The sequence below is a fragment of the Sphaerodactylus townsendi genome, linkage group LG08 (genome assembly GCF_021028975.2).
Source record: "Sphaerodactylus townsendi isolate TG3544 linkage group LG08, MPM_Stown_v2.3, whole genome shotgun sequence".
NCBI classification, from domain to species: Eukaryota; Metazoa; Chordata; class Lepidosauria; order Squamata; family Sphaerodactylidae; genus Sphaerodactylus; species Sphaerodactylus townsendi.
The window spans coordinates 49,138,655-49,282,833 of record NC_059432.1 but is presented as its reverse complement, the minus strand read 5'-3'; the positions used below and the strand labels follow the sequence as shown (position 1 = coordinate 49,282,833).

General features: G+C 42.0%; 1 protein-coding gene across 1 annotated transcript; it reads left to right on the top strand.

The window, feature by feature from the left end:
• The first annotated feature begins 53,264 nt into the window (after window positions 1-53,264).
• On the top strand, window positions 53,265-122,007 carry WDR11 (WD repeat domain 11). The gene is made up of 29 exons (XM_048506557.1): window positions 53,265-53,610; window positions 56,036-56,147; window positions 58,138-58,291; window positions 67,064-67,237; window positions 68,247-68,433; window positions 71,233-71,398; window positions 74,201-74,315; window positions 75,778-75,973; window positions 77,524-77,627; window positions 79,374-79,550; window positions 82,805-82,889; window positions 91,067-91,173; window positions 95,722-95,797; window positions 96,373-96,481; window positions 98,018-98,142; window positions 99,617-99,764; window positions 102,546-102,652; window positions 104,358-104,472; window positions 105,795-105,966; window positions 108,531-108,639; window positions 110,054-110,116; window positions 110,661-110,726; window positions 111,334-111,508; window positions 112,532-112,627; window positions 112,886-113,051; window positions 114,376-114,473; window positions 115,873-116,018; window positions 116,493-116,572; window positions 117,455-122,007. Exons 1-29 carry the CDS (start codon window positions 53,525-53,527, stop codon window positions 117,610-117,612), a joined length of 3,672 nt encoding a protein of 1,223 aa, XP_048362514.1. The 5' UTR covers window positions 53,265-53,524; the 3' UTR covers window positions 117,613-122,007.
• Window positions 122,008-144,179: the final 22,172 nt, after the last annotated feature.

Genomic DNA, 144,179 nt, shown 5'->3' with positions numbered 1-144,179 from the left:
AAAAAAAGTTCATATACCTGTCAAGATTACATGGCTAGAACAATTTCCCCTGACATGTAATTGTCAATATACATATCATTATTTATGGACCAGTGGAAGTAAACTTCATTTACTGCCAGAACTAGGAGTGACTCAGAAGAAATCCACCTAGCAGAAGCCAGTGAAGAAAAAAGGGGACTTAGCCTACCAGCACTGAGTTACTGGAATTGTAGAGTCATATAATCATAGAACAGGCATACAGGTCAAACCCCTGCTCAATGCAAAATCTGCCTAAAGCATCCCTGTCACGTGATCTTTCAGCCACTGTTTGAAGAGTGCCTGTGAGGAGAAGCTTACCATCTCCTTAAGCAGCAAATTCCACTGCTGAACTACTGTAAAAAAACAGCAACAAAAAGCGGCCCTGAATCAATGGGGCCCAGTATTGCTGCCCGGGATGGACACTGCAAAAAGGCCCCGTGATACCTCCCCTTAGAAGGGCAGAAGGCAGGCAGTGGCCATGCCCACTCTGGATGTCAGAGTCATGACGACAGCCTATATGAGGCTTCGACCTGATTCTTGGCCCCTTCCTGGAGCAGAGTGGCACTGAGTTTCTCACCCACCTCTTCCTTTTGGATAATGTTACTGCATGTGTGTGCTGTCATAGCCAAGCCGGCGGTTGTGCATGAGAACTGATCTGATGGTGATGGGAGCTGCGGAGCTAACCCTTTTTGGCAGAACCTTCTTAAGAGGTTTGGGGTGGAACAAACTGTGGGTCAGGACGCCCAACCGGGGGCTACTGAGGCTTGCACCCCTTAGCAGTAATTGGATCTTCAGACAGGGGCATGGCGCCCACCTAATCCCCGGAAAGTGGCCTCCACCCAGCTGGGTTCCACGGTTGCTGTGCAAGGTTAGCGGTTTCCTCCAACAGGCGGGTTGGAGGAAGTTCTCACTGGGGGACAGCACTCGGGCTGCCCAGTGTTCAGATCAGATCCCATGCTGCTCCTCACGCTTCTTTTCATCCTTTGTCAATAAAACGGTTTGGCTACGGCCAAAATTTAACCCACAAACAAGAGTGTTGTGTCAATATCTTGGTTGGGAACTGTGCGCAGTGCCAGTCCTGCCCTCGGGTGGCAATCCTATTTTTACTGTAAAATACTTTTTCTGGACAAAGATGAGCTACCAGCCAACCAAGCCTCAGGGATCCTTCCCCCTTCCCCCTATGCATACACTTATCTCATCCATATGGCGTGTTTTGCGATGTCTATTTTACCATGTGCCTTCTTCACCTGCTGGAACATAAAGGGGTTGGCTGAGCAGCCTTATATTGCCTTCCATCTATCTTCACACATAAGGCACACAGCATTGCATCTGGCTCTCCTTTCCCACCAGTCATGATCAAACTATACTCCTCCCCTCTACTTTGTTCAAATGGAAGTGTTGGAGCAACATTATTTTGTGTGGAACAGCATTCAATCATGTGAAATTCTGCAATCAAAAGCTTGTGCCTGGACATTTCCAATTATCACTTCCTGATGTTTGGGAGAACTTAGTTCTCCCTGCCTCTACATGGAATAAGGGAGGTATGGACCATAGAACATCATTGTTAAATAACTCAGACAAAGGGAAAATGCTACCTCTGTATGATATTTTGGAGCTAATGAGGCAACTGTCTTCCCCTTGCCTTTGCTCCTGTTCCTACATGTGTACCTGATTCCAAAAGTCAAAGCTGATGAACACATGGAAGAATGGGAGCAGAAATCTCTACCCTTTGTGATTTTTCATATGACAGATATGATTATATTAATTGAAATTCTGTTTATTATTTATGCATACATTTTATTTGTTTACTTCACATGACTTTCTGTGGGACAATCAATTCAAGATAGAGGTAGCTTCCTAACCCTTGGGCCAGCCAGGCAGCATTTTGTGCAACCTTGCTCTGAGAGGGAAAGGAAGTTGTTTTATGATTGGGACAAGTTTAACCAGTGAGCAAGACGTGAGTTCAGCACCCCTTTAAGTAACTATGACCTCTCAAATGTATGAAGACAAATGTATACTTGCAGAAAAATCAATTAAGCAAAGATTACTGATGTTTTGTGAATACAGTACAATAATATTTCACTATAACAACAAATAAACTTTCTGTAAATTACAGACAAAACAGGAGTGTGTTGTTAATTATGCTTCATTTGTATACATTTGCACATGATGTGCAATTTGACCTCTGCTTATGTGACCAAGAGTCTGTCACTTGTTCAGTGTGGGCTCCATTTTCACATTATGACCACCATATATTTTGAAATTTATGGGGGAATTCTACAGTTTGTTCTAGCTGGAAACCCTGTTGTGAAAACTGAAGGGCAGCATTTAACATTATCAAGAAAAAAATTAAATGAGATAACATGGTTTAAATTATACTATGCTTAAATTATTGTATTACCATAAAAACATTAGTCTTACACAGGCCATTATTTTATCATTAGCTTAATGTTATCGGTTAATGAAGATTTTCAAAAAACTTTTATATAGCTATAGGGTATGAAAAACTGATGTGATTAAAATAATACAAAAGTTGCCTTTCTTCAAACTAAGGCTCATCAATATGAATCAATGACACCAGCATTTTGTGATGATGCAAAACAGCTAAAATTTTATGTTTTGCATGATAATCATGTACTTGTGCAGAGAAAGTAATTTTATCTAATGTCCAAAAGGAATTAATTGCTTAATTGTTCCCTGATTTTTAAAATGTCTGAAATATTCAAGATTCGGATGTCTATCGTTTTGACAAGATGAAAAAAGCACGTTATGTCCCATAACCCTACACTAAATGGTTTCTCTGATCTGCATATTCTCTTATTAATGTATATTAATTAAATGTCAGTTGGTTCACAATTCTGTGCATAATGGGAAACAAGTGTTCTTCTTGAGAACTTAACCCAAGTTTACCAACATTCCACTGGGCAAGTTTCTAATACCCAATCACCATCTCCCTGCTAACTTTGTAAAAGTATAGTGCTACAATTGTTGTCTTGAGTGCTTATATTTCCAACCAGTTGTATGGCATGCTTTAGAAACAGACAGAAGTATTCTAAGTGGGGCTTCCAGGAATTTGAGAACAAAGGTTTATGTTTCTGACTCCACTTATGTTCTTCTTGCACACAGTTCTGCTCTTCAAGATTCAATTTCCTGTTAAAATAGAAATTCCATGAAGAAACTGGCAATCGAGATACATTAGGTGTTGGTGTGGGGGAAGTAGCTTGGAAAATCATGAAAGCTGAGGAAGTACGCTTTTGTCACTGCCAGGACTTCTAACATTAATATATTTACATAGGGCCGTTTCCGCACGGGCAATTAATGGTGGCCTGGAGACGGCAAAAACACCGTCTCCAGGCCGCCATTCGCACAGGGGGCGCAGCTCCATTGCAGCTGCGCCGCCCTCGCGCCGCCCGGCCGGCCCGAAGCCGGCGTTTCCCCAGAGCGCTTGGAAGTGCTCTTGTTGGGGAAACGCCGCCGTGAAGCCGCTGCCGAGAGAACGGCAGCGGCTTCACAACGCCTCCCCCACCCGGCACTTACCTTGTCCCCGGGCCTCCGGCGCGTTGCCGAGGCCTGGGGACACGCCCCCCTGCCCTGCGCCACTGGAGCAGGTGCGCAGGGCCAGGGAGGAGTGTCCCCAGGCCTCGGCAACGCGCCGGAGGCCCGGGGACATGCTGGGTTGGCCGGGGACATGCTGGGTTGGAAACTTTTCATGACACATTTGTCCTGTTGTCCATGTGCAGATTCTTAGTGTATGATTTAGTGTACGATTTATGCAAATCTCATCACTTCAAAAGCTCATGTCTATTATAGTCTGTATACTGCAAGTTTATGTCCTTGCATCAACTGTGGGAGGTGGTGTTAATCTGAGAATTAAGTCTTAATGGCTTCTTATTAAACTGCATTTTAAGAAGACTGCATCTGGGAAATCAATAAGATGTTTAAGCTTGGCCCAGGTATTTATCCCTGAAGGCCATTTAAGTGGGTATTACAGTTCCTGTTTGAAAAGGAGAGAAACTAATACCATTGAACCACTTAACACATAGGCAAAATATTAAGACTTGTATGTGTGCAGAGTATTTAAAGGGGGGGGGCTTTGAAAGGAAAAATATTGCACAGGGCAGCAGTTACAAAGTGTTAGAGTCACTGTTTTTTTAAAAAAAATCCCATAAAACTGTTAGCTGTAGCAAAAGCTCCCTGCAGTTTCTCCTAGTCCTAATGAATAAAGATGTAGTAGATATGCAAAAAGAATGTGAATGACAAAAAAAGCCTTTGTATGAAAATAAATTTTGTTTGTATAAGCCTTTTTGGAAAACTTCATGCTGAGAAATATTAGAATAGTCAAGAATTAGATATCTTCTGTACCAAAAAATAAAGGGGTATATGTGCAAGGCTTCAAACATGCATGTCCTAACCCTGACAGTCTAGGTATACTCTGACATATTGTGGAAAGAAAGTAGAGTTACCAACTTCCAGGTTCCATCTGGAGATTTCCAGGCAACAGAGATCAGTCTACCTGGATAAAATGACTGCTTTGGAAGGTGGACTCTATGGCATAATAATACCCCACAGATGTCCCTTCTCTTCCCTTCCCAAACCCTGCCCTCCTCAGGCTCTACCCATCCAACATCACCAAGTATTTTCTAACCCAGACCTGGCAACAATAAAAGAAAATAAATAGTGGTTCAATGGTATGACAACAAAGAAATAGTTAAAAGAGAGAAAGGAGGCAATGTAAAATGCAACACCAGCATTAACATCGTTCACTGTTATATAAGCATTCAAGATACCAAAACAGAGCCAGCTGTAAAGATATCCTTGTTGTGAGAAGGAGTTTGCTTATGTCCTCCTAGTACACAGCAGTGTGTATGGAGTCCACAAGTAAAGAAAAGTGATGGCCTTAAAGGAAAGGGAAAACACTGCTGACATAGACAACAGAAAGACAGTGAGAGCAACATTGCTGAAAGGGGAAGACTTGGGGACAAAATGGAGGCGCATGCAAAGAGCAGTTGGAAAGAGACTTCCACAGCCAGCAAAATAAACTACCACAGTAAGAAAAAGAAAAGTTAGGGTAAGGAGAGGAAGAGAAGGAAAACATTGGATGGAAAGGTATACAGGGAAGGGCAGATGTCTTTAGAAGACGGGACTGAGTGGGAGAGAAAAGAAGTTCACAATGCTCTGGAAATGCAACCAGAAAGGGAAGAAAGGGAGCAGAGATTGGGTATATTGTCGAAGGCCTTCACGGCCAGAATCACTGGGGTGCTGTGTGGTTTCCGGGCTGTATGGCTGTGTTCTAGCAGCATTCTCTCCTGACGTTTCGCCTGCATCTGCAGCTGGCATCAGATCCAGGAGAGAATGCTGCTAGAACACAGTCATACAAGTAGTCGACCCACGTGGTCAGCGCAAGAACGAGACGAGACGCGGAGATAACATCTGGTGGAGATCGCCAGCAGCGGGAGCGCGGAGGTCCGTGTTCCTAGCGAATCTCCCGCGTGCTGGTTCCTGGCACCTTTTATTATGATTCTAATGGGGGCGTGTAGAGGGGCGGGACGGGAGAGTCCGGGAGAGCGGGAGAGCGGGAGATCATCATGTGATGCATGATCTCACCTGGCTGCTACGTGCAGAGAAGAGCATAAGCGTCTGGGCCTAATCCTCACCTGGGGGCAGATCATTGTCCCTTTGTCTGGGACGCCCGGTGACTGAGCCAGATAGTTCATGACCCGTGACTCATACGGGGTTGAGGAGTGGGGGTGCGGTGCGACCAGAAGGGCCGAGGGTCCGCTGGGTGTGCCAACGTTCTACCACGGTGCTGCTGGGTCAGCAGTGCATTACTACATCTCCTCCTTTTTACATTTTAGAAGGGGACCCGAAATGCTAGAGGTGATTTAAAGGGACACTTGTCTCCTCCTACCGCCTGGTCAAGCTGACCGAGCTGCTTGTGTAACATTAGAACTTGGTTGCGGGGTAAGGGAAATTCAGGGCTTCTACACGCAAGCAGGCAATATTAGGACACACACTGAACGTAAAACAAGATCCGATAACGCAGGCATACAATGAAACCAATGCAGAGCTGCACAATAGCACTCAACCATCCTCCCGGCAGCCAGCTCCAGAGGGCTGACCACCAATGGGGCAAAACATCATATTTCAGATTAGATACAACTTCTTGCAGCTCACGTACTTTCATATGAATCAATTGGGAATTGTCAGAGAGGTTAAAGCAACACATATTATGTACATTTTCACAACCTTGGTGATGCAACAACAGCAAGTATTCAATAGCGGCACGCGATTATCTAAGGTGCAGCAGCCGGTTCCTGCTGCTTTCGGAGGCCAGGGCATCCCAGAGCCCCGGTGGAGGTAGAGTTGATAGACTTCCATGCAAGGGCGCAGGCCAGCCTCGGCTGATAGTCTTAAGCGTTGTAGGAGCGCAGTCGGGGACTCCCACCAAGGAAGTCGCAAGGGAGACAAACTCCGCTTTGAGAGTATGCGACCGCTGTCATCTCGACAGGAGGATCGAAGGAGCAGAGCGGATGGCGGGCGTGGCGGCGTCCGGGGCCCTGGGGTGGAGCCTGGGGTAGGGACGATGGTGAGGCGACTGAGGCAAAACAAAGAGTCCCGCAGAGAGCCGGGCTGAAATGTAATTAAGCGTTCTCTCCCCGTGAGGTCCAGAACCAGCCCTGGGGAGCAGGATGTTTCCGAACACGGGGAAATGTCCTCCATGTGTGTGCAGTTCCAATTGGTCGAGCCGATGAATGGGCCCGGAATTTGAAGTTCCCATTTGGCTACCGGTGATGCGGGCGCAGGTGTTGGATTCGGTGGTTAGCGCTACAGTCTTGGTGACAAGGAGAAGCGCCAGCCGGAGGGTTTAGGCGGCACGGTCCCCAGTCGGCCTAATCTATAGAGTATTTGATGGATGAGGCATTCATGAAGGGCTTAACCCAGACTCCGCTAGGAAGTCTCCGGGCGCTTTGCAGACGGGAGCAGGCAGGAGCTTAGCAAGCTCCCAATTCTAGGTACCGGCCCAGGCAAAAGGATCTAGACGCTGGCAGCGGCGCTTGCAGTGCTCCCCAGATGTTGGTCTGGTGCGCCCGCCAGGGTGGCCGATTGCCGCTGGCAGGAGGCAGCAGAGCAGGAGCAAAGGATGGTGGCCGCTGAGTTGGCAGTGATGATTGCAAAGAGAGCGCACAGAGGTTCTCGGTGTCTCAGGGTGGCCTTTATTACAGCAGCTCTTGAGCTTGGCTGGACGCCTTGACGCCTCCCCCAGGTCATTCGGGGTCTTTGGCGCATGCACGGCTGTTCCTGTTGAGTAACATCTGGGCTAAGGGGATCCTTTAGAGAGATGTGTTCCATCTCCGGGATGGGGTTAGTTTTCCTCCTGGCGCCATTCCATGCGGCATATTGGCCTGTCATGGCGAGTCGGAGTCCACAGGGACCTGTAGGAAGAAGGATTCCAGGCCCACACCTCCTTCCCCAGGTTATGGGAGGGCCGGGTCCCCGCCAGGCTCGGTTCTCCCAGAGCGGATGGCGGATCAAGATCGCAGTTTTGTTTGAGTTGGGGTTTAGAGCTTAATATAAGAAGGCTTTGTTTTGCAGCCTGCGTGAAGGTTGCTTTCTGCAATGTCCCTACTGGGGCCGCCCTACTCCTCTTTCTTTAATTGTTTGACAGGGAGGGCAGGAGTGCAGGCACCCTGGTGGGAAATTGGCTTCCATACGCCATCAGGCGGCTGCTACAGGGTCCAGCCTCGGTAGGGGAGGGGACAGGCGGTCCTGGGGATTGTGGGTATGCATGCTTAATCAGCAACACAAAAAGGGCTTTTAAGCCTTTGGGGGGATGGGTGCATCGGGGATGAAGCAATCAGGCGATTAGAGGCAGATTCCTCGCACACAAAAAAAGGGGAAGGGGGGGGTTTCGGTAAGGGAGTTGCACCTACATCGTGACCTTGGTGGCTAATGCAGGAAGGCTGGAGTGGCCAAATTTGTGATCGAATTATCTTTGGGAGATAGCCATCACTCTAAAACCACCTTAAAGGGCGGTTTCGCCGTTGCCTTAGAAGTGATGATGTGGTGCTATGATACCATCACCACCATTGGGGGCCAAAATGTGGGTGAATTTAGTGCGGCAGCCTCCTTTTTTAAACTGGGGCCTGTCCTGGCAGTGCTATGCGGTATCAGGACGGGCCCAGATTTTAATCCAGGAGGGCCAGTCAGCCAATTGGCCCTCCGCGCCTTTAATTGGTCGGTAAAACAGAAGGAGAAGAGAGGGGAGAGGGAAACAGTTTCCTACGGAAATTAGAAAGTGAATTTCGAAGGCACAATTGGGATCAATGATCTGTGATGGCCTTACCCATCCCAGACCAAAGTCGCTTTGACCTGACTCATGAGGTTCCCTTTCCCCAGAGATTGACATGGATGTCTAAACGATGAAGGGACTGTGAGCTGCCGCTCGAAGTCCCAATGTTGACGTGGGATAGCGGATGTCTTCGTCTCGGTTTGTCTCCCCACCCCAGATGGCGGACAAGCCCCTGGTCGGTTTACCCTGGTCGGGCCAATGGCTGCTCTGATGACGGTAACATCAGCACCCGGTGTCCACCAGGCCCTTGAACATACACATCCTTCTATGAAGCGTAGCTCCAGGTATGGGCGGAGCTCCCGATAGGCAGCTTCCACCGCTGCGATGGTGGTGCGGGCTGCGCCATGTTGGCTGCTGGGGCTTGTAGCCTTTATTGGGTCGGCAGCGGCAACGATGGGGCAAGAGAATCAACTGGATGAAGCTGGCTCCGCAGGCAATTCCTGTGGGATGTTGTCCAGACCTGGAGATGGATGGGTCCTGGTGCTGGAGTCGATCACTCCGGGACGCATGAACAGTCCCCTGTTCAGCTGCAGAGGCTTTTGGCAGCACACTAGCCAATAGTCCGTTGTGGGATGGGCTCGTCATACTGGGTTGGAGCGACAAGAACCTCGTGGGGGGGGGGGGGCTTAAAGGAGATAGGCTGGGTGCGGCCCGAGATGGGAGATGCCACGAGAGGTGGTTTTGGCAGGGGAGCCTTGAGTGTTTGCGTCTGCTCTAATACTCTCCTCCTTGGTCCTGGCTGGGGAGATGCCCGGCGGAGTTTCCCGGACGGCAGTCGCTTCCAGTGGAAGCTCCTTCTGGCATCGTGGGCACCGGGTTTTGGGCTGCTTCTCCTCCTGGGGAGGACCCTCCTCCATCAAGCTGTAGGCCCCCCCCACTGGCTGCCTACACTCCCTTCGAAGTGTCGGGTCTGCCGCGGTTAAAGCAAAGCAGTCATCCTGAGGCTGCCTCCCGCGGAGAGTGCTGCGGCGAGGAGGCTAGCTTGCGGGCGGAAGATCCGATGTCCTGGCAAGCCTTAAGCATGTCGGCCAGTTCAGGATCTTTGCCCAGGCCCGTGATTGCTCTGGGCACTCCGTGGAGGGCGCTTCTCCTTAGCTGGCAGCTTTACGAGGAGCTTCGCTTTGGAGCCTTCGCTATCTACCTGCCTCTTGAGCTTCCTGCTGGAGCCTGTCTGCCAAACTTCGGCATAGGACTCTTTTGGGGCTTTTGGCCGGATGGTGGAGAAACTGCCATTGGCTGGCGGCATTGGGGACTTTGATAAATGCCTTATAGGCGACTCCAGAGGCGACCGTAAGGGTGTATTCTGGTAGGCAGGACAATCTGATCGTTAGGGTTGGCAGCATCGAAACCGTAAAGCTGAGCTGCTGGCTACCGAGGCGGCTCCTGTTGATGCATTGCTAGGCGGAACTTCGCTTTCCCAGATCACAAATTGTGCAGGCTCAGGAGCATGCGAAAGGTGGTTTTCCAGTCGTCCGGAACCATTAGGTGATTCCCCGCGATTGCCTCCAGCGTGCCTCTACGGCTAGTGATTCCTCACGTCCCGCATGGCTTTGGCGGAGCTCGGTGAGGATATTATAGCTCAAGGGCGGTGAATTCGACAACTACCGAACAATGCCACCCTCCCTCGGTATCTGTGAAATGGACCGGGGCACAATGCGAGAATATCGGCATAGATCTTCCGCCAGGGTTTCTTTGCAGATCGTATACACGCCTGGCGAGAGTTTGAAACCAGCGCCATTACGTATACTGACGGAGGTGCAGTGGCTTCGAAATGAAGGCGGAGCAGTATAGGCGGCTGAGCCGCTGGAGAATTTGAAATGGGCGGGGAGCAAGGGGGCAGAAGGGGAGGACAGGCGTCAAATTAAGCGGATAGAGAAAATTCCGGGTTGGAAATTGAAGGTGAAAGATCGAAGGAGGGCGGCCTACGGTAAGGGGAGCCATAGGTCTGCAGGCTGATGATGACATAACATTGTCTCCACGCCAGTAGCAGTGACATCGGGCGCCATGAGGTTTCCAGCGAAGAGTGCGTACGATGTTTTCCCAGTCCTTAAGATTCAATGTCCCCCCCTCTGGGTACCATGGGACATTGAGCTTCAATCTCCTCAACCAATTTGGCGCAGCTCCCTTCTCTTCCGGGACCCTGGCCGCATTTCGCTAACGCTTTCAGTTCGCCAACGTGTTTGTCATAAGCCCTGCTTTTGCAAGCTCCCATACTCACCGGTGTTCCGCCGGACGAGAGGTCCTAGGGCGCAGCGATGTCTCTGGATGCGCCGATCCAGAGGACAGGCTACATCAAACGGTGGTCCCTGGATGCCATCCAGCCGGACTTCGGTATCAGCCCTTTCCCAGGCGACGGTGAGCAGGGTGGAGGTTCGAGGATCTGTTTCGCACCAGCTTGTAGTCGACTCCACGTACGGGCGCAAGAACGGTGGTTCTAGACGGAGATAACATCTGGTGGAGATCGCCAGCAGCGGGAGCGCGGAGGTCCGTGTTCCTAGCGAATCTCCCGCGTGCTGGTTCCTGGCACCTTTTATTATGATTCTAATGGGCGTAGAGGGGCGGGATCGGAGAGTCCGAGAGCGGGAGATCACTGCGATGCATGATCTCACCTGGCACGCTACGCCTCGATGGAGAAGAGCCGTAAGCCGCCTGGGCCTAATCCTCACCTGGGGGCAGATCATTGTCCCTTTGTCTGGGACGCCCGGTGACTGAGCCAGATAGTTCATGACCCGTGACTCATACGGGGTTGAGGAGTGGGGGTGCGGTGCGACCAGAAGGCCGTAGGTCCGTTGGTGTGCCAACGTTCTACCACGGTGCTGCTGGGTCAGCAGTGCATTACTACATCACAGCCCGGAAACCACACAGCACCCCAGAGATTGGGTAGCAGGAAAGAACATGGAGGACAAAGAAATGGGCTCAGGGGGCATGCTTGGGCAAAATCTTTGGAGTAGAATTGCCCTCTAGGCTGGGGAATCTAACTAGGTGATTCTTGTGTTCATCAGATACAATAATTACTGCAATTTGTTTTGAAATTTCAAATACCTTACATGACAACCTCTAATTTAGCATGGAGATCATATGTATTGTCTTTACTGGCTAAATTGGAGGAGTTTAGATTATGTAGCTGCTAGGCATTTAGTTAAACAAAGATTATTTGACATAAATTCACAAGTAGATTATGGGATACTTAGTACCATGAGTTCAGCTGCTTTATATAAACATCATCTATCTTCTCTATAGCTCACTCATCTTATCTTAATGAGCTTATGATCATAGAATATAGAAAGGCATTTATGAGGGCTCAGATGCATAATTTACAATTGATACTAGTGAAGGGCTTCTGCAAGAAGATCCCAACTGATGATCAAGTATGCTCTTGTGATCACAAATCTATTGAAGATTTGGTTCATCTTATGTTTTGATGTCCAAGATTCGTAACTTTTCAGGAGTTCCTTAGAAATACTTGACAACATTTGAAAGGGACATCACAGCAAAATAAACTAGCTTTATTCTGGACAGATAAAGATGAATTACAATGCAACTGACAAAGTTTGCAGCAGTAAATTAATTTAATAAAATTGTTTAGATAAGATTAATTATATCTTATTTGATTCTATGGATTTTATGGACTTAAATTTACTGTCAGGATTATAGTAATCTGTATTACTATTTATTGATCAAATTATGTCATAGTTGAGTTGATACTGGTATTGTAACTGGTATTAGTATTATTGTATTTTTTTCTTTTTTTAATTGACTTGTTTACTATGGCTGTGCTAAAGCAATAACATGGAATTAACTTAACAATGGTGTCTAGTAATTAGTAGACTCACCAAAAAGGCCCACTAGTTCTAGTAGATTCACTAGTTACATTTTACATTTTTAAAATTAAAATTAGTAAGTGGGGTCTTGGAAAAGCCCTACTCTAAGTTGCATGCTTTTAAGAATGTATAGACACCAGTGTCTCCCCAAATCCTCCACGTGGCACATGCCATGCACCTGGATTTTGATCATAGCTTTTCTCTCCCTCTTGCAATTCAACTCTGCTGGCAAATTTAACAATCTTAGGGCAGATTAGATTCATCTGCAAAATGTTGCTAATCTCTCATAAAATAAACATCATGTTCTTCAGGACACAGTAGCAACTATGGTCTTTTGAACTGCAACTGAGCTAATCGATATCTAAGCAACCATACTCAGATTTTCTATCAGGAACAGTAGACTTTCTGCTAAAATGCAGATCTGGGGCTGAAACAATTACTGAGATAGGTCTTCAGGTAAGACTGAAAACCCAGAAACTCATGGTTGGTACAACTGATCCCTTGTCAAAGCTGGCACCTCAAAATCTCTATGCTCGAGCTCCCAAGTTTGGTCTATCCTGTTTTCATTAAATATGGTTCCTGAATATTTTAAAACCTCAAAAACTTCTCTTTGAGCTCTTATTGTCACAAAAGATGATCAGTACTTTCACACATGGAAGTAGGAATGTTCCACAGTTGAACTCTTTCTAGTACCAAATCCTGTTGCAAGGCTCTTGGAATTTATAGAATTGTAGAATCATAGAGCTGGAAAGGGTCCATGCAGGCCATCTAGTTCACCCCCATGCTCAATGCAGGATCAACCTAGAGCATCCTTGATAAGTGTTCGTCCAGCTGCTGCATGAAGACTACCAGATAGAAGGAATTCATTATCTCCTAGGCAGCCAATTCCCCTGCTAAACTACACTTACTGGGAAAAAATCTTACTGATGTCCAGGCAGTACCTTGCTTCTCACAATTTACATCTGTCCTAGTCTGGATGGGCCAGGCTGGCCTGATCTCATTAGATCTGAGAAGCTAAGTAGGGTCAGTCCTAGTTTGCAGTTAGATGGAAGACCACCAAGGAATATCAGAATCACTATGGAGAGGAAGGCAGTCTCTTATATCAAAAACCCCACTAGGTTTCCATAAGTCAGCTATGATTTGATGATACTTTACAGATGGTACTTTACAGTGCACAGCCTATATGCTGGATTAAAGGTCATATATTGGAGGCAAATTGCTGGTGTCATCCTACTGAAAAGTGTACCATTTAAAAGCCCCAGGGATGGAGATTGTCAGGGCTCATTAAACAGCCCACTAGCCACTAGTGTGCTGGAGCAGGGAGCTCCTAAAGGGCAGGGAACCTTCTGAGATGGATAAAAGGAAGGTGGGGTGGGGGGGATGCCATGGTGGTTGATATGTAGACAGGAAAAGGATGAGTGGGATGTGATGTGTGGAGCCTGGGCTGAATATAACAGTTGACTGCATGACCTGAAGTAAGGAGCATGTAAGTCAAAACCAGAGTTGTGTCTTCATTGAGCCTGAAGGTAGACTAGTTCCTAAGCAGCCAAGGTGGCTTGCCCTCCAGGGATAGCAGGCAACAGGAGCATTCACATAAGGTTAGTCATCAGCCTTGGTGTTGGGAAGAATGGAAACCTTCAAATAATTGTTGTGGTTAACACTGTTGGCCTACCTATAAGATCAGGGTATCATTTTAGTTTGTGCATTTTTGCTGTTTCTGGTTGCCTTTAAGTGATTGGAGAAGAAAAGTTGGAGCAGAAAAATAGATGCAATCTATTTGTTTTTATAGATGATGGCACATTGTTTCTGCTTCAAATTACATCTATATTTTAAGCCATGCCTTCTGTCATCTGACTAATTAGTTCTGATGTGTAACCATGCCAATCATAGCTACTGCAGTCTATATTAAATGGAAATAGTCCTTTCCAGATGGAATGAAAATTTTTCAAGTCTGTTAACATTCATAATGGTAAAATAAAAAAGTTTTGCTGAGGTCAGAATGTGGATGTTGTAGAACTAAGCAATCAGTAGCTTTGAGGCAGAAAAATACTATAAAACTTACTGTATATAAAACTGGAATTTTCATTTAAACTTTCATAACTAAAAGATCTCTCAAAGGACTCATTAGGCAATCATTTTCAAATGGTAATTCAAGCACAAGTGGAATATCCCCAGTGTTATCAACTACTGTTAGGTGTTATCAACTATGGCCGTTTCCCCACTTTTAAAATGACGTCCATTTCGTCTGGTCCAGGACCTTTTTAGTGCGAGGGTCCTGTTCCCTGGGCCTCCCCACTGCCCCGCGCCCTGCGCGGGGTCATCAAAAGGCGCCGTTTTGAGCAGTGCCAGAATGACCCACGCTGAGGGGGCACAAGAGCAGCAGAGTCGGGGCAGCTGCGTTGTAGCCGCCCCTGTAGTGGGGAGTGCAGTTGGACCCCGTGCTACTTGGCGAGAGTAGCGCGCAGCAAACAGTGAGTGGGGAAAGGGCCTATATTACTGATGAGCACAGTATTTGTCAGTACTGATGGTAACAGCCATGTTGTATAGGAGAACTTTTTTAATAACTAAAGGTGCTCACATAATTACAGTGTTAGAGACATAGGACAGATGGCAAGCAATTAATCATTCAAACGTACTTTATAACTTCCTGTGAAAATAATGTGCATAATTCCAGAACTGTTGATACCATCCGTGTTAGATGAAGTACAGAATAGTATTCCAATGTTCTTTTCTACACATTTATTCATAACTAATGTTGAGTTTCTCAGATTTTACTTTCTGCCCTTATCTAATTCTAATTTAATGCAAAACAGGACAGAATTTCCATATGTGGTGCAGAAGAAAGAATTCAAACATATTCAACTTGCATACAAAGTTATGAATGGCTGCATTTATAGAAATACAACTGTTCTGCACACTTATTAAAGACACTGGAGTCCTAACATACTTTGACTCTAATTGTATTTCATCCCATTTCATTTTTTATTCAGCAGCTTGATTTTAAGTTAGTTAGTAAAGGTTCCATAGCATTGACATATTTGTGGAAGATTACCATCCATTTTGTTTTCAAGAAAAAAAAAGGAATGAGCATTAAGAAAATGACAACAACCAGGTCATCACAAACTTGGATACATGACAAACTGTCCTGGTCTCCACATGTATCTAGCTAATAAATTATTATTAGACTTTGAGCTGGGACAATCTATTGGTCTAAAGTATAGCTTTCCCATATAGGAAAGGTGCACTATGTACACACCTAAGAACTGTTGATTGTAGTGAAATGTGCCATTTATTTATAATATTTATAGACCTATCTCAGGGGCTCTGACAGGATGATTAGAATTTATTGATAAAACTGTGTTCAAACTAACTGTGGAAAAGGGGACATTGACTGTTAGTTGGTTAGAACAGTGAAATTATGATATTTATTGATCTCTATAAAAACATAAGAATGTGATTAACTAAAATAATAATTAATAAAATAAGCCTGTATCTGTAGTTTTCATAGTTCCAGTTGTAGCCTCTGCCTAATTTTTAATCACAAATAATTATTAAGAAGGACAAGGCCCATGATAATAAAGAGTATGTTATAGATTACAGCTTTTATGACAGCATAAACTTGTGCATTTCTAATGTATTCAATATGTTCATCTTTGGAAACAAGCTTTCCAACAAATAAGCCAATAAATAAAAGAAAAAAAACCTAATTGTATAGAAGGAAATAGGTCTGTGCTTTTGTTTGCACTTGTGGATGCTTCTGTACTTTAACTAAGGACTTAAACAAAAGATTTGTGAATAGAAATCCTTCATACAGCAGTTGTGGGACTCTTAGTCTGTGGGGTTCCAACAACTACAGGGGGAGTAAGGCTTTTATCTCCTCATGGCATTTTCCTGAATCTGCTGGAGCTGCTCTTGTTTTTGATATAGGAAATCAACCATATGTTCATGTTTCCCCAACAGGAATTCCAGGGAACATGAGACTGGGAAAATAGCACAGAGGACAGACTAAAATGCACCCACATCCTATGTTGCAATTCCAATCAGAATCTGCCCCCCCCCCAAAAAAAAACCTGCTATTAACTAAGAACAGCTGGATTCATAGATCTGGATCTGGCAACTATACTTTCTATCCCATGCCTGCAGCAAGAGGTGACCTGGCAACCCTACACAAATCACTAGTCTTGACTATTGTTATCACATATAATAATTCACATGACAGAAATATTACTGGAATTGATATATGTGTTGACACATATAATAATATGTAAGTTTTTGTACTGGTCTTTTTGACGTTTTGGACCTTCACAACTTTTATGTGAATTTTAGACTTTTTTTTAAAAAAAGGAATTTGCCACCTCGACAGGACACTTATTAGTATTTCAGTGAAGTCTTGGACTGTTTAAGAAACAGAGGCCCCTTCCGCACACGCAAAATAATGCGTTTTCAAACCACTTTCACAACTGTTTGCAAGTGGATTTTGCCATTCCGCACAGCTTCAAAGAGCACTGAAAGCAGTTTGAAAGTGCATTATTCTGCATGTGCGGAACGAGCCAGAATCATTTAATGCAGTTTCTTGCTTTCACAAAGATTGGTTCAGACATTATGTCCACAATAGAAACATTTAAGTTGAGAAAGAACTAATCTATTGCTTGAAATTCAGCAAGCTGTGAACTTTAGAAACTTAGATTACAAATTGACGTGCTGGGAATGAAGTAATGAAGATCCTCCTAGCACTCAAGTTCAAGAAGCAAGAACCACATTCCATCTAATCAACAGGATGAAATGGTGGGAATAAAACCTGTGAAGTGGGAGCTGGACTTTGTTGCAGATAAGTTTAGTCAAACCATCACACTTCTGACCTTGGTTACACAGCTAGTGACAATATTACCTGATCAATTGACATTACTAACTACACATCTAATTTTTCAAGTAACATCAGGTCAATTCAGATTTCTGAGAATGTACATCAGAATTTTCATTCTATTTCTGTGCCTTGGTTCCTAATAATGGACCTGTACCTTGATTTCTTGTCTTGGGTGAGTCTTTCTGATTGAAAATCTATTTGCTCCTGGAGCAGAGTGAACCCTGAATGCTGAACGACCTCAGCTTAACATCTGGTATTTTGAACCAATGCTATTACTGTGGAATTAGTGCTTTTGATTTAGTTTGGTTATTTTAAACTTTACCGTTTACTGTTTCTTTTATTTATATTACTGCACAATTTTAATAAATCACTAAAATTATAATTTTGTAGAGTTTTGTCTTCAATAGACTTTCATCTAAATTTCAATAACATTTTGTGGAATTTTTGTCTTCAGGAGTCTTCAGTTTAATTTCAATATCTTGGCCTGGCTACTAAGTTAACTATTTTCTTGTGAAACTCACTTTGCAAGTGGTCTAGCTTGCAGGGGTGACTTTCTTTACTTTAATCCCAGGAAGGCTAGAAACTTGGCTTCTAGCTGTTTGGCTAAAAAAAGGGACTGATGGCAGCTGCCCAGACTGAGAAGGGGGGATTCACACCTCAGATTTTTTCATGTGCATATTAATTGATCTTGTACTAGGAGTTCTCGACATGGATCATATTTCATCTAGATGATCCAGTCTCACTGCAGAAAGTTGAATAACATCATTTAAATTGTTTGATAGACTTATATTTGTGTTGCTGATCAAATAGACACTGCTATAAGAAGGCTACTTTTTATGCATTATGCTTAATGTTAGAGCCCATTGTTTTGGTGTGATATGCTTCATGTTACAGCCTATTGTTTCAATATGGAAGCAATTCTAGAAATTCCAGGGCAAAAAGTCTCTGCAAAAAAGTGCAAGCAATTCAATGGGCAGCCCAATCCAAATAGAGGGTGGGGGTGGAAATGTTGGTGCAGTGTCAGGTTGCACCAGTGCATTTATCCCCTCCACTAGCACAAGGGGCATCCCCACTGGCAGAGAGGACAAATGTGTTGGTGGCTGGGCACTGGCGTAATGCCCATTGGGCAAGGTGGGCAGCTGCCTAGGGCATCACCTTGTGGGGGGCATCAAAATGCTGGGTTAGTTTTTGGGTATTTTAGTGGTTTTCCATTTTTGGCCTGCAGGGGGCGCAGTTTTTAGACTAGCGGCACCAATATTTCAGCGTATCATCAGGAGACTGTCCTTATGCTACCCCCCAAGTTTGGTGAGGTTTGGTTCAGGGAGTTCAAAGTTATGGACTCCCAAAGGGGGTGCCCCTATCCCCCATTGTTTCCAATGGGAGCTAATAGGAGATGGGGGCTACAGTTTTGAGGGTCCATAACTTTGCCCCCCCTGAACCAAACTGCACCAAACTTGGTGGGTATCATTAGGGCAGTCTCCTGATGAGACCATGAAAGTTTTGAGACTGTGCCTTCAGAAATGTGCCCCCCACAGCCTGCAACCCCCATTGACAGCAATGCAGAAAACTCAATGCAGAACAAAGATTCTTGGGCAAATTTCTGGGATGTTCCTGCAGGGGGTGCATTTTTGGATGTATTGGCACCAAAATTTCAGGGTATCATCTGGAGATGATGGCACCCCCAAGTTTGGTGCAGTTGGTTCAGGGGGTCCAAAGTTATGGACCCTCAAAGGGTAGCCCCCATCTCCTTAGCAAAGAATGGGGGATGGGGCACCCCCTTTGAGGATCCATAACTTTGGACCCCCTAAACCAAACTGCACCAAACTTTGGGGGTACCATAAGGACAGTTTCCAGATGATACCCTGAAATTATGGTGTCGATACATCCTAAAATGCGCCCCCTGCAGGAACATCCTAGAAATTTGCCCAAGAATCTTTGTTCTGCATTGAGTTTTCTGTATTGCTGTCCATGGGGGTTGCAGGATGGGGGGGGGGCACATTTCTGAAGGAACAGTCTCAAAACTTTCAGGGTCTCATCAGGAGATTGTCCTGATTGTCCCCACAGGTTTGGTGCAGTTTGGTTCAGGGGGGCCAAAGTTATGGACCCTCAAAACTGTAGCCCCCATCTCCTATTAGCTCCCATTGGAAACAATGGGGGATGCGGCACCCCCTTTGGGAGTCCATAACCTTGGACTCCTTGAACCAAACCTCACCAAACTTGGGGAGTAGCATAAGGACAGTCTCCTGATGATACGCTGAAATATTGGTGCTGATATGTCTAAAAATGCACCCCCTGCAGGCACCAATGTCCTGGTGCAAAAAAATTGGTCGTGGTGGAGTGGCCGCCCATGGTGGGGGGCATCCAACTCAGGTTTTGCCCAGGGCTACAGTTTGCCCAGGGCTGCCTCGTTATGCCCCTGTGGCTGGGTACCCCTCAGCTCTGCGTCAGTGAAACCTGGAAGTGGGCACTGTCACAGAGGAATTCCAGCATCCAATTGAATGCTGGAGTAGGGGGTGGACTGGGGCATTCCCAATTTCCACCCAGTTTTTAGGGCCAGGGACACCGCTGCCAGGGCTTCAGAGTTAAATTACCATTTTGGGTGGCATGACTCTGTTAAACCCTATAGAGGGTTTCCAGGCAACGGGGTCCACCCCCAACCCCTTTAGTTGCCTCCCAGTCACCACAGGATCTGGATTGGGCAGCTAGGACTCAAATGGTTCTAAAAACTAAATGGTTCATAAATCCACTAACTAAAAGAAGAACACAGCAATTTTTGGGTCATAATGTAAAATAGACCAATAAATGACTTTAATAAATTATCCAAACAAGGTGGAATTGTGGGATCTCAGCTCAGTTTTCAGTTGACAGACCTTTATTAATATTCAATCAAGGAGAAAAACTTGCTCCATTTCATGCAAATAGGACTGACTTCAAGAAAAAATGATAGAATCATAAAATATTAATTACAAATCAACCTTTGAAGTGTCATAACAAGCAAACAGAGAATAAAAAAACTCATATCTTTTCTGTGGTACAGTATCTTGACAAAATGAAGGTGAAATATCATGAATAATTAAGCCTAACTAGCCATTTTAAATAAATAAGTTCAGATCTCATCTGAATCATTTAGAGGCAAGGGGGTTATTATTTACTATTCCTAATTTATGCTTCAGAAATAAGTTCAGAAAAATGTCTTAAAGGTTTAAAACACTGAGAGTTGACAGACTTTGTGAAAGTAAGGGATGCTGATATCAGTTTGACATTCTGCATTATCTGAATTTAGGATAGGCAGGTTGGAGGCTAATTGCACATTTTGCACAAGTACATAAATGTTACAGGCTACAGTGTTTTTCCCCCCTCCTCCCCCCAAAAAGAAGAATCTCTGAGGGGATAACTGAAAGTGGGCAACAGAGTGAAGGGGTTATCTTCATTCTCTTTTTAAATAATATTTTTAAAGTTTTTTTTAAAAAAGCTACATACTATAACTGAAACAATATACTATATGTCTCTATAGCAAACCAGTCACTCTAACAAAAAAGCAAAAAGAATCAAACCAAAAGAATAACATAAACCTCCCACCCAAAACCCATTGCTGAATTTATCTTTAATATTATACTATTACTATTAATATCTAGATCAGCATTTTTTTTAAAAAAAACTATTTAAATTCTATTTCATTTCATATATAGAACATACAATATCATCTTAACTTATTTCTTGGATTTAAAAGCAAATTACATACAAATTCTTCCATCCTTCCTTGTCATTCTGACTTACTTGTTAAAAACTTAAGACTGTTACCTGACAATTTCCTTTTTGATAATACCTAACATTCTACTCTGTTCTAGTTATTTTTGTGCACATTTTGACTGTTCCACCAGATGTTTTTAAATAAATAAAAATTTTCTAATAGAATTCTTTGGTGCTTGCTGTACAGGTGATTTTCTGTGGCTGTCTCTTGTATGTAAAAAGAACCCCTTCCCATTTTAACCTGGTGAATCTTGAATGTGGATTTCTGGTGAGCTTCCATGATTTCATCTGCAGTATCTGTTTCACAAAAGAAGACAACACTGTCTCTTCACAATCCCTGAGATAGATTTTTGGAGTTCACTTTGTATGCTTTTTCAATCTTTGCAGCCATCTCTTCATCTTGTATCATCATAGATTTGGCCAAAGTGGAGGAAAGTTTCTTTGTTATGTTTTCTTTTCTTGGGTCTGGTTCCCCTTTTTGCTAGTTTGATATTCAAATATAATCAAATTATAGCTTGTTCATGTGCTTTAAATTCTGTTTGAACAGAGTTAACTCCTATTTTCAATTTTCAATTTCTTGCTTTACCATCTTTACATCCTCTTCCAATTGCCCAATTCTCTTAAAATCATTTTCATTTCTTCAATGTCCTTCTGGGAGTTTTAGTAGACCACAAACTGAACATGAGTCAGCAGTGTGATGTGGTGGTCATGAAAGCCAATGTGATTCTGGGCTGTATAATAGAAGTATGGTAGACCTAGGGATGTAATTGTACCTTTCTATTCTGCATTGGTTAGACCTCACCTGGAATATTGTGTACAGTTGTGGGCACTGTAATTCAAGAACAATATTGACAAGCTGGAATGGGTCCAGAGAAGGACAACCAAAATGGTAAAAGGTCTGGAATCCATGCCCTACGAGGAGAGACTTAGGGAGCTGGTGATGTTTAGTTTGGTGAAGAGAAGGTTAAGACGTGACATGATAGCTGCAACGGGGTCGCTTCTATTCAAGGCGAGGGAGAGATATTATCCCACCTCTAGCCACCAATTGTAATGGGACATGTGTGGCCTACAATCAAGGTTCCCACTAAACTGACTAGTGGGGTTTCCTTGGCCACTCCAAATATCCCAAGCTAGTGTTCAGGGATCTTTTTTTTACTCTGCTGCCACCATTAAAGAGAAGGAACTAGGAATCCCAAAACTGCTGCTGGCTGCCAAATATAATAAAGGATCCCACCTCACATTCGCTCTTGGTCTGAGGGGAATGTCCTTCAGAGTCCCATATACAAAAATGGAGGAAACTCAAAAATTGGCTGGGATTCTAGTCTCTCAGACCGACACTCTTCAACCTCTCACACACAAATGCAGGCTGGCACAAGGGTAACTTGAACACAATGAATGAAATTTATTTTAAAAACAAAAGAAAGGCTTCTTAAACTGGCTCAGAGAGGTACTAACACTTGATGGTTTCGGAGAGGTTCTTTTCACTTAAAAGTTACAGAGCTTCAGATATTACTTAGGTTTCACACACACACAGACACATGCAGGTATCTCTTCAGGAACTATTTTGCTTTAGATCTACTAAATTTCTTCACAGACAGACACTAGTCTTTTCTGATCCACAGCACACTGAATACACACACACAGAGTCTATGCCCTGTGAGATTCTGGCATACAAAGCCTCCCTCTCTCACACTAATCCCAAACTGGCCTCACTGCCTCTGGATCGGGTTTTCCCCAGACTGGTGTTACACAGGGGTAGGGCAGACTCTAGGTCTGGACAGTGTTTACTGTCAAGCCACTGACTAGCGCGTCACTTTGCACCAAACTCAGGGCCTCCTTTCTCTGACAAGCATCCACAGCTTGTGGAGTGACTGGACTTCTGTCAGCTAACACTGCTGAGACAGAATCCTTCAGTTCAGATCTGACAGACCACTCTCTGTCAAACTCTGGCTCTTCCTGAATCTTTCTCCCAATCTTGACTCTCAATCTTGACTCCTTCTAATTTCTGTATCAGAATCTCTTCAGAAAGTGTGTATCTACTGACAGGCTCTGCTCTGTCTATTTATACTGCAAGCACTCTGGCTCCCCCTATCCCTAGCCATAGGTAACTGTGCCTTTGCTCGACCAATCAAATGGGGTCAGTATAGTGCAGGGGTAGGGAACCTGCAGCTCTCCAGATGTTCAGGAACTACAATTCCCATCAGCCTCTGTCAGCAGCCTCTGTTAAGATTATTTTACTTCCAGGCAAGCAGCAGCAGGGAAGAAACTGGGGCCCGTGTTTCCTGTGCTGCCACCAAAGAGCAGCAGTGGCGGCAGCAGCAAAACAGTGGCCAGTGTGCCCTAGGAACCAGTGCCCCTCCATGCTTGATGAAGAGGTTGGGCTACCAGAGCCAAGCAAGGCAGACATCACCCCACCAACACGGGCTGACCCACCTCTGACAGCGAGGGCAGCCTTCTGAGTGGAAGGCTGAGGCTGGCGGGGGTGGGGGGGAGTAGTGCAGGAGGAGGAGTCAAGAGGGAGCCTGATGCTTCAGCTCTTCACTCCTGGGGTGGGGAGGGAGGATGGCTGGTGGCCAAATGTGCCCCCTATGTGATGCACATAAGTTGCACCCAGGGCTTGAGTCCCCTCGAGTCCCTCCTCATGACACCTATGAATACTGCACAGCATAATAAAAGGCATTAATGAAAATTAAACATTGGTGACCTTTTAAAATTCATAACTGATAAATGGAACAAGTCATCATTACACTGTGGTCACAAAATGTAGTTTAATGCCTTCCTTATTTTGGACCGGTGACAAGAATTTACAGTTTGCCAAACTGAAAGATGTAACCTTGTTCAAGGTTCATTTTACTATTATTAATGTTGCATTTATGCAATATTTTAAATGCAGAACTTTTAGAAAAGTCTTATTCATCACGCCAACGACAAATTCAGTCTTGTTCCCCTTATGGAGGAGGAGGAGGTCTATACTGAGATACAATGACTTGCTGCTTATTAACACTCGTGGCAGAGATGGAATTAAGTCTCACTGCACAGATCTAATATGTTAATGCTAATAAATTTAAATGGCAGCCTGAAAGCATCTTGTGAATTTAATGTTTGAGTCTTGGTTATTACTCTTTTAGGATTCCTCTAAATTTTTAATTTAAAAAAATGGCTCATTTTTGGCTCAGATGCATGCAAGGCTGTGATTACTCTCAAATGATTCATTCTGTGATCAGGTAGAATGGATATTTTATATAATGTGTTTCAAAGAAAGTGAATCAGAATGCTCCTGTCAGGTGAAATTATACATGTTATAAAGAAAGGGATTTGACTTATTTCTTGTACAGGATACAGATGAAGGCATGGAAGAAAGGATTTGAGTGACTGTAGAATATTGGAGCCCCATAAATTACTTTGAAGGACAATAATAAATGTTTATCCTTCTTTAGTTATTGCATGAAAAATACACTTGCACACTGGAGCTTGTTATACTCATGAACCCAAGTTTCCCTTAGAGATTTGTGCTGCAAAATTAGCCTCACAGAAACTGCTCATGTTTCTATGATCAGGTTCTGTAGATTTTCACATGTTGTGAGCCTTTCATTATCCCCATTGCTAGTGTTCTTGATTAATGTGTTTCCTTTATGCCATTTTTACACATTTCCTTTATGCCATTTTTACACATTTTGACACAAAAATAATGTTAAAAATGAGTTCATTTTAACAAGAAAATTGTGGTTACATGAAACAAAAAATGGTGCAAAAATTACCAAATCATGCAATCACTTCACAAAAGAAGGAAGCAAAATTGAAACAGGGGTTTTTCATCTCAAACCAGCAGGGATGATAAATTGCATATCTATATATCTAAATCCAAAGTGTGGCTCCCAAATCTGCATAATGGGGCTACACTTACCCAAAACAGATATTTCATTTGGAGTACTCTCTAAGGCCCTTTCTGCACGGGCCTCTATGCGCCCTCACACCGGCAAGAATTCTGCCGGCGTGGGGGTGGAGGCCGTTCGCACGCAAGCGTGCAAGCGGCCCCAGCAGAGGCCGGTGCAGGAGAGGCGGCTCCGCATGGAGCCGCCTCTTCTCCATCCCTCTCCCACTTACCTCGTCTCTGTCGTCGCCCTGCTGGCCTCCTAAGCCCCGCCCACGCTGCCCTCCGACCTCCAGGGGTCGAAGGACAGCGAGGGAGGGTCTTAGGAGGACAGCAGGGCGACGACGGCGACGAGGTAAGTGGGAGAGGGACGGAGAAACAGCGTGTTCCCGGCGGTGCTGTTCGCACTGTGCCGCCGGGAACATGCTGTTTACTCAAAAACTACCCTTTAAATGGGTGTTTTTGAGGGCGGCTTGACTCCAGCCTGAGGGAGGGGAAGGGGAGCCAGGTCGGCGCTGCTGCGTTTCAGCAGTGCCACCTGTGCGAACGGCGGCCTGGGGACGGCGTTTTTGCCGTCCCCAGGCCGCCGTTTTTGGCCCATGCGGAAAGGGCCTAAGTCTGCAGAAAAATATGACATTTAAAAAAAAACCCATTGACAGTTGAATCTCCCTGCCACACAAACACACACACAATAAGAAAGCACAAGCAAGGGATGCACTTACCTTTTAAAATGGCAGTGGCTGATACTGCATGGATTCACTCCAGGCCTGATCACCTCAATAGCAGATGTCTAGAACAGCTCTAGGCCTGGCTGCTGTCATAGCAGGCATAAGGTAGGTAGTGGGAGCCCAGAGCTGCAATGAGGGGGAAATGGGATCCCCTGCAAATCTTGCAAGCCTCTTACTTGCTGTCCCAATCCCTTACCCATCATTTTGCAATTGCCTTTCCCTCCCCTCACCAAAGCAGTTTTGTATTCATTTGCTTGAATGACTACACGGTTCTAACACCTAAAAGCGTACCCCATAGTATTATTACAGTCGAAAAGAGCCAGGTATTTAGGCCCACTTCTATGAAAGATGTGCAAGACAGTACAGAAACCTCAGTGCAACTTTACTGCTGCACTCTTTCCTCTTGGGCATAAGTTTTCTGATCTTTCTGTTTACTTTTTTAAAAAACTGAAATGATCAGAATTTCTAAACATTGTATGTTGTGATTGTGACAGACTCCTATTGGGTGATTTTTTTAAAGGACAAGCTTAGAGATAGAAGCGGCTGCTTTTCTCTGTAAAATCAGATTAACATATTCACATGGGAGTGATCAACAAAGATCAGAAAATGATATACAATATGTGGATTCGTAGAACTAGCTGTTTTATTACAGGAAATAAAATATGAATGAATGTTGACTTACTGGGCTTTGGGTATTGTTCAGCTCCTAAACAGTTCTGATAATACTTTAAGAGGGAAAACAAATTTATATGGCTTAATAATCCCATTTCCTTCTGGAAGTATCAAAAACCTTAATAGGTATATCCTGAATAATGTTCCATTCCGTAGTCCTCCCACCAGATTTTTGCCAAAGAGAGCTGTTTCTTCTCACTTGGCTGCTGCAACTAGGATTTAAGCAGATAGCAGGTATCAAATTTCCTAGCGATTAATCATCTCAGGGTAGGGAGAAACTATAAAACTAAATACAAAGCATCAGAGAGCAGAATGGTTTGGGCTGGAGAAAAGTCTGACAGCTTACCAAAAAGTCATGGCAGTGATGTTGGGGTCATTGCATAGCAGCAACCAGTGTTGGTACAGAACAAATACACAACTTGTAGCTGCATTCAAAACTTCATTTTAGGACAAGAAAAAGAATACTTTTGAAAGAAAAGTTGAAATTATTTTTGCAGAGAATGTTTCAGCTAAAGTTTAAGGGTTTTTTTTTAAAAAAGTATTGTCTTATATTGTCAGAGACACTCTCCCACTCCACACACACACACACATGCACACACACACCATAAATAAGGGAGAAAAGATTTACTGAGAATGGGACTGATTTCTAAATTAGGTGATTTTGCGGAACAGGATTTTATTCTCCATTTGTGCCTGCACTCCCGTAGTTTTAGAAATGTGAAGTCTGCTTTGTCTTCCATTGCCACTGGGGGTGGGGGTGGGGAGAAAGAGAGCAATTGTAAACAAGCATTGTAAATAAAGCCAAGCATATGAAGGCTGCCAGTTTGTCCAGGGTTTGGCCAGGTGATCTCTTCCGATGCCAAAATAGGTTGTTAATACTACATACATAGACAAGACAGGACACTTCAGTAGCTGCTAATACCAAAGGGACCATCTGTTGTATCTCTGGAAAATGCCTGTCCTTTCTGAGAAATTCCTTGAATTAGGTTATTTTTTTTAAAAAAAAAACTGTACTGTCAGAGCAGCTATCTCATTGACCAGAAAAACCATATCTTAGGGTATTTTCATATGTGCTTTGAAATTGCTTATTACCTTGGATAAGAGGTGTCAGTTTATATTGAGAGAGTTATATTATACCTTGAAAATTCTCAATGAAGTAAGAGACTCATCATTGCATGCAACTTTTCTGCTGCAGCCATCTCCCACCTCATGGGCATTGTTTCATACTGGGGAAAAAGGTCACAGATGGCATGACTAAGATTTTTAAATCTTTTAAACCCGAGAACCATACCTAGGATTGAAGTCATCCCCGCAGGGTCGTCGCTAAGGAATAGGCGAGACGCGGAGGAGGTTTCATCTGGTGGAGAGCGTCAGCAACAGGAAGCGCGGGATTTCGTGATCCTGACAACTCTGCCCTGTGCTGGTCTCTGGCACCTTTTATTAGGGTTTCATTGTGGGCGTGTAAAGGAGGTGGGTAGGGAGATGAGCGGGAGACCGGGAGACCTGGAGATCATCATGTGATGCATGATCTCACCTGGCTACGTGCGGAGAGGAGCGTAAGCGTCTGAGCCTAATCCTCACCTGGGGGCAAGACCATTGTCCCTGCGCCCGGTGACTGAGCCAGACAGTTCATGACCCATTGACTCATAGGGGATGAGGAGTGGGGAGTCTGGTCACGACCAGCAAGGCATGGAGGTCCGTTAGGCGTCCCAACGTTCTACCACGGTGCTGTTGGGTCAGCAGTGCATTACTACATCTCCTCCTTTTACATTTTAGAAAAGGGGACCAAATGCTAAGGGGTGATTTAAAGGGACGCTTTGTCTCCTCATGCTCCGTCTGGTCAAGCTGACCAAGCTGCTTGTGTAACATTAGAACTTGGCTGCGGGTAAGGGAAATTGAGGGGCTTCTTACACACGCGTTACAGGCAATATTAGACACGATTGAACTTAAAACAAGATCCGATAACGAGGCACACAATTAAACCAATGCAGAGCTGTACAATAGCACTCAACCATCCTCCGGCAGCCAGCTCCAGAGGGCTGACCACCAATGGGGCAAACATCATACTTCAGATTAGATACAACTTCTTGCAGCTCACGTGCATTTCCGCTATAAGGAATCAATTGGGAATTATCAGAAAGATTAAAACAACACATATTATGTACATTCTCACAACCTTGGTGATGTAATAACAATAGGTAATCAATAGCTGCACGCATTGTCTAGGGTCGCTTAACGAAGTTCCTGCTGCTTTCGGAGGCCAGAGCTGGCCCAGAGCAATGGAGGTAGAATTGATGGGCTTCAAGAAGGGCACAGGCCAGCCGGCCAATAGTCTTGGTGTTACAGGAAACAAGCCGGGGGGCTCCCACAAAGGGAAGTTGGCGAGGGAGACAGGCTCCGCCTTGGAAGAGGGCGACCGCTGCGTTCGACAGGAGGGATCGAAAGGCAGAGCGGAGCGGCGGCAAGCCGGGCGTCCGGAGCTCCTGGGGTGGAGCCTGGGGTAGCAGAGAGTCGCGGCAGACAGACAGGCGGAGATGCAGCAATAACAAATAACATAACTTCAAAAAATTAGGGCATGCAATAAAATTCAAACAATAAAACATGGCTAAACGATACATAGGCTGGATGATGTAATGGAAGGAAGGCAACCCGTGGTTGCATAATTGTCCAATGCATGGCTCTTGCTGTTTGACTACCAAAGCTACAGAGCCGCATGGCGCTAGAGTCCATGGATTTCTCAAGAGCGAGGGAGAGCTACACTGACAGTCTTTAGCATTGCAGGTTCAGTGATTCTCGAGAGCAAGGTTGTGAGAGAAGGCTGGTTCCAACAATATTCAAGCGGCTGAGAACAGCCGGAGAGTTCCAAGGGTTAATCTATCAGGAATGTCCCTGGCTGCAACTCCAAGCTTCAGCCAGGGGCGCAGAGAGGAGAGAGAATAGCGATTGTAGATGAGGAGCAGCAACACGCGGCATCAGCCTCTGAGCCACAGCTGGCCCAGGCTGCCGTTCCCCAGGGGTGGCCCCAGCGGGGGCTGTGATCCTTGTGGAAGAATGGGTGTGCTGGCTCCAGAGAGATCCCTCCCATCTCGGCCCCAGGCTGGGGGCAATCAGACCCTCCTCGACAGGGGCTGGCGGGGTCCCGGATCCTCCAGGGAGGGCCCCGCTCCATCTCCGGGATGGGGCTGGTCTGGCATGGCGAGCTGGACTCCTGTATGGAAGAGAAAAGACAAGCAACGCTTTTCCCCTAGGGGTTTTGCGTGCTGGCTGAGTTAGTCCTTATAGGATGACAGTGGAAGGCTCGAGCCACTGAGTGGGGGGGGCGGGCAATTTGATAGAGAATAGAGAAGAGTACTTTGGATATGGTCTGCTGGATGAGACCTTGATTGGGTCCAATAGGGGAACTACTCCCCTTTCTTTCGTTTGTTTTGGCCAAGCTTTCGTTAGGCGCAGTTGGCCCATTCCGACAACGATCACTTGCAACGTTCAAGGCGTTAGAGATACAAGGCAGGGAATTGCCGAAGGCTTAGAGGAGAAGGGAGAGGTCATATCCAGGTCGGATGTTTGTTTGTAAAACAATCCCAATCACCGTCTAAGGTGTGGGTTTTTTGCAAAGCAACAGAACAATTCACAATTATAGTCATATAAGTAATATGGCGTCTATAGGAAAGAATATAGAGAAGATGCAAAGAAAACACTACCTGGGCTTGCGGCTCGATCACAGGAGCAAATTGAGAGGGGTTTGCAAAAACCTTTATCAGATCCTAGATCTAGAGGTGGGGTGCGTCAGCCCATTAGAAAGAGGGAGGTGTGCAGAAAGGGAAGGCAGGGGAAGGGTTTGGAAGTCAGCTCTACCTTCCCCTCCTGTAAGGGGACTTTGGCCGGTTTGAGCTCGCTTCCTACCTTCACAGCGGAGGCTGTGTAAGATAGGTGTGGCTGAGAGACCCCCCCTTGGCACTGTGGATTAGCCAGGGAGCCTCAGCAGAGAATGTGGGAGCATGAAAATGATTTTGGCTTCATATGTAAACTTTGCATGCATCAATGTGGCAGTGTAGGCTCAGATGGGCCGAAGGAAAAGGTTCTCAAGGAGAGGTTTGAAAGAAAAGTTTGAAGAAGGTTTAAACTAAGATGGAAGCTGACTTTGAAGCAGGTCCCATCGGTATCCTGGGGAGCACGCGACGAAGCTGTGTCCACGCTTTAAAGCCCGGATGCTGTAATGGGCGTGAAGCCTTTCAAGGCATTGGCACACATAATCAGAAGGAGAAAACTTTAATTGAAGCACAAGAGCATAGCTTAGAAGCAATGGAAAAATCCCCCCTATGAGGGGAAAACTTTAGGGGTCTCTTGAAAGGGGGCAAGACATACAGAACATACATAGGCATACAGAGCACATAGAAAGTACTTGAGGAGGGATTGCAACTCTGATTTGAGATTTTGCTCTCTCTGAGGTGCTGGACGATTTTGCTGCCACTGGGAGCTTTGAGCTTAGGGCTTTGCACAGGCTCAGAGGCTATGAGATCTGGTTTGAACCTTACAGCTGGAGAGGGCCAAGGGGCTTCTTCTTCCACCCGAAGGACTTTTGGCTTAAGGCCATTGTCTTGGCGCATCTTCCCCTTTCCATGCCTCATTGTCCTGTAGATTGGCTATGGGGCATTCTGAGGAGGGCTCAAAGCGGCAGTCCCTCTTCCGTCAGCATTCCTTTCTGCTGCAATTCAGTGACTGTGGACTCTGCAGAGATTTTGAAATGCGTGCCATTCTGGGGCACTGGGCTGGGAGGCATGGTGACTTTGGAAGTAGAAGGGGTTATCAGAGCAGGAAGTATGGAAGCTATAGGCGGGGGAGCAAGCTGGCAAGACCAGCCCAATGGTCTCCGTGGGGATGGGATCACTATACTGAGCTGGGGCAGCAAAGATCTCATGCCTGGGGAGCCCGGGGAAGGGTTTGAGGTGCGGATCTTGGTTCCGGCTGGGGAGATGCCCGGGCGCTGGCCTCCCCAGCCGGCAGGCATTGGGAGCCGGGTCTTAGACTTTCCTGGGGGGTCTTCGCCCTCTGAGGAGAGACCCTCTCCTCCGTCAGGAGTTGTAGGCCCCCCCGCCGGGCAGCCTAAGCAATTCCTCCTGAAATGTCCTGGCTTTGCCGCGAATTGAGAGACACTTTCGTCCTCGGGCTGTCTCATGGCAGCGGAGAGGGCGGCGGCTAGAAGGCTGGCTTGATGGGCTTAAAGACCCGATATCCTGGCAAGCTTTTGAGCATGTCGGCCAGCTCGGGTTCCTTCCTAGGCCTGTGATGCAGCGTTGCGGCACTCAGCGGAGGCGCTTCTCCTTGGCAAGGCGCTTAAGGAGTTAGCCCTGGGCCTCCCTCGCTTGTCAACCTGCCTCTTGAGGGCCTCCTGGAGCCTGTTCACAAACTCAGCATAGGCTCTTTGAGGCTTCTGCCGGTGCTAGAAAAACTTTGGGTTGGCTGTCCGCATTGGGGACTTTCAAAAACGCCTTTGTAGGCATTCAGAGGCGACCCGTAAGTGGGTATTACACCGCAGGACGATCTGATTGTTGGGGTTACTGAAGGCATCAAAGCCGTAAAGCTGAGCTGTTGTGTAGGCGCCGAGGTGGCTGCCTACTAAAGCATTGCTGGCGGAACTCGCTCTCCCAGATCACAAATTGTGCAGGGCTCAGGAGCATGCGGAAGGTGGTCTTCCAGTCGTCCGGAACCATTAAGTGATTCCTCGCGACCGCCTCTAGCATGCCTCTCACATAGGGGCTGGTGACTCCCTCGTCCCCGCGACCGCTTTCACGGAGCTCAGTGAGGATGTTGTAGCTTAAGGGCGATGCTGACAACCCATGAATGACGCCACCCTCCCTCGGTATCTGTGAAATGGACGGGGCACAATGCAAGAATGTCGGCATCGTCTTCCGTCAGGGTTTTCTTTCTTCTGCAGATCGCGGGCTAATGCGTTGGCGAGAGTTTTGAGCCAGCGCCATTCACGATGGCTGACGGAGGTGCAGTGGCTTCGGAAAATGAAAGAGGCGAACAGGAGAAGCGGCTGAGCCGAAGAAGAGTTTGAAATGGGCTAAAGGAGCAAGGGGGGCAGAAGGAGGACAGGCGTCCAATTTGGCGGATAGAGAAAATTCCGGGGTTGAAATTGAAGGTGAAAGATCGAAGGAGGCAGTGCCTACAGCAAGGGAGCCATAGGTCTGCAGGCTGATGGCGACATAAAACATTGTCTCCACGCCAGTAGCAGTGACATCGGTAGCGAGGCTCTCTGTCAGCGTAAGAGTCGCCCGATGTTTTCCCAGTCCTTAAGATTCAATGTCCCCCCCCTCTGAACACCATGGACATTGAGCTTCAATCTCTCAACCAATTTAGCGCAGCTCCCTTCTCTTCTGGGGACTCCTGCCGCATTTCGCTAACGCTTTCAGTTCGTCAGCGTGCTTGTCACCAAGCCCTGCTTTTGCAAACTCCCATACTCACGGTGTTCCGTCCGGACGAGAGAGAGTGTCCTAGGACGCGTGTCTCTGGATGCCGATCCAGAGGACAGGCGATACCGAACGGTGGTCCCTGGATACTCGCGCCGATCCAGCCCGGACTTCGTTATCGCTGACCCTTCCCCAGGCGACGGTGAGCAGGGTGGAGGTTCGAGGATTCGGGTTGGCACCAGCTTGAAGTCATCCCCGCAGGGTCGTCGCTAAGGAATAGGCGAGACGCGGAGGAGGTTTCATCTGGTGGAGAGCTTCAGCAACAGGAAGTGCGGGATTTCGTGATCCTGACAACTCTGCCCTGTGCTGGTCTCTGGCACCTTTTATTAGGGTTTCATTGTGGGCGTGTAAAGGAGGTGGGTAGGGAGATGAGCGGGAGACCGGGAGACCTGGAGATCATCATGTGATGCATGATCTCACCTGGCTACGTGCGGAGAGGAGCGTAAGCGTCTGAGCCTAATCCTCACCTGGGGGCAAGACCATTGTCCCTGCGCCCGGTGACTGAGCCAGACAGTTCATGACCCGTGACTCATAGGGGGATGAGGAGTGGGGGTGCAGTGCGACCAGCAAGGCCGTAGGTCCGTTGGCGTCCCAACGTTCTACCACGGTGCTGCTGGGTCAGCAGTGCATTACTACATCGGATACCATTGCCCTCCTATGCATTTGCTTCATTCACAACAAAGTTCCTTATACCTTCTCCAGTTAAGATGGAAGAGGAAGTTTTCTTTATGGAAGACCAAGAATGCATGGCAGATGTCAGGCTCACCTGTTTGCAGAGAATACCAACACTGCAAAACCCTTAATAGAATTAGAAAAAAACCTGGACTCATGCACACTCAAAACTGCATGCAAACAGGCACACAAACAGTCTTGACAGAATTCACAGTAGTTTTTAGTGGCATATATGAACAACAGCTCCAGATTTTTGTGCACTCCAGTTAACAGACATGTAATGGGTTGCCCTGAATGAATGGGTTGGATCATGCTGTTGGATCAGTCACATGGGTCTTAGTTTGCTTTTTCTTCTTTTGGTCCAAATGGTGAGGAGGAATGGATAAGGGAACTGCCCAACTTTCCTCAGTGCTGGCAATTCAGGTCAAAATGCTTCTAAACCAATTTTCTGTAAGTTTTTCTTTACAATATCAGGATTTTTTTTACCTTTTAAAAGGATAGTAACACCACATTATTTGAAAATTTTAAACTTCTTCTGACTCCAGTGCACTATGCAAGTGATGGGTCAAAGGACAACAATCTAATCAAGATTGTCATAGCTATGCATACTTTCTTTTGTAGGGTAACACTGTTTGGCCAACAATATTTGGAGACCACAGGGAGAACCAGCAAGGCAAGCCATACTTTATTTAAAAGTATTTTTGACAATCATATTTATCATGAAGCTTAAGATATTTTCAGCTGTACTAATGGATGTAGTAATGGATTTCAGCAATGTCATTTTTCTCCCTTGCAGATATTTTGTAAGTTTAGAGCATTTTTATGTGTCAGCTGTGATGGCTGTTGTGAGGTTCTTTATTCCTGTATTAATTTTTAGCAGTGAACATAAAACTTGCTTTTTCAGCACTATTTCAAAGTCAGATCAAATCATGAGTATGCTTGAGGGAAACATTTACATAAGCCTTTAAAATCTAAAATTCAAGCAGAAAACTGGTTGCAATAGGAAAATTGCCATCTTTTGTCTCATTCATGGCATGCTTCGCTAAAACGATGAAAAATATAGAAATAACTTCCATCAATCACTGCAGTATTTCATACAAACATTTACATGGATCATAAAATTATGGAAAACTCAGTCACTGTCTATAAACTAAGCAGATTTTATTTTAAACTGAGTTGCCTCATAGTATACATTACTTAGCTGTAACTGAGGTTGAGTATATACTACTGAGAAATTATACAAGTTTAAGGTTGATGTGGAAGAAATTGAAATGGTTCAAGATTTTCTATTTTTTGTTTGAATCATCACTGCAACCAACAAATCAGAAGGAGATTAAGACTGGGAAGAGCAGCCATGCAGGAGCTAGAACTGATCCTTATGTGTAAAGATGTATTGCTGGTGAGCAAGACCACGATAACTCAAACTTACTATTCCTATATATGGGTGTGAATGTCAAATATTGATGAAAGTTGATAGGGAGAAAGTTGATTTATTTGAAATGTACTGTTGGATGAGAGTATTACAGATACTATGGACAGCTAGACAAAAACATGGATTCTAGATCAAATCGTCAGAACTCTCCCTAAAAGCTAAAATCACCAAACTGTGACTACTGTACTTTGATCACATTATGAGAAGACAAAAGTTACTGGAAAAATACTAGGAAAATGCTAGGAAAAGTTAAAGAGAGCAGGAAAAGAGGGAGATCCAACATGAGATGGATTGACTCCACAAGAGACACCACTGCCTTCCCTTTGCAAGATGAGTCCTAGGCAATTAAAAATAGGATTGTTTGGAGGTAGTTAATTCATAGGGTTTCATAAGTTGGAAGCAGCTTGATGGCACTTAATATATGCACACAGTCAAAAACTGCCTATCACATGGTAAAACAGCTCCTGGACTCCATAGACTCACATGATTCGCATGTTTAAAGAAACCCTTCCTGCACTTTGAAAATAAAATATCAGGGAGAATGTAGGGCTGCCAACTCTACTTTTGGAAATTCCTGGAGATTTGGGGTAGAGCTTGGGGATCAGATTTCGATGAGGGGAGAGACCTCAGATGATTATAATGTCATAGAGTATATCTTCAAAAACAGCCATTCACAGGAAATTATCTCTGTCATCTGGAGATCAGCTGTAATTCTGGGAGATCTCTACACCCCACCTGGAGCCTATTGTTCCTCCTGATATACTAATTAATTGTGTGTATGGATTGGGGGGAAGGATTGTTCAAAAGCATAACTCTTTGTATTTTGGTCCTTTTTACTACCGTAATTATATAGTTATATAGTTATACTACATGCTAGTATAATATGGTTAGTGAAATGCTTATCAAAACAAATACTAACCAGGGCCAACCCTTGAAACAGTGGACCAGAGCAGCTGGGCTGGGAACCTGCCACGGGTTGCTCCCCAGCCCAGCCCTGCCAGGCTGCTCCTTCTGCCCACGGAGCCCCCCCCACCCGAGCTGCTCAGTGCCTGCAGCCAGCCGCCACCCTGCCCCTTGGCCTGGCCCTGCAAGAGGAAGAGGCCAAAGATGAGGCAGCAGGGAGGCAGCTGGCCGGTGGGTCCGATGGAGGCGCCAATGGAGGTTGAGCCAGGGAGAGCATCAGCAGCTGCCGGTGGGTCCGCACCTGCAGCCAGCTACCTTACTGCCTGGCCTCTTCCTCTTGCAGGGCTGGGCCAAGGGGCACCTGGCAGGCCCATGGAAGGCTTCGGTGTGTGGGGAGTGATTTTGCACCCCCCACGTGACCAGATAAGTACGCCACTGCCATTAGGAAACAATGCATATTCAATGCTGCCATACCCATGAGTTTGCAGAGTTCTGGTCGTGTCATTGGACTTAGGTTTGACTAAGAATTCCAATGTATTTGGAATGTTCTCTTTGGAGTAATCTTCCTCTTTGGAAAGTTATACTCTTGTAAGAGTGCTGGATGCTCAGCACCCAACCACAGAGTTCAATGATCAGCACATTTGGATTCAGGAAGTAATTTCACCTCAGGCTTATGGTTCCTGGGACTTTTCAGCTGCTATCCTGATGCTTTGCTTTAGCCAACTTTTGATTATTATTTTTTGTTCTGTAGGAACCTATAAATAGTATGATGAGCCTGACTCTTTGAGTATTCTACACTGAATGATGTGGGCTAATCTATGAAGAATGTTTGTTTATATATTGTGAGGGTGCATATTAGAAATAACAAAAAAGAGACAGAAAGAGAGAGATGGAGCACCCTAATCCCCTTCCAATTCTTACAGTTTTATGATTATATAGTTGCCTGAATTCCTTTTCAGTAATACCTGAAATGATGTTTCTGCCCCCTCTACTGGTAAGTTGCTGCAAGTCTCTTCTTTGGAACATTCTCTTGGCTCAAACTACATTGGTGTTCTGTTGTGTGAACGCTTCCTCCAAATTTTGTCCATTTGGACACTTTCTCACGTGCAGAATAATACACTTTCAATCCTCTTTCACAATTGTTTACAAGTGGATTTTGCTATTTCGCACAGTAAAATCCAGCTGCAAAGTGCATTGAAAATGGATTGAAAGTTCATTATTCTTCATGTGCGAAAGAGCCCTTTGTGACCCAGCTATCTGGAATGGAAATGCATTCAAGGGGGAGTGACATGTATCTTTTCTCCTGCAAGCCAGTTAAATTCTAAGGATCCCAACTTGAAACAGAATAATAGCTATTGCCTATCCTGGCAAGGAAGACGTGGAATAAGGTGAACCAATACCACTTGTTAGGATAATCAAGAGCCATCTTTTATTATTTCCACATCTAATCAGTAGCTGCAGTGGCCATGGGCCATGGGATGCAGAAGAGTCAGTCTTCCTTTGCATATCCCTGATTTTCTCAGTAAGATGCCCCTGGCTCTGTACCTCAGGCAATCAAATTGTATACAGCTGTGGCTCCTCCTTGCTGAGCATTTGGTAATTCTTGCTGAAGTATGCCGTATCCTTTCTCCTAAACCACAAGGTCTTTGGGCCTAGCATAATGGCATCTCACATTTCCTTAAAAGAGATAACTGTGCGTTCATGAAGCTATAACTTGAAACTGAAACTGCCATTTAACTGCACTGCATTTTATTGGTAATGTCTAAGTAAAAATCTGCCTAAAAAACAAGAAATGCTTAAAACCTCTCTGTACCATCAAATCAGGGCGCTGCGGAACATAAGTGAGTTCCATAGGGCCTGTAAGACCGAGCTCTTCCGCCAGGCTTTTATATCTTGCCAGCCGGCCTGACCGGAACATCGTAACCTTCCATGGGTGTGTCTTTTAAGGGGTTTTATCACCATCTGCTTATTTACTGCTTTATTGTACGTATTAACTGGTATTGGCTGTTTGTAAATATTGTTTTAGGAGCTGTATGGCATAGTGGTTAAGTGCTTGCGCTGCCACTCACACGGTCAGGAGTTCGAGCCCCCTGTGGGTCAGATATCCTGGCAGCTGGCTCATGGTCAACTCAGCCATCCATCCATTCCTTGGTCGGTAAACGGTCGGCACATAGCTAGGGTGTAAAGAATAGCTGCAGTGATTTCCCCAGGGTCGAACACGACTGAAGGGGAAACTTTACCTTTACCTTTTATATATTGTTTTATTGTATTGTTTTTATCTGGCTATATTGATGTTCGCCGCTCTGATGGGAAGGGCGGGATATACATCTATAAATAAATAAATAAAGAAGAAACAATTCTGTAAATAAGTTCTCATTTGTTTTTTGGTTCAGAAGCCTTTCAGAGCTCCATTTTTTCCCTTAAAAAGGTGGCAGTGTACGTTTTCTGACAGGATTGTTGCCTGAAGTGTGTGCATGAGTGGGGTGTACCTGGGCTATCAGCAGCTTTCAGCTGGGCCCTCACACTCCCTTCTGAGGGGGAGTGGCATGTGTTGCAGAGTACATTCTAATCTAAAAGACTGCAGACTGGTAGACAACATTTTTACACTAATAGTGATTTCCATAATATCACCACTTGAAGCATATAGCTGCTATTTTGCCCACTATATGTCACTACTTCCACAATCACCCAGGAATTGCAAATTTTAAATGCAGGAAACCAATAGTTCTCTCTCTGTTTTCTGACACCTTAAAACATTGCTTCTTTTCCAGTCTCTGTTTTGGCAGCTCACCAGCAGAAAGAGGGATAGGATATGAAGTGTTTTTATTTTTAAAAGCACTCTAGAGTTTTTTTCCCTAGGAGTTCCTTTCAATTTAATTTAATTTTAGTTCTTTCCTAAACTCTCCATATTTTCCACATTTTTCATACCTTTTAGAAAGATCTGCTTTTTGTCAGGTTTACGGGCAGCAGGACTCAGACTTCTCTTATAATCTCTCTAAATCATCATTCCAGTCCATTTTAGTAACAGGTTCCCATGGTGCTTGGATGTATTCTCCCGTGGATGTATTCTCCCGTGGAAAGGTCAGTGGTTCAAGCTGAAAAAAATGGTGAATGCTGCTAAGCTCTGGCTGCTTGACTCTTGGGGATCACTACTGCATTTTCCATGTGATCTCACCTGGAGGAACTCACCTCTGGAACATGTGTGAAACAGAGGTGGAATGCAGCAGGTTCTCACCAGTTCCCAAGAGTGGGTTACTAATTATTTGTGTGTGCCGAGAGGGGGTTACTAATTGGGTCTGGTTTTCCGTCTCCACGCCCTCGCCTCCCCCTCTCTTCTTCTTTCTCGTAGCCCAGAGCTTGCCGGCTATTAAGAGGAGGGACCCTTTAACTACTGTTGGGTCCAGGGGACTCTTTACTTGCTTGGTAGGCTATTTATTTTGGGACTCTGTCTGTTCATTTTATGATAAATTGTGATTTACCATGATGCTTGGCCACTTAAAAGCTCTGTATTCCTGTATGTGAGAATGTTATGCTAATCTGTATCTCTAATCCTGGATTAATTAATGTGAAATATTTGCAGAATATACAGTATCGATTGCAAATTCTAGTTCACAATGGATAATGTTCTGGTTTATTTTTTACTTTAAACAGAAGAAGAAGAAGAAGAGTTTGGATTTATATCCCCCCTTTCTCTCCTGCAGGAGATTCAAAGGGGTTTACAATCTCCTTGCCCTTCCCCCCTGCACAACAAACACCCTGTAAGGTGGGTGTGGCTGAAAGTTGTGACTAGCCCAAGGTCACCAGGAATAAAAAGGGAGTGTTAATGACTGATTTTAGGTATTTTGGGGGCTAAAGGATTACAAAGCATTTTGTATAAGTGAAAGGTTAAAGGGTACTAACTACTAATGCTTACTCAATTTTTTAAAAAGTCATGATCTGTGTATCCTGGCAGTAGCCTTGATATCTAGCTCTTGAATATGCCTATGCAGTAGGAACGGTTCATCGGATCCATGTTTTAATGAATTTGTGTCTTAATCTAAAGTGCAAATTATTTTGAGTATTGAATGTATTAGCCCTTCAGAATATAGTTAACAGTGGTGATGGTAAATCTTCACTAAACTGTAGTGACCACTCATGATTTCACAGTTGGCATAAAGTCCTGTTGTTTCCTTTGTGGCTGGTTAGCAAAGGTAGAAAATGGGATAATTCTCCCTGTTGGGCTGTTTTAAAAACATGTTTTAGAAATGTGGTAAAGTTCCTTGTTTAAGGGAAGTATCCTTCTTTTGATTTCTAGAAACAAAATTAAGTATTTGAAAGTATTAAGTATTTGACAGGCAGTCAATTAGAGGAGAAGTAGTTGTTTTTGTTGGCAGTAGACGATAGGACTTGCTATAATGAGTTTAAATTATGGACAGAAAGATACCGGCTGGAAATTAGAATATTTTTTTTACAGTAAGAGTTTTTTACAGTAACAGAGAAATTATTAATGCCCCGCCCCCGGAATGCTCGGCCATGCCCCTGTCGTGCCCTGCCCAGCCCCACTGGCGCTACGCCACTGTTTGAATCCCACCACCATGGGAACCTGTTACTAAAATTTTTGGATCCCACCACTGGCTGTGACCTCTTGCTCTCTCCATCCAGAGAGGCTTGAGCAACCCACAAGGATTACACACTTGTGCTTTGTTGTCTGGAGCAATTCCAGTCAAGACCACCCACAGCCATTTTTTGTACCAGAAATCCAACAATTCTTATTCATGTGTAACACTGGGCATCATCATTTCTTCCTGCACTAAAATGAGAAAATTGAACAGAAAGCAGTAGTGAATGGCAACAGAAGAAATAAATATTGTGCAACACTGTAAAACAACTGCTTGGTAAATGCAGCTCTGAAGATAAAGGGTGTTAGACATGTGGGGAAATTGCTCCTTCTCCAATGCAAGGATAGGAATGTCTTGTGTCAATTTCTGTTGCTCCTGACTGCATCTTACAAAACATAGCAAAAATCTATGTCAATATGGGCTAGAAAGCAAATTGATGTGTGTACATTCCATAGTTTATATTGATTAACTACACTAGTTTATAGTAATTAATTACACTAATTAATGCTATTCTATGCATGTTTTCTCAAACTAAAAGGACTTAAGTCCTAAGAAATAACATCCGGGACATTTACTGCCTCAAATTCTTTTTCTCATTGATCCTTTCCCTTTCCACGCCTGTGTCTCATCCCTATACCTTCTATTTTCAATATAATGTTTATTTTCAGAATAACTTCTCTTGCTTGTCTATGTATTATGTGGACATAATTTTTCATTTATTATTGTAAGCCTGCTGGCATGGATATGTCTTCCATTGTGCAGAGCTTAGCTGCTGAAGGCACTTAATGTTAAATATTTATCATTGTTAAGAACTGCAACACTGCAAGCTGAGTAACAAATAGCAGCAAATAGCAGCAGAGCAAAGTAATGGTGAAGTGGAGAAACAGAGCCTGAAGAAAGGCATTTGGGCAAGGCTGACATTAATGTGTGAGCAGTTGGTGAAATAAAAAGTAGCATGTACATAGAAATGCCAGAACATACTTTAAGTGGCTGATCCATTCTCTCTCTCTGTGTTCATATTTGTGTGTCTGTGTACAGAGAAACAGAGGGGTGGTGGTTGTGTGTGGTATGTTTTCAGTTTTTGTGATTTTGTTTGCATGTATAGCCCATTATTTTATTTATTTTTCACTTTATTAAATTGATATCCCGCTCTCCCTGACTGAAGTCAGACTCAGGGCAGCGTACAACATTTTAAACAATTTTACTAATACACAGTATCAATTAAACAACTATAATAAACGCACAAATATAAAAGACAGAAGATGGTGAGCAAATTATACTTATTAAAACCACCTAGCTCAGCTAGAGCTGAAACCTTTATTAACTGTTCAAGCATGGGTGCAGTCAGAAGGGGCAACACTGGAAGACAATGCATTGGTTGTTGTTGTTATTGCTCTAGGGAGGCCGGCAAATGACACCAGGATGCATAAGTGGTTTCAACCAAAGAACATCTGTGTCTTATATCTCCTGCAGACCTGTTCAAGAACCCACAAGGCCCTTGTATCAGCTGACAGAGAGTTGCACCAGGCTGAAGCCAGGGCTGAAAAAGCCCTGGCTCTGGGCAAGGCCAAATGCATATCCCTGGGACCAGTTATTACTATTCTCTGAATATCAGTTTTCCAAGTTATCACTTCTATTTACCACCCTTTCCCTCTCCTCCTCCCTACCCTTGCCCCAAGGGTGGTGGGCCACAACCAGATGATGAGCCCTTTCCCCCTCTCCTCCTCTCTACTTTTCCCCCCAGGGTGGGTGGGTCATGACCAGATGACAGGTCACCCTCCTATCTCCCCCTCCTTACCCTTCCCCCCAGGATGGGTGCACCACAACCAGATGATGGGCCCCTGTCCCCTCTCCCCCCTATCCTTTCCTTAGGGTGGGTAGGCCACAACACATTATGGGCCTCCTTCCCCTCTCCCCTTCCCCTCCCTACCCTTCCCCTCAGGGTGGGTGGGCTATGACCAGATGTCTTTTCTCTTTGCCTTGCATACAGGGATGGTTTTAGTCATGGGACAATTGAAATAGTGTCCCAGACCCCACACCCTCCCTTGGGGCAAAGGCAGGGATGGAAAGAGGGTGTCCAATCACCCAGCTGCTATGACTCTGTTGCTGACATCTTCTCTGAATTCATAGTGGCGAGTTGTGGCTTTAGATCAGTGCTTACCCTTTTCCTATAAACCATGGCTATCCACCCACATATAGAATTTCTTTCCAACTCGTGCGGGTCAACACCTAGTAGTGGTGTCTGTGTGCACCAAGGTGGGGCAATGGAAGAGCAAGAGTTATAAGCTGCCTGCAGAAGTTGCACAAAGATGCAGTGCTGTGGGTAAAGGCAGCGCAGCAAGAATGGCTGAAGTGTCTCAGGGTGAGTGGTGGGGGGAATCAAGCAGACATAGCCTGCAGTGGCTGCTTGTGCCCATGCATATATCCCTTTGCTACAGTACCGGTTGTACCCACCCTGTACAGGGCTCATGAAACCCACTTCATTTATCAGTTTTAATATCTCACCCCTTCCCCTTTCGAGCTCAGGGCGGCATATAACAATATTAAATAATTAAAACAAAATCATTTAAACATTTCACTTGCTGTCACTGAGTCCTGGCCCCTGAATCTACCTTGGGGTTAAAGTGGCCCTGGCAAATGGGTGGCAGTGACTATAATCACTACCCTATAATCATCAAGACCACCTCTGCTTGCAGAAGTCATCTTAAATTACTTCAGAGACACCAAATGGAATTGTTATTAACTTTTACTACCATAGAGAGGAGACATGTTGTTAGGGCAATAACGTTAGATCTAAACCTGCTATCAGTGACTATTGCAAATTACTGTTTTTGCACTTCTGTAATGAACTCTCCACTCACTTCCCTTGAAACCTTGTAAGCTGGGGTTTCTAGGCAACACTCAATTAAAAAGCTGTAAGTTAGTTGGCGTGATCCAAGAAAGCCAGAAAGTGCAATTGAAAAAGACAATCTTTTAGATGGCTCAGACAGAAAGGACACTGTTGTCTTAATTGTGTGGGTTGAATATAAACAAGTTCGTAGATTCCAAAAACTTGAATTAACTGTGTGCTGACAGGTTGGATGCTATCCCATGGGATCATCAATTCATTCAGAAAAATGACTGAGAATATTGAAATAAGTTGTACATTATTGTTTATACACGATTCCTAATTTCACACAGTGATGCTATTAACCCAACAACATGGTTATCAAAATTTGTAATATGAAAGATTTTTATTCTATTTTTGTACTGTCCATTAAAAATAAGTTCAAATAAAGGCTTCTGAATATTCTAAAAGATCAGAACCGTCAGCAGATGCAGATGTCAGGCATTGAAGAAGAGTCTCTGATTCAATCCATCAGATGGTTTATCAGGCAGCTAGACCCATTTCACACAGTGACAAAACATAACAAAACTACAGCTATGCAGTGTGCACCATGAAAAAGTTTATTTCAGCCACATGGTATTTCTTAATTAATAAGGCAAAAATTACAAAAAGGAACAGAAAACAACCATGAATAGTATTCAGTCTTTTTTCATCAACTTCCATATTACATATTTTACATACTACACTGACTATTTGATCAAAGGATTATTTGATCAAAGGCATTTATTGACTCATGTTGAAATCTGCCTACCACAATGATTTCTATCCTACCAATCCATTCAGCAAAGTTTGAAGCCTTCCTCCAACAGCTCTTCCATTTGAGGATTCTGCACAGCACAAATATAATGACTTTAAGAGGTTATAAAAAGCGTTTTGGGGAAGAACTTCGCACAGCTCTCTTCCCAAAACGAGCTAAGTTGGTTATATTTCTCTCAACCTAGATTTTTCAAAGATTGCTTAGCTTGCAATCTTTTTTGTCTCAACCCAAGTTGAAAACTATTCACCCTGCAGGCAGGAAACACTATTTCTCCCTCCCAAACCTCTTACTTTCTTTTCTGCTGCTTGGGCCCGCCACTTTGTGTGATGCAAGAAATTCTCTGTGGAGATTCCCCTTGAAATCGGTGACACAATTAGAGAAGCTGCAGTATGTGCATATTTGTGTCAAGGCAGCTTTGCAGACATTTGTCTCAAAAAAAGAAGAAAAAAGGACATGTGCACAAGCTTGCTAGGCTAAACAAACTTTATTGATCTATTTTTTACAGTGAAATAGCAAACAATGGACGAGCTGCAGGCAGAGGAAACTTCTGTGGGGTATCTTCACAATCTCCTGCGCACACAAAATGTCAGGCACCACTGTGAAACTGACAAGAGCTCCGAGCAGCAGGCAGGAAAAAGAATCAATTTTGGCTGGCAATGCTTGTGAGCTGTGGGGACACAAAATCCCAAAAACAGCAGCTCAAGGGGATAGCTGGCGTTATTGATGTGTGGCCTTCGCCAGAAGAGAGACCTGCAGGGCAGTTTTCTTGCTTGGTCTGTGGCCATGATAGGAGTTGCGTTGGGCATCATGGCATTTCATGCAGGACCCAGGGTCTAAGGGTCTCTTGTCTGTCTGTGGGTTGGAACTTCAGATGCAAAGCTGAGGGTTGGTGTTGTGTTATTGGCTCAAGATGTGAGAAGCATTTGGTGGGAGCGGGGTGTGTCCCTGCTCTGTGGCGGTTGGTGCATGGGAACTGATCTGATGGTGAGGGGAGCTGCGGAGCTAACCCTCTTTGGCGGAACCTCCTTAAGAGGTTTGGGATGGAGCAAGCCGTGGGTCAGAACGCCCAGCCGGGGGCTCCTGAGGCTTGCTCCCCTTAGCGGTAAAATAGACCTTCAGACAGGGGCTTGGCGCCCACCTGAATTTCCACTATCGCTGCGCTGTGCAAATCGGATCTCCAGAAAGGGGCACTTCGCGCGGCTGGGTTCCACTGTTGCTGCACAAGGTTAACGGATTCCTCCAACGGGTTGGAGGAAGTTCTCACTGGGGGACAGCACTCGGGCTGCCCAGTGTTCAGATCAGATCCCATTCTGCGCCTCACGCTTCTTTTCATCCTTTGTCAATAAAACAATTTGGCTATGGCCAAAATTTTAACCCACAGACAAGAGCGTTATGTCATTAATTCTGTTTGAGGACCTGAGCAGTGCCAGTCCCGCCCTTGGATGGAGCTCTCCAATCTCAGCAAGCAATCCCTACTTCCCAATCACAAAACTGAAATGGTGGGGTAGAAAAGTTCTGGAAAGAAATTATTTTTTTTGCGGTTTAGGTTTTTAAAACCTGAAAATTTTCCATAAAAAAACAAATAAAGCTGATAGGTTGCAGCTTTATTCAGCTTTACCCAAAACTTCCAGATTAAAAAAAACCTGAACCTGAAGTTTACAAAGCACAATTGTTTGTGTTCAGCCCTAGTAGAAAGCACGTACCCATACACACACAAGATTTTTAAAATTTTAATTTAAAGCATTTTAAGCTTTCGATGAAACATAGCATCCCCAAGGCAGCAAACAATGAAAACATTTATGATTCACCCAACTCACTGAGATATGTAATAGCATGATAGTTGTTTACAGTCCTTCCAACTCACTGTAATATGGAAAATTATGAAAGAATATATTTGCATTGTGCATATAAAAATTTCAATAAAGCAGTTGGGAAAACAAACACAAGACTGAAATTCACACCTAAAACAGTTTAAAACAATTAAACCAAACACATACACATATGAGCAGTGGGGCATTGCTAGGCAAAACAGAAACATTTCCACATGAAAAAAAAGTTAATACAAAAGGCTAACATTAATGATAGAAGGGAACAGACAAATCTCCACAGGGAAAGCATTTCAGTTTCGGTGCCACTATGGAGAGGGTTCTTTCTTGTGTTTCCACCTGTCTACACTCAGATGGTGGAGGCTCCCAAAGCAGGGCCTCCAATGATGATCATAGTGGTCAGATACATTCATTTTGCTAAGGTCAGAGTAGCAGTTTCAGGACCTTTAACAGATAGAATTTCTGTTTGCAGAAGAGCTAAACAGAGGTGTGTATTATCCTCTTTTCTTTTTAATTTTTATCTTAATGATGTAGTATCAAGATTATGTAGCTCTGAATTTGTTGCACCCTTGTTGGGTGCCTGCAAAATTTCCATTTTATTGTTTGCAGATGGTATAGCTTTACCTAACATGTGTAGGTTTGAAAAAAACAACTGTGGGATGAATTGGGGAATTTTTGCAAGAAGGAGGTCTTTAATATCAACCAAGATAAAAATGAGGCATTTATATTTAGGAAAAGACCACTGGACCATACAGAAATTCTATATAGAGCAATGTAGCACCTTTGAGTACTTGGGGACAATTTCTAATGAAATTTTATATTGGAAAGCCATAAAAACTGCAGTAAGATCCTGTACTTTGAAAACAATTGGGACCATTTTGAAATTCTATTATACAAAGGTTGACTTTTTAATAGAGCCAGCACTTAAACTATATTTGAGCAAGGCTCAACTTCTTTATGGAGTTAAGTTTGGGGCTGGAATGATAATCTGATTGGAAATATGGAATCTATTCAAACATGGACTAGTAATATCTCAGTCTAAATTTTCACCTTGGTACACCTGGTAGAAAAGGTCACAAGGTGCTCTGTGCTTGACCAATACCTACATCCAATCTTAGAAAGGCCTACAAAGCCTTTCACTTTCAGAATATGCCAACCACCCATGTCTCTGGGTGCATGCCATTCCATCATGGGGTGGGAGGGCGCTGGGCACGGACTGAGTTGATCGCCATGGCTGCAGGCTGGGCAGGGATGCCGGGGAGGGCAGGAGTCAGCCTACTATGCCCACCCGAGCTGCCCTACAACAAGCCCTGCCCCTGGTCTCCCTGCAGGCTGGTTTTTGCCCTCCCCAGGCCCTGAAGATGGCAGGAGACGGCCTGCAGGGAGGCGAGGGGGTGTGTGAACTCAATGGCAGGTAGCCCAGGAGACAGCTGGCCGCTGCGGCACCCGTCCAAACCTCATTCCCCAAGCCCAGCTTTTCTATCAGCAGAGCCAGCAGTTCTTCCAAACTGTAGATCTTATGCTTCCCAGGAGAGCAATCTACTCAGACCTTCCCAGCATTTTGCCTTAATCAGTAAATGTCCACTTTTCAGTTTACTTACAAAATCCGATTTATTTACTTTATTGACTTTAGACATTGATTAAGAGCTTCTACCACCAACTTGAAAATGATGAAAAGGACAGGTATAAATGAATATCAATTTTCAAACAGTTTCATGTAGCTATTAAAAAGCATGCAATAGAAGAGGGAATTCACCCATATGTTGACAGAAAATTAATCTTCCAATAATATATTTTGAAATAGTTAATAGTATAAAAACTGCAGTAAGATCCAGAAAAATTAACAGGACACCAATCTCAAAGTAGTTTCCATCCTGAATCCTTATCAGAAATCAGACTTAAAAGGGTCCAAATCATAGGTGTCAAACTCGCGGCCCTCCAGATGTTATGGACTACAGTTCCCATCGTCCCCTGCCAACATGAGGCCACGAGTTTGAGACCTGTGGTCCAAATGATGCATCTCATCCAGTAAACTTGGAGTTGGGATACCATCAGATGGTTTTTCACTTTGCCTTTTCCCCATACAACAGATTGGAGATCAGAATGAAGTATTTTAAGTGTGTAGGATCTAATATGATTTATTAATGACCAGTGTACACATCAGGACTATAGACAAAGATCCAACACTGAGTGAGCTACTGACCCACTCATACTTTCTCTTGTCAATTTAATCAGCCAGGATGGGTAAGGACAGTAAATGGTGAGTCTTATGTATTCAAATGCTGTCCTTCTTAATTTTGTAGTGTCACTCTGTTATTAAGATATTCTCTATTATTATTTTCTTTGGGGATTGTTTTACATTTGTTTTTTGTTTTTTTGTATCCAATCTGTATTGTCCTATATTCCAATAAAGGCTTGGTTGTTGTTGTTGTATCCAAATGAGAGTCCAAAGATAGGATTAATTTTATCTGCAGACTGCTGTGCAAACACACAAAGCTGTTTTATGCCTATTCTATAAATTGGCCTGCCTAGCTCAGTTTAGTATGCTTTGATTGGCAATCGGTCTCAGCCTGGAGATGCTAGGGACTAAACCTGGGATCTCCTACATATAAGGAATATGCCATCTCACTCAGTTTCTACCAGTCAACATCTTGTGGTGTGAGATCATATCCTCTCCCATGAATAGTTCTGCATGTTTAAGACACTCCTTCCTCAGTCGTGCTTATGTGTTTGTTCAGTTTATAGTCTTAAATGTTTACAGCTTGACATGGGGGGGGGGGTGTGAATGTGCCTGTGTGACTCTCAGAAGCTTGTGTAACCATATACAAAAAACTGTTTCCTTGGAAAAAAATGCTCCTAGTTAAGAATCATGGCAAACTAGATGTATCCAGCTGGTGGTGTCTCCCATTACAGCTTGTTGTCTGGGAAACAAAATTATCCTATTATTCTCCTAAGTATTCATTATGAAAATGTGTTTATATGAGTAAGCCTTTACAACCCAGCATCAAAAGTGTATGAATCCAAATCCAATGAAATACAACCCTGAATCCTCACAAGCCTATTCAAGAGAGAGAGAAAAATAGAAAATAGCAGCCAGGCTTTGAAAACAGCTTATCTGTGCACAGCACCATTTGCTACAGCGAAAACTCCTGTATAGAAAACACAAATCAAGTAGATCCAAGAATAATAGAACAGCAGAAGGTCTCTGCTCTGCCCCTCCTGAGGTTCCTAATCTCTGACAATATTCACGCACAGATAACAAAAAACCACCCCCAACTACACAGTTCCAAGTGGAAAAGGGCTCACTCTGATCTTAAAATGGCATTCCGTATAACTGCTATGCAACTGCAGGAATGCAAGTTGGATCAAGGGAACCAAGACACAATTTGCCCCAAAATGTAACATCTGGTTTTGTCCCAAGTCTTGCTTCTTCCCAATAACTCCAAATTTGCTATATGTAAACAAGTATTGCAGGGAAAGTTTGGGTTCCTCAGATGTTTGGTGTGACTGCATCAGTGAGAAGGTAAGTAAAGACACTTTGCCATGACTACTGCTTCTACCTTGTAATGTACAGCTACAAAAAAAATGAGTGGTGCATTTTCTACCTCATATCCTGTCATCATGCAATGACAATGAAGCTCAACAGGCCTACCTTACCAGCATCCTGTGTGAAGTGAATGACAATGTACCTAGTATCCCCCAGAATTCCTTACTATGCCCAATCCAGGGCTGCCAAGGAAACTGTTCTCCCAGAATGAAAAACTTATAGTTGCTAACATAAGATACAGCCAATTGTGTGTGTGTGCCACCGAATCACAGAATAAGAGCTGCAGAACAGTCTTGAAGCTCTCTCCCTCCCTGGTTTCTGTATTTGAAAACGTTATCTTACCTTTCTTCCTAAGAGCTTAAGGTGGCTAACAAATAACAACATATAAGAACATAAGAAGAGCCCCGCTGGATCAGATTAGTGCTTCATCTCACATAGGTGCCTTCCGCACATGCAGAATAATGCATGCTCAATCCACTTTCACAATTGTTTGCAAGTGGATTTTGCTATTCCGCACAGTACAACTCAGCTGCAAAGTGGATTGAAAGTGGATTGAAAGTGCTAGTATTTTATGGGAGGAAGAAAACAATCTTGTCACCTCTGTCCATTCCATGTATAATTTTATAAACCTCGATCATGTCCCCTCTTAGTCATCTCTCTTCTAAACTAAAAAGTCCCATACTCGTCAGCCTTTCTTTATAGAGAAGGTGCTTCAACTCCCTAATTGCCCTGGTTGCCCTCTTCTGTACTTTTTCCAGTTCTGCAATGTCCTTTTTTGATATATAGTGACAAGAACTGTATACAGTATTCTAAATGAAGCCTCATCGTAGATCTACATAGAGTTACCCAAGGTGGAGACACAGTTTCTCAATATAGTGGGGAATATTAGCTTAGAGCAGACTGCTTATTAATGTTGCGAGAGGCTGGGTAAGGAATCTTTAATACCAGTGTATACGAAGATCAGCTCTTCGAAGAAAATCCACAGAGAGGAATATAATGCAAATTTGACAATCTTTATTGTAGGGATAAGGGGTTTACAATCACTTGGTTCAATGCAGCAAACATGCACATACAGAGTTCCTAAGATACAGATAGGTTGGAAAATAGATTTGGAATAGAAAGGGGTATGGGATATATGGGTAATACGACCTGATTGCGACAAGAAGATTCAGGGTTCAGAGCCAAACATCCAGAGTTTTGTTCCAGGGGGTAACAGTGACAAAGACGGAAAGGTGTCAATGGCACTGAGCAATTGGTCCTTTGGGAGGTAGAATGTAGGGAAAAGAACTACCTCTGGGGGTGTCAGGACAACCTTTGGGGGATGTCAGGACAACCTCTGGGAAGTGTCCGGATGGATTGTTTGAGGAACAATAGAGTGGTCAGAAGTTAGTTACAGAAGGGAGTCTCTTTTTTTATGATTTTTTTATTGTATAGAATATTATTATATTTGTTACATTCAATATATTTGTTCCAACTATACATTTTTCCTTTTTCACCCCCCTCCCCCTCTTTTCCATTGATTATTTCAAGCAAGCAGCAGAAGGTTCATTCTACTTTATCTCTTATTCCATAGTTCTTCGTTAAATCCGGCTTCTTCCATCCATTTTTCATACAATGTCCATAGCTTCATAATATCTTCTAGTTTTTCTTGCCATAGTGTATTTTTGCCAGTCTCTCAAAAATCTCTAACTGAATTTGTTCCCAAATGTATTCCAACCATTTTGAGACTGTCTATTTCTTGTTATCTTTCCAGCCCAACGCCAACACTGCGTGTGCTGCTCTAATCATTATTTTATACATTGGTTCCAAATTTCTGCTCACTCTTATATCATCTATTATCCCTACAGAAGGGAGTCTCTGGGGCTCATTCCACACATGCAAAATAATGCACTTTCAAACTGCTTTCAGTGCTCTTTGAAGCTGTGCGGAATAGCAAAATTCACTTGCAAACAGTTGTGAAAGTGGTTTGAAAACGCATTATTTTGCGTGTGCGGAAGGAGCCTGGGTTAAGATAATTAGGGGAGGCAATAACATCAGGAGTCTTCTTGTGACTGGAAATGGACTACTGTAACATGTTGAGGAGACATTCTTCCTTGGCTGTGGAGCTGAAAATGTGCTGATTTGGCAAACAAGCTGGGAGCATGAGAACCAGAAAACAATTCCTGGAAGTTTCTTGTAGGTAGACCTGGCTATTGCCCGATAATGGGCTCCCCATCTCTGCAATGACTTTAGGCTGGCACATGGGCAGGGGTACCTGTGAATAAGCACACACACACACACAAACACCCTGCCCCACTATGCCAGGGTGGTATGGTAACAGTAGGGGTATTATAATATTGGCTATTTTATTTTCAATCACTTTCCTAATATCCCAATACAGAGTTTTCCTTTTTCACTGCTGTGGCGCACTATGTTAACAGTTACATATGCTGTTTCCGCATGGGCAATTAATGGCGGCCTGGAGACGGCAAAAACGCCGTCTCCAGGCCGCCATTCGCACAGGGGGCGCAGCTCCATCGCAGCTGCGCCGCCCTTGCACCGCCCGGCCGCCGCGAAGCCGGGCAAGTTTCAGAGCTTGGAAGCGCTGCTTGTTGAAAACTTGCCGCCCGTGGAAGCCGCTGCCGAAGCGAAGCGGCAGCTGCTTCACGACGCCTCCCCCCACCCAGCACTTACCTTAGTCCCGGGCCTCCTGGCGGCGTTGCCGCCGAGAACCTGGGGACCACGCACATACCCGCCCTGCGCCACTGGAGCAGGCGCGCAGGGCCAGGGGGGCGTGTCCCCAGGCCTCGGCGACGCGCCGGAGGCCCGGGGACATGCCGGGTTGGCCGGGCGCCGGCGCTCTGTGGCGCCGGCTGCCCGGCTGTTTCCAGGACCGTCCGTGCAGACGGTCCCAGCGTCGTCGGGTCGGCGCGCAATGCGCCGACCTAGCTGTTTCCGCCTCCGTGCAGAAACGGCCATAGAGTTATCCACTATGACCCCAAGATCTCCATCCCTCTCTCTCTCTCAACCTGCTCAGACCCCGTTAATATATACTTGAAGATAGGGGTTTTTTGTACCATTGTGTATCGCTTTACTCTTACTAGTACCAAACTTCATTTGCAGCAATGGTGTTCAATTTGTGGAGATCTCCTGGAGCTCCTCACAGCCATCCTTGATTTTCACAACCCTGAATAATTTGTGTCATTTGCAAATTTAGCCACTGCATTACTCACTCCTGGTTCAAGATAATTCATAAACAAATGAAATAGCATTGCCCCCCACACTGATCCTTGTGGGATATCGCTGCTTATTTCCCTCCATTGCGAGAACTATCCATTTAGTCCTACTCCTTGGTTCCTGTCATTTAACCAGTTTTTAAAACACAAGATAACCCATCCTCTTATCATCTTAATCCCAAGTTTACACATGGCCAACTAATGCTATCTGACCACAAAAACATCCCTTGACAACATATATTCATAAAAAATTAATGCTTGTTATGAAGGTTCTTATGAAACAACCTGCTACCTATCTTAAAGGCTGCACCAAGAAATCATACAAATCTACAGGAAGCTCATTCCAAACTAGTAAGGCCACTGTTGTGAAGGCTTGGACGGAACCAGGTCACAGAGGATTGTGTCACTCATTTTGGCACAATTAACAATTTCCAGTATGAAGCTGGTGTGGGACCTCTCAGGGGGAGAAGCGACTGGGAAAACTGCTTGCCAGTGTTTCTTCATAAGCTAGCCAGTTATTTAAAACAGTAAAGTTGGAAACTCAGAGAGGGGCATAACACATTTTAAAGAGGGTACTAAAAATATGCTTCAAATGGCTTTGTCCCCTGAAGCTACTACAGCATGGTGATTTGTTTTGAACGTTTCTGCGTTTTTTTCTTCCACGTGTTTTAAGATCTTGTTACACGCCGGAGGAGTCCCTTTCTGCTATAGAGCCTAGCTTTTTTTGCCTCTACCTATCCAATGACTAAACAAATCTGTAGATGATGTGGAGAGGCGGAGATTCGAAGTAAGGGCAAGAGAATGTCTCGCAGCTTCACCTCCTGATACTGAGCATGCTCAGATGAAACTAGCTCAGTAGTTGCAAGCAGGTCCTAATGGAGATCAGAAAGAAAATCGGGTCATGTGAGTGTGTATAGTTAAGAAAAGAGTGAAGCTCAGTTACGACCAGTTTCCCTTTTCCACACAAAAACTTATTCTGGGCGCCGGAACCGACCGTCTCCAGCTGCTGGGGAAACCCGGATTGTTTGGGGGCGAGGATCAGCGACGCTCACTCCGCAGAAGTCGCTTCCTTCTGCAGCCTCCGGTTTCTTCCTCCTTCGCCCGGGTTGCCGACCGCTTTGTCGGTTCCCTTCTTTCCCAGCGATGCAGCCCTTCATGGTCAACATCAAGTTGTCAGCTCGGACCCTCACCGGGGCGCTCAACTCTCAGAACAGGGGAGCGGCGGACTGGTGAGGGCACTTAGGGGGCTGGAGATGGAACGTGGACCACTGTTATAAATGGGAGGTTGGATGGGTATGTGGGGTGTCTGACCTAGTGGTGAGGGAACTGCTGTTACACTGCTCTAGGGCAACATCCAGCCCTTCATACAATTCTATCCGGCCTGTGTAACACACACTTAAAATCCAATTGTCTGGCCCCAGCCCCAGAAGCTGGTTTGGTGGGTGTGTTCAGGAGCCTGCTGTGAGCAGCTTCGCATTTGAAAAGCAGGGAGACCGTGTTTGCATGCAAACTTTGCCATCCTTTGCAAGCAACACTCACTCCTCCCCAAATGTGCAGACCCAAAACGGGGAGGAAAGTCATCTCGCAAGAGAGCTGACCCATTGCAAACACACACACACACACACACACACACACACACACACACCAGCCCTGGCTCCTTTGAATCTAATCCCTGCAAAAAAGGCGACCAGTCTGCCCGTGAGTTACAGCTCTCCAAGCCAAACCAAGGGTGAGCCCTCCTCTTTCCCCCCTCCCAACCTGGCAAGCTCCCCGCCTCTGAGTCCAGGGGCATCTCTTTGCCGGAAGAAGTTGTTGTGTCTTTTTTTGCCCATTCCACCTGAGTTTTCTGGTGCTTTGCATGATTTTTTTTGCAAGAGCCGCCCCATCTCTTGGTCCTGCGTTGGGTAAGGCAACCAAGCAGGAGGAGCGGATGGGAGGTCCAGATTCAGCTTTGTACCAGGGGAGTCCTGCTCTGATTTCTGTGCATACCTGCAGGGTAGGCTGCCATGTGGGATGAACAGAAAATGAGGAAGGGAGCCTCCTGGCTTACCTTGCAAGCCTATTGCAAGGTGGGAAAATGCGTTGCCAGCTCCCGACTGGACATTCCTGGAGATATGACGTGGAGCATGGGGAGGAACTTTAGCAGCCACTATCTGGTGTAGCCCCACCCCCCTTGGGGAAATGCATTTGTCTTGCCTGGAGATCAGTTGTAATTCTGGGAGATCTCCTGGCCTCACCTGGAGGTTGGCCTGAAGCAGAGGCGTAGCTGGGCAAAGCTGCACCCAGGGTGGCCTCCGCATTTTCAGCCCCCCCCCCATGGGTCCCCATGTCGCACCCTGCAACACCACTTACTTTATTCTGCAGGTATGATGGTACATGGGGGTGGCTGCTGCACGGGGACCCATGGGGAGGGAGCAGAAAACGAGGAGGCAGCCATCCCCCCTCTGCCCCATGGAGCAGCAGGCAGCTGCCTTCTCTGTCCGGCACAGGAGGTTTGCAGGGCACCACTGCCATCCCCTCACTGCCCAAAGGAGCAGCAGGCGGCTGCCTTCTCCATGGGGCAGAGGGGCTTTGTATGCCCGGTGCTGCTGGCTCGAGCAGTGTGAGAGCTGGCAGCTGCCACCATCTCCTTTCCGCCCAATAGAGCAAGCGGCTGCCTTCTTCACGGGGCAGAGGGGGTTTGCAAGCCTGGCGCTGCTGGCTCGCATAGCACGAGAGCCGGCAGCACCAGGCAGGCTTCCCCCCCTCTCTGCCCAATGAAGCAGTGGCTACCTTCTCGGTGGGGCAGAGGGGTTTTGTATGCCCGGTGCTACTGGCTCGCGCAGTGCGACAGCTGGCAGCACTAGGCAGGCTGCCGCTGCTGCTGCCTCCTCTCTGCCCAATGGAGCAGGCGGCTGCCTTCTCTGTGGGGTAGTGGGGGTTTGCAAGCCTGGTGCTGCCGGCTCGCATGGCACGAAAGCTGGCAGCACCAAGCAGGCCGCCCCCCCCCCCCCCGCTCAACAGAGCAGGCAGCTACCTTCTCCATGGGGCAGAGGGGGTTTGTATGCAGGTGTATTTTTCTTTTATGTACACTGAGAGCATATGCACCGGAGACAAATTCCTTGTGTGTCCAATCACACTTGGCCAATAAAGATTCTATTCTATTCTATTCTATTCTGGCTCGCACAGTGCGACAGCTGGCAGCACTAGGCAGACTGCCGCCGTCTCCTCTCTGCCCAATAAAGCAAGCGGCTGCCTTCTTTGCGGGGCAGAGGGGATTTGCAAGCCTGCCACTGCTGGCTCGCACAGCACGAGCCGGCAGCACCAGGCAGGCCGCCGCCCCCTCTCTGCCCAATGAAGCAGCGGCTGCCTTCTCCGTGGGGCAGAGGGGTTTTGTATGCCCGGTGCTGCTGGCTCACGCAGTGCGACAGTCGGCAGCACTAGGCAGGCTGCTACCGCCACCGTCTCCTCTCTGCCCAAGACCACACCGCTTCCACTGGCGGTTTTAGAGTCCCATTCCCTTCTGGATGGGATTCTAAGACTCTGGATCATGAGGTTTAATTCTGTGGTTGTAATGTTTATGACATGGGTTTGTCTTTGTGGATCCCAGCTGTACCAGTTTGGCGTTCAACTAATATTAAACACATAATAAACAAATACAATTATCTTTTTTAGGGGCTGGCAAGGCTTGATTGCATATGGATGCCATTCTCTTGTTTTGGTGATTGATTCCAAGACTGCTCAGACCCTACAGGTTTTGGAAAGACACAAAGCTAATGTTGTAAAGGTACTCTTCTTTTAAAAAATATCTTCTTGAAGGATTGCTAAATCAATGTTTTATCACTGAATAAGAAAAAAATGAGTAACTTAAAATGAACAAATGACTAAAACCAAGATCCAAACAGTAGTTGGATTGGGGCTTCAAGGTGAAGAAAGGATGCAGTGCAGAGAGTTGTACCAAGAATTGGGGAGGGGGGGGGATCAACAGGTCTTCTCCCAACCCCTCGCTCTTGTGTGAGCTTGTGGTCTGTTTGTGGAAGAGGGTGTGTGTTGCTTTACTCTTTCTGTGAGAGCTTCGGCAGCTCTCCTAAACTTATTCCAAGGGACTCATAATGTACTGTTCACTTCGAAAATCATTTGGTTCTACAATTTGCAAGCTGGCTGAAAAGTAAGATTGGATTATGTTAAGTGTGGACCCAGAGAAACGAGGGATGCAGATAGGTTCATGCCAACTGGGGACAAACCCTTTGCATTTTTGACATAGCCCCAGAGTGATTACGCTTTTCAGCATTAACACACCCAGGAAAGCCAGCAACCGACATATGTTAAAGAATTTCTCCTTAGTTTGGGGAAAATCACAAAGGAATAGTTTAAACCGGCCTGTTATACTAAAGTCTCTTCCAAATCAATAGTTTTGAAATACCTTATTAACAGCCAAATACAGGGCGGAACGTCAAGGTGAATATGCACAAGAGCCAGCGGGCAGACATCTGTGTTATTACGAAGACTGTGATACAGAGGCGTTTCCTGACCAAAGATAAGACCTAGATGTCTCAGATGTAACCATCAAAAATAAAAAAATGTAACCATCAAAAATCTGATAAGAAGTCTGTATTTTTCTGAGTCTGGAGCTTGGCCTTGTGCCTGGCCTGGTGCCTTATGGTGCCTGGTGCCTTATGGTACCAAAAGAAACTCTGTTCTACCGCGATACATTTTTATTTTATTACGATCTTATATCGTGGTTTCAATTTTATTGCTTCCCAGGCTGTGGTAACATTACCTCTGGACTGGTGGCTTCTAAGAAGGTTCTGTGGCAGGGTAGATTTGATTTATTGATTTGATTTGATTCACAATTTATATCGCTAATTAAATTACTAGTTAGTAAAACTTGATTTAAACCATGGTTTTCTGCACTCTTTTGTGACCTGCTGCTATTATAAGTTTTCTCCTCGAGAGAATGACTATATATACAAAGATTCCAAGACTTGTAGAATAGTCTGCTCAAAAGGTTTCACTTTCATTTTTAGTGCCTTCTCCTTTCTCCTCACGCTTTGTTTCTTTGTATAGATCTATTCCACACTAAACTATCTTCTATTCATTTAACTTCTTGAAACTTTGCACTTAAGAGATAAAGGATGATTCTGGTTACACAGATTTGCAAAAGAACAACGGGATTAGGTCTTTTTCTCAACTTTGTTATAATATTTTAGCTTTGAAGATGCATGTAATCTCTGCAGACACATATTCACAGTTTTGAGAATTGCAAAGCTAAGCATTTGCAATAATTTGAATTTAAGAATTGCATGGCATTGTGAATGGATTAATGGAATTGTTAGCCAAAATTTAAACATTGAATGAGTATACATCCTCATGTTACATAATTAAGAACTAATCCTTATTTCATGATGAATAATCTTTGGACTATAATATATCTTAAGGAGAAAACTATCTTTAGATAGATTGTTCCTTGAAAAGCATTTTATTTAAAAATCTAATTTAAATAAAAAATCTGATTTAAATGAAACAAACTGATTTAAATAAACAAATCTGGGTTTTTTTTAAAATCACTGATTTTTATTCATTCAGTTTTGTAGTTTATTTTTTATCACTTTTCATATGTTTATGATGCTACATTTTTCTGTTTTATTTATATTATAAATCTGTCAGTAGTGTAAACTAGCCCATTTCTTTTATAACTTTTCTGTGGTTAGCAGAAAGTGATATTAGCCACTCCAATTTATGTTCACATGACTGCCAATTTTTTTTCATATTTTTAGGTTAAATGGGCTAAAGAAAACTATCACCACAATATTGGGTCACCTTATTCTCTGCGCTTAGCCTCAGCTGATGCAACCGGAAAGATCATTGTTTGGGATGTGGCTACAGGAGCTGCTCGCTGTGAAATCCAAGAACATACAAAACCCATACAGGGTAAGAGGACTTATCTGTGTGCATGTTATATTGTGGCAGAACAGTAAATGAACTTCCTGCTTAAAAGAAAGAATGATGTCAAGGAGTTACAATTCTTAGGGAGACTCCTAATCTTTGAGCAGTTGCCTTTCATTTATTGCTGCTATGCATTGCCACTTACTTTTAGTAAATACTTGTACTCCTTGTGCAGAAATACAGACATATTCTACTTGGCATTTGTTTTGAAGTGCTTGGTTGCTGTGTCTGGTGGGGGTGGGGAGAAGGGATAAAGAGATTTTAAGGACAATGTAGCATGCATGTTGTCCTTGCTGTGGCAAATGAGGTTTTATTTGACATCTGAAAATCATGTTATGGCCCAAACCAAATGGGGGAAATGACAATTGGGAGCGGTGGAGAACTTTGCTGACACATTTGCCTCCTCTGCTGGCCTAAGCAGAGCCCTTCGGGGATGGGCGGTTTATAAATGCATAGATAGATAGATAGATAGATAGATAGATAGATAGATAGATAGATAGATAGATAGATAGATAGATAGATAGATAGATAGATAGATAGATAGATAGATAGATAGATAGATAGATAGATAGATAGATAGATAGATAGATAGATAGATAGATAGATAAAGGGGCACCCACGCTGGCAGAGAAAGTAAAGACACCAGCATCTGGGCATCACACTGCTATGTGGCTGCCAAACCTGGAAATGGGCACCTCCAGAGAACTATACTGGCATCCAAGTGGATGCTGGCACAGGGGGAGGGCAGGTCAGGGGTGTTCCCAGGGATGGAGCCAACTTTAGTCAGCTTTCACTGGCATTTCAGCTTAGGAACAGTGTTCTGTGTGGCCATAGGCTTACTTCACTGAAAGTGTTTAGGCTAAGGGGTGATTCACATGGCAAGAGGGTTTTTAAATTTCTCTCCTTTTTGTGCCACCAAAAGCAGTACCTTCACTGTGCCATCCTTGGTCACCTCAGCTCCTCCCCAATCTGGATTATGCTACCCATCTTTTTGTGAAATTGTTGATGCTTGGAAAGTATTATGTATGGCATATTTACAAAAATACATAGTTAAAAAAATTAAAGTATTGTTCAATGATAGAAATGTGTATAGAAATATGGGCTAGGGACTGATAGGTTCTATCATAATGAGCAAGTCCTATTTTATCTCCCCCTCCCCCCCCCCCAATTTACTTTCTGCTGTCCTTAAATGTTACTCAAGATCATGATTGGGATGCTGTGGTTAATATCTACTTTTGCATTTTTGTGGGTTTTAACCTCCTCCCACTTTCAGGATCAGCAATCATTTTAGGGAGTAGCAGGAAGAGAGAAGTGAAGCAGTCCTTTTCTGCTGAATGAAATCTGTTTTTAGAGATATCCTACAGGGTCCAAACCGATGATGAAGAAGAAGAGTTTGGATTTATATCCCCCCTTTCTCTCCTGCAGGAGACTCAAAGGGGCTTACAATCTCCTTGCCCTTCCCCCCTCACAACAAACACCCTGTGAGGTGGGTGGGGCTGTGAGAGCTCCGAGAAGCTGTGACTAGCCCAAGGTCACCCAGCTGGCGTGTGTGGGAGTGTACAGGCTAATCTGAATTCCCCAGATAAATCTCCACAGCTCAGGCGGCAGAGCTGGGAATCAAACCCAGTTCCTCCAGATTAGATACACGAGCTCTTAACCTCCTACGCCACTGCTGCACGCTCACTCTATCTTTTCCAGGAAACTTCCACTCCACTATTTCCTTGCTGGTTTACAATTGCACTTTCTCATGGTGCTGTCCATAGGTTCACTACATTGATTTTGTTTATATGCATGTTTACCTCCCCCTTCACTGAGTCCTTTGTCCCATAGTGATACTACCTTCCCTCAGTCTCATTGCTGAGGCAGCATAATAAATGCATGTTTTTCAGAGCTTAATAGGTGCTATTACATTTTAATTGAAGTATTTAATTCAGCTTGTCCCAAGACCTCTATTTGTCTGGATCAGTCATTTTGGGGGAAAAGGCTGTAGGGTCTGCAGAGCAGGGCCCATGCGTTTTAGTTCTGTTACACATGGCTAACTACATCCCCTCTAAGCATGTTAACTGTGAGTTCAAGAAGAGAGCCACTCAGTTGCTAGGCGACAACTTCAATTGGAATTACCTCTGTAGCTGCATGCCAGTAGGTGGACATGCTTGTAAACTAGCACTTAGTATAAGAGAGGATTGCTTTGATGTTACTGTATCATTTAAACCTTGATCTTGTTCCACATATTCATGTGTTAGTTTTTTCTGTATTACTGTTGTGGGAAAGAAATTTTTGGTCTTTCTCCTAGGTAGAAGGTTACAGGTATTTCCAAACAACTTCATCTCTTCCATTCTTTTTAACTCTCTGACTGCTCTTTTTATCCATCTCTAGAGCACTAGAGATGCACTGAAACATGTACAGGCTGACAGACAAGAGCAAAACAAAGAGGATTAGACTGGGTTCCCATGTATGCAATCGTATTGCATTTTCTGGGTGGAAGAGGAGTGATCTTGTTCCATTCTCCTCCTCTTGCAATTCTGTCCATTGTGCATTTCTTGTTCATGTGGGTCCCACAACCCCCACTATCAGTTCTTGAGGTCACTATGGGGGTCCCTTCTGCTCTCTTGCACCAACAAAAAAGCTAGTGGGATCCTACTATAATCTGTAGTTGTAGTTGTCTTTATTATTTGTGCTATAAATCACAGTGTTACTTATGTACAGTTAAACCTAAGTATTTATCTGGTACATTTTAAATAATAAATGAACATGTCTATATAGAAATATTATATAGTCTACTATGTTCTAGTGGAGTACTAGTAATGGTTCTTAGGTTTAGAATATGAAAGAGGAAGTACACAGATTATTTAATGCTTTCATGTGTCTTATGGTAAGACTAGCATCCACAAAATAGACAGACTCCAGTTGAAATACAGTGTAAACATTGGCATAAGATCAAGGTTTCCAAGTCAGCAGATCTCTGACTCATTGGCCGTTTCTGCACGGCCACACTGAGGGGCGCATTGGCGTATACAACGCTGACACACACTCCCGGAACCGTTCGCACGAACGGTCCCGGTAGGGGCAGGGAAGACGGAGCAGCTCTGCGCCGTCGCCCGATCAATGTACCTTCCCTGCGACCTTCTGGCGCGTCGCCCAGGCCAGGGGACACGCCCCCTGCCCTGCGCGACAGCTCTGGAGTCGCAGGGCAGGGGGGCGTATCCCCAGGCCTGGGCGATGCGCCGGAAGGTCGCAGGGAAGGTATGTCCATCGGGAAAGGGGGTGATGGTGCCTTCCAGCCGCTGCCGTTCACATGGCAGCAGCTTGAAGCTTGGAAACAGCAGCTTCGTGCCACTGGGAGGGAGCGAGGGCGGTGTGGCTGCAATGCAGCTGCGCCCCCCATGTGAACAGCTCTCTAGGGACGGCGCTTTTGCTGTCCCTAGGGCGCTGTACATGGCCCGTGCAGAAAGGGCCATAGTTTTTAAAAAACCACAAGGATGTAACACTAGCTGAAGTTCCTTGCTTTCTAATGAATGTTGTTTTTCATGCCTTAATTCTTAATTGTATCCTATAGAGGCCCCAAGATACCCTTTTAATGCATTATGAAATATTCTGTTGATCATTGCACTAAAAACCAGATAATGTGTTTTTATTAGGTAGGATTTCAAGGCAGTCTTTTGGGATAGCTTAAATGTTTGATCATACTGTATGTATGGAAGAGGGTCTATGTCAGATGCCGCTTAGCTCTTACTTGTATTACTTCTTTATAATCATACTATTTGGGTCCAGTAAATTAAATTGTAAGAATGAAATTACCATAATTTTGTCACAATTTAATACACTTTCCATATACTGGCTTACTTTCCTATTGGGGCAAAATGGTTTTGCATTTGTTGGAAAACTTGCTGTGGGCAAAGTCAAGATGTAACGTAAGGTTCAGATGGCCAAGCTTGTTTTAATATAAACTATAAGCTCTACAGTGAAAACATAGTCCTGTGGATAAGTTCTTAAAATGGGGAAAATGGCAATAGAGATTGTGCAGAAGTGATAGCATAGACGATGAAATGAGGACTGTGCAACCCTGGTTGCTCTAGTTTTCACTTATTTCTGAGCACCCCAAGTGCATAATTATAAATCATAATTTCAGTAGCATCAGCCATCTAACTGGAACATGGAACTGTGGAGGCTCAGCTGTAGCTTGATGTCAGAGTAACTGTTTAAGGTCAGGATCAGATGCATGGCCAGAAATTTTATTGTTAGTCAGTCTATGGTAGGCTGAGTGGGGAGCACCAAAAGTGAAGTAGAGGTAGCATAAACCTCAGTATATCACATAAATAACTCTGTGATTTCCAGAGATGTTAAAAAGCCATAAGTCTGAAGCAGTGGGGGAAGTGGGATTCAAACCTGTATTGGGAAGGGTGGAGGGATAGAGGCTGGATAAGGGATGCTTCACTGACTAACATGGGGCGTGTTGGTGTTCACCTGTTTGCAGTTTCCTTCTAGGAAATTGTACTCTAGTACCACAGGGAGCTGTGTATTGTTGTTTTGCCATGAAGGAGCATATGCAGGGCCATACTGACCATTTTTCTGGTGACTTCTTGATATGCCTTGGCAGCCTGGCAGCAAGGAAGAGAACAACTGCTCTCATTTCTGTCTGTGCTGAGGCCTGAATTTGGTACAGAAATGGCTTTGGTCTCTGTGACTGATAACCAGTACCAGGAGTGCATATTGGTAATGTTGATTCCCTTGGTCCATAGTATACTTCTGGATAGGCTACTTGGTTTCAGTGCGGGGCTTGTGTTTTGGTGGTTCTGCTCCTGCTTGATAGAAGATGATCCTGCTCAGCCAGAGATCTGAGCTCCACTGTTTCCTCACCTTCAGAGAAAGGAGTGCATTCCTTTCAGGTGAATTTTCTGAGCCTTAGCAAAAGACCACCTCTACTGTTTTTCTTGATCTGTAGAAGAATTAGAGCGTGGTTCTCAACCTTCCTAATGCCACGACCCTTTAATACAGTTCCTCATGTTGTGGTGATCCCCAACCCTAACATTTATCCATTTTACAAATGGAGAACACTGATGCAGAGAGCCTTAGGCGACCCCTGTGAAAGGGTTGTTTGACCCCCAAAGGGGTCCCGACCCCCAGGTTGAGAACCACTGAATTAGAGTGTCCCAAACCTTAGGCAGATTCCGCACGGGCCAAACACAGCGGTGTGAAAATGGCATGAAAACCCTTTTACACCATTTTAAACCATTTTACACCATTTTCACACCGCTGTTTTTGGCCCATGTGGAATCTGCCTTAGAAAGAATTCACAATGCAGGTGATCTTAACATGTACATTTCCATGGCAAACTGACAAGCCTTGATGGAGCTTCCCCTAAAAATCTTTACATAAATAAGGAAAGATTGATTTTCCACCCTCAGTCTTTTGAAATAATGTCTTTTAGATAGGATGGGTTGGATTAGAAATCAAAAAATGCATCTGTGACATAGTTTCCACTTGCAAATGTTCTTACTTAATGTGTTGACTAAAAGGCCCTAATGGATATATTTTTGGGGATCTCTCCTTAAGGAGTTGATGATGGGAACTGAAGGAAAAAGAAAAACAATGTATTCTATCTTGTTCTATTTTTAAAATAATTTCTGTGTTAATATTCTGTGGAATCCTTAAGTTCTGGTGTGTTTTTTTCTCTGAAGAGGCTGTATGTTGCCTGCTGTTTTTAGTACCCCCATCCTCATTATCATTACAGTTGTAAAATTCACAGCATCTTGGAGAAATGAAATTTCTGACATGTGCTTTTACAAATAATTGATAGTTTGTTTTCAAAGCTGTCTCATAAAGTGTTTCATGACCCACTGTGACCGAAAGGTTTTTTTTCCTTTCTCTGACAGTATTGCCTGAAATGTCGCTGAGGTAATTTGAATTTTGTTTTGATTGCTTCTTATGATGAAATGAGAGCAATATGGTACAAGGCTAATTTGAAGATACAATAATGAATAATATTGTATCGGCTGGAGGAATTTAATTTTTTTTTTGAGCCCATGTATGAATTGCTGCTAGTGCCATTCTGGTTCTCTCAAGTAGTTTATTTGAATGTGTTTAATGTTTGTGGTATCCAAAGAATTCCAGGATTAAGACAGTGCCATTTTATTTTTTCACCTCACTTCCAAACTTGAAGTACATATCTGAAGACCATTAGAATGTAAAATTCTCCTCGTCTCCAATAATTACTTAAAGTTTTCTTTGTCTGTTACTATTAAGTGATGGTGATAAGAAACCAATATGGTGATGCAAAGGAAAACACCTTAAGTTTCAGGGAAATGCTATATGCTGCAATATACTATCACTGTTGGTAATCATTGGCTTGAAGCCATACATGTACCTTTGTTGGGTGCAGTGAAACATGTTAAGGCAGACGGATTTGTAATCCTTCAACAGTTGTTGTTGTTGTTGTTTGGCATGCGTCATATTACAATGATTTCCCATTTGGTGGGATGTAATCCAGCAGTTCTGATGTGAGAGTCTACTGGCTGCTGGAAATGCCTTCATAGAATGCACAGCAGAAGAGCTGAGTGTTTCACTTAGAGATTTTAGAAATGCTAATGGTGTCTTGACCTCTATCTGGTACATTTTATTCATTCTTCCTCATAAGCCCAGGGTAGTGTGCATAACTTTCCTTTCCCTATTTTGTCCTCACAATAACTCTGTGAGATCTAGAGAGAGTAATTAGCCCTAGGTGACTTAGCAGTTATTTTGCCAGTATACCCATGCTTCTTAGAGCCTAGTTGAACATGCAAAATATTATACTGCTCCGATACACCTAGGATATCTCTGTAAATTGCTGCTGTAGTTGATTATTTTCTCACAAGCTTGATAGGTATATGTATACATTACTCAATAGAACTGAATGGCATTATGTATACATTACTCAGTAGAACTGAATGGCATTATATGTCTTGAAGTGCTGTCTATCTTCTCAGGAGTGTATGTCCAGGCTAGTGTGGGAGAACTCCCAAGGTCTTTCTCTTTAACTACAACTTCGTGCACTGTCTGTTAATGGGTTCCTAAAATCTGCTTGTTGGAATTTTGCAAGGAGCTTTATTGGAAAACAAATATACTGAAGCCTTAATACATATGTGGAAGCACTTGGGTGTGCTTAATGTGCAGTTGGGAATTCATTTCATCTAAGTATTATGGCCTTTTTTTGACATCAGTTTTGTGTTTTTTTTTCTTTTAATTTTAAATACACACACTATTAATCAAGTATAAATACGAATTACATTTTTCTCAGTTTGTGGTCTTGATTACTTTTTGCTTGTTAACTCGTTACAAAGTACTTGGGTAGTGTTTGACTATTCATATGACAAGGTTTTTGTTTTGTTGACCAATCCAATTGCCATATCTGTGTGTGTCCTATGTGGAAACACATCAACTGAACAAGACAAAATAAAGAAAAGGGTGAGAGCAATATGTTGAAGAATTATAAAGAAGAGATGAAAGGATGACAGATTCCCTCCAATTAGAATCTTTTGAAGAGAAACGTACAATTTTAGAAAGTGAAATGAAAGCTACACTGAAAACAGTTGGAAGAAATAAATAATCTGGAATAGATGGGATAACAATAGAGCAATTGTACAGAAGGAAATTGAGACTAGGAAGGCCATCTGTGAAGAAGCTAGAAAATTCATAAGTGTGAGGATGTGCCACTGGCAACCAAGATCAAGTTAATTTATGCCATAATGTTTTCTGCTACTATGTAAGGGTGTTAGAGCTGGATAGTGAAGCAAGCTGAAAGGATAGAAGTAGATTCCTTTGAAACGTGGTGTTGGAAGAGAAGATTACGTGGGTTCTCGATCTCATCAAGTCTGAAGTGATCCTAGAAGCTGAAATGATTAAACAGGGGCTGTTGTACTGTGATCACATAATGAGAAGATAAAAGAGTCACTGGAAAAGACAATAATGCAGAAAAAAATTGAAAGGAACACCAAAAAAGGAAGACCCAACATGAGATGGATTGACTCTATAAAGCAGGGGTAGGGAACCTGCGGCTCTCCAGATGTTCAGGAACTACAATTCCCATCAGCCCCTACCAGCATGGCCAATTGGCCATGCTGACAGAGGCTGATGGGAATTGTAGTTCCTGAACATCTGGAGAGCCGCAGGTTCCCTACCCCTGCTATAAAGGAAGCCACGACCCTCAGTTTGTAAGACCTGAGCAAAGCAGTTAACAATAGGATGTTCTGGAGGATATTGTCATTGATTGGTTGCCATGAGTCAGAAGCAACCTGAGGGCACTTAGCACATGTATGTGGGCCCAGGTAGCAAATATTGCAGTGCCTTTCAATTTACGATGCTCCTTGGGAAAGTTTATGCCAGCTATGTTTTTAACACGGTTTAGCAGCAAAAATGGAGCTGGGCTTTTGTTAACTCCTCAAGCTATTTATTGAGAGTAGGAGGAAGATGCCACTTGTGAATTGTGCAGACAATTTTTTTTGAGAATTGTCTTTCTACAGAAGAAGTGGTAATAGAAAATACCAGTGATTTTTCAAATTCTGCTAACCTATTTACATATGACAGAGAATGTTCGATCTTTTTTTTCTTTTTCTGCTATTCTTTACGCTCCCCTCCCTTTGTAAATCATGAAATATTTATCTTGGTGGTTCCAATATGTCACTTCTTCTGACTTCTTCTGATTTGTTTTCATAGAAACACAGCAGATGAAAGAGATAGTTGTTGCTATTAGCTTGAAGCCTTGGTCCGCTTTTCTTTTGACAGACATGCAGTGGCTGTGGAACCAGGATGCCTCTCATGATCTGCTACTTGCAGTTCACCCTCCAAATTACATTGTCTTGTGGAATGCAGATACGGGCACCAAACTTTGGAAAAAAAGCTATGCAGAAAACATCCTTTCTTTTTCATTCGATCCCTTTGATCCATCCAATTTAACATGTAAGTATGATATAGAAAAATATTCGTCACACTTCTGCCCCACAGGAGTGAATATATGAAAGGCCAGTATGATATTTGAAACGCTGATAAAGGCAGAGAACGCAGTGAGAAAAAATGAGAGCGAGAGCAACCCAGGACAGTCATTTGCTAACTTGGCTGTTGGGTGAGATTTGAAAGATAGCTTAGAAAATAATTAAATCATACTTGGTGAAATGAGACTTCTGGCCCATATAGCATGCCTTAAGCAAAGTCCAGTGTTTGAGAGGGCTCATTTGTAGTACATACTGCAATAATATTGATATTTAAGGCTTTGTCCCCATTACGCAGGTAAAAAAACACGGAGGTTCTGAAAGGACAATTCTTAGAACACCATTTTCCTTGCACTAGGGCTGCTTTTGACTGAACTCTACATAAAAGAAGTTATGGCTAGTTGAAATTCAGCGTGATAATAAGCTGGTATAAAAGGATGAACTGTTTTATCAGAAGGTCACTGCTTTTTAGTAAAAAGATAAACTGTTGCGCCAATAGTCTTACAGAGTATTTAGGACTGGATTCTGCCGCAAAGGTCACCATAGGAAGGGTGCACTCGTGGAGAAGGCAATCTCATCACATTCTCCCATTGAACTGTAACTGCTTGTACAGTGGTACATTTTGTTCATAAGGGTCCCAGGACCATCTGAGAGTGTATGAGGAACAAAAGATCAGGCTTATGGAGAAAGAAAATGCAGCGACAAATGCTTTCTGCCAAATTCTGCAAACTTTCCCACTTAATCTAACCCTTAGTTTTTCTTTTAAAAAACTGCTGAGTTAATTTTCAAAATGTCTCTTCTATTGAACTATAATTATTCATCTGATCTTTCCCCTGAATAATATACTTTCACACATTCTCTGCCTGCGTCAGCATTTGTGCAATTGCTGTGAGTTTTACCTCCAAACTTGCATTAAAATTGTATCCTGTGATCTGCTTATTTTTTCCTGTTTTGCTATGATAGTTTTTTTCTTGTTACAGTGCTTACAAGTGAAGGAATAGTGTTTATATCGGACTTCTCTCCTTCAAAGGCCCCTGCCAGTTCAGGGAAAAAAGTTTACATTTCCAGCCCTCGTTCCAGTCCTGTTCATAACAAGCTAGTGTCTGCCACTGGGGCTAAAAAAGCTCTGGACAAAGTAAAAATTCTCATCACAAATGAAAAGCCAAGGTAACTATTAAGAACATGTTTTCTGCTATATTCATAGGACATTCAATGGACATGTACAATACCCATATTCATAGCAAGTCCCCAAAGGCAATTTGTTCATCAAAATTACTATGGGCCAAATTTCCTGATAACATCTCCTGTGCAAAGTCCTTTTAAAATGAAGATATATTTTTCTTTTTCCACCCTTTTCATCCTGAAGAATCTTTTCAGTTTGCAAGTAATTATGTCAACAAACTCATCAGATTTTATTATGAATCATTGCTAAACTCCAGAAACTGGTGCTTAAATAAGACTAATACTTACATAAGAGCTTTATATTTCAAACAAAAGACCTGATGGCATCCAAGGTTGTAATCCCAAGGTTTGCAAAAATGTGATATCTTATGTTAAGGTAAATGGTTTGAGATAAGCCTTGTTTATCTCTGTTGACATTTTAGCACATAAACCCTCAGTACTGTCTGAAGTGAGACTTGCTATGATATCAACAAATAACCTAACAGAGGTTTTGGTGCTATCTTGAACGTGTTTGTGTACTTACTAACTTGCAGTTTTGATTTGCACTAATGGCCTAACATTTCGGAAGGACTTAGATATAACAAACTTTCTCTGAATTAGGGCATGCGGCACAGACAAACAGATAAGGGCCAAGCCCCTTAAGAGTTAGTGGTCAGCTTGTGCAACAACCAGAGTCTTGCCAGAGGGGCAACAATTGGGGAAGGCTGGTTGCAAGGGCCGCACAGTCTGAGGAGAGTATGCTTCAATGTTGGATAAGCTGACATATGTGGGAAAAGCAGGGACTCCAGGCTGATGCCATAGGGGTGATCTCTAAGCTGGGGGAGGATTTAGAAGCAGACATGGAAAGGAGTTGGGCAACACAGGGTACGCGAACAATAGAGAAGCTAAAGCATCAAGGCAGATGGGCTGGTATGCAGAAGGCTGGATGGAATAGGTGGTTGGCGAAAGGGCGTGGCACAACTGCCCTGACAACTTTGGCTAGAACAGGGGTAGGGAACCTGCGGCTCTCCAGATGTTCAGGAACTACAATTCCCATCAGCCCCTACCAGCATGGCCAATTGGACATGCTGACAGAGGCTGATGGGAATTGTAGTTCCTGAACATCTGGAGAGCCGCAGGTTCCCTACCCCTGGGCTAGAAGAACCTTAATAAAGTCTGATTAGCAGTCAACCACCACCTCTGTTTATTATATTGATTGTATTATATTTATACACTGCCCTTCCCTGCCAGATCGGGACTCTGTGTGAGTGCTTTGGCTTAACACGGGAGCAGCAGTGGCATAGTGGTTAAAAGTGGGTGCACTCTAATCTGGAGGAACCGGGTTTGATTCCCCACTCTGCCTCTTGAGCTGTGGAGCTTATCTGGGGAATTCAGATTAGGTTATGCACTCCAACACATGCCAGCTGGGTGACCTTGGGCTAGTCACAGTTCTTCTCTCTCTCAGCCCCACCTACCTCACAGGGTGTTTGTTGTGAGAGGGGAAGGGAAAGGATATTGTCAGCCCCTTTGAGTCTCCTTACAGGAGAGAAAGGGGGGATATAAATGCAAACTCTTCTTCTTAAATGGGAACATTAAAAGTCAATTCTGGCTCAGCCTGTAAAGGCCTCTCACAACCACTTTACAAATGTCATGAAGGGGTGTGTAACATCTGTATACAATGCAAGAAATGTCTGTTTTGTTATGTTCTGTTGTTCCTTTCCATCCCCCATTGAATTTCAGTCTTTGTATTTGATAATCATCCAACTCTCCCTCCCAATAGCTCAGAAGAAACAGCATTCTCAAGAATGTGTTTACTGGGGTATTTTATACTTTAAATGATGGCAGGCCCCAGAATGGAAATTTGACATATTTGAAAACAGTGTTGGATCTCTGATAAGACAAATTATGTTATGCACATTTTTCAACACATGTATAGCATTCAGAATTTACATATCTGTATCTCATTTTTATTATACCATGCTTCAAGGAGCTCAGAAAGGCAAGCCAAGCAAACATGTATTATACACATGAACAGATTGTCTATAAGAACATATATACAATCTGACATTAAAATATAGATTAAAAAAAGCAGAGACATATCACTGAATCATCATTATATCTTGGTAGACTTTAGCAGTTGCACAGAATATGGTAACTTTTTCTGAGATTTCCTATTCAAGGTCTGCCAGAAGAAAGGCGCTTTGTGATTCTCCTATCCCCATTTTACCACTTCCCAGTTTTGTAATATATGTTAGTCTATAGATAAGTGCAAGGCCATGCAGGGAACTTCATGGCTTGGTGGGGATTTGAATGCAGGGCTGCACAGTCCCAGGTAAATACTTAAACACTGCATTGCCTCTAAAACATGTCAGTGTACAAGAGAGTCAGAAATGTCTAACATGGATTTCAATAGCCAATCAGTACTTTAAATTAATTAACAGAACAAACAGAGCAGCTGTCTTTCTTTAGCTCAAGTGAAAGAGCCCTTCTTACAAATATACTGTGTTTCTGTAGCTGCATGGCAAACTGTCAGAGGAAAAGTTGCAAAATGACTTTGGCTCCTTCCGCACCTGCAGAATAATGCACTTTCAAACTGCTTTCAGTGCTCTTTGAAGCAGTGCAGAATAGCAAATTCCACTTGCAAACAGTTGTGAAAGTGGCTTGAAAATGCATTATTTTGCCTGTGCGGAAGGGACCATTGATTCCATTGCATCTGAACACTAAATGCTTTGCTGCAACAGAAAAAGCTTGTACCTTTGCATTTCTGAATATGTGCTTAAAAGGGATGTTTGTGGTATTCCGCAGTGCTGAATCCGTAACACTGAATGACTGCCTTCAGCTGTCCTATCTGCCTTCCAAAAGAAACTACATGTTGTTACTCTACCCGAGAGAGATATTGATTTTGGACCTGGAAGTGAACCAGACAGTAGGTGTGATAGCAATCGAAAGAACAGGTGTGCCTTTTCTACAGGTAAGGAATCCATCTTGCAAATAGGTACTATGGTTTGTTTGTTTTTTATTTATCTTTAAATTTTAAATTTGATCTATATTTTTCCAGACATTAGAGATTATAGTACTGATTAAGTTGGCAAGGTACTTGGTTGGCTTTCACCACTTTACCCTCTCAGCTTTCTTATGGAATTCGGATATTTCTGTTATTAGAGAGGATTTATTCAATTTTTGAGCTTCAGTATGGAAACAGGAAAGCAAAGTTTTTAGGGCCAAACGTGCTCATAAAGAACCTGACCTTGAGGGAGCACTACAGCTGATAGCTGTAATCTGAGGTTAGTTGTTAGCTGTTTGTCAAATTAATTTTTGACAATTTGATGGGTACAAGTTGTTGGAGGTCTGGAAATGGGGAATTACAGCTAATTCAGCAATAGTAAATAGTAAAAACACATATACTGAGTTCTTACTAGCTTTTATGGTGTTTTTGAGATGGTTACATCTTTGTGGTTACCTTGAAGTACAAAGCAATAAATAAAAAATGTGAAGGAAATTAGACCATGACATGTCAAATGCTATTCAATCTTAAGCCTGGTACAAATTCCACGATATTTTGTGGCATTATAAAAATTGCCAGAGTGGAAAAAATCCTGTGATGAAAGGAAGTTTGATTTTATGGTTGTTTAGACATTTTCCTTCAGCAGTGTCATGTGATTTTTCTGCGCATTTGCCTCTGCTTGGTTAGGCAGCTAAGCCAAGCCTGAGGGCTTATCTGAGCTTATTTGATCTTATAGAATTATTAATTTATCTGGTCTAGAGGACTATAAAACTGAACATTACAGCTATTGTAAACTGAAGAAAATAAAGCATATTTTCATGCATGTAGATGGATAAACATGAGAACAAATTTATGACAGCATAAATTGCGACATTTTAAAGATATCAGTAAAAAATATTTTCTATCTATTAGTAAAATATCCTTCATATGACTTTCCTCAGAAGTTTAAAGCATTAGAAGAGTATTTTGCGATATATTGTCGTTCTTGAAACCTGTTAATATAGAATCTTAAATAATCCTTGGCAATATTAATGACAGAAATTGTATTTATATTTTGAATTTTGTTCATCTCCAGTGACATCTCGAATTGTATTCCGTGTAAACTGGCTGTGGTGAATCCCTTATGGACCATGATGACCAGAATAATTTCAGTTTTTAATATCCCAGACTTGTATTTTCTTGTGCCAGCAGAAAAGCAGTAGGATTTATCCTAGTTAGAAAACAAACTAATTAGAAAACCCTATCTCAAAAAATAGGAACTATGATTGGTTTTCTGAGATGATGACTGGCATGCCATGCTTAAGCAGAAAATCCTCATTGTGCATCTGGGCCCAGAAATGGTTAGATTTTGCCAACCTGAAACTGATTAATCCCATATTTCAATTGCTGTTCAGGCTTTGTATTGAGACAGGAGCCAGACCCACTACCTAGGATGACTCAGCAGCCGCTGGAGACAGCCTGGGAATCTCCCTGCCCGTAGGAGCTGCACTGAGTGCCTGGTGGCTCCCAAGAGCAGCGGCATGCCACCTTTCCTCACTCCTCTGCATCAGAGGCAATTGGGTCTACTTACAAGGGAAAAGGAGCTGCAGAGCAGCATGTAGAGTTGGTGGATCAAGACATCTGAATCAGGGAAACAGCTGCAGCCCTCAGCATCTGCCAAAGCCCAGAGCATGGACCCCAGGGAAGGTATGGGAGGTAATGGAGAATAGTCCAGAGAGTCCTGCAGGACAACCCATAGAGCCAAGGAAGTTTGAGCTTGGCTCCAGCCAGAGGCCCTGGTTGGAGGGATTGGCAGTCAGGGTCAGGAGCACCTCTGTAAGAGTACTGGGTGTGGGGGGAGGTGGGCAGAGGCTTAGGAGGAAGCTGTTGGCTAGGAGTTCCCATATAGCTGGGGAACTGTTCAGGCCATGAGGGGGAGACAATCACTGAATCCTTCTCCCTCACTTCTGAGACCTCTGGAAATAATGAGGAACTGGAGACTCCAGCCCCAGAAGAGGCAACCAAGGCTCCAGCCTTGTGGTACAAAGAGTACCACAAGCTTAGTGTTTTTGGTTTGTTAAATTGGGGGTTTAAATCTTTCACAGTAGAATAGTAGAAATCATGAAATGTATTATTGAATAAAAGTAAAGGTAGTCTTCTGTGAAAGCATCAGGTCATTAGTGATCCATGGGATAGATATACAAAAAACTTCAGCCCCTCGTGCTATTATGTCCATTTCAATGCATGTATAGGAGCAAAATCGGGCAGCCTCATCCAATAGGCTGGGCCCCCTTTCTCTGCATCCAGTCACCAGCTTGTGAATATGAAGTTTGTAGATGTAGTATTCAACTCTGTGTCCAGACAGACTATTGTTCAAGTTACTCTGTGTCAGACTCATGTACAACTGAAAAAGCAAGAAGAAGCTTTGTTCCCTGAAGGCTTCTGCAAGACCTTCTTTTTCATTAAGATGAACCTCCTCATGCTCCATAGTGAAAGCTCAAAACAATTGCATTCAGAGCACTTTGAGACCTTTTTAACCTCTTCTATGATAGTTTTGAGGATAACTATGCCCGGTGAAGGCAGATAGCTGAGGTTGTTGTCTGTGTTTCCAAAAAGACATTCTAGACTTGGTCACATAGTTGTAGTCCTCATTGTACATATGTTAACAGGCACCTTTATTTAATCCAGCCTCCGGTGGGATTTGTGTTGGCTTAATTTTTTTCTCTTTTAGAATAAATAAATGCTCTCTTTGGATAATTGTTAACAGAGGTTACTTGCTTCAATATTTAGGTAATTCCGTGTTTTCAACGCGATGGATTGTTCTGCCTACATGAAAATGGTTGTATAACTTTGCGCGTTCGCAGATCAGCCAGTTATATAAGCACTACACCAAATGAAGATCCAGGTGAGGAGTGGGAGAGCCCAGTCCGGAGGGAGGGAGTAGATGCACAGCAACTGGGCACTGTGCATCCTCACAGCCTCTACAGAAGTTTGCAGTGCCGAGAAAACAGGCAGCTTCCTCTGATGGAAGTGAAAAGTTTCAGTGCAACCCAATGGGCTGTGCAACCCTTATTGCTGGCGTAAGTCCACAGCAGCTAAAGGAGTGCCCTTTTGCCAGTGCTGGGGTCATGCTGCATCCAATGCCCTTTTGCCGCACCCCCTCAGGATCGTACTACTATTGTCTAGAAAAAACTAAACTTTAATGCTATTTTCAACCTGTTAGGCAAAATTTTTATTTATAGTTGTTGAAATTTGAACTGTCAGTTTACCATGTTTTTTTTGTGTTAAAGAGTTATACTTTGCCTTTTGATCAATTGCCCTCCAAAGTGGCTTTCAGTATGTTAAAATAACAGAAGAAAGATGACTCCAGAACAAATATGGCTCCTAGCTCAGCTCTTAGCAGCACTTGACTACTCTCCTTGTGGGGACTGCAGTTAAAGTCAACATTATAGCATCACTCTATTTTAACACCTTCGTATTGAGGTGATTTGACTGCAATAAAGATAATCTCTTTACAGTAAAATGTCTTTAAACTCATCAGGCTGAATACTGTGAACCTGATCTGCTAATGTAAAAGCTTTCCTGTAGTTCAGAGAGCTTTCTGCTGACAAAACATACCTTTTCTGATGGTTCAAATCTCCTTGCACCAAAGGAATATTTTGCTGCTAGGAAACTGTCTTCACAGGGTATAGTCCCTTATGAAAAAGATTAGTTTAAATTGTTTAAAGAAGTATTGAAAAGGGTTTAACAGGCACAAGTTATGATTGTAATTCACTGTTAGATAACATACATTTTTTCTTGAGTCTCTTTAGTTGTCGGTTATACCCTGTTTCACATAAAGATGTTAGTTTTGTCAGTTGAGGTGCAGTGGTTGAGAAAAATTTTTGGCATATAGTCCCAAACGAATATGAGAATGAGCATTCTTTTTTACGCACTGGCTTTTGTCAAAACCATTATTTTGTACAATATTGAACACTGAACAAGAGCATTTATGTCAAAATGTATTTTTAGTTTCAAACGGATTGGGGGAGCAGGGCTAGGTAGGCACTAGAGCCTAGGTGGAGCATTCTGCCACAAAAAACATTAGGGATACTTTGTTCAATGGTGCAAGAATATACAATTTACTAACATCTTTATGTGAAACAGTATATTTGCAGTGATGACGTTATTTTGTCTGTTCTTCAGTGCATGGTACAATTTGGCATAGATCCCTCTATGTTAAAAAAAACTACCCCACCTATCTCAGTATTATCTGCTACTAATAAAAGTTTATATATTCTTACAGGGTTAACAATGAAAAACAGCAAAACTGGCAAAGGAACTTGGAAGTTGTGTGTATTTAACACTGGGTATTTTAATCTTTACAGACCCTGATTCCATTCAGGAACTCATCTATGACTTACGAAGTCAGTGTGATGCGATCAGGGTTACCAAGACTGTTCGCCCATTCAGTATGGTGTGTTGTCCAATTAATGAAAATTCTGCAGCTCTTGTAGTTAGTGATGGCAGAGTAATGATATGGGAGTTGAAGTCCACCATTTCTGGCCGAAGTCTACGCACAAGGTAACCTTGTTAAGATTTTAATTTTTATTGTTGTTTAATCTGTACACAAAGAAAATCTATTTAATTATCACTGATAACCAAAGTCATGATCCATGCTAAATGAAACAGCCTTAGCAAAAATACCATAGTTTATCCATGCTGTATATTATATCATATCAGAGAGCAATTTGTACCCCACCATAAATCAGTGTCTCAGAGGATGTGGTCAAGGTTTTGGCAATGGCACTCTATCGCAGACTTTTATAAAGTTTTAAGTTTATTTATTGTATTTCTATGCCAATAAAGGTTATGTGTATTTGTACCAGTGTCTCTAGCTGGCTTACAGATGTTAAAAACAATACAAATCTACAATATAACATCAAAAATAAAATATAACAAAACAGCAATAAGAATAACATTAAAATAACTCCACCCATCAGACCAGCATCTCCAGGGAGGCTAGCCCAAAGCCTGGGCAAAGAAGAAGGTCTTCATCATGTGCCTAAATTAATAGAGGGTCGGCACATAGTGAATCTCCAAGAGGAGATTATTCTACAGCCTGGGGGCAATTACGGAGAAAGCTCTCCTGTATGCCCCTGCTGCCCACACCTTGGCAAGGGAAGGTTCCACTAGGAGTACTTCGCCCTGTGACCTCAGTGCCCAGACAGGTACGAGTGCAGGCATTCTTTCAGGTAGGCAGAGCCCAGGCCATTTAGGGCTTTGTACGTCGATGTCTCAGTGGCGAGATAAATATTTTCCAGGTTTTCAGGAAAAGCTGCATCTCTCCAGAGCAATTAAAATTGTTTCTTCTATCAGAATTTTCTTGATTAATTCCTGTGTGGGGAGGGAGTTCTATCCCAGTGTGTTCCATGAATTAGGATGAGAAAACTACCCCAGTGGCTAAATGCATCGATTTTGGAGGTTTTAAAAATAAAATTTAAAAAATGGGGCCCTTTTTTGTTTACAGAAAAAAAACTTGCTATCCTTTCAACAAGCAGGATATGGAAATACTCTGCAAGTGTCTCTTAACTCAAACTTCAGTTGCTAATTTCTTCTATGTCCTGGCTCAAGAGGATCATAGACTGAAAATGCAAGAGAGAACTGATCCATCTTACAGAACGATTAAACAGCTGATATGAGAGAGGGGAAAAAACACTTATAGCATAAGGAGGTTGCATCTCATTTTCCCTCTTTAATTATAACTTTGTCAACAAAAATAATATTTAACACCAGCTAAAGACCCATTGTCATGTGCTGTGATTTGCATAGGTAGAAGGAAACCTTCATTACTCAGTATTACTTTGTGCTATGAGCATGATACACAATGAACTCCCAAGAAATTTCTGAGGGTAGTGAACTGGCCATCCTGTGTTAGGAGCTGATAGATGTTTACCTTCTCTGTAACAATGACTTGAAGTGCAATGTTTCGCGGTTCATACCTAGCAAGAAAAATCTTCATGAATCTACCTTTAGTCTTGCGCTACAGTTGACAATCAAGTCCTCTTCCTGTATTCTGTTGCTTTATCATGTTATAATATGACAGAATTTTGTCTGCTTAACCTCATTTGCAGCAATTCAAGTGCATCACCTTTGTATTCACCTGTCTCATTCTGTGGAATTCCTGTAGGACCATCACAGAAAAAACTTCCAGATTTGTCACTAGATAATATGATAGGTAAGAGTGTGTGAGCCAGATATTTACTTGCCGCTGAACTGAAAAATTTCATGAGAGAAGCATGAATGAATAGCTGATAGACTGTTAGTTTAAAATTGAATGTTGGTTTAAAATTTGATGTTTCTTGTGTATGTTCTACTTATGCCTGCAGCTCTCACAGGGGTTATCACCATAGTCTCAACTGTGTATTTTCTACCATGCCTAGGGGTTATGAGAGGGTTCATGTAGATTCTACTGTCTCATTATAGTGGAATTACCATTTTTTTATTATTATTATTTTATTCGGCTTAATAGGCCGCCCAACCCCCAAAGGGCTCTGGGCGGTGTACAATGAGACATAAAACAAATACAATATAAGGTCTCATAAAATACAATATAACGATAAAACATTTAAATACATTATAGCAGCAATTCCAGAGAGTACAAATAAAAATACATGCCCAAATGCATGCACAGATGGCACCCAACCCAAAGGCCAGGGGGCCAGCATTGCTCAAAAATGGATGGTATCAGTGATCAGGCAATACTGAAGATGGCAAAACTGTTGTGGGGGCTACAGAGGGGGCAGGCAGTCTGTGGCTGGCATCCCCAAAGGCCCGGTGGAATAACTCGGTCTTACAGGCCCTGCGGAACTCACCAAGGTCCCGCAGGGCCCGGACAGCAGATGGTAAAGCATTCCACCAGGACGGGTCCAGGGCTGTAAAGGCCCTGGCCCGGGTAGAGGCCAGCCGTATCGACGAGGGGCCAGGGACTACCAGCAAATTGGCCTCTGCAGATCGCTATTTGGGACATATGGGGTTAGACGGTTTCTTGATAAGGTTTGAAATCAGGGGACTTCTCACCTCTTCAGAACTGAAACAACTGTTTAGATTTATCCTTGCCAAAAGGCACTTTGAGCCCCAGATGCCTCTTGAATGCCCAAAAAATAAGATTGAGACTAAAGGAAACATAATACTGTGAACCATTTTTTATACACTGTCGAGAATTGGTAAGAAACCACAGCCCCATTCTGCACCCCCACAACAGTATTTCTCACATTCTGCTTCAGTTTCATCAATCCCATTACCATTGAGGCGGCTGTTTAGTATATTCATCGCTATGCCTGACTCTGTGAAGATGGAAAATATAACTGGGTGTCACTTATTGTGGCACACATTTCAGGAGTTAGAGCCATTTAGATGCATGAAGAGTTTAGTTCAGGAAACTAGTACTAAAATTTTTGATACTCCTTTGAGATGCCACAAGATTCTTGATTGTGTTTATTTCTTCTAACATGGTTTCCCCACTGGAATTAGTTTCTAAGCAATCATATTACATTATTTCATATGAGCTTCAATATCTAATTTCTCTGAATATTGTCTTTCTAAATAAAAAGCTGGGTTATTGCAATGGAATGGAAATTGAAATTTTGTGTAAGCTCAGTATTAAATCAACAGGTAATAAAACTGTCCGTTGTGCTTTGTTTTTTTCTTAAGTAAAAAGCTATTTAAATCTTCAGCTCTTGCAAACAAATGACACAATCTACCAGTAGCATCTCCTGTACCCTGTACCCTTCCATTGAAGTAAGTGTGGGTTGGCCTTGTGATTCCTCTGATGTGCAGAATTTGGGCTTGTTTAATGATGATAACTTTAAGTGAGAAATGTGGTGAAGTTTCTAGTTTATATAGTTTATAATATTTGGTTATTATATATTGCCTAATAAAAAAACAAAGGTTTGATATGTTTCTTCTATTTGATAATAAACAGGTCAAGGGACAATTTCTAGTGAAGAACAGCTGAAAAGCTACTGTTTGCAAGAAGTGCATCTCAAGTTCCTGTTAACAGGGCTTCTATCTGGACTTCCTTTACCTCCATTTGCTATCCGTATGTGCCCACCACTTACCACCAAAAACATAAAACAATACCAGCCTCTCCTTGCTGTCGGTAAGCATAATATGTAGTGAAATACAACCATCCTGCTAAATGCCTACTTAACTCTGTCTGTAAGAGCTAGCCAGCACTGAAAGATCAGACATTGTTTTGAATTTAGGGGTGTAAATCATGCTGTTGAAGTTTTGAGACGAACAAACAACTAAAAATGCACAGAGACAAAAACTCTGCTACAAAATGAAAAGGTTGGCTTCTAATTTCCTCTTTGTTTAATATCAACACAGTTATTTACCAACTGTTTTCTAGATGCAGGTGTATAACAATTATTCAATTAGTTTTTCCCCTTAATAATTAGTAATTAAATATGAATCACTCTTTTGTGTCAGTTTTTTTTTACTTTCTAGTCCTGAAATCAAGAAATTGTGCGTTCATTTTTTTTTCATTTTAAGCTAAAAGTCCTTCAAAGGTTTCCAGCTATCCATAAATTTAGATAAATTCTTTTATTTAATCAAGGAAGTAAGTTTAGCCATCTCAGCCAATCTCAATATCTTCACAAACTATGTAGTCCTATTGAGTACAGATGAAGTTTTCCATTCTTGCACATATTTTTGCACTTTCACTGCTGATGTCATATGTAAAAACAAAGTGCTGTATCTCTTTTAAACTGTCCCAAATTAAGCCTTTAGTTTCATTTGTACATTAGTCTTTAGAATCTTTTGAACTATTGAATGTACTTGTGCCCATTTTTTAGCTTTATTACAAGTCCACCATAAGTTGTAAAATAACTCTTCATGATGTTCACATTTCCAATTTGTATTCAAACCATTTTAATACATTTTTGCTAATTTCCCCGGTGACAGATACCAACACTACATCATGCTATAGAAATTCTTGTTAAGAGTGGAATTTAGTGTAAATTTTTCTGCGTCCAAATATCAACCAAATCCATCAAGTAAAAAAAAACTTTTTAGCAATTCATCATGTGCGTTTTTAATTTTAATTTTATTTTCAGAAAATATATCCACTGAAGTGATACCACTCCATTACAATCTCCCAGTAGGCACCAGCTTTTATATGGAAAGTCTATGATCTTATCAATGTTTATAAGATTCCTCTTTTGCAGCATAAATTCCCAACACCATAGTTTTAATCCCAAATAGATTAACAGATCCACAGATTTCTCCAACCTTATGGCAGTTCATAATGGAATATCTAACAAATAACAAAGCGCTGGGAGGTGTCTGAAAAAGAAGGCAACAAATCCTGGTGAAATACTGTTTACCTTTTAGAATCACCTTCTTCATGAAGATAGCTCAATGGAATATTGGGATCGTTCACATAGATATAGTTAGACCTGCCAGTCTAATTCACCCCTCTTTAGGTAAGCCCACCACTTTTGTTTTTGTTTCATCAGGACTGGAAACCCTAATGATCCTGGCAACTATACCTTGGGGGTACATATCATTGCTCTAAGGGCCAGAGATGTAACATTCCTGTTTGTGTACAACTGCTGTGTGATAGATCTAAAAGTTTTCATTTGACAATGTTGACAATGACATTGTTGATTTGTTTTAGTTCTGGTCCAAATGAAGCTCTTTAGTTCTAGAGTCCAGTGGTTACTGACTTCCAGTGTCCTCGGACCCCCATTCCACTATCAAGAACATGACAATTCTTCCACTTGAGCTTCTACATCAGCATTCTTTTTCTTGTTCATCATTTCTGACTCCTGGGAAATCTGTGCTAGACAATGTCCTTCAGTGGTTTTTTGGGATGGAAGTCAGGCCTCTGAAAATTCAGCAACACTTTCTACAATGACCCTCTCCAAACTGCTCTCTTTCCCAAGGGTGGTTTTTTTTTTTTTTTTGGTAATTTGGGTAGTGTCTCATTAGGGGACAAGAGAGAATGATTTATATTGTCAGAACAGATTGATCTATTCTCAAGTTCCTTTGTATTTTTTTTCCTCTGGTTGGGGTCCCATTGGGAGACACAGGAGAGTTGCTAATAACATCAGGACAGTCTAATTTCTCTGTAATACTGAGCTTGATGATTGGCTTCTTTATTGACCATTCAACACTATTGCTTATCACCAATGAGCATTCCACACGTCTGTGGGCAAACAGTGGCTTGACATTCATCTGAAACACTCGAACATGGGTAATTTGGTGTGACAACAGATAGGCTTTCATTTTTAACAGCATTGAAGGAAGAATCGTTTGTTGAAAAGTGAGGAGAATCCTCTTTCTTGCTGGCATCATTGGCAGCCATCTAACAACAATTAGATCAATGTATTGTAAACCAATATGTAGTAGTTTACTCAAGGAGTTGATAACATCGGCATGAGCCCCAGTGTTCTTCATATTATCCAGTACAAAATGTAATCTTGTGAAGAGATTGTACTTCTGCCTTTCCAACAGTTTGGCAATGATGTAAAGGCACAGAAGGCAATTTTAGCCCATTAACTAGGTTGATGTTTTCTTCAGAGTGTAGTATATGGTTATCCAAGGGTAGCTTGTAAATATTCAACTTTGCTGGACACTGTGGCAAGTTAATCTTAAATGTCAATGAATGTTTTGGCTGTTAATAAAGATTGTTTATCCACAAAGTCCAATACAGAGTGTTGCTGCATTTCATTACTGTTACACTCTGACATTTTCTCCAGATTGTCCCGCAGGAACTCTTGATCAAACAAAATAGTATCTCTCAAGGAATTAAAACACATATAGATATTGCTAGCTTAAGATTTCTTATGGCTAAACTTAGGTTCCTTAAGGTTAAACTACTGTAAAGTTTTTAATTTGGATTTCTCATGGCTCAAATTGGATCCTTAAGATTACTACCCTTTCTGACCTGGTATAATTCCAGCTGGCTATTTTAAAGAAGCACCCATGTATGCAGTAATTTTACATGTCTAAGAAACTATGCTGTAGAGTCAAAACACCCTCTTCTTTATTTTCCTGATTTGTATTCCTCACGGTGACATGGTGAATACTGATAATGAATGAATTGCCTTGAGGCTGAACTTTGTAATCGCTAGTACTTTTCAAATTCTTGATTAAATATTTTAAATTTAAACATTTCAATTGAAGGTTCTGCACACCTGCCTAACTCTTATTAGATCACTGAGGTTTACCAGTAGCTAGGCCACCAGTTGTAAAATGTGATTAATGTTTTGTTCAGCACTGAGCTATGAACCGAATGCTGGAAAATCTGTCCATCAGATTCAATTAAGTGTGTCTCGAAAGTATGCATTTACAATGTTCATGGGACATTCTATGGATCTTGTAAAAGTACTATTATCTTTTTTGCAGGAACAAGCAATGGCTCCGTCTTGGTGTATAACCTTACCAGTGGGCTCCTCCATAAAGAATTAAGCATTCATTCCTGTGAAGTCAAGTGAGTCTCTTTTAATTGCTGGTGGTCCTTTGGGGAGAAGAAGATTAAAGTGATTGATGCTCATAAGCAATGCAAGCATTTGGCATCATTGTAAATAAGACGATTGTTCAACAGGGTAATCTTCTCTAGCAAACAGAACTGCAGTCCTGTAGTAACAGTGATTCATTGTGAAAATTAGTTTAAACATTATTTTGGATTCTAAATATTTGAATTAGTAACTAACAAGCCTGTTGATCTAGGTTGAGCGGTACAAGCAATTCTTTCTCTAGAACACTGCAGCAGAAGAAACTCTGCCTAAATCGGATTTAGTTATGGTTTTATGGTACTTAACAAGCAGTTTTCAGATTCTTCTGCCAAGTACTTCTCTTTTAAATGGAAAGCAGCATTGAGATGCTGAAATCAAGGGTCTGGGCATTCTTCTGTCATGTAGCTTACCACAAACAAGTGAAAGAGCCATCGGGGCCATCCTAAACAGACTACAATGCTTTGTAGCCTACTTACTTTACTGAATTTAGTGTGGTAACTCGATTGAGGATGGTGTTACTCATCTCCTTTTGTTTCCACAAGTGGGGAAAACAGCTTGACAGGGATGGCTAGACCAAGTCAGCCTCTTGACATCCTTTCAGTTAGCAACTGCATAACAGGAACAGATATATCTTGCAAAGGTAGAATTACAATTTTCAGAATTCAGTTGTCCAATTTTAGTGACATTATGTCAGAGGCTACAGTCAATATCTTTCTTTTTAACAGAATTACTAGATGCCATACATTGTTATGCTTTCAAGGAGAGTGCACATTACCAAGAATGCTTTCTACCCTACCCGGGCATCATGAAAGTGAGAGGGGCACATGTAATAGAGGTCGATTCTGCACAGTAAAAATATAACAGGTTGACAAAGGGAAATATCCCAGTTTGGGCAAGAACTTTGCACGGGTCCCTTCCCCAAAGTGGGATTGGCCCACAACATTTCCCTCAACCTGGGTTTTTCAAAGAACGCCAAAACTGTGATCTTTTTGAAAAATCTTGGGTTGAACGGCACGGGTGCTAAACTGCTTTATTTTTCCTGCCCTGTTGCCTGTTCTCTTGCCTTACATCATGTCTGTTTAAATTCTGCTGAGCTGCTGACCACTGTGATAGCCTGCCATTTCAGAAACATCCCCCAAGTGTGTTTTTTCCCTTTGGCAGTGACCGTGAACACCATTTAACTCAAATGTGTACAGCAATGGATTCAACACAAATGGGGCCGTTGTAAGCAATGGCCCCGTTTCCATTTATTTTTATTTTTGGGGTGCTCAAACCACATAGCAAGCAAATGCACACCTTTGGATGTGGATGTGATGTATTGCTTTGCTCCATTTTTGGACAGACTTTATTATTTAGTATGTCACAATGTTAAAAGGGGGGGGGGGAGTTGCATGCTTCATGTTTACATGTTTTGTGTTGTGTTGTGGTTTCAAAGCCCAAAACTTTTTTCCCCTGGTGGAGAAATGGGAGGAGGAGGTCCTGCTTGGGCTTCCAGGATTGCTGTAGATTCTCCACCATTCGGAAGTGTTCCCTTAGCAGAGTGTAGGAGCAGATGGAAGAGGGACTGTGGTGGTGGAACAGCCAATCACAATGCAGGAAAAACAGGATGTTTGCGCTTGCGCATTTGAATATATATAAAAAAAGTAAGTTTGTGTGAAGGAGCAGAAGGAAAACAGATTATTTCCTTCATGGAAAATGGACACCAGTGCAAAAGACAAAAATGGAATAAAATAGATCTAAATTCAGAAATAACGTATGTAGGCCATTATTATTTTGCTGTGCGGAATCAACCAGGCAGGAATAAACTACATGTAGTGTGTGGCAGACCAAATTGGAGCCTGACTTATAATTATGCTAAATACTCTAAAATACTAGCAACAGCTAATGAGAGTTGGGTAGTCATGAAAGTCCAGCTGTTTACCAGATCATATAGAGGTTTTGTATTGTAACTGGGGAAAGCATACTGACTTTGTACAATTCCTTTTTCTGTTTTAACTGCCAGTAGGACTGTAATTATATTTTGTTGTTCAGCCTTTGTTGTGCTTATATGAACATTAAAATGCATTAAAGTTAAATACCAGTGGTAATAATTCACAGATTTGCATTTAAGAACCATTTAAATTGCTTTATCTCATTAACGTTTACCCAGCACATTTACTTCTCTATGCAAAGCTTTAAATGTGGCTATGCTTTCATCTTTTTTCCTGCTTAATAATTGATACTGTAGCTTCAGCTTTTTCCAATCTTAAATGCTGTGGTATCCAAGTATTAGGAACATTTGAAGATTTTCATTTTTAAATTAAATTAAATTGGAATCTTCATGTAATGCTGATCTGATGGGAATACCTCAATGGAATAGGAAATCACAAAAATATGTTTGAAGAAAGGAAGAAGAACGAGAAAATGAAGGTCTATTTCTTAGCTAAAAAGAATGTAAGAATGATTTATGCTTCTCATTTTCTTCATTTCTTTATGTATGTAGTAAACAAAATAAATTATACTGGTGAGAAACACCCATTTGAATGTTCATATAGTTTTAGAAATTATGGATACTTGGCCAGTTTTTACCTTTTTCACTGTTTTATGTAATCAGTTTAGGTCTGGTTCACCTAAGAGAACATCCCTCTGCTTAAATTAAATGGAGAGAGAAACATGGAGAGATTAAATGGAGAAACATGTGGCACATGAGTGTAATTAGCAACCATTTCCATTAGTTTACATGACTTTAAACGAGTTGGCATATTTCTAGGCAGTAGGTGTATTAGTCTTAAATGACCACGATAGCTTAATGGATTGTTCATGTTAAGAGAAAGTAGACTTAGGTAGACCAGGTGCTGGATGTGCACAAAGAGAGGGCTACAGCTTCAGTGAAATACTGAAGCAAGATAAGGAAGCATCTATTTGGCCACTGTTGGAAATAGGATTTTCTGTTGGTCAGCAGATAAGCTGCTTAGGAGATCTGTGGAGCCAGCCTGCCTTGGAGTGGGCTTCACTTCCCCCTGAAGGAGCAGGTTCGTAGCTTGGAGGCACTACTAGATCTTGGCCTAAGGTTGGAGGTTCAGAACTCATTTGTGCCACATAGCACCTTTTATCAACTTTAGCTGGTTCACCAGAAGCAGCCATTTCTTGAAAAGCATGATCTGGCCACACTTTTCCACGCTCTGATCACAATTGTCAAATTACTGTGAGAGCTTGCTCTACACTGAAGCCTTTGAAAACTGTTATGAAGTGCCAGTTGGTCCAAATTGCAGTGGCCAGACTACTCTCAGAGTGTGGTTACAGAAATCAGATCACTTGTGTGCTGACAGATCTGCACTGGCTACTCATCAATTTCTGGGCACAATTCATAGTGTGATGTCCCACTATGCCCCACTCTTACCTTTGATGCCCCAAACAACTTTGGGCCAGGATACCTCAGGGACTGTCTCTTCTCATACTATCACACCCACCATTAAGATCTACTTCTCAAGCCCTGCTTTTTGTGCCTGTACCTTCAGAGGTTAGGTAGATGGCAACTAGAGGCAGGGCATTTTCTGTGGTGGCATCTTGCCTATGGAGCACCCTTCCCCTTGAAGGTCAGGGAGCACCTGTTTTGCTTTTTTTAGGTGCCACGATAAAACATACTTTTGCACCCAAACTTTTAATTGGGAGTTTTGTCTTGTGAGCTTTTTAATGATCCTGGGTTATGGATAGTGGTTGATTACGCACAACATAATAATACCAGGTTACATTCGGTATTTAAAAATCCAGGTCTATTCTATCCCGGTTTCTCCCTTTGCATGGGTGCCCGTTTCTGTGAATGAATTGAGTTAATACCGGGAGGAAGTACTCTGATTTCTTTCGCATAAGTCCCCCATTTTTTTGGTGTAAATAGCAAGTGGCGCTTGGCAAGAGCGAGTGGGAACGGGTCCAGCACTTGTGCTTTCCCACATGGACTTGCTTGCCTGGCTTCTGGAAGAGCTGTCAACGGGCAGAAAACTTGCTTGGGGAATGTTTTGGAAAGGGTAGGCTGAAACTCAGCAGAAATGAAACTGACATGATGTAAGGTGGGAAGATCAGGCGCCGGGGTGGGAAAAATAGGTTTTGCTCCCGTGGTGTTCTCACAAAAGCGGGGTGGGATCAATGTGGGATTTTGGGAACAGATCGCGATTTTAGTAGTTTTTTAAAAACCGGGGATGAGGGAAATATCGCGGGACAAACCCGCTTTAGGATCAGGAACCGTGCTACCTTCTTGGCCAAACCAGGATATTTCTCTTGCTCAACCCAGGATATTTGGATCATGGGGAATCAACCAGCGTGTAGACAACCTGTGTCCACTAGTTTTTAATGACTTGTTTTTATACTGTGGTTTTTAAATTATAAACTGCCTCAAGCAGGACTCTCCAAAGCAGAATATAAATGTTCTAAATAAAAAATGGTCTAATATAGAGAATGGGAAAAATTCTTTCGAGAGAAATTTCATGTCCATCGCAGTGTTTCTACACTTAGATTCCTTGATTGTTACTCTTCTTATGAAAGAGAATGGGAAAGCCAGTAAGCACTGCCTCAAAACTACTCTCTATGGCAAAATTACTTGTCACTAGGAACAATATGTTTCCATGTTCTTAATGCCTCATTTCCAAATATCACAGGTAGGATTTGCATTCTGAAAGTTCATTTGGGGCATTCTTTGTGTTAAAGCTAGAATTCAGAAGTGCAGAGTTCTGAGACTTTAGATCTCTTTATTCCACTGCTTCATTAAAGGGGCTATCACAAATTTCATTGTGTGTGAAAATCCATGAGCCTTCCACTTCTAAAGAACAGAGTCAGTCTATAAAACTAGCATAGTGTAACTCTTAATTGCACCCAGTGAATGGTAGCTAGCTTTTACAACAACACTTATGAGGGATTGAAATATTCCATCAAGACTGCATGCTGTTGAATTCCTGTACTAAAACTAAAGCACTTTCATTTAATGAACTGAAGTAACACTTTTAGCCTTTTGCTCAGAGGGCAGTTACAAAAGAAAAATGTCAGCAGTGCAAGTATTTTTAATAGAAGCATGCCCATTTCCCTGTTCAGTTAAGCAACTCCCATTCAACCCAACTTATTTCATATTGTGTATGCTCAATAACATATGGGAGGATGGCCTGCAAATTCTCTTCCTAGGACTTGCTGTTGTATCTTGTGCCCAAGTGCCAAATGTGTGTTATGTGCCTGAAACAATTTTCTGTTGTATTTTTGCCCCTAATAATTAATATTCATAATTCATAATTAATCCTGATTTGATACAAACAAGAACTCTCATTTAAAATGTCATCCAAATTTGTAATTAAATAATACAAGAGGTTTGGATTGACTCTTAAGAGTGAAATACTGTGGGCTGTTACTTGGAGCTAAAGATGGTTCTATATATTTATGACTGTTGTGGAAAACATGTAATGTGTGGATGTCAGAACAAGCATTCACATGTTCACTTTCCTTATTGGCTGTGAGAAACACTGGTGCAGTCATAATAATCCAACTCTGACTAGTTAATGGATGTGTAACTGTGCATCAGATGTCACTGTAAATCACCCATGGGCTTTCATGCGCCCTTGTTCTTTCCTCATTGTTCATCTCCTCACTGATTTGCACGTGCGTTCCATCTTCCTTCTTGGACTAGCATTAACTGTGAAACAGTTTTATAGCTGAACTAATGTTATGCTAATTACAATATTCAAACAAGAAATGCTGTCCTTTGTTGTATCCACACTAGCCTAGAATTAGAATTGCCTAGAATAGCCACACTTGCCTAGAATTAGAATTGTAAAGTTGGAAGGGACCACCTAATGCAGGATCAGCCTAGAGTATCGCTGTCAAGTGTTTGTCCAGCCACTGCTTAAAGATTACCAGTGAGAGTGCTCACCACTTCCCTGGGCAACCAATTCCACTGTTGATCTACTCTCACTGTAAAAAATTTTCCTGATATACAGATGGTACCTCTCTGTCTATAATTTGAACCATTTGAACCACCACCAGTGGCGTAGGAGGTTAAGAGCTCGTGTATCTAATCTGGAGGAACTGGGTTTGATTCCCAGCTCTGCCGCCTGAGCTGTGGAGGCTTATCTGGGGAATTCAGATTAGCTGTACACTCCCACACACGCCAGCTGTGTGACCTTGGGCTAGTCACAGCTTTTCAGAGCTCTCTCAGCCCCACCTACCTCACAGGGTGTTTGTTGTGAGGGGGGAAGGACAAGGAGATTGTAAGCCCCTTTGAGTCTCCTGCAGGAGAGAAAGGGGGTATATAAATCCAAACTCCTCTTCTTCTTCTTCTTCTTCTTCTTCTTCTTCTTCTTCTTCTTCTTCTTCTTCTTCTTCTTCTTCTTCTTCTTCTTCTTCTTCTTCTTCTTCTTCTTCTTCTTCTTCTTCTTCTTCATTATTGTGAGTCCTGTCCTCGGCTGCCAACAGAAACAGCTATTTGCCCTCCTCTAAGTGGCAGCGCTTCGAATGCCTTGTCCCTACTACTCAACCTCTTCTTCCCCAGGTTGAGCATTCCCAAGTCCTTCAGCCTTTCCTCATAGGGCTTGGTCTCCAGGCTCCTGACCAGCCTTGTTGCTCTGTTCTGCATGCACCCTATCACTGTACATACTTTTTGAAATGAGGTCCCAGAACCGCACACAGTACTCCAGGTGCAGCCTGACCAACACAGTGTACAGCAGAACTGTGACATCTTCCTCTATAAGTTCTTTATTTCTCTATTGATCTCACATTTTACAATATGTTCACATGATTATCATTTAATGTAACTTCTATCTGATAAACATAAAGCTGTTACCCTATCTGTAGTTCATTATTTAATGGGTGCCTTGAAAATACGTCATAAGATATAATAATTTTTTGTTTAAATGCATATTTACATGCAGGTGCTCATTTGCACTAGAACTAGAATAGGATTCAATATATGTTTAATGTACAATATATATATATAATGGTATCTTATAGTTGCTTATAATTTTAAAAATATTTCAGAGATAAAACTATTACTTTGTACATTTAGTCATAATGGAAAATAAGTATCTATCTCAACACCTTCAAACATACTTTGGGTTAAAAACCATGTGATTTTCACTAGCTATTTTCTCTCTAATGCTCCTGTCATGTGAGCAGTAAATTGTAGCTATTTCACAAAGTACAGATACACCTTTATCAAAATGTACTGAATCATTTTTATTCCAGTTATATTTTAGTTGATATGTAAGGGTGATGGTTTCACAAAAAATTAGAAATAGGCTTATGCAGTCACTGTTTTTAAAATTACCAAAATCTGTATTGGTCTGTACTTGCATATTCTGGAATTATTGCAGGACTTTAAAAAGTTATATAAAAATGGCAGTGTTTCTATATATTTTATTTTATCAACATATGGGACACACAGCTTGTTGCTTTTTCCCATATAGGTAATATTTGATCTATGTACTTGGCTTTTGGATAGCAATAAATTGAATATTCTATTGTCAACCATAAAGAAGTTATAGTAATCATCTCTTAACTGTGATTTCTCCTGATATCTTACACTATTTTGGAATCATTTACTGCAGGCAGTGCTGTAGAAATCTTCATGTGAAATACTGTTAGTTTCCTTTGACTTAGTAGCACCATGCATGTCTGTGGCCCGTTCCGCACGGGCCTCGCAAGCGTGGGTGCACCGGCATACTTGTCGCCAGTGCATGCCGCAGGGCTGCATTCCACACGCAAGCCGGCACAGATCACTCTTACCTTGTCTTCTGGCCACTGTCACACTGGAGAGGCCAGGGGACACGCCCCCATGGCCATGGCAACACCACCAGGGCCGGAGGTCAAGAAGCATGTCCCCTGGGTTCTCCAGAGTGACGGTGGCCGGGGGACAAGGTAAGAGGGATCTGTTTTCCTTCCTCGTCCTTAGTTGATTAAATATAAAACTTGATATGCATCTGTGCTTTGTACTGCTGTCATTGTGTTGCAGTGTATCACTTATGAGTCTTTTAGAGTGGGTGAGCTATATTTGTGTCCCCATACAGGGGAAGAGCTTCAAAGTAAGTTCTCCCCACCCCATACTGTGCAAATTAAGACAAAATACTTCTCTCAGTCTATTAACCCACAGTATTTCCTACAAACATAAGTAGCTCACATAATGTACATCTATTCTTGACAGGGGCATTGAATGGACAAGCTTGAGTGGTTTTCTGTCTTTTGCCACATCAACACCTAATAATCTTGGGCTAGTAAGAAATGAACTGCAGCTGGTTGATCTTCCTACAGGTAACTATATTATGAAACATGACTACTATCGACCAAATAAATATAAAGTGACTTTTGTGAAATGTTACATGTAAAAAACTTTCTCTGGATTATTTCTCTTCAAATATTAATGAGTTGATTAACAGCTTGGCATGTCTCACATCCTTTTAAAAAAATGGAATTAAAAAATTCTAGGCAATCTCATCTCTGCAAACTGATTGAAGAGTCACTTTATGAATAATCTTTCAAGCGTAAAAGAGAAGAAATTACTATTGTTAGTAAAAAACTGAGCACTATTAAAATGTTTACATTTTAACTTCATTTGAGACGCCAAATATACTTGCCACTGGTCTAAAAATTCAGTTAATGCGAGAGTTTCTCAGGCTTAAAGAAATCTTGCCAGCATCCTAAACATGCTAAATTTTACACATCTAATCCCTGTCACTGTGGGATAACACTGATGGGTTTTTACTTCTCTTGTTGGTTTTATAGGTTTTAGTGTAGTTCAGTTCTGTTATTTGCTGATTTTATGTATTGAATTGTTTTATCTTATTATTGGGTACTGTTTTCATCTTATTGTGGAAGATTTCACAGCTGCCAAACCTTTAGCTGGTTGTTGGCCTTTCATTACAATTCAAGCCTCGCCCAGAGGCCTAGGAAGTAGTAATGTATCGGCGTAGTATTCGTGCGGATCCCAGCAGGGCTACCTTCTGAATTTGAAAGATGTTAATTTTGTCAATTCGAAGATGTTTCAAGTGCTGCCCTAGTGTTTTCAGGATGGCGCCCAGTGTGCCCATTACCACTAGGACGACCGCAGCTGGTTTGTGCCATAGACGCTGAAGCTCAAATTTCAAATCATGGTATCTAGTGACCTTCTCGTGTTCTTTTTCAATGACCCTGCTGTCACCGTGTACTGCTATGTCTATGATGGTCACTTTCTTGTCCACAGTGATGTTTGGTGTATTGTGTTTCAACACTTTGTCCGTTTGGATTCAAACGTCCCACAGGATCTTGACCTTCTAATTTTCCATTACTTTCTCTGGACAATGTTCCCACCAGTTCTTAACTGTTCTTATGTTGTAATTCTTGCATAAATTCCAGTGGATCATCTTGGCCGCTGAGTTGTGCCTCTGTTTGTACTCAGTCTGGGCAGTCTTTTTGCAGCAGCTGAGGACATGATCTACAGTTCTTCAGCTTCTTTGCACAATCTGCATTTTGCATCACCCGAGGATTTTTTTATTCTGGCCTTGATCGAATTTGTTGTAATGGCTTGCTCTTGAGCAGCTAAAATTATTATTATTATTATTAAATTTAGTATACCACCCACCCCCCGAAGGGCTCTAGGCTGTGTACAATAAAACCAAACTAGCAACATAGAACAAACATATAAACAGCAAATTCAAAAATGAAATACATTAAAATCCAATAACAACTTTATAACCCAATTTTAGATGGCATCCAGGAACTCCAACCCAGCCTCCCCCCGGGAGCGATTGGCAGTTTTATTTATTTATTTATTTATTTATATTTTAGATTTATAGGCCGCCTCTTCCCCGAAGGGCTCGAGGCGGCTCAACAACATGGCTGTTATTAACAGCAACTCAACAACATAACTTAAACATTAAAACTCCGGCAGCAGTTACATATAATTTAAACAATCCAAGCCATTCAAACAGTATAAAACAGTTCAAACAGGCGCCCGTTCCTAAGGCTAAAAGCAAGGGAAAAGAGGAAAGAAGAAAGAGGAAAGAAGAAAGGGAGGGAACAGGTGGGCCCAGATGGAGTCACAGCAGGCCCAACCGAGATGACAAAGATGGAAATTCGGCAGAGTTTCAGTGGGGGGCAGTAGAACAGCGGCCAGCCTCTCCAAAGGCCCGGTGGAATAATTCTGTCTTACAGGCCCTGCGGAACTCGCCAAGATCCCGCAGGGCCCGGACTGATGGGGGTAAGGTATTCCACCAGGCTGGGGCCAGAGCCGTAAAGGCCCTGGCCCGGGTCGAGGCCAGCCGCATCGTCGCGGGGCTAGGGGTCACCAGCAATTCTGCCACTGCCGAGCGCAGTGGCCTATGTGGGACATAAGGGGTGATGCGGTCCCGTAGATATGAGGGCCCCATGCCGCGTAAGGCCTTAAAGGTTGTTACCAATACCTTGAAGACGATCCGGAACTCCACTGGGAGCCAGTGCAGATGGCGTAGCACAGGGGTGATATGGTCTGAGTAATCACCACCTCTCAGAAGCCGTGCCGCTGCATTCTGGACCAGCTTCAATTTCCGGATCAATCGCAAGGGGAGGCCCGCGTAAAGCGAGTTACAGTAATCTAACCGCGAGGTGACTGTCGCATGGATCACAGTGGCCAGGTCAGTCTTGGAGAGATAGGGAGCCAACCGCCATGCCTGGCGAAGATGAAAAAACGCAACCTGGGTAACATGGGCCACCTGGCTCTCCATTGACAAGGCAGAGTCCAGGCGGACCCCCAGGCTACGAGCCAGGGATGCCGGGGCCAAAACGACCCCCTCCAATATAGGCGGCTGGAATTCCCTTGGTCTCTCCCCCCGGCCCAGCCAGAGGACCTCCGTCTTTGTTGGATTAAGTTTTAACCTACTCTGCTTCAACCAACCAGCGACCGACTCCAGACAATGCTGTAGAGCTGCAGGGGCAGAGGCCGCCCCCCTCTCCATCAACAGAATGAGCTGGGTGTCATCCGCATATTGGTGACAGACCAGCCCAAAGCTTTGCCAGTAGATGATACATGGGGGTTTTCGTGAGGGGACGGTGGGTCAGTGGCCACCCCCCCCCCCAAGGCCTGGTGGAACAGCTCAGTTTTACAGGCCCTGCAGATTAATTATAGGTTGTTATGTCAAAACAGTTTTTATATTAAGCAATTCTGTTGTATATCGCCCCGAGCCAGACATGGGAGGGGTGATTAATAAATCTCATAAATATTGCCCCTTCACTGCTTCATGCCTGCCCACCTCTTTCTATTCACACCATTTCTTTCAGGCTGTCCCATTTAAAGGGATACATAAGGTTTTTTCCCCTCTCATTATATCTATGGAACCTTAAATTATTCTTGTCAGATACTACTTTAGTACTCATAGTAAGCTCCTGGGAAATGAGAACCTGTAGTCTCTCTCTCCTCTGACAAATTTGACAATGTTCTTGAAAACATTATTTTCAGGTAGTCTCTAGTGTAGTGACAAATATGTAGATTTATCAAGAACAGGTAGTCTCTAGTGTAGTGACAAATATGTAGATTTATCAAGAAGGGAGTGCATACACTTGTGCCTTCAGAAAATCAGTCTGTTACTCTGTGGTCTGTTTGCTAAGACTTTTATACAAATAGCTTGCATGATAAAGGCATGTTAGAAGTTTTTAGTCATTAGTACTTATTGTTCAGCCTATACCCAAGGTGGCGAACCTATGGCACTCCAGATGTTCATGGACTACAAATTGTAGTCCATGAGCATCTGGAGTGCCATAGGTTCGCCAGCACTGGCCTGTACCATCTTCAGCAGTTTGAGTTAGCATAGAAATGAAGAACTTTTTTGTTTTAATCAAAACAGTGCTTGAAAATTCTGGTAAAATACATGGAGGCATTGAGTTTTTTTAAATGATAATGTTATTTAATACCATGTTACACCCATCCAGTGATGTAGGTATATATATTTTTATGGGGTGGGTTCGGTGACTGAAGTCTTTCTGGCTGTTCAATTCCATGCATTATTTTAAGCAAGCCAGACATGTAATGGGAGGGGTTTGAACCCGAGAAACCCCCCCTTACCTACGTCCCTGCCCCATCTTTCTTTTACAAAATCCACATATCAAAACAAACAGAAAACATATTTATAATTATTTTCCAATCTCTGAATTAAAGCATAAATCTCAAAATGATAATGCCCAAGGCTGCACAGATTTGATAATCCAGTATTTTACAAATAGAAACCATCTTTGTGTGAATAGTTTCTGTGTGAATAATCTATTTTCTTCTCCTTCCCTAAGTGCTGTAAGCATCTCCATCCACATAATATGCCAACATGCCCTGAGCCAAGACTCGACAGAAGTGCTCTTCTTTTGATTCCAATTCTTGGCCACCAACATCCTTTCTGCCAAGATTAAATTCCTCAAAAAATACCCATATTTTTTCTCTAACTGTGAGACCATCTGACCAAACAAAATGAACATTGGAATGCATTCCACCTCCTCTTCTATTGTGTCACTCTAAATCCTACAAATCTTTTAAGTGCTAGGCAGCTCCACCATAAATTGATAAGGGGTCCTTTGTCTGCTGTGCATCTCCAGCATTGATCTGTTGTTTTATTGACTATCTTATTAATTCTCCCTGTGGGACTTTGTGTTGGGAGATTGTGTGCAGTATAGAATGAGCTAAAAGCAAAGTCCAAGTGCTAGTAATGCCTCACACTAGGCATTGGCTTCTAAATTTACAGATTAGAATTGACATGATGAAATGCGGAATGATCAAGATCATTTAAAAAGCAGACTACTGTGCTTGTCAATTATGGTGGATTTGCTTGTGTGGGTTATGCCATTTGTGTCTCTCTTGTGTATTAGGTAGAAGCATTGCATTTCGTGGAGAACGAGGGACTGATGAACCAGCCATTGAAATGATAAAAGTATCTCACTTGAAGTAAGTAGATTATCCTCGAGAAAGATGAGATGTTGTCTTGTCTTAAATTATGTTAAGAGCCTTGTAGCAGGCAAGAATAATCCAGTACACAGTAAAGTGTCTTCAGAAGGAAGACAGTTGAATAAGCATTATTAAAAGTGTTGGTTTGGCATTCAGGTGCGCTGTGTTCCTGTGGAGGCAGTACTGGACAGGAGGAATTATCCCAACAAAACTGTGACCCATCTTCCTTCTCCTTTTACTCCAAGGGGTAGTATTGCTTTGGAAATTACTCAGTATCACTCAGTACTGTAACTGTATAGTGGCAGATTCATCAGCCTTCTCCAATTAACCTAGGACCACAAGGCAAAAGATGTTACCGTTCTATAAACGTTAAAGCTGTGTCAGTATATTTTTCTAGTTTAAAGAAGGTCACATTTTAGAGCAATATTTTATTTATTAATAAAATTATAATATTTACCAATTTAGTGCAATGTATCATTTCTAATAATCTAGGAATGCAAAATACATTGTGTATATGCTTTAGTTCACAGCATTGTTATGAAATTTAAAAGGTCTCTCACTGTCTTTATTTTCAGGCAGTATTTGGCAGTTGTGTTTAAAGACAAACCTTTGGAACTGTGGGATATCAGGACATGTACTCTTCTGAGAGAAATGTCCAAAAACTTTCCTACAATCACAGCTTTGGTAAACAGTTTTGGTTGTTGTGTTTTTCTTTCACAGAATTTAAGACAATGTATTAAAAATTCCAGGCACTGACCAGACCCAGTGCTATGTCACGTCAGGCAACCCCCAATTCTACCTTACTGTCCTAACCACTTATTTCAAGAAATACTGTGTATGAGTGCAATCCGAAAGGGGGTTAGGTGGATCCTTGGAAATGGCATGAAGTTATGACCCTGCGGGTTCCCACTTCGGCAGCATAAGAGGCAAAGATGCCAGCAAAGGGGCTATTATGCTGGCGGCAGGGGACTATGCAACTGCATGGCACCTGAACCCTTAACCAGCTGTGTGTGCCAGTTCCTCTCTGCCACAAGAGCTTGTGTTGGCTTAGATGAGAGTGGCCCAGGGGTCTTCCCAGGGGTGGTTCAGTCATCTTCCAGTGTTATTTTGGCCCCAAAACACCTATTTTTTGCAGTGCAGACTTACGTCACTAAAAAGGATAGCCTAAATCAGGGGTAGGGAACCTGCGGCTCTCCAGATGTTCAGGAACTACAATTCCCATCAGCCCCTACCAGCATGGCCAATTGGCCATGCTGACAGAGGCTGATGGGAATTGTAGTTCCTGAACATCTGGAGAGCCGCAGGTTCCCTACCCCTGGCCTAAATCATTCCCAGCAATGGACCTTTCCACAGAGGTGGAGCGAGAGGAAACTGCGCCCAGGGTAAGCGCGTGCTGTGCGCCCCTGCCGCAGCACTGTCTGCCACGGAATGCCCCCACCACTGCCTGGCCGCAGTTCCGCCCGGGCCATTGCACCCCCTATCCCAGGGGTAGGGAACCTGCGGCTCTCCAGATGTTCAGGAACTACAATTCCCATCAGCCCCTACCAGCATTGCCAATTGGCCATGCTGACAGAGGCTGATGGGAATTGTAGTTCCTGAACATCTGGAGAGCCGCAGGTTCCCTACCCCTGCCCTATCCCCATCCCGTGGGCGCTATGCCACTGCCTCTCCAGGAGAGAATAGGTTTTCTCCTCCCCTCCCCCCATCTGCCATCAATTTCTTCTTTGGGGATTGTAGTGTATAGCCCCAAAACAGCTGCATCTGTTGAACTGTAATTTGCAGTCAGCATCTGTACTTAATTATTGCAGCTGCAGGTTTTATTCTATTCTGTTGTTGTGTGGAGTAACTCATGGAATTAACTGCTGGTGTTTTAATCCCTACAACTTGGACTTCTTGAAACATATTAGGGGTGGTGCCCCAGCTACTTTTCTACTCCCCCTCTTTTTTGATTGGGCTGCCTACTTTGCATAGCTTGAAATATACCTGTTTGTTTCTGGATATGCTTTTGGTGTTGAAACTATTCACCTTCTTATCCTTTTAACATAAACAAGCCAGCCAATAAAGGGAGAGGAGCCTGACCCAAATATTGTACCCTTCCATAAGAAGAGCTTTGCTTGCACAAATAAATCTGACTGAAATTGAAAAAGAAAACCTAAAAATGAAAAGTTATAAGGTATTTTATTAAATAGATTAAAAAGGTAATACATCATCTTTTCTCAGGAATGGTCGCCTTCGCATAACCTGAAGAGCTTACGAAAGAAGCAGCTTGCAGCCCGTGAAGCTATGGCCCGGCAAACTGTATCTGATACAACTGAACTGAGCACTTTAGAATCTTCTGTGATCAGGTATCAGTGCTGTTTGAATGAGAAATCACATCACTTTTCAGTAGAGTCCTTTCTTGTCAAAGGTTACATTTAATAGCTTTGTGGGTTTTCAGACAAATTAAAATGAAATATTCATCCACCAGGATTGCCTGAGAGAAACATAACAGACAAAAGCATGGGCCAGGATCAGACTCCCAGTGTTATCGTCATATGTAAATTTAAGGCAGGTTTTTGTGAGTGCATGTGTTAAGGAAGAATCTTACTGCATGGATAAGTAAGCCAGTGAATATTACTCAACCAAAAAAAATGAAACTTTTTTAGTGATCAGAGTAACATTCAGTGGAATAGATGAATGACTTGTACAGTCCTTGAACACAAGTATGGGGGAAACTTGCATTTTCTTCCAACACCAGGAAATTTAGCTGTGAAACTATTCAGATGGGGTGCTTTGTTGAGCCAGAGGGAAGGGGACAAAAATTCTCTGCTTTTTACAACACCTGAGGCCTGCAGAAGAGCGGACAAAGTAGGTGAAATAGTTCTCTCTTCTTCAAGCACTTGCTCGATGGATACAAAAGTTAATGTGATTTTTGTCTGTTTTCTCCCTCCCCATTTCACTTGGCTGTTAGTCCACATGGGTCCTGCATCCACAGAAATTAACTGCTGCTGAGAGAGAATGAGCAGTTAGAATCTGTGTCCTGATAGGTTGCAGCCCTATTATGGTTGACATGCTTTCAGTTAGCTACAAAAAAGAACTTAACTCTGCGTTGAAAATCTCAAAATCTAAGATTGCAAAGACTAATGAAAAGTCAGTTTGCATGAATTATTTCATTGGGTATTTGCAGAATTTAGAACGTTTTTTTAAAGACCGGTTGCATTTGAGGTGCAGAAAGGGAAGCAGAACCAGCGACACGTTTATTGTCTTGCACACTGGTTCTGATTGCGCTTCTCTGTCATTTTGTGGACAGACACTCACCTGAATCTAGCGACAACTTGCTTTTATGCCAAAGCTTTCTTGTTCATTTTAAAATGGGGATAATGTCTGTTTCTGATGTATAAATGTACAGGAAAATCCTAGCACGCAGGAATTCTATGGAATTTCTGGAGAACTTCAATGAAGGTTAAGTCAGTGTGCATTTTCTAGATTTTCCCTGTAAGCAGATGTATAGGAATGTTATTTGTGAAAAGTATTATAAGTTTCAGATATTAAACCAATTTGTGATCTCATTCCATATGGCAGGGGTCTGCAACCTGTGGCTCTCCAGATGTTCATGGACTACAATTCCCATCAGCCCCTGCCAGCATGGCCAATTGGCATGTATGGCAATATATAACTGTGACAAGCTGTGGTAAAGCTTTGGGATAACATTGTTAAGCAAGCTTTATTATTTTTGAAGGCCTAATTCAGTCTGATGAGACAATAACTCTTTCTCATTTATGTAAATAAGTCTGAATCTGAACTATAAATAAAGAAAATAATTGATTCTTTTCCCTCTAGCTTATTACAGGAAGCTGAGAGCAAATCTGAATTGAGCCAAAACATTTCTGCTCGAGAGCACTTTGTGTTTACAGATACTGATGGACAAGTTTATCACTTAACGGTAGAGGGAAATTATGTCAAAGACAGTGCAAGAATTCCTCCTGATGTGAGTTCATTGCTGAATTTCTGTTTAATCTTTGCCCACTAGTCATTATAAATGGATATGGCTTTCATAATAGATATTTATGAAAAAAGGATTTCATGGAAAAAATCTGCTCAGCAGCATGCAAACTGAACTGAACCTTGTTTTGAAGAACAGGGTACTCAGGAGTATTTTTGGGATATTCAGAAGAAGCTATTGCTGCGAAACAGGACTCCAGCACCCCCCCCCCTTTTCTCCCACTTGTATGCAGACTTCGTTTTGTTTTGATATCCTGTGATGTATTCTGATGGATCATTTATTGTTTTGTACTATGGTCAGTTTGTATTGATACAACTCTTGTGTAAAGTTGATATTTGTTTGCTATGTGTTGGTACTACTCGAGTAAAATTGATTCTAAAGCTTTTTTTACATGCTTTCACAGTTCCCCTCTTTTCTGTGGTGTTTCATGGTTTATTCAGGAATAACTATATATTTATTCTTTATATGAACAAAAATAAGTATAGCATTTTTACAATAAAGTATGTGAGATTTTTTTCAACAACTTGCCATAACATATGAGACAAACGTGTTTGGCGTAATCCAAACGTGGTTGGTGTAGAAGTCCATACCCACCATAAAAGAATTATCTCTATGTATGAATGGAGCATTCGCATATATGAGGGGTGATTTGGACTATGTCAGTAGTCTGATAAAAGAATTCTGAAGTCCCAGTTGCTGTATTGTCCTGCACCACCTACTATGTGAGACAGAATGCTGGACTAGATTGCCTTGTCTGATCCAACAGGATTCTTTTTTATATTCTTATGTGGTTGCTCTGGAGTTGATGAGGTTCCCGGTTGTGTTGTTTTATTTGCCTTTGATTTACAAAACCATGTCCAGGTGTGGTTTTGTGTTGAAGTTAGAGTCATGTAAGTGAAATGCTGACATCCTGTGGTCATGTGACTTTGTTGTAGTTAAATTTTTCACTGTTCTAAATGACATCTCTTGGTTGCACATGTAGACAGTTTCCACCAACGTTATCAGTTCTGATGGTTCTCACCTTGACATTTCAGTGGCTTGGATCCTATGGACCATTCCATGCATGCTAGACAACCTCTGCTTTGGAGCATGCTTCTTGTTCAGTTAGCACTTCCATTTGTGCCAAGGGTACATTTGCAAACTACTGATCTTGAAGAAATAGAAGTGCTAGCAGCTAGAGGAAGAAGGATGCTACTTAGTAGAGGCTGTAAAGAGTTTCACTTTAGAAACCTTATGTACCATCTACGTTTCTAGCATCACTGACGGAAACAGATGAAGTTAATGTTGCAGTAGTGCAGTGAAGAAAACATTGCCTCTGGGCATTTACACCCTAATCATTATTATCTGGCCACCAAATGCTAACACATTGGAAAGTTCCATTGGGCTGTTTCCATTCTTTAAAAGTTAAAGCATCTTTAAGTTGAGATTTATTTTCTTTGTGTTATCCCTCTCTCTTTCAGTAGGCCAATAATCAAGATATTTCAAAAGTCCTTCTCTTTTCAGAAAGGTGTATGTTTTCAGAGATAATGGCAGCTTTCACAAAGACTGGCTATGGTTTAAGGATCTAGCCTCAGATGGCTTTAGTAAATATCCTACAGCAAATATTATGGGCTGCAGAGATAAGAAAAATAGCTACAAAATAACTGTATATATATTGTACCTTTTCCTTGGTTTAATATTCTCTGTTGCTGTGTATTTGAATTCAGACTTTATAAATGCTGGAAAGATTCTAGTCTTTTTGTGTGTGGTTGGTATTGCTCAATGAAGAGTTTTACTGGAATGATAAGTGCATTGGCTTTATACTATGTATAGGGAAGGTGGTGTGTGCAGGTACGAGCACATGATGAAATCATCCACATATTTATTAGGTTTGAAGCCCACTGTACAGATCCACTTTCATATTCTATACTGTCTATAGTGCTAAATGTTATTGGTGGATAGGGGCATAAGGATCAGATAACCTGTGTATGGTATATTTGCTTGTCTGATTTTGGTATCCCAGATACAGGGTAAATTATTCAATCATTGGTTTTTAAAAGTTTATCTAACCTTGACTTCTGTCCTCCGAAGCAAATGTGCTTTTTCTGGTTCCTCGTATTGTCCCACTTTCTTTCTTTCTTTCTTTCTTTCTTTCTTTCTTTCTTTCTTTCTTTCTTTCTTTCTTTCTTTCTTTCTTTCTTTCTTTCTTTTTTGACAATTGAGCTTTGTCACTTCGGGAATTTCAAAGCTTCTATTTAAAAATGTGGGTGACTTAATGCAATAGATAATCACCACATTTTCCATTAGTGGAAGAAACTTCTTACAGCAAAAAAAGAAGGGGCATTTTTGCTGATATCTGCCCTTTCAGATTTCTACTTCAGCAAGGTATCCCCAAGGCTCTACCAATGTCCAGGTGCATGGCACAGAGAAAAGTTTTCTTCCATTAGTGTTGTGCTTCTTATGCTAGATAGGATTCACTTCAATGCATAGGACAATTTGCATGACCCTGTGCTGTTTTTCAAGCAACATAAAGAAAATTCTGGACTCCAGTCAGTATGAGTGTGACTTCCATTTCCTATATTACAAATCAAAGCAATTGTCTTATTAAAGTCCAGATTTACAGATAGTGTCCCAAATGTTTGGCATACTGTCTTAAACAACTAATTATTGTATAGTTAGATATTTATTACGGCTTTTTGGCCAGCCAAATTATTGTATAGTTATTTAGAAATGACTATTTGTGAATTGTATTGTTTGGTATAATTTCTCCTTTTGAAAATTTTGTAGGGCAGTATGGGAAGCATTACTTGCATTGCATGGAAAGGAGATACCTTGGTTCTTGGAGATGTTGATGGAAATCTGAATTTCTGGGATCTAAAAGCCAGAGTGTCCAGGTAAGTATTAGCATATAATAAAGACTTGGGGCATCTCATTTTCCTTTCCCCAACTATTTTCTCTTTCAGAAATTCCCCATAACCTCTCCCTCTTTCCTGCTTTTTTCTCCGCCGACATACCTTTATCTGCTCCCTCGTCTTCAGCTTTCCCGCCTTCCCTCCCCCTGGCAGCTTCTAGCTAGGAAAACTGTGGCCCAGTTCCACAGTTCAAGCTACTGGGCCTGGCTCAATTGTGCATTGGGGAATCTGCAAGGACTTGCAAGAGGGCACCTCATTTCCCGTCCCCCAATCCTTGAATTCCTTTCTCCACTCTGTTTCCTCTTTCCTGTCTCCTGGAACTCCCACACTCTCACTTTTAATCATTCCAACTCAATCATTCCAACTCAACATTCAACAACCAACCTACTTTTTATCTCCCCCCCCCCCCCAATCTTCAGTTGTATTTATTTCCTTTATTTATATATCTAACCTTTCTTCACAGTGGGGACCATAAACAGCTTATATCATTTGCTCTGCTCATTTTTATTCTCATAACAACCTGTAAGAGAGGTTGACCTGAGAGTGAGTCACTGGCCTACTGAATTTCCACAACAATGTGGGGATTTGAATCTGGGTCTCCAGATCCTAGCTTGAAATTCTAACTGCGGCATAATAGTGGATTTTTTGTGGCTGCTGTTGAACAGTAGCAAGCAACTGAGTCTGGATAAATCATTAAATTTGTGTGGTTGCTGGCAGACTTGGACTAGAGTCCTTTCTCAAAGGGTAAAACGGCTGTGGAAAGGGCCCTGTCCTTCCCCCCTGTCTTTTACTGACAGAAACCAAAAATTGAATGCGGACAACACTGTTGTGGTCTTCTAGCAATGGTCACAGAAAGCATTTTTTTTCTCTTAAAGCTATTGTTTTGGGAGGTTTTAATCCCCCGGTGTGTTTTTGTTTTAGATTTTAGATTTTTCTGCAAATGTAGGGCTTTATTCTGGTTTGTGAAATGAACTGTTTTGTCTGCTCATGGCTCCGATCTCTGAGTTTAATTATCCACAGATTTGGTCGCATTAATAACCAGATATATTGATTCCAGCTTTATATAATTCAAATGTTGCTCTGGCCTTGGCACTTTTCGGTGTAAAGTAGCTTCTGTGTTGTTTGGAAAAAATTTAACTATATAAGAAGAACCTAGATAAAATTTTGTGTGGTACAAATATTCTGACATGTCTGAAAATGGTTAGCATTCACACAAAGTAGCTATCATGTAAAGCACTCTGTCCAGGGAACATACATGTGGCTTGATTTTGTAGATCGCACTTGAAATCACTTTAATTTGCTGGCCAAGCTCATTTCATTCCAAGGTAGATCATGAGACTGTATCCCATTTCAAAGGCAGAATATGAGACTATCCTGTTTTAAAAACAAGCACTTCCATATACTGGAACATATAATATGCCAACATCCAAGGCAAGGCCTTTGGTGATGCTGTACTGATTTTTGTGATGAATTGAGAACTCACCATGTTGTACATAATCAAAACAAAAGTAAAGATAGGCCTCAGAAAAAGCAGAGGTACTAAAATAATTGTTTTTGTTCCTCAGACTCCCCCCCCCCCCAATAAACTTCTGTTTAAACATTATTTGAGTTCTGTGAATTTGTGCAGAACCAAAGGCAAACTATAAAAGAGTTACTTATTACTTATATCCTTGTGCTTATCTTCCAGAGGCATTCCCACACACCGGGGCTGGGTGAAGAAGATACGCTTTGCCCCTGGAAAAGGAAACCAAAAACTGATAGCCATGTACAATGATGGTGCTGAAGTTTGGGATACAAAGGAGGTAGTCAGCAATTATTTTTTCCTTTTCTAAGTTTGTTTTGAAGAGAATGAGGGATGTTAATGTGCTTGAGTTGTCATAAAAGATCTTATGCCTTTCCAGACTCTTTCAAACTCCTGTCCATTTGCTTTCATGTATTTCAACTAATTAAGTTTTGTAAACTATTTTTTTTAATTATGAATTTCAGAAAAAAAGGCACAGTGGTGAGAGCCAGTGTGGCATAGTGGTTAAGAGCAGGTGGACTCTAATCTGGAGAACTGGGTTTGTTTCCCCACTCCTGCACATTCCTGCTGGGTGACCTTGGGTTAGTCACAGTTCTTCAGAACTCTCTCAGCCCTACCTATCTCACAAGGTGTCTGTAGTGGGGAGAGGAAGGGAAAAGTGTTTGTAAGCCCCTTTGAGTCTCCTTACAGGAGAGAAGGGAGGTATAAATCCAAACTGTTCTTCTCTTGAAAAATTTTTAATGCTATGCAATTGTGGATTTCCCTTGTTTTTTAGTATTTCTGCGTAATGAATTCTGTGCCATTGTCAAATTATCTGAACATCCATCTTGTCATCCTCCTCTAAAGGAGAACAGTGCTCAGACACTTCCCATGATTTATCGTTTACTAAATATAGTAGAAAAGTGTGACATGCATGTTTAATATCTTGCCCTCTGCAGTCAATTTCCATGAAAGAAAATAATTATATAGTAAATGTCTATGTGTAATTTTTTTAAAAAAAATATTTTTTCTGAACAAAATATTGGTGTATGGCACCTATACAGAGGTGGGATCCAACCAGTTCTCACCACTTCTCTAGAAGTGGTTACTAATTTTTTTCTGAGTGCCAAGAAGGGGTTACTAAAGCAACCTCCCTGCCCAATAGGCACTGGAGATGGGCGTGTGCAGCGGCACCACTGTTTGAATCCCACCTTTTATTAAAATTTTTGGATCCCACCTGCACCTATATCTTGCCTCACCTCCAGAGAGTTCGAAATAACTGTGCCAATACCCAAGATAAAGATTGACAATTGGAAAAGAAGAGAAATAAAATGTGAAAGGATTTGGGTGGTCTTATGATTGTGCAGACATTCATTGATTGCAGAGACATTCACATTCATAGACATCAGAGTCCAAATATTACTAACAGACTTTTAAACGTAGATGTTGACTTTGTAAGATGAGTTTTTAAATCTCCCTCTCCACACTCCAAGAATGATAACATGAAATTTAATTTCAGAAATACTTTATAAAGCCCTTTAGTAAGTCAGTTCAGACATGCAGATAGAGAAGTGTATTGCTTGTGAAAGCCTTTCTAAAGGTGCAGTATGATATATCTTTCAGGTACAGATGGTTAGCAGTTTAAGAAGTGGAAGAAATGTCAACTTCCGAGTACTTGATGTTGACTGGTGTACCTCTGACAAAGTAATCCTAGCATCAGACGATGGATGCATCAGAGTGCTAGAGATGACAATGAAATCAGCCTGCTTTAGAATGGATGAGCAAGAACTGTCAGGTATGCGAGAAAGCTCTCCTTTTTCTCCAAGATTGCAGTAGGTGGCATTTGAAATAGTAGAGGCAGGGATGCTCCTTCATTCAGACTAACAGGAAGATGAGGCAGCATTTTATTTGAACTGATAACTGCATTTCATATTGTAGACATAACATTGTAAATTGTTTTATAAGTGTTTCTCGACCTCATGAGATAAGATTCAGTAGCCAGAAAAGCTTCGCTAAACATTAAGGATAAACTTAACTGTGCGCTTGGTCATAGAGAAAGAGCAATCTCTATAGGCAGTCCCAAAATGCTTGCAAAGTCTTCCGCCAATAGGTAAACGTCTTTGCACTAGAGTTTCCATATTTGTAATAGTTGGAAAGTCCTCTAGTACTATATTGCTGTTTGTTTGTTTGTGTTGCTTCATGTTCCAGAGCTATTTAAATTTTGGCCTTTAAAGGATATTTAATTTGTAATACTAATGGAGAAGAAAATAAAGATCATCCATCTTTTGTAAGTTAGTCAACTCACGGATGAACAAAAAGAGTTTTCTGCCAGATATTGGCTGCTACAATTTTCTCACAATATTAAAACCAGGGGGCATAATTGAAAATTCCTGGGGGAAGAATTAGGACTAATAAAAGGAAACATTTCTTCACACAACACGTGATTGGTGTTTGGAATATGCTGCCATAGGAGGGGGTGATGGCCACTAACCTGGATAGCTGTAAAAGGGGCTTGGACAGATTTCTGGAGAAGTCGATCTATGGTTACCAATCTTGATCCTCCTTGATCTGAGATTGCAAATGCCTTAGCAGACCAGGTGCTCGGGAGCAGCAGCAGCAGAAGAAGGCCATTGCTTTCATATCCTGCATGTGAACTCCCAAAGGCATCTGGTGGGCCACTGCGAGCAGCACAGTGCTGGCTAGATGGACTCTGGTCTGATCCAGCAGGCTCTTTCTTAGTTCTTACCCAAAGAAGGCTGAAACTAGTTTTGTGCACACTTGTTCTTCTTATGCATCACACTGCAGACTGTTTTTCAGAATATTTTGTGGCATGGGAGTCAGTCACAGAAAGAAAAGTCATAACCGTGGTGAATTACATAATATGAGGAATCCATTTGATGCTGGCTATCATTCTAAAATAGATTAAATGTATTTATTTAGGTGATGCTTCTCTGCAAAAGTGGTTTCTCACTTCACACTTAGATAATGAGCAGTGTTTTTATCATCTATATAATAACATAAAGGGCCTCTTTCTCTCTGTGTGGGGCACTCTTTAACAGAATTTGAAAACTTTTACAACGTGGATTCAAGTTCGTACATTTTTAAAATCTACGTCTCTATAGCTATATATCTATGAGAATATGTTTGTGTATTTTACATTGTGTTGTTTTATGCTAATAAAAGGCACTGACTGACTGAGTATATGTTTATGCATGAAGTGCTGTGAAATCCCAGTTGACTCAGTAGGGTTTTCAAGGCAAAGAGCAACAAAGGTGGTTTGCCATTGCCTTCCTTTGCATAGCTACCCTGGTATTTCTCTGTCATCTCTCATACTGGCCAGGACCAACCCTGCTTAATTCCAGGGAATGAGAGAGAGAGGCTGCATCTGTACTTCTAAACCATGTAGTTCAATATATTGTGCTTCCTGATTTCAGCTTGGCGCTCTCTGCTATCCTGTATGAATATTAATGTGCAGGGAGAATAAACAACATATATTATTCCTTACCAATTTACATTTTGATTTATGGTTCCAGATTTTCTATTGCATTTTGTCTTCTCAAATGTATCTCTTTTGGTATTGTGCCCTCTGAATACTCTGGTACTCAAGTAAAACAGCTTGCATTATCTCTGCATTTTAATAAGTGATTCCTCTAGTCCTGCCATGTTATGACTGGCCTCTACCCGGGCCAGGGCTTTTATGGCCCTGGCCCCTGCCTGGTGGAACACGCTTCCATCAGCTGTGCGGGCCCTGAGGGATCTTAGTGAATTCCTGTAAAACCAAATTGTTCCACTGGGCCTTTGGGGAGGCCAGCCGCAGATTCCCCCCCCCCCTTGGATGCCCCCATGTTGTGTGCCTTACCATCATTGACATTGCCGATATAACATCTATTCGGTACCACCTGTCCCCTCCCGGCCTTGGGATCGGGCGCTGTCATTGTCATCACCATAATTGTTTACTGGATATGTAATGCTGCTATGTTCTACAGAATTTTAAGTTAGGAATTTTGATGATGATGATGATGATGATGATGATGATGATAAATAGCCTAGAATTCAAAGTAGCCTTAGGTGAGCCACTGTCTCTTAGCTTTGCAACCGGCTCATAATAGTGAAGCCCTTTTCATGAGCTTGCCATCAAAGTAAACCATATTGGGCTCCGCATACAGGTATGTGGTTAGTGGCATAGATCCAACAAGTCTTGCGATATGATCATAAGTTGAGCTGTAGCTGTCAAGTTCCTTTGAAGACCAGTGGGCTGAAAAGAATGTCATTCTGTTAATCTCCTGTGACTCTATCATATTCCTTGTAGATTGACCCTAATTTTTTTCTCTTCTCTCCCCTCTTACCTTTCCATTCTAGAACCTGTGTGGTGCCCCTCCCTTCTTGTCCCAAGAGCTTCCTTGGCTTTAAAAGCATTCTTGCTGCACCAACCTTGGAATAATAAGTATTCTTTGGATATTTCTCACATGTAAGACATCTTTTTAATATATTCAAACATCTGGGTACATAAAATGGAGAAACATATACTAAAGCTATAAAGGTATACCTCTACAGATGCCTCAAGAGATTTGGGGACTCAATCCCAAAGCAGTTTTATTTCACACAGTTAGAAATAGTTATAGGTTATCATCTAGTGTTGCTAGTCCTATGCAGAGAATGTTTTCTTTCAATTCGCATAATTGCATTTATTTTATATGACTATTGATTCAGCTAGCTCACAAAATGCAAAACATAAGTTGAGTGGTTTGCTGATACTTGTACAGTATTTTGTCTACCTACATATAGCTTTTTGTGCACATGGTGGTTGAGTCCATTCATTTCAGGAAGAAGCAGGTCTGGAGGCATGTGTATGCAGAACCCTGATCTGGAATAGCATGTTCATATGTTTAGTTCAACTTACCTGGAATGTAGTTTGTAATGTCAGCATGACACAGTGTATTTATAAACAGAAAGTGTATTGTGCGTGTAATATGCCATCAAATTGCAGCTGATTTACACCAATCCCAGCAAGGGGCTTTCAAGGCAAGTGAGAAGCACTGCTTTTGTTTCCTCTTTGTTTTCTTCCTTGGAAATCTTTCTTCCGAGTACTGACCTTATTTAGCTTCTGAGATTTGATAAGATCAGGCTACACCCGGCTGCTTTCCCTCCTGAAAGCATGTTTGTGGTATTTAAATTTAGCTGTATTGTATAGTGCTTTTGACATGTTGAAATTGCAGTAAAGCACAGAAATTGAAGCAGGAGTCTTGACAGCTGCCTTTTGAATTGGAGTGAGGAAGAAGGCACAGGTGGACTTCATAGTGTTTTCAAAGTTGTAGATCTTTTAGGGATTTCTCAGTGGCCCTTTCCCCTGTTTCCGTGAATGAAACTAAGGCCCCTTCCGCACACGCAAAATAATGCGTTTTCAAACCACTTTCACAATTGTTTGCAAGTGGATTTTGCTATTCCGCTCAGCTTCAAAGAGCACTGAAAGCAGTTTGAAAGTGCATTATTCTGCATGTGCGGAATGAGCCTAACATTGCTTTGAAAGGGAAAACTTTTACATGTTTTGGAAAGTGGATGCAAGGGATGCCTATAGGCATGCCGATTGGATTATTGGTTACTCTTGGAAGGCCTCCGTAGTCCTGAATTGACCTGGGATACGGAGAGTTGTACAATTATATTTGCTGTCCAATTAAGCTTTTAATTGTATTGTAAAAGACCCTAACATGGCAGGTCCAAGCCCTCGTCTCACTATTTGTACCCCTTCTGAGAGTTGATTCTTTGCTAGACGCCCCCCCTTTTTTAGCATAACAGTGAGTATGTGGTAAATTTAAGAGTTGTGCTGGGTTGTTGAATTTCAGACTGTCTGTACCTGTGTATTAAACTTAATGTTTGCTTTGCAGAAATTATCCAGAGAATGAAAACATTAAAAATTTGCTGCAAGAACAATTGTACTCATTGTCCAAGTAAGCACTTTTTTGTAAAAAGACCCTAACACAGCCTCTCTAAAGCACATAATTCTTTCCAATCAAGGCTCTTTTCCTGTTAAATCAAAAGTTTATAATTAAATAGGGAGGCAATGATCTTAAATTTTGTATTTGCCGGCTGCCCTAGTCAGACTGATAATTTTGTATCTGTATAGTAAAAAAGAATGTTTAACTTAGAACTGGAACAATGGCTCTCAGTCTCATAGTTTTAGATTTCATTTTTCCGTTAGTCCACTTCCTAGCAGTCAAGGTTATGTGGCAGCCAGATCATTGTTAAGTATTAAATATGAATAGTTTTCTGTCTTGATTCAGCACATTCTAAATTAGGGCAGGCTTTTCTTCTTTATTATCTGACTGGTATCCAAAGAAGTAAGCTGTGACTCATACCCTGTCAGAAATTTTGTTAATCTTTAAGGTGCTGCTGGACACTTGCTCTTTTCCCCTTCTAAAATCTGCAATATCTACATGTGCATGAATATGTTGCTTTGCAAATTGCCTATAATATCTGGCTTTCCTTTCTTAGTGACATCAAGGAACTTTTGCTTGATCCAGAGTTCACCCTCTTGCAGCGATGTCTCCTGATTGCGAGGTAACAGAAAGCTTGTTGAAGTCAAAAGCGCTGTCCCTGTCTTGCTGATACTTGCCACATGGTCTGATGCCTGAACATCTAATTGTTTTTCTTAAATGAATTAGATTAGCCTTGCGTTAAAATCATTTAGAAACTTTGTGTGTTAAAATCATTTAGAAACGTGTTTCGATAGTGAGAGATACAAGTTGATACAAGTGTTTGAGTGAGGGCCTGTTATTAAAGGGGGCTGGGCTACCCTGTCTGCTGATGTCTTGTGAGTGAGAGTCAAGACCTGAGAGGATAAACCGTCATAGCTCTCTAGAGATATGAAAAGAGACAAGAAGGGTAGTGATGTATGACAGCCTGACATACTTGTAACCTTGAACCTGAGAGGGCTTGTGGCTGGTGGTGAACACTCCGTGTGAGTGGAGAATGGGCATCACAGTGGAACACTTTCTGTCTGCATTTTTGGAAGAAATAATTCTGGCAGCAAGGTTGTACTACTTACTGTTTCTGTGCAACGTCCTGTTTACAATGCAGGACAGTTTGATAAATAGCCTGCATTTAGCAGTGTTTGCTGTGTTGTTGTTTTTAAATGCATCATTAATTTAGACTTTTGCTTTACCAGACTTTATGGGGATGAATCCGAACTGCATTTCTGGAGTGTTGCTGCCCATTATTTGCATGCTTTTTCCCAGGGCAAAACGTTAATGGCCAAAACAGAAGATCTTTTTTGTCAAGAAAAATGGAGCAGTCCATTAGATATCTGTTATGATACACTCTGTGAAAACTCACATTTCCAGGTATTGCAACGTGTTTTCAACAAAAGCTTTGCTTTTACACAAAACCGTTCCTGCTCTCATTTGTGCCTTTCATATTAAGGAATATGTAACTTTTTATTATTAATGGCATTAGTTAAGTTTATTGTGACATTGCCCACTCTGTTAGGCAGTGGAAATTCTATTTCTGAATGAAGTGGGGATAGGGTTTATTCTTAATTGTAGTTTCCCACCAGATCACAATACTTTCACACAAAATGATGTTGAATCATTATCGTGACAATCTCAGAAACAAATTTAAAAGGTTTGAAGAAACAAGTAGTTGCTCCAAACGTATGTCTCTTAATATATACACAGCCTTTCTTTTTGCATATCTTTAGTGCAAGGGAAGGCTTGTAACAGTTTTCCATGCTGTAATCCAAAAGATCTGAAGCGCTACAACATAAATCACTCGAATTCTTCTGCTTAGTCAATTCTGGATGGTTGCTGTTCTAAGAACATTTAAAAAAGCCCTGCTGTATCAGACCAGTGGTCCATCTAGGCCCACATCCTGTTTACATAGTTTCCCTAGAGGACCAACAACCAGGCATAGAGACCTTCACATCATATTTCCTCTACCTGTAACTATATCTTCAGGCCAGGTCTTCATAGCCGTCCCTTGGCTCATTCAGCGCTCTCCATACTTAACTTGGTGATCCCCCCCCCCCCATCCATTACTGCTTGCCATAGTTCTATTCCCACTACTTTTATCTCAGCTCCTTTAATGTTCTCTCCCTTCACTAGCATTCATCAAAAACTTTCCACTTTTATGCATTTTCTTAGCCCAGCTTTTGTTCTGTACCTGCTAACAGCAGAATTCACTAATCACCAGCATACCTCGACATGTGAAAGTGATGTGGTTGTGTGGCTGCATATTGACTTTACAACATAAAATATATGGATTAATGATCTTTGTAATCACCAGGGAAGCCTTTGTATATAGCAGTGAGTCTTACAGTTGTTATGAATAATCAATTTTCATAACTGTTTCAATATGATTATTTGCAGAAATTCCAGCTTGACAGAGTCAATCTTCAAGAAGTTAAGAGATCAAATTATGACCATACCAGGAAGTGTACCGACCAGTTACTTCTATTAGGCCAGGTCTGTGTAGCCTGTTTGGGCCTTTTATGGTCTCATCTATTCAAATCGGATAATAACATGGCTTAGCAAAGCAAAGGTGGCAAGGGGAGGGGGGTGTTAAATGGCACTGACACTACACAAAGGACATTGACACTAGGCAAAGGGGAGTTTGTTTTTATTTATTTCCTTCTTTTTTAAAGCCTCTTAAATTAGTTTAGGGTAGGTTTTCCAAGCTGATAGGATGACTTGAAAATCTTGCAATGTTTTTACCCTTCTCAGACTGACAGAGCTGTGCAGCTACTCTTGGAGACAAATGCAGAGAACCCTTATTACTACTGTGATTCACTCAAGGCATGTCTAGTCACAACAGTCACTTCCTCAGGTCCTTCTCAAAGTACTATAAAACTGGTAGCGACAAACATGATTGCAAATGGAAAGCTGGCAGGTGAGATGTTCATCTTCCTGGATCTCATAAGAAAGAAATTGGGGAGGTTTTACTATGGCTGGTTTTCTTGAATGCCAGTCATGCTGAGCTCAGTGTAGCCAGTCCTAGACACATAAATAGAGAAGGATAGCAAACCACTGCTGAGAAAAAGTATATACTTGGCCTGTCTACTTCAGACTAGGTTCTGAGACCTCTCTTTAGAAAATGACTCTTGACAAGTGAAAGTGATTGTAATTGTATTTTAAAAAACAAGCTTTTTTCCCTCTTGGGCCTCAGTGTGCCATGTACAATGAGCGGGAGAGTGAACTGAGTTAATAATAGTCTGGAATCTTCCACTGTCTCTGCACAGTGTGGTATGATCAGTCATTGCTATTTATGAGTTTCATGCCTGTGTTATGCATCCATTCCTATGTGTGTGTGATTATGTGTGTGGAAAGCTTGATTTGTTCAGGACCTAATTTGAAGAAGTATTTCCATTCCATTAATTAATTATATCTATACAGCTGATAGGTATTTAGGCAATACAAAGTTAAATAAAAATGCAAAACTATTAAAATGCAGCACATAACAAAATATACAAAACAAAATTTCCAAGCTGAAACCCCAGTGGGGTCTCCAACTGTGTACTAACTAGCAGATTAAAGCAAAAGTGAAATTTTAAACCATTCTCAGAGTAGAAGGCTAGTGTTCCACCGTAATAATAAATCTGTATTTAAATAACTATTCTGAAGCTTTAGAATTACAGATATATATTTGGCAATGGGGGAGGACAATAAGGAAATGGAGTAAGCAAAGATGCTCACAACTTTGCTTTCGTACCAGGAAAGAAAAAAAACCATGCTGGATAATTTCTTGAGTCACAATTACAAGAGGTATTCAGGCAGGATACTGGAGAATCTTCAGATAGTTCTGCAGTTGGCAAAGCATTGAATTTTAAGCTCTTTTACATTGCAAAATTCTGGCAGGATAAAGCTGATCTGGGAAACTGCCCTTTGCCCACATACTTAAAAAATAAACATATGGCTATTAAAGTAGAGAGAAAAAACCTGAAAAAATGACTTACAAAACCCAGTGCTGTAACTAAATGTATTTTGTTTAAAATTTTCAATGATCTATTGGTTTCTTTGCAATGTTTTTCAAAGTTTGCAATATAGAAAACAACCATTTGGGGGTGTGCAGCGCAAAAAATGTCCAGGCAGGAGGCCTTGGTCTTTGAACTTCAGAGACAGCTGTAGTCAGGGTTTCTCTCCCTAAGTGGCAGGGGAGACTCAGGCTGCTTGTATTGGAATTGCAATTTATTAAGCTTAGATGATTTCTTTTTCAGAGGGTGTTCAGTTGCTGTGTTTAATAGATAAAGCCGCTGATGCCTGTCGTTATCTGCAGACCTATGGTGAATGGAATCGAGCAGCATGGCTTGCAAAAGTAGGCAATGTTCTCAGTTATATTTACAGTCGTACCCTAAGCTACTTTTTGTTTAATACTGAATCACTTGCGTATAGCAGATAAGCTAGGAAGATAAAAGATGGGATTCTCATAGTTCATTCACAGTAGGGCAGAAGTTCAGAACCTCTGAATGCTTAATGTGGGGTGAGAAAAGACAACCATGAGTTCCTCCAATGCTTACAGAGGCATGCATTTTGAAACACTGGTGACAAACTTCACATTAAAAGAGATATTTGGAAGAAGATTGTACAGTTCCTAAAAACAGAGGCTGATTCCGCATGGGCCAAAAACAGCAGTGTGAAAACGGTGTGAAAACAGTATAAACCCTTTTACACCGTTTTAAACCCTTTCACGTCGTTTTCACCCCGTTTTCACACTGCTGGTTTTAACCCATGCAGAATCAGCCAGAGTGAAATTAGGAGGAAGGAGATTATAAACCAACATACTTGGCTTCATGTGATTGCTGCTTATAAAAATTGGCTACCTAGATTTGCAGGTATTTTCTAACAGAGGGCTTGGTTTCCCTCAGACTGTCTGACTTGTGGTTAATTAGTTGTCGGTGGTTATTGACTCTTTGGGGAATAAAATATTTAGAGAACAGACTCAGGCTTTGTTTTATCCTATTTGCCTTTTCCTCTCATCTGGCCTTATCTTCATCTCATTTTTTACCTTTCATTACATCCTTCCCCACCCTGCTACTTTCCCACCGCCCAGCTCCTCATTCCACTCATGTCTTGTTCTATTTTGTACTGGTTGTTATGGGTTCCTGATTTCTGGCCCAGCTTTCTGTCACCTGTTTCTTGCTGGACCACTCTCTGTGCTTCACTAGAAGCTCCCATTTTAAGAACACATGTATATTCCTAAGACATGCTCTTGCAAAGACTTGGTAGAGTTCACTATGAAAATTTTAGATTTGCAACAAAAAAAGTCTTTTTAGTGAAGTTTTGATAAAACTTTTAGTATCACCGTGCACAGGTCTGAAACAGTCAATGTATCTAATAGTCAATATGCCCCCATCTGTGGATACTTAAATCTGTGAATCAGTGTAGATGCAAAACACACATTTCTACAAATAAGAATCCTGAAACATAAAACTGGGGCTCATGAGACTGACCCTCAGAGCAAGGTGGGTATAAGGATGGGATCCCTTCCCCTACCCCCAGTCTCACAGGTTCCCATTTATATTTCTAATTTTCCAAATACCTGGGATTCTTCCCCATTATTTGCCAGATTTTTTAAAATAAACTTCTGACCAAAGGAACTAGCTGGTACACACTGAAAGCAGTTTGCCAAAAAATAATTATTGTGTCTCATTGTCTGCATTGGATGATCTGATGTGGACTCTAAAACTCAATCATATATTTCCAATCTCCCATAGGTTCGCCTGAACCCAGAGGAATGTGCTGATGTTTTGAAGCGTTGGGTCGACCATCTTTGCTCTCCACAAATCAATCAGAAATCCAAGGCCATCCTTGTTCTTCTTTCCCTAGGTTGCTTTGTAAGAGTGACAGAGATGCTGCACAGGTAATCTGGGTCTTTTGTGTTGTTGTTCTGCCTTCTATGTATTTGATTATGTATTAGCTATTTCTTTGCAGGTAGAGACTCAGAGCTATTTACAATCATCACAGTTCTGAAATAAGCAGCAAGGAAACACAGAAACAAAAAAAGAGATGCAGCAAGGAGAATTATGCAGCAGTAATTCTTTTACGTCCTTTTTAACATTAAAATGCCTCTCTTTTGCTGTAAAGGAAAGTTAAGACTATTTCTGCTATGGTCACTCTACTGACATTACTTGTTGAGGGAGCCAGAGTCTATGCTTGTTCCGTACATTCTTGCTCAGGACAGAGAGGCTGAATCCTTGGCTGTTCTAAAGTTTGGCATCAAAGACCTCATTGAGTGATCTGAATTTCTGTGGCAAATGTGTTAAGGGGCCTTGCTAGATAGTGGCAGGAAGCACTTTAAGCTGTCTTTATATCCTGTTTGTCTCTTCTTCAACAGCATGAGGTATTTTGACCGGGCTGCATTATTTGTTGAAGCTTGCCTTCAGTATGGTACCATTGAAGTTAATGAAGATGCAAATATCCTTTTGTGAAAGTATGCACCGAGTGTCTGTCACTTTCAGTTTTAATAGGGGTGCCAGCAGCAGCTAGAATGCTTATGTGGTATGTCCATATTTAATTACTCAGTCTTAAGTGGAAAAGAAGAGAAAATAAGCATTTTTAAGAAAAAGAGAGTGACACTTTCAGAGGAAGTTAACTGAAGCAAAGAATCCAATGAATGAGCAATCAGGGCACGGGAGATTCTAGCTATGCTTTTTATGTTATAAAACAGTGTTCACTTGTATTTATTTAGTTAGTTAGTTAGTTGTTTACAAAAATGTACATCCCACCTTTCTACCCATAGGTTCACCAAGATGGCTAACAATTGAAAGGAGACCATAAAATGCACCATAATACTGAAACCAAAAGTAAAATACACTTATAAAAACAGAGAGTCTGCAATTAAAGTGTAAGGCAGGAAGGATGGATCACCAAGGGAATGCCAAACAAACAACAGCAGCAGCAAGTCTTGACTCACTGATAGAAAACAGTGTTATATATCGATACATGACTTGAACATCCTAGGGCAGGGGAGTTTCATAAGTTTGTCGTGATGAATTGGAAGGCCCTCTTTTGAGTTGCCACCTCCCTAAGCTGGGCATTAGAAGACGAGTGTAGTGGATTTGTATGGGAGTAGGTGGTCCAAAATATGCTGGGCCCAAATCATAGAACTTTAAAGGTTTAACTAGGCTCAGAAACAAACTTGGAAGCCAGTGTAGATGGACCAAAAGTGGAGTGATGTAGTCGCTATGACTCAGTCTTAGGTAATACCACCTTTAACTACTTTGCCAAAGGGGTGATAGAGATCTAACATTTTTGTTTCCATTAATTCAGTTATATGTTTCTTAATCCTTATTTTACAAAAATTAATCCAGGCAGTGTTTGCAGATTATGCCAGAAGCTTGAAGACTCTGGGTTTTTTGCAGGCTGCAATTTTGTTTGCCTCAAAAGCAGGGGCTGCCGGCAAAGATTTGCTGAATGAACTCCAACAGCTTAAAGAAGAAGGACTTACAGAGTGACAACCCTAAATGAACCACTAAAGACTGAGATTTTCTGTCAGATTGAATCATCAATGCAGTAACTCTTTACAGGCGATAAAAAGGATTATTTTTCAATGAAACAAATGTTCTTGGTCACACAGAAATTATACAGAACATCATGTGTGAAGGCTTTTACAGTTGATTAAGATAGCTTGGTTAACGTTAAGCAAAAGATTATATTTCACTTTGACCAAAAGTTCGGAATAAAAGGACAAAAAATGCACATGTGTAAGATGTTTCAGGAAAGTTATGAGAAATCATATAACTAGGGCCAGTCCAAGCCATTTTGCTGCCTCAGTCAGCTATGCTTCATTAGGTAAGAGGTGCTGCCCAAAATCCTTAGCAAATGTTGTAGCTGATAAGACAAAACTTTCAGATGGTACAAATACATGCACCATACAGCATTCTCTGCAACATTGGAAAATAGGCAAGGATGGAAAAACTTACTTTGAATAATAAAATGATCAGAAGATCAGGCACTCAAGACTTTTTGAAGTGCAACTTAAAAATGGGTTTGCTCTTTTTGTAGGATTTAAAAGTCAGGTTAGCAAATCTTCATAACAGGAATATGTCTTAAAACAATAAAGAATTGAGAAATTTGAGATGGTTAAGCTCAAGTGATACTTCAAAAGGTGGTTCACATGCAAATGTTTAAACCTTAATTTTCTTGTGAGACTGATTTTTTGTCAATCCCTGATGTTTCTTAAACTTAAGCTTGTTTGACACTTTCTGGAAACTTAAGTTTCTTTTTCAAAGTGGTTCTTTAGTGACAGGAGTTAGGAACATCAACACACATGGGTGCTCAAACTGGCCTAGGATCACTTGGTTCACAAGAGATATTTGTTAAGAATCTTAAACCTTAGAGCTATTTTCCCGAGATAACTGTTGATGGATCCTGTCCTGGTCCCAAAATATGTTCCTTTTCACTCCTGATGAGAAATTCTCCACCAGACAATTTACAGCTAACACTGCTGTTTCCCATTTCTGTCTATTAACTTCTCTCTAGGTCAACGGTCAGTTTCTTAACTATCAAAGTTTTAACTGCAACTAGCACAATTCTGTTCAAACTCCCTGCCAATCACAGTGGTTCAGCAAGCAGGACAGTTCTTTAGAATACAGCTGTCCATCGCAGGGGCAGGGTTTAGAATTTAATACTCCTTCATTAGTCTCCCCTGAAAATATTGCTCTAAGCAACTATTTTAAATTGTGTGTTTATTTGGCACTAGAGTTGACACTGAGACTTTACTCACAGCTATGCAAATAGAAAGAAAACAAAACTGTCAAAAAAAATTTTTTTGTTCAGGCTCTGATGTCTAATCACAGTTCAGAGAGCTGGGCAAAAGCACCCAAATGCTGATACTTCCAGAAAAATATGCAGCCTCTGGACTAACCTACTTGGGAGATCTAAGAGAAACTCCCAAAGATTGGGAGCAAATTTGTTGTGTTTGTTGTATCACATCTGGGGAGTTGTCAGTCTGACTAAGGTAAAGCATACTGGGAGCAACTTGATATTCATTTAGTAAGCTCTTCCAACTCTTACTCCTTTACTTGTATTAAGGAAATGATGGAGCAAATGCATATGTCGTCTTGATTTAAACTCCTTTAATATCAGTTTATATCCTTCACATTCTTTGCATTCCATGTTTTTTTGCAGTATTTTCTTTGTGACATTCCTTTTTTCCAAGCACTTGTAAATATGTAGTTTTGTCCACTGGATTAAGTTATTGATCAGTTAATAGTGTGATAGGTTGCTGTGGAACAAATGTGTCGGTCTTTAAATCATAGCAACTGCACTCTTAACATGAAGTAGTGCTTTGGAGCAACAAGGAAATAATGAAGAACTGTACCAACAGGAGAAGAACAAAGTGACTCCTTACAAGTGCTCATTTGCTTGTGTTTTCAGAGGCATCTCTGGAAGCTGGATAATTGATTGTCAACAAAGTGTAATGTGTGTTGGACTGTGAATTCATTTAGCTGTCTTTGAAAATCTCTTCAAGCTTTGTACCATATTGGTTGGTTTGTAGGATCAGTAAGCTAGGCAATCATTAGATTTGTCCCCTGTCGTTTAATCCATAGGGTGTGATTTCAAGAGCTCAAGGAATAAGAGCCTGAGAATAGTACTATCCTTGTCTTACTGATTTCCTGAAGCACGCCCTTACAATGGTTCAGCTCTTCAGTGCTTTAAAGATTCTTGTGGATAATGACTGTTGAATGAATGTGTTGCTTCCATTGCAAGTGACCGTTGCTAATATGGTAGCCTAAGTAAAATAGTGGATCTAGTGCTTATTGCCCCAGCAGTAAAACCATTCTAAAATAATCCCAGATAGTTATATCTTATATATTGTGCATCTCAGGCATGGTGATAATCAGGTGAAAATATTAATCATCCAGCTATTCTCTTCAACCTACCAGATCTGTTCCATGGCTTTGGATAGAAATAGTAGATCTGTACACGCACATGTCTACAGGTCTGATGCCTCCACTGATGAGCATGTAACTGTTACTCACTGCCATATCAGCAGACACCTTTGCATCAGTTTGGAATAGAATAACTATGTAGAGGAATATGTTGTGGTTTTTTGTTCACTATAGAATTCCCCCATCCTGTGTATTGTCTAGTAGACCAAGCTTTCTGTTTTGGAAATGCAGGCCAAAAATACACAAGTGAAGTGTGAAATAATCTTGCACATGAAATTTGGTTGATCCTTAGTCATTACTACTGCTTATTTTAGTATTCATATAATCTCAGTGTGTAAGACTTGACCATTTCTAGATGTCTTTCAGAAGCCCATAGTAAGTTTTGCCATCTTTCCTTCCCTTCTTTCTATGTGTCTGCTTTCAGTGCTGTAAATTGTCTGCCCTTCTATAATGCTGTTTTTCTCACTCTAATCATCCAAAAGGCATAGATCTTCTTCAGGAAGCTTAATTCTTCTTTTCTTAAATGCATATGACACATAGAGTACAATCCATGGAAGAAAGGGAGAAATTGTTGAGCTGGTGTGATCGTGCTGCCGATGTCATAGCCAGTCCAGATAGTGCAAGTGGTACCTATGCAATCAAGAGGGGGCACTAATGCTGGTGGCAGGGCATCATGTTGCTCTGTGGTGCCCAGGCGCAAACACTGCCACTATGCACAAATTCCTACACTGCAGGAGTTCATGGCGGTGCTGAGGCGTCCCCGGGGATGGAACAAACTTTAGTCAGTTTCCAAAGGGCTTTCAGCCCAGGAACATCCTCTTCAGCTGCCAGCAACACAGCATAGCCCTTTTGATTGCAATGGTGAGTTTCAGGTCTTTGCTTAGTTCCCCCCCCCCCCCCCGCCCTTCCTTTCATCACCTCCCCATTCCTCTCTGGGGGTGGTGCATCTAAGTATCCCTGGCTGCCATGAAACTATCCCCCCTCCTGTGGATTGTGTTGCCTGTTTCTTACAGGTACAGAGCAGTCCCTTCCCCCCCCCCCCCCGCCCATAACTACAAATGTGTGAGCATGTTTTTTCTAATTTCACCCAGGATAACACCTTTAAAGGGGAAGAAATGAATCAGGAATGTTCATTACATAATTATCTATATATAAAGGGAATATATTGTTTAGACAACGTGGATACAGTTTTGCCTTTGAATTTTTTTCTCAATGCACATTATGCCTTAAAATGTGTAATTTTCCCCAGAGTTTTCTAATTGCTAATTTAACGGAAACAAGGAATTCACAGCTGCTTTTTGAACTTCAATTCCTTCGCAAGATGTTTGGGGAAGCTGAGGGTCATTGGCAACCACTGGCATTGGCAACCATGGAGACATAGCGCATATTTAGGTCCTTGTTAAGGCTTATATAAATTTAGCATTAAACAAAGCTAGCAGTCATACTTGTAATAAGGAGTAGGCTAAGTAAATGTTGGTTTATATTATTAACATAGCTTATGTTAATCCTTATATTGAGTAGAGTATTAGTTCTCAGTAGTTTTCAGCACTTCTATTATAGTACTTGCAGTCTTCAGTAGCAGACTTCATTAATACAGCTGTGCAGTTTTCATGCTATGAATTGATTTCAGGATGTGTTGCCAGGTTTTAATCTTTTATACTGGATGTTGCTGATGTTGAGGAAAGACTTACTTTCACTGGCTATATTTTTGTGTATGTTTTAGAGTCCAATCCTACACATGTTTACCGAGAACTCGGTCTTACTGGGTACAGTGAGATTTATTTATCAAATAAATGTGTGTAGGATTACAGTCTTAAGAGTAGAATCTGTATATTTTGCACAACATGGAAGTGATTTCTTTTATGAAGGGATCTCTTGTACAAAGATGAATTAATCATTATAAAAATGATTTCTTATTAAATAAGACACAGGTTATTAAAATCAGCATTAAAACTGTTAGATTTGTTGTGATTTAATTACATACATTTAATTACATACTATACATTTATGATTTTAAAACATACTTTAATGAAAATTCAGTATGCATATACTTCACTAGCATTGATAGCAATGACATTTTTTTGAAAATCTGACTTGATTACTTGTAAATTGTTCTGGATTCTTCCCGCAGGTAGTATCATGATTTCCATTGAATACTGTGAAAAAGTTCAGGAATAAATAGTTTTGATTTTATGTTAGATGTATTACATCATGGCTTAAGAGGGAGAGGCTATGTTGCAGCAGACTGCTAAAAAAATGAAAGTGGAAGAAGGAAAAGCTGAACAGGCAGAGGCCTCATAATTGAAGCAGAGCTGGAATGGGATAAAGAGTAGGGTCTCATGTAGGCAGGCAAGGAATTGACAGACAAAGAAAGATACTTTGAAGGCTTGCTGCTGAAAGAAAAAATTGAACAAACTGGATAAAGTTCTCAAATCACCTGAATTGATCCCTTCAGGCCAAAAACACTTGAGAACAATTATCTGACCCACAAGGGGGGGGGGGTATAAACAAGATTATTGTCAAACAGGCACATGGTAAAGAACCTAATAGGGTATCTTAGAAACTGCCAGACTATTGGCACAGGAAAGTACTTTAAGCAAGAATTAAATTTCTTAAAGCATACTTGAGTAGAGATGTAAAATGCTGTATTTCACAGGCGAGAGATCAAATACCGTATATACTCGCGTATAAATCGACTTTTTCAGCACATTTTTGTGCCCCAAAAGCCCTCCTCAACTTTTACGCAAGCTACCCACCGCCGCCGCCCGTCATCCCCCTCATTCACCCACTCATCTTTTCCTGTCCCCCCAGTCTCTGAGGCTTGGCTTCAGGGAAGCTGCCGCTCGGGCAGGGTGTCTCTATGATTTTCTTAAAAGGGAATGCTCCAAAGACTGCTTAAGCAATCTTTGTAGCATTGCCCTTATAATAAAATCATAGAGACACCCTGTCCGAGAGACAGCTTCCCTGAAGCCAAGCCTCAGAGCCTGGGGGGGCAAGGAAAAGGTGAGTGAGTGAGTGGGATGACGAGCAGCGGTGGGGCAGTGGGCAGGAGCCTGCTGGGCGCCCCACAGGCATGCGCCCGGCATCATGGGTGGCCCCGGCTCTTCCCTGCCCCCGCCTGCTCTGGCGTATTTAAAATGCTCTGTCTTGTGTTTCCTTGCTTGCAAGCAAGGAAACGCCAGACCAGCCAATGGCTGGAGCTGCTGTGGGGATCCGGCACCCCACTCCCCACCGGATCGCTCCCCTCTGCCACCTCCTGGATCCCCACAGCAGCTCCAGCCCTTGCCTGCTGTGGCGTTTCCTTGCTTGCAAGCAAGGAAACACCAGACAGAGCAGTTGTCTGCTTTTTAGGAAACCCCAAAAGTAGGTGACTGCTCTGTCTTGCTTGCAAGCAAGGAAATGCCAGAGCAGGCATGGGCTCTGATATAATCAAAGTTTATACAGTGCATTCACAGAAAAATTCCAGAAAGTCTAATAGTAAAGTATACCACAAATATAAAATCAATAAGACTGGACAAAAAGTAGTAGGTGCATGATGGACTGTCCTAACCTGGTTAGCCAAGAATCTCAGCGGATCTTAGAAGCTAAGCAGGCTCACTATTTGAATGGGAGACATCAAAGAAGTTGTGATGTAGAGGCAGACAATGGCAAACCATCTCAGAACGTCTCTTGCCTTGAAAACCTTACATGTCAGCTATGACTTGATGGCAAAAAAAGAGAAAAAGACTAAAATATTCAAAAACACCTTTGCTTACCCTCAAACACTAACTATGCAATTCCTTCCCCTTTCCTATTTGACCTGCTGGACGCCCAACCGCTCTTTTTTTCACTGACAGATCTGAGGTATACATTTGAAATACTGAATCGTTCAACTCAATGTTTTCTGTCAAGAACAATGGATTTTTCTTCTGAGTTAAAGATCAGAGTCCTTTCAGAAATCTATAATTTCTGGTGTTGCTTGTGTGGAGGAGTCCGTAAAGCCAGTTTTTAATGAGGAAATGTCTGAAAGCTCATTTTCCTTACACTTCCATTCCAGCAGTGATCATTTTGGAATCTCTTATCTTTTGCTCCCCCTGTTGATAATTCAGCAGTATTACTGGAAGAGATATTCTATTAGCAATTCAATTATTGAACAGCCTCTGGTAAACTAAGCCATTCAACAATACACTGGCAGAGGGCAAGGTCATTTTCAGTTAAATCTTTATAAAAAGTGAACTATACCAGCTAAACCAGCATAACATTCTTTTCTTTACTACCAAATCTTAGTAGAACAAAGTAATATGATCAGATGAACAAAGGCAGAACAGGTTGAAATCTGACAAGAATCCAGTATCAATAGAAAACACTGACCATTTTCAATGTAATGTATCACAAAGTGATCTGATTAAATCACACTGTAGTATTAAGCTATGGTCAGGTTGGATGAAATGGAAATTGAAAAATACTGGGAACAGGTTAGCCTAATGAATTATTGAGCCTCACAGTATAAGGTGACAGCACTGTATGAAATCTTACAAATGAAACTCCAGTCTAGTTAGTAGTTTTATTGAGAAAATGAAAAATTTCAAGAACATTTCTGTATGGTAATCTACTGGGAATGACAAAAAGTCACATTTCATTTACTATACTGAGAGGGTGTTATTAGAAGCTTTATCTTTTTTCAAAAATTTTATAAAACAAGTCAAACTAATTGTCTAGAAGAAGAAAGTCTTTCTGCAGTCTGCCTGAGATCTAAGCTGTAGACAAGAAATAATTTAGGACTGTGGGGCAAATCAAGTCCTAAAGGAGGATGAGCTTTGATAGGCCTTAATGTATTTTTCAAATTAATGGCTTCACAGAATTTGTTCTTTTATGGATGTTCATCATTATTTCAATAGGGTACAAATTGTAAATTTGTGGAAAAGTACCTATCATCCAGAAATCCATCCAATGATTCAATTATTGTGGCTACTCTCTGCCCACATGTCGGAGCATAGCTGTACCTTAGTAGCTGCAGAAAGAAAGGGGTTGAAGAAAAAGGGCCCTCAAACTCCCAGTACATATAATTTAGTCTGCTTAGTTATGCTCATGGGACTTGCCAAAGAAATTTACTACCTTTCATCCTGCTGGTAAGTCACACTCAGGCGGATTCCACACAGGCCACTACAGCGGTTTCCCACTGGCATATATGATGCCAGTGGAGCCCCAGGGCCATTCACATGCCAAGATGCAAGCAGCCCCAGAGTGGCTGTGGCCCGCAGAGGCACCAGGGGTGCCTCCATTTTGTTTCCACTGCAGTGGCATACTTGCCCTGGGTGCCACACCAGGCCTCTGCTGAACTCCCCTGCCCTCTGCCCAACACTGTGGAACTCCCACTAACAAACTCCCACCCCACTCTGCCTCTAACCTCACAAGCCCCCAACAAATCTTTTTCTCCCCAAAATCGTACTCATTCCCTGTCCTTAACCCCGCCCCCAATATGTTGCTGGCCAGTGCCACTCAAAGAAGAAAAAAATTGTTGGGTTTTTTTGTGGGGCAGCAGAAATGGTGGGGAGAGTTTGGGGGAAGGGAGCTTGGCCGAGGGCAAGGTGTAGGGGGGAGAGGGGGCAGGAGGAAAAATGTGCCCCCACATGACTCAGGCAAATGGCACTTAGGTAAGCTGCCTCCTCAGGCCCCCATAGTTACACCAGTGGTTACACTTAAAGCCATAAGGTTGGGAAAACTGCAATGATAGAATGTTCTTTGGGGACAAGAAGAGATTGTTAGGTCATAGGGAAAAGGGGGGGAAGATAGGGGTTATTTAAATTTAGGACAAGATGAAAAATCTTACTTACTCTTTCATTTTGCTCTTAGGAGCACAAGCCATGATGGACAAAGCTTTTACTAGGGCCTATCTTGTTCATTCAGAAGGGACAATGGAGGAAATATCCAATCCTGAGAACTAAAGTCATGATGATCTTCATATTATTGCAACTTCAAGTAAAGCTACCCTGTCCTAATTAAACATAATTGAGGAAATATCTGGTATAAAAAAAGACGACTGCATATTTCCACCTTTCTTGGTTCCACCTTTCTTTGCTCAGCCCAAAATTCTGCAGATCTTGCAAGCTTGCAAGACTAAATTATTCCAGTGGGCATACAATTGAAATCAAGATAAAATCATATGAAATCTGTTGGACCCAGCCTCTACACTCCTCCTATACCCAATAAGAGCTATGAAATTGGATAGTTGGGGTCTACATGGGTAAATGGTATACATTTAAACTGCCATCAGGGTTTTCTTTATATGTTTTAATTGTTGTTTATGCTAACTGTTTTATGTGATGTTTCAACATGTACATTAGGTGCCATGAACCCAGTTAAGGTCGGGGAGGACGGTATATTAAATAAAATAAATAAAATTTTAAAAGTAAAAAAGTTTAAACAGAACATGTGTATTTTTATTGATTTTTTATACTTATATTTTGAATAATTTCAGTCTGATCTCTGGAAACTTGCCATATATTTTTGAATCAGTACTGCACCCAAAGCTCTGCTCATGACCTGAGTTTGATCTTGACAAAAGCTGGTTTCAGGTTGCTAGCTCAAGGATGACTCAGACCTCCACCTTTCCATGGTCAGTAAAGTAAGTACTCTGATCATCAAAATAAATTTAAGTCTGTTTGGAATTACACTGATAAACCTATATGTTTAATTGTATTGCAGTACATAGATAGTCATTCAGTGTTTTTGTCTATTAATGTCTTAAATGAAATTGTATTTTAAGTAAAAAGAAGGGGAAAGAGACAGGAAGGAATTTCTTATATAGACATCCAAACCATTAGATGTTACATTTTGAAATCAGTATCCTAAAGGTATGACAGCTTTATGTCTTCCAAACTTAACAGCCTAAATATAATTATGTAGATAGTGCAAGGTGTTCTTACATGTTGTGAATGCCATTATTCTAACTGCTGGAATAGTGGGAGGTTCTTTATTTAAAAAATGGAATTTGGCAACCTATCTAAGAATGTTGAGTCATTTCTTGGAATGCTTTTTAGCATGTTTCCAGTTAAGCAAAATCAATTTCAGTTATGGGTATCAGTATTCCTTGATATGTATTATGGGAGATGGGAGTTATTTACTGGATTATGATGAAACAATTATTGTTGGGGTAGTGAAGCAGAAAGAGAAGTGGACGCGTGGAGTACAATGCCACAGATTCTACACTCCAACACATCTATTGTCTCCAGGGGAACTGACCTCTTTGATGTGGAGATGAGCTGTAATGCTGGGGGATCCCTTGGTCCCAACTGGAGGCTGGCATCCCTAGTTCTACCCCACAGATACTATTCACTAGTGATGGTAGGAATACATATACAACATTTACATTGTACTCCTTTTTTACAATTATCCTCTTAACAATAACCCAGTGAGGTAGGTTAGGCTGAGAGCGTGTGACTAGCCCAAGGTTATCCAGCTAGTTTCCTGTCAGAGTAAGGATCTATTTCTCTCTATGGCCATTTCCGCACGGGCGGAATATGGTGGCCTGGGGACGGCAAAAATGCTGTCCCCAGGCCGCCATTCGCACAGGGGGCGCAGCTGCATCGCAGCCGCGCCGCCCGACCGGCGCGAAGCCGGCGTTTCCGGAGTGCGCTGGGAAGCGCACTTTCCCGAGAACGCCAGCTTGAAGCCGCTGCCGTGTGAATGGCAGCGGCTTCAAGGCGCCTCACCCCCCCCACTCCCTCCCTGCACTTACCTTGTCCCTGGGCCTCCTGCGCGTCGCCGAGGCCTGGGGACACGCCCCCCTGCCCTGCGACGCTGGAGCAGGCGCGCCTCACGCTGGAGGCACAGGACATGCCGGTCGGCCAGGCAACGGCGCTTCCCGCGGTGCCGTTGTCCAGGTTTTTTCTGGGACCGGCCCATGGATCGGCCTAGCGTTGTCGGAGTCGGGCGAAATGCGACTCCAGCCGGCTCACTGCGGCGGAAAACGCTCCATGTGTGTGTCTGGCTTGAGGCCCTGTGCTCACGAGCATCATCAGGTAATAATGTTATGGTTTATCTTTTCTATTCAATGCTTATCAGTCAAAACAGGGTTCTCCCACTCACTGCAGAGTCCCCACATTACTACCCAGACATTCCCACCAGTAGCATTTCAGGGAGCGCAATGGACTGGAGAGGGAAGAAGGAGGCCTATTCCGTAATTGAAGCTTTCCTCATGTCCTTTGGATCTAGTACAATGAATAAACCATATTTTATTATCTTGTGTAATGTCTCTTAGCCTTCAGTGAAATCCTTTGACCTGTAAAGGATAAACAAAACATGGGCATTTGTACATGTTTAATCCAGCAGAGAGCAGCAGAGATCAGGGAATTGTAAAGGAATCCTTAATTATGTCAGGAAATAGTGATCATGGTGTAGATAGAATAAAAACAAATCATCAAGCTTCTTTCAATGAAAACCTTCCTTGTCTTTTCCCTGCCATATTTTGAACAATGTGGCAACCCCAAGGTTACAACTGAGCAGAACAACAAGCATTTTTTCCTGATATTTTTGCCTTGACAGAAAAGAATCAGCTTTTACTTCTGAGAAGAAAAATGAGGAAAGAAAGCAAGTAACTTATGGTAGAGGATAACAATTGAAATTGGAAAATAATCCACTGTGGAAAATAACTGAATTAAACTGATAGTTTGTTTATTATTTTATTATTTTCTGTTATTGTCCTTGGCTTAAAAAATGTATTGTTGAAAATACTTTGGCCTATTATGCATGTAGTACTTACCTCAAGGCTCTTTGCTATGGAGTGGGGTTGTAGTGGGATCTCCTTGCACTTTTCCACTTACATGCAAGGAGGCACTCCCAACTGCTCAGCTTGCTTGCTAAATTGTCCTAGATCTCTGCTTTTCCTGGTTCTCTTACTATGCCCATCAACTCACTATTAAAGAGAAACAGTTGTTAACGCTCTTTAAATTGCTGTTATTTAGATATTGTAGCCCCTTTCCAAAAATCATCATTCCAACTGAGATAAACAAAGCAACTCCTGGACCACATTCTGCTGAAGAAGGGAACCACATTTTAGAACTGATATTCTCTCTCCTCTCCACACACACGCACGTGCGCGCACATCCTACTGCTGCCATGGGAGGAGAGATCTATCATTATTTAATAGATCAAATATGGTACAAATGCTTGAAGTTGAAATAAAGTTTTTAAAAGCCTTCCTGAATGTTCGGCATAGCAGTATCCAGTGACAGCAGAGTAATTGAAAAAGAACATAAGAAGGTCACTAAATACCACGATTAGAAAATAGAGCTTCAGAGTCCATGGCACAAACCAGCTGCGGTCATCCTAGTGGTAATCGGCACCCTGGGCACCATCCCGAACACTAGGGCAGCACTTGAAACCAGGGGCGTACCTGGGCCAGCTGGCGCCCGGGGACAAAACCTGAGTTTGGCGCCCCCCCCCGCCCCCCCGGCCTGGCGTATGGGCAGCCACCCTCCGCCAACATGACCAAACAATGATTTTTTGTACCAGCTCACAAAACTCCTCCCACTCCCATCAAAACATACATGGCTCTCTACCCACCAACTCTTTTCCTAATTTCCTAGTCACAACAACTCTATGAGGTAGGTTGTTAAATTGAGAAACAACCCAAGCCAGTGCAAGTCGGGGTATTGGGCATGTAAATCTCACAAATCACCCCCCAGCAAAACATTTACCAAACAAATGTCAGCATCATCTCACAAACACTGATCTACCTTCAAACAGCATCACTTTCTACCGGTGTTTAAACTAGGGAGCTCAGAATCTTCTTTTAAATCTACCTTTAAGGGAGAATCTGGGGTCCCCGGTTAAAACAAAATTGAAAGTGATGCTGTTTGGGGGTGGATTCTCCCCCACCCTGAAAGAGCATCACTTTTGAGGGTTGGAGATTCAGATGAAACAAATACCAGATTCAGCTGGAATCTGGGCAAATTTGGGCACATCTGACAAAAAATTGTCCACCATGTCCTGCCCAAATATGAACAAATGCTAATGCAAGTATTTGGGTTTTGGGGTATTTTGGTGTTTTTCAGCCTGCAGGAGCGCATTTTTATTAAAGCTAGTGGGCACTATGATTTCAGGGCATCATCCAGAGACTGCCCTGATGATACCACCCGAGTTTGGCGATGTTTGGTTCAGGGGCAGCAAAGTTATGGACTCCCCAGAATGGAATGCCCCATCCCCATTGTTTTCAATGGGAGTTAACCTGAGATGGGTTACTTCATTTGAGGGACCATAACTATCCCCTGAACATAACTTCACTAAACTTGGGTGGCATCATAAGAATCAGTTAACAGATGATACCCTCTGAAATCTTTTGGTGTCACTAAGCTTTAAAAATACATCTCTTCCAGGCACCTCCAAGACATTTGCCCAAGATTCTTTGTTTTGCAGTGACTTTGCTCCCCATTGTACCTAATGAGGGGAATTTCTGAGGCAGGCTGCACATCTTGAAAGATAGAGGCACCAGATTCTCAAGGTGGCTCCAAGAGGCCTTGAGTAAATAGCATCCAAGCGCTTAGTTAAAGGCCTTTGCTTCTGGAGTGGGGAGGAGTTGAGAGAGTCTCTGAGAGAACTCCAGCACACAGGCTTTCATGTGCAGGAGCGGGGAAACAAAGGGCTGAAGGTTTCCTTTGGGGGCCCATAAAATTGAACCCCCAGAAGCAAAGGTCTCCCCAAATCCTGGATGCTATTACCAGGAGGGTCTCCTGGAGCCACCCTGAAAGTCTGGTGCCTCTATCTTCAAAAAATGTGCAGCCTGCCCCACACACTCAGAAATTCCAAGTGATTGGCTAACAATGGGAGCAAAAGTCTTCTGCAAAACAAAGAATCTTCAGCAAATATTCTTGGTGTCTGGAGTGGGTGTATTTTTAGCAGGATTACCATTACACCAGGGTAACCTCTCAGGGTATCATCCGTTAACTATTTCCTGATGATGCCACCCAAGTTTAGTGAAGTTATGTTCAGGGGGACCAAAGTTATGGTCCCTCTCAAAATGGGTAGCCCCCATCTCAGGGTAAATAGCTCCCATTGAAAAAACAATGGGGATGGGGGCACCCCCATTGGGAGGGTCCATAACTTTGTTTCCCCTGGGCCAAACATCACCAAATTTGGGTGGTATTATCAGGATAGTCTCTGGATGGTACCCTGAAATTTTGGTGCCGCTAGCCTTAAAAATGCACCCCCTGCAGGCCGGAATGTGAAAAAACTTAAAAATTTAAAAACACACAAACAACCCTGAAATGTTGGTGCCCCCCCCCCCACGTGACCAAATGGGGGGCGCCCGGGGACATAGGGTACCCCATGTCCCTAGGCAGGAACGCCACTGCTTGAAACATCTTCAAATCGACAAATTTAATGTCAGATTCAGACGGATTTGGCCCCCCTGAAGGGTTGGTGTGTGTTTTTTTGTAAGGCCCAGTAAGACAGGCCTTGGCAGAAGCCAGAGAGAGTCAACAGCACACTCCATATAAGGAGGTCCTACCTGATTGGCTGGCAGAAGGTTCAGTTCGCCTAGTGTCTTAGGTAGACGGAGCCATAAGGGCTGAATATATAAAAGTAGGGAGAAGCCTGTGACAGGATGCTTCTTTATCATTCTTTTTCTCTTGGATCTGATTCAGCTGGTGTGCTGACCGGAGTCAGATAGCTCTATTAAGCTGAGGAGGCTTGTTAAAGCATGGTGGCCCTGAGTTTGGTGGAAAGTGACCCACCAGTCAGTGGCTAGACAGCTTGTCTGACCAGACCTAGTGTCTGTCCAACCCCAGTTCCAGTCTGGGAAGTCAAGTCCAAAGGGGCACTGAGGTCTATCAGGGGACTATAGAAAGGAGGCTTGTGTATGCCAGGGTCTTTCCAGACTAAGACATGGAGAGTGTGGGAACAGAAGGGCATGTGGATCAGTTGAGGAATTAGTGTCTGTATGTGGAAAAGCTATAGAAGCTAGAAACTATAGGCTTAACAGCTAAAAAGCCAGAAACCTGTGTGTGTGAAAGCTTAAGTATCTGAAAACTCTTTAAGAGAGAGAGTGAAGTGGCCACCTGCGTGGGACCAAGCTTTGTGAAGAAACTGGCTGAAACAACCTCTCAAGAATAAGCTCTAACTTTCTGTAAATGCAAGCCTTCCTTTCTGTTAAATAAACTTAAAACCTGATTTAACGTTACCAAAAGTGCCAGTCTGTGAGCCTAAAAAGGGGTAGCGCCTTCTGCGTTTAAGCCAAAAGGGTTCTGCGTTCAAGCCAAAACCTTATCTGACAGAGTTTCCCTTCATTTTTGTTAGAGGCTCTGGTGTTTACTCCCGCAGTCTTTGGGAGTGTAGAAGGGGGGGGATGTTGGTGGACCAGTCACCAGTACATATATATTGGTGGCCCAGGGCTTGGCAGAGTTTAGTGACCGTTATTATATAAGTGGTGGCAGCGAGAGTGCGTACGTGGCAGCAGCCCTACTGGGATCCGCATGAATACTACATCAATAGATTACAACTTCCTAGACCTCTGGGTGAGGCTCAAATTGTAACAAAGGCCAGCAGCCAGCTAAAGAACTAGCAGCTGTGAAATCAACCAATAATAGTAATAAAGAGCAATAAAAATAAATATAGCAATAGTAAAAACTGATGAAAATACACAAAACAGGAAATGAAATGTTGAGTAAAAAGAAATCTACTGGCATTTAATAATTTCCAGGAGAAAGTCTGCCGCTGTCATACAGAAGGAAGGATCAAATTGTCCGGCAAGTAGTATAATCAAAATAAATTGGGAGATCAGGTGAATGTAAAGGAGTAAGATTCACATACTTGGATCTGATTTTCTTAAATCTGGGACTGTGTAATAATTGGTGGGCCAGAGATTCAACTGAGCCAGCATTACACAGGCACAATCTGTTAGACTTTTCTTGCTTGTTAAATCTGCTTTGTAACAAGATGGAAGACATAACATTAAACCTGGCAAGCATTATGGGATTGAAAAATACAGGGGGGAGCGAGTTTTCTTGGCTGCAGTGACTAGGGTAGAGAACTCTCCAACAGTTGGCCTTTAAATTTTGTATAAGCTTCTGAGTAGGACAAAGGACAGAGTGAATCCACTGGCAGTCCAATATAAGTCATTTTTTTCTTTGATTATGGAAAACCAGGGGTTGGTCTGGGTGTCAGAGAGCAGGCAGTGGACAAGGGAGTTGCAGTCCAAGAGAAAATGAACCTGCAGTCAGAATCTAAAAACCCTCAGCCAAGCAACTGATTCCAAAGAGTTTTAACCTAAGTCTCGGAAAAGGCCTGTGTAGGGCATGAAAATAGGGAGTCCACTTATCTTATGGAAAAAATGGATTGAAGGGAATTCAAAGAGTGATTAACAACTTGAATCCCAATTGGGACTCCGTAAAGCAATGTTGAGATGACTTTGGCACTGAAAAATTTGAAGGCAGGAGGAATAAAGGAATGGCCACAGCTGTAGAAAGAGTGTAGTAACACAGAAATACTGTTAGATATGGCTAAAGCAGCCTTCCTATGAGCTGCCCATGAAAAGTTATGGGAGAATGAAAGGCTGAGGCACTTTACCTGTTCGATTTGAGTGCTACTCGTTGCCCATATGAATGACTTGAAGCTCCTAGAGAAGACCAAAACCTTAGTTTTTTTCATAATTAATTGCCAGTCTATTGGATTCACAGTAGTTCATGCAATGCCTCATTAAGCTTCTGAAACCAACTCTGTATCGAGAGGACAATGTCATCTGCATAGAGCAGAATTTATACATGAGATGTACCCAGTTTTGGAGCATGGTTGTTCACTGCTGAAAGAGCAGAGGGAAAGTCACTTTTAAAAAGATTTTAAAAAGTGGGGGTCTAGGCGCATCCTTGTTTGACCCCTTTGGAAATAGAAATACTGTCTGTCAAAAGGTCTTCATGGGAGCACTTGATCTGGCAGCTGGTATTTGTGTGCAGTTGCCTAATCAAGAAAAGAAGTCTGGCATCAATGTCAACAGCAGCCAGTTTTGCCCAGAGCAATGCTCTTGGCACAGAGTCGAAAACAGCCTTTAAGTCAATAAAGGTAGCATAGAGTTTTTTGTTTGCATTAATTGAGTATTTACTGGCTAGGCGTAATAGTACCAAGGCATGGTCCAGAGGTGATTTCCCTTTACAAAAGACTATTTGTTCAGCCCTCACTGCCCAGGACTGGGACAGCCATGACTGAAGTTTTTTCAGTAATATTTTAGCATAAATCTTCCCTATCACCGAGGGAAATCTTCCCTATCACCGAGACTGATGGGGCAGAAATTGGCAGACTCTGAATGACTTCCCTTTTTATGAATGGGAAACACAGTCGCAGACAGCCAAGACCTGGGGAACATACCTGAACTGTTTGCTCGGGTAAAAAGAGTGGCTAGAATAGGAGCCCACCAATCAGTATGACATTTCAGAATCTCTGGAATTATAGTCAGAGCCAGAGGCTTTCCTTCCTTTGAGGTCCTCTAACAGCTCAACTACTTCTTGAGTTGAGACAGAAGGCCAACTAGGTAAATCTAAAGGGATAGATGAAATAGGTCCATTACGTAAAATATCTTTTAAAAGTTTGCTAAAATAATTATGCCAAATATCAGGGGTAACACAGGTAGGGGTAGGCAGCTTGCTTCAATTAAAATTGTTCTGGACAGGCCAGAGTAGCTTGGAATTCTTGGAAATTACTGCAGAATGAAGATGTTCCCATTGAATACTGACATCTTCCATTTGATTCTTCCTAATTAACTGGTGAAAGTTGTTCCTACAATTTATTAGTAGGACAAGGAGATCCCGGTCTCCAGAAGTCCTAAAGTTCCAATAAAAGGAGTGAATTTGACTATTGCGCTCCAGGCACTTTCTGTCAAACCAAGATGTTCTCTTTCTGCTTTTGCTGGGTTTCTGCACAGTGGACATCAAAAGACCCTTCACAATTTGTTTAAGGTCTTCAAACCTAGTAATTGTCTCCTGGGAGAAATCTGCAGCGAGAACAGTATTATATCAATATATTGATATGAGAATTTAAAGGATGTACTTTGGCTAAACGTGTGTGGTTTTGCTGCTTCTTTTTTACTTCCACTTGTTGGCTGCAGAAAAATGTCTTCTCTTGCGATAAAGGTATGGCTGCCTACCCAGTGCCCACAAGAGGAGGGAGGTCAGGGATAGTAAACAGGTGGCAGAAAAATAATCTGAAAGGATGAGACAAAAAGCTGGCAACATGGAAGGGGGGTGAGGGGGAAGGTGTGGATAGCAGTGCGAGGGAGTGGGAGGGGTGAAGCTAGGTAGGCTGGCAGTGGACAGAAGGAAGATGTCCGGGGCAAAGCTGTGTTCACTGGCAAGGCTGCCCTGCTCTGTCAGTGAAGGAAATTACACTAGAAGTATAGAAAGTAAAAGGAGAGCTTAGGGAAATACATCCATACAAGAAATCTTGCCCCAATAGACATTCATCCCTGCAGCACAACAAACACCTTGTGCATAATCAGCCTAGCTCTGAAGTATGGCTGCCAACTCTGAGTTGGAAAATTCGTGGAGATTTGGGGGAAGAAAAGTGTTTGGGGGAAGAAAAGGATCTCAGTAAAGATGTGATGCTAAAGAACCTATCCTCCAAAGCAGCTATTTTTCTCCACAGGAACTAATCTCTTTGGCGTGATCATCAGTTGTAATTCTGGGAGATGAACAAGTGAAGAAAATGAAATGCAAAAATCTTGTTGTGTCAGGTTCCTGGTTTTGGAGGTCATGCATACCTCTAATGAGAAAGAATGGCTACAGAATGTGAAATATTGTAATGGTTGTGAGAAGGATCAAATTAAAATTAAGTACTTTTAAAGCCTACTAATTTCAGTTGGCAAGATTTAAGTGTATGCTCAACTTTCAATAAGGCTAACAAAAAATTTTCTTCTAGAAATGTTTCTTCTTGTGTCCTGTATACCTTCTATTATGAGCTCATTAATTTCCATCATCCATCATTTCCTTTATTAGGCGTGGGTAAATTAATTTTGCTCATTAATTTTAAAAAATCCTTGTTAATTTTAGCTGGTTAATACATCATCATCCATGAATTCTCTGTGAGTTATGGAATGGTGTGTGCAACATACACAGAACTATGCATTTAAATAACATGCACCATTGGGCGCTACATTTACTGGTGATTCCTCTCCCCCTTTTGAGAATAGATGGAATGCATGAATACATTGTGTACAGAATATACATTTCCTAAACAAACAAACAAACAAATAAATAAATAGGAATACAGCCACTTGACATTCTTACATTACACAATACTGAATATAGTGGAGATGAATATGTAGATCTTTTTAATTAGCCATGAAAAGGACTTTGTAAGTGTAGGAAAACACTGCTTTGTCACATGTACACCTGATTAAAAGATATAGTATATACAAAATGTACATTTATTTCAGCTCATTAAGAATACTGCATTTTCATTAGACTTTTGTAGTAAAACATTGTCAAAAATAATGAAAATGCCTCAGCTCTTCAAAACACAATATACACAATGAAAATATCCAGGTGCTCAAAGAGACAGTGATTTTTCTGATTCTGCATTCAAGAGCACCTATTTTGAAGCAATTTGACGTAGGCTTGAAAAACACTTGATCTTGAAATGTGCATTGCTCAGATCAGTTTACACATCTTACCAAAACAAGAAAGTACTGAAAATTTATGACAGGAAAAATTTGGTGTGTCAGAGAGTTTGCAGAGACATTTATAAACTTGCTTCTACATGCATGATTTTATTTTCTTTGCTTCTGGTGAACAGTGAATTGTTGCTTCAGTGACTGATTACAGACTTAGACCTTTTCAATAAGCTATGACAACCTAAGAGTATAAGTGACCTCAGGTGAAAGAGAGCAGTTATTGCTGGGAGATATATTTGTTCAATAAATCATCATTTCAACAGCCAAGTTGCTTGCACTTACATCACCTGCTAAGTATGTTGCTTTGAGAGCTGTTGTTGAGGATAAATTCAAAATGTTGTTTCTGTTCCTCCTCTGCCAATTTCCTCAGATAACAAGTTATTTAAAGTTTCAAACAAAAATTGTTTTGAACCCCTAAAAGAATGTAGAGAAGCTCAGAGCACTGGGATTTAATAGCACCTTAAAGGGTCCACTGTAAAGCCATTAGAGATCTGTATTTGACATGTTGTTTGCATTATGCTCCCACTCCATCCACCACCACCCCCCCCTCAGTGGAGCTCTCTCTATTTCCATCAAAGTGGAACCCAAGCCACATCATCTTTTTGGAAAATTTCCAAAATTGCTTTGGAAATTTCAAAATCAGAAACACATTTGAAAAGTGAACTGAAGTAGGAACAAATGTTTATAATCCAAAAGATGACACAACTTGAATGCTGCTGACATTTGTCTTAAAATACTACAGAGTCAACAGTGCTGAACATTAAAAGAGTTTGATCTATTGTAGCTAAGAGTTTTAAAGTACTTTTGGCTTCTGAGATACCACCAAAATCAGTGAGAACTATTTTGGGTGAGAAATGTGGAGGTCACATATACACATTAGTGTGTTGGTGTGTTGTGGTTATATGTCAGCTCTCTGCAATACCTTCCTATCTAACAAAAGCTTCGTTACACTAAAGCTTTATGCCAGAGCTCAGCACCTTGTCCTCACTGCCTGCAGCATCAGTACCACAGGTATACTGGATTATCCTCTGGCTATTCTGTCCAAACTCACTACATCTGGGACCTATGAATGGCACTGCTTTAGATTTTGGAGAGTTAAGGCCAAGTCCTCACTCACCAAGCAATGAAAACAAGCAAGTGTAGCGAAGCATAGAGTACTGGGATTCATACTAGCTATGATATTAAAATACAACCAGAAGTTATGTGTTTCATAGATGTTAAAAAGATATTTGGACTTCATTCTCAGAATACTGACTCCTTAAAAGGGGAAGTGGTAAGATTCATGGCACCAGCCCAGCTCCTGAATTCTTAGCAGTCTTCTGAGCTGACAGATAGATATGACTGTCTTTGTTGGTTGAGGAACAGAGAATGTTTGAATGCATTATCAATATACAAGGTTGTTCCAATGTTTATGCAGCTGTTGTATAAATAGACCCCTGTCCTTTTGTTACTGCTCAAACAGTTTTGGGCTCATGCCCTTACCACTGAAGATTTTTTTAAAAAGATGCTTTCATGTGGCTTAAAAATCCAAAAGTGACAGAAGATGGCAGTGTTTCAAAGCACTTCTCCCAAGTCTGAGTGAGTAGGAGTAGTGAGTTTTTCCTGGGGTTTTGCAAAGCTTGTGTCAAAGTATCTTGTTGTTCCAAATGAAAATGAGCTGAAACACAATCTAGTTTGATCAATATATTGTGCATAAACAAGGTATTTTCTCAGTGTACTGGTAACACATTCATGTTGACAGCCATACTAGGATCAAGTGGGTCTCCTTCCCCATCTTACTTAAGCCCCGCTACTCGAGGAGAGTAGCGCATATCCCTCGGCGCTTCCCCACTGAGAGGCGCCATGGCCAGCAGCCACTCGACGCTGTGCTGCTGCCAGCGCCCCTTAGCTGCCATGTATTCCCTTGGCCTTCAAAGGGCTTTTGATGACTGCAGAGCTGGGTCGGGAGTTCCTGGCCAGGGATGCTGCGCTGAATTCATGTGGCAGCAGCCCCTCGAAAAGGTAAGTGGGGAAGGGCCCTGCGTTTCCTCCTAATCAAACAGATTCAGTTTATGCAGAAGAATAAATAACAAAGCACTCTTAATATTGTGTTTTTGTATAGTTGGATGCATCCCAGGGAAGGAGTTTCTCTTGGAAGTTTTTCCCATGAAGAAGGGGGGAGGACACCCACATTCCAATAAAGATACACTCAGTTGTTAGGAAGGGTCAAAACAGCCCTACAAAGGGCCCTTCTCCCTGCTTGCCTCCCCAGAACCAAATCTTGGAATACTAGCAGCAAACAGCGAGAAAATCTGTTTCTTAATGTTACAGGTGTTTCTTTTATTGTTTTTGCATTTTAAAACCCTAAATGTATTTTTTTTAAGATTTCAGATTTCTATGCAAAACTGGGGCATTGTTCAATGTTTGTAAAAAGACCATCTTGTCCATCCACAGCTCCCGTCACTGGATTTAAGTAGCTTTGCTACTCAAGATTTGGGCAGCTTTGCTATTGGAATTTAAGATGATATGACCCATTTATATATCTATGTATATAATATTAATGGTATTATTGGATAATTATCCATAAAATAAGAGTAGTAGTAACTGGAGTCTTAATAGTAATTTCAGCAGCAACAGCACTGGATTTATTTATTTTTAAAGCCCTGGTTTTGCTCCAAGCCATTGCTTTGTCTTATTCCCTAGATTCTTTGTGTCACTGCCGTCACAAAGGCTCCAAGTCACAACATTAAAAGCAAATAATAAAATATGAAACATACTATCTAAATGTACCCCAAACACATTCATTCTCTGCCACTAAATGCCAACTCAAATAAAAAACTTGTATATCACTTTGGTGAATCTTCAAGGCTGTGCTTCAGTTGCAGTACACGCCACGCCACACCACGCCTCAGCCCCACTCCCACTCCGAGGTGCACCCAGGGCATTGTGCCCCCCACTCCTGTGGGCGCTACGCCACTAGCTAGAAGGCAGTTTCATTAGCATTCTTAGCATCTGTATTTTTTCTTTAAGGTCAGTTCACACATTACAAAATCTTCATATCCGTGGGCACTCCTTCCTGCACAATTAAAGGGCAATGCACACTTTATAAACTACTCATATCATGAGACTTTAGATCAGAACCTGTTCTCCAGATAACTGAGCATTCCCATCAGTTCTCTCACCAGCATGGCCAATTGGCCATGCTGACAGAGGCTGATGGGAATTGTAGTTCCTGAACATCTGGAGAGCCGCAGGTTCCCTACCCCTGCTTTAGATGATACAGGCACTGGGAGTTCTTAATTTCAGTGTGGGACTCCCAATATATATCTGATTGAAAATCCACCTGGGGAACATGTGTACATGTAAACTAACCCAGTGAGACAAGAACACCAAGGTGTAACATAATCTGCCCATGGACTATACTTATGAGGGGCACTGTCTCTATGACCTGCTGTCTGTCTTCCAGTGGTACAGGCAAAATATCTCCTTCTTGACTGCTTTGTGCCTATGCTTGACCACTTTGGAATGGCAAATGCAAGCCACTGATTGCAGTCTAATACTATTGGCATTCTTTGAGTGCCAAAGCCAAAAAATGAGTAAAAGTCAGTGGTCTAATTCTACCTATCTTCTTATAATATCCCCTACCTCTCTGTGCCTTTTCTGTAACACTGTCTGTCTTATAGGGGATCCCAAACATCTGCCTCTGCTCGATCCATCATTCCAGTCTTTCAAAGATTGTGAGTAAACTGGGAATGTGAACCCCACCAACAAGGTGGTGCAAAACTGCCAAACCAATCTCTTATTTGACCTTTCTCTAGACATATCCTGCAATAGGTTGCCTACATTCCCATGTCTTACATTAAGATAACTGCAAATTACAAGAGAGTCATGTGCAAATACTCCTTTGATTGAATCATAATTTGATTGCAACTTGAATTCTCAAAAATGTTCTCTTTTTATCTAATGCTTGGAATTCTTCTGAACTGTATGGCAACTACTTGGAAATTAACATTTCTGCACACATTCCTCTGGTTATCACCTATTTCCATGTGAACAATCTGCCCCTCAAAATAAACTTGTAAAAAATGTGTTTTCCATCATTGTCTCTGTTCTACTGAGATGAAAGTAAGGAAAAACTACACTGATGGCTCCTCTAGTACTCCAGTGGTGCCCATCTTGGCATTCTGCATCTGACAACCTGCCATGTTTGTGTTCAATTAGCATGGATCACTTATTGGATTAAAACACTTTGTACTTCTTGAACTTCTGCCTAAGAGCTTTCATTTGATCCAGTAAGTTCTGTCTCTGCCAGTGCAAGAAATTCTGCAGACTCCATAGGCACAAAATACCCTCCAGCAATTCTTAAAGGATACATGTCCATGATGAACTTAGGAATAATAATAAAAATTTGTGCTGAGGCAGATGATCTATTAAATTACAATAGTCAAAGTACATAATAACATATGATTGCATCAGCAAGAATACATTGTTATACATTACCAAAATTGTTTTTATCAGCAAAATATGCTGTCAAAAAGTATGAGCAATACAACAAGACTTATATGAGCAAGATTACACAACCAAAATTGTTTTCATCAGCAACATATGCTTCATATGTATATGTAATGGATTGCCTGTAAATTATAATTTTTAAAAATGCAATTTTGTCTAAGTAAGATATTGTTTACATTCGGAATGAGGCAGAAAGGTCTAGGAATAGGAGGAGCTGATTGGCCTCCTGCACCAGAGGCATAGCTGGGCCAAACTGCGCCCGGTGCACATTCTATATTTTCTGCCCCCCATGACCCTCCCATGGCACCCCCATGTGGTGCCCCCCAGCGTCCCCTTCCCCCATTTACCTTAGTTCCTTTCCTTTTTCTAAAACTTTTTCAGGCTGCAAAAGGCCTGTTCACAGTAAAAATGGCCAGATGGGAACTATACTTCCCATGAGACCTTGCGAGCCCCAAGGTCTTCTGGGAACTGTAGTTCCTCAGGCCATTTTTACTGCAAACAGGCCTTTTTTAGCCTGAAAAAGTTCAATAAAAAGGAAAGGAACTAAGGTAAGTGTGGGAAGGGGGGTGGGAGGGTGCCGCAGGGGGGTGGCGTGGGGTTCCTTGGGAGGGAGGGGGAAAGTGGGAGGGGTCTGGGAGCAATTTTCTGCATCCCCAGGCGAGCACTCGGTGCACAGTGCACCCCCTTCCCCTGGTAGTTCTGCCACCGTCCTGCACTCTGCACTCTGATTGGTCAAGTAATTACATGATGCCCAAGGGGGAAGAAAATATCTCACTTATTACAACATTCAGAGAGGCTTTTTGAATTCTGAGTTTCTGATATCTGTCCTTGCTGTGAAAAAACATTACCTCTCTGAGGAAAGTAGTGGCAAACAGTGTGAGATTCTGTCTGGTCCTACTTTTGTAACAGTTCTGAGTACTGTAAAAGCATATATACACAGAATAGGAGATCTGGGATATTTGGGGTTACTAAAAAGCTCAGGTTGAGAGCTATATATATAACCAATGTCAACAGACATTTTTCAGGAGAGGGAAGAAGACTCCTAGTCTGCTGTATGGGTTTTTGCTTTTTTTTTCCTTTGAAGAAGAAGAGAAGAAGAGTTTGGATTTATACCCCTTGTCTGAAAGATATGCTAACAAATCACCTAATTACCAGTAATTAGGTGCCTATTTCTAAAGTAACAAAAATGTGCAAACTTGGTTAAGTTCTTTATTGGACATCTTATTTGCAAAAATAGGAAAATCTTCTATGATTTTTTTAAATAGAAATGTTTTTGTTGTTGAACAATTCAACCTTATACTTAACTCTTCTATGGTTTTCTTTTTTTCTGGTTAAGGGGATATTTTTCTCCATTAAATCAGTGAGAGTTCAATGTGATTAAGCAGATTACACTATAGTTCTTGCTGTTCTTGTTGTTTTTGTTTGTTTGTTTTGTTTTTACTTTCTTTCTCAGTGTCTAAGTCATATGTTTCAGGTTTTCGTTGTGTTCTGGAGTCAGAAGCAGTTACCAAAATTTAGATGTATCTCCCTTCATTCAATTTACCAGTTTGGCATCTTTCAAGAGAAAGTAAACCACAACAACAACAACCTTTATTTGGCATTTAAAAATAGGTTCTAGGGCAATCTGGCTGCGACATCTGTCACCCCATTGATCGCCAGGGTTGATTCAAGAGAAAGTACTTCATTCTGTATTAATTAGCAATTCGCAAGGTCTCAAAATATATTCTTGAAAATAGCTGTTTTATATTTTAAAACATTTCAAACTATCTCCCCTTTGATATAAAATAGGAATCGCATTTATGAATGATGGCTGCAGAATGAACTGAAAATTATTCTTCATTAAGAGTTGCTATCGTTATTCCTGGTCAGATGCCAAACCAAGCATTGTGGCCAGTGACAGTTTTAAAAGCTTTTACCTGCAGAAAAAGCTAAATAAAGTCTTGACGTGTTATTAGAAACAGCAGAATCCCTGGGATAGATAGACTTCATTTTTAGACCTGGTGTCGTAGACCCCATAGCCTCTGCATTACCTCATTCCAACATACAATTTCATTTTGTCCTCCAGAACTCCCAACCCACCTGGTGTGGTATAATATTTGTTGTTGCTCATTTTATGAACTACGGCAGCTAGTACCCAATGAATCCTTAATTATAGTGTAAACTGCCTCTATGCTACAATACTTCCTGTCTTTCTCCACAGGGAATGTGTAGCATTTTCATTGAAGCAAAAAATTTGGTTTAATGTTTTGTTCATGCCTTGTAAAGAATGTCCTTCCCTGTGTAACTCTCCAGAATTCACAACACTGTTTATAATAATATTAAAAAATAAGCTTATTATTTCCCCTTTAACAGGATGTGGTCATGGCTGTTTTGTAGATGCTAATCCTTCTAATTTATGCAGGCAATAATCAACAAAGGTGCCCTATGGATTCAATCCTCAGATGCACATGAGCTGTGCATGAGTAATCCACAGGAGTTTTATGAGCAAAGTGGGCAAATCAGTAACATGAGTCTTCCCATGTAATTGCTGCTTTTGATAAAATTGTTACAATTCTGGAGGGAAGCCTATATAACAAGGCCTGCCCACGAAACTGTGCAATTCACAGACCACCCCCAACAATATGTAAGGGCATTATGAAGAGCAGCCCCCCTCATGACTAGGACCTTGTCTGAAAGATAGCTACATAATGACATGTCTTGACCCTACATCATTAGAATTCTTTCAATATTGCTTCTCCCATTTGGGACTCAATGGCTCCCTATTTGTTTTACTTGTAGTAATAATGACATTCAAATGTTTGTCAACAAAACATTTTAGAAATGTGTAAACTAGGAAGCAGTCCTGAGTTGCTCTACTAATACTCGTACCATAATTATTTGTGATAACTGGCCTCTCTTACAGGACGAGTTACAGGTCTGGTAGATCCTTGGCAAGATTCCATTAGATGGACTGTTACCACTTGATGGTTGTTCAGTACTGAAGGGGACTGATAAGACACATTGA

Excerpts from the sequence above, each read along its gene's own strand:
- WDR11 (XM_048506557.1), top strand. The coding sequence starts at position 53,525 with ATGCAGCCCTTCATGGTCAACATCAAGTTGTCAGCTCGGACCCTCACC. Across the intron at positions 71,399-74,200 it reads CAGGTGTGCCTTTTCTACAG|GTAATTCCGTGTTTTCAACG; the intron begins GTAAGGAATCCA and ends TTCAATATTTAG. Across the intron at positions 105,967-108,530 it reads GGATGAGCAAGAACTGTCAG|AACCTGTGTGGTGCCCCTCC; the intron begins GTATGCGAGAAA and ends TTTCCATTCTAG.